This window comes from Rhyacophila brunnea, unplaced genomic scaffold (assembly GCF_057557595.1).
Source record: "Rhyacophila brunnea isolate RB1 unplaced genomic scaffold, BYU_Rbru_1.0 scaffold_13, whole genome shotgun sequence".
Lineage (NCBI taxonomy): Eukaryota > Metazoa > Arthropoda > Insecta > Trichoptera > Rhyacophilidae > Rhyacophila > Rhyacophila brunnea.
Genome location: NW_028232785.1, coordinates 30,819,647 through 30,963,825, shown reverse-complemented (window position 1 = coordinate 30,963,825; position 144,179 = coordinate 30,819,647). Strand labels below are relative to the sequence as shown.

Here is a 144,179-nt window from a genome sequence, read left to right as displayed (position 1 = left end):
ATATTGGAAAATAATATTATAGCAATATGTAGTGTACAATTCTTGTTCTAATTTAATTTATTTAAACTATATCTCTAGAGATACAAGTAGGATTTTTTTAAACTTTGTAGGTACTGTCACCAGACAAAAAAAGAAAAGACTCCGGCGCGACAGTTTCAAATTCTAGATCAACAATTTAACATTTATATCGAAACACCTCCCAACTAAAAGGTTGCACAGCCCTGCAGTATAAACGGAACGCTTCAAACATTGTTGTTGCGAACGCATTTTTTTACACGAAGTCCCTTTGCAGATACCTGCATCCGACCTTGAGCAAGGCGGACGGACAGAAGTCCCGTTAGTCAGCCGAATAACTTCCTCTCACCCCACAGCCGTGGCGGTCGTCCCTCATCTCCTTACCAACCAACAGGCTTTTTGGAAAAAGATAGCTAGTTGTCAACCGACCCCTAAATATATCGGAGGTAGGGAAATCGTCCCCAAAACGGACGCGCCGCTTCTGCGGGCAGCGGCGTAGTTGTTGATATAAGCCGGATAATATGTTCTCTAAATTGTGATCAGTATACCCTTTTACCGATAATGTGGTAATATTAATTCCCATAATTATCGCGTCCCCGATAAATTGCTCCGACGCTGATCTCTCCATTGTGTGAACACGTCCATGTGTAATAAAATGCAAAGTGAAATGCGATCCAGATGAATACCGTATGCACGCTAGCCATCGACATGAATTGTGTAACTTCGTCAATTTAACGTTACTTTATCTCACTCATGCTGAGCCCTTGTGTTCCAAACTTGTATAATTTAATGTAGTTAAACGTCTCCGCGGAGAATCTGTCAAATCGAAAGTTACTGTGTTATAATTTATCCTCATGTCCACACACATCTCCCAATCAAAAAAATACTGAAGAAGATTCAGCCACCGACATACATGTGAGTTCTATCATTCTCCATTCTTCCCGGTATTAGTACCTACCTGCCTAACTAGAGTGTACTAAGTAGTACTTAATCACCTAGATTTATTTTAAATGCCAACATTGAAAAGATCTGTTGCTACATTCATAATAACTATTGGTAGTGTTACGTGTCTGGACTTTGGTCTTATACCATCATCCACCCTTGAGTAATTAATTAGCGTAAACACATTCCCTGACCGTGTAGTCAAAAGGCTTAAAAACATGATATGATCGATTTTCTTCCTCAGATAAAAGTGGTATGTATTGCGTATCTAGCTGGTATACGAGGCGTAGAAGTAAACGCTAACAAATGTGAAAGATGATGGAAGTACTTGTCTAGTATTAAGATTGGATAATTTTATAAAATGTCTAGCGATAAAATATGGAAATTTTGTCTACATAATATAAGCTAATTGATAAACATATAGGTATAACGTAGATGAATACATTATACTGCTAACGGAAAGAAGGAGACGAAAGCTAAAGAAAATTAGTAGGTAATAACAATTATATTATAATGTTTGATTCGGTATTATTTTGAATTGTAAATAAACATCATAATGTAATTGGGCATGTGTATTAAGATAAGAACCTAATATTCTATATTAATAAGTTTTGTACTTAGACAATGTTGGGAATATTTGTAGATTTAAGTTGTTATGTATTCGGATAATCATTTTGATGCCAACCGTTAGCTAATTAAAAGCAGAGTTACGCAGAGTAATTTATCTCTGTAAAAGGCGCCGGTTCTCGCGGGAAGGGCGGTTAGAGCCTCAGACTGAGATGCACGTAATATGACCTCAACGGTTTGTTACGAAAAATAGTGCAAACTTACAGCCGACGCCGGTCGCTGCAGAGGTTGTTTAATTATCCGGATAACTTAAAGTCATCGCTAGGTGTTTAAGTTATAGCTCAAATATAATATTAATTATTATAAAATAAGAACAATAAGGATTGTAATCCAAAAGCCACAATTGTTAATTAAGAAACAATGAGGAATGTAATTCAAAGCCATAATAATTGTAAAGAGTAATTCTGATTGTGTTATAAAACATTAATTAGGTATCTAAAAAATAATAAATATTAAGAACCTTGTTATAAAGTATTCTCGTATTCATATTAAGTCATAAATTAATATTAAGATGCAAGTGTAAAGGAATATTATAAAAATATCTGGTGAAAACAATATACGAAGTAAAGCTAATCCTGGTGTTTTATTTAATTCTGGACCCGTGCTCCTTTATAGTATTAAATTACAAAGTTGAAACAAACAATTTATTGACACCCCAAGTGCACACCAACACCCTGAGCTAGCTTTGATCTTGAGGGTAAGTACATCAGTAGATGCGTTACGTTCTGGTCTATTAAGTCAAAACTGAAACGTTAAATAAGAAGAGGGTAAGGCTCTCTTTGTGTGGCTGTAACGGGGACCATGAAGATATCCTGGGCTGATCAAATTACTAATTTCAAGTTTTTAACAGCAGAAAATAATACAAAATAACTTATAGGTAGGTAACTAAAACTATCAAGCACAGAAAAGCTGTATATTTTGACCATATTTACCTCAATGAGAAGTATGATTTGACTCCTACTCTATTTTCTGTTGCTCAGTTTATTGATGAATGCATGGAATCAACCTCGTTTGTGCATGACCTACAGCCAAGTTATAGTCGGTAGGTAAGTTCCCAATGGGATTTAGATAGGTAGGTACTAACACCGACAGAACTGTCTGCCTTCAGCAGACGGCTCCCCTAGAGTACGAAAAGACCGGATCATCGCCCTCCAGTATATTAGTCAGCTGATCTTGAATAAGTAAGTGACCATCTTGCTAGCCACCAGTCGAATACAATGAAAATATTCATTAATTATAATAATATTAATATTAATTGCATTAATAATAAAAATCATTCAACCTTACAAGGTTAAAAAAAGCGCTATATTTTAACATTATTCCTTATGCTAAATTTCTCGCGGTTTATTTTTTTACGTCCTCTCGACTGGACAGCTTTTTTCTACTGACCTTCGACCTACTATCCCAATCTCCAGACCACTATCGTGGACGATGCGATGGGATTGCCAACGCAATTCAAAAACATCCAACGTTCCTCGCCCAATAGCTAAGTCCACATTTAGTCACTACAACGCCGACTTCCTCTTCAATTTTTAAAGTCTGGTTTTACACCGAGACGTTTTGTGCATGCGCAGAGGAGAAGAATCCGTTTTACCATCTACATTCGTTCATCACAGCTTTCACTTCGTTGAGTCATAGATTATACATCGAAATAAATTCGCAGGTGATGAATAAAATTATTCAAGGTAATACAGCGCCACCACGCAGCGTACGGGAAACTAGTGTAAAAGGTTAAAAGAAAACAGTCAGATTTGGAATGACAAATACTTAATTATATTAGTTGATTTTTAAACTTATTGTCACAATCATATTGGTTATAATAATTATATTCTCTAAGAAATTGTTTTTCAAAATTATATATGTTAAGTATACTTTAATTATTATTAAAGAATGTTTAAGAGGAATAAGATATATAGTGATCACACAGTCTCAAATTATGAATAATATCAAATAAAAGCAAAGAATAATAATTATTTTAAATACTTTTACTCACCAATGTAATTATCACAAAATTAAATTCTTATATAATATACCTCCACCCATATACTTAAAAAAGACAATACTTATAATTATATAAATTCTCGGTACATATATATTGATGTGCCTTGAATTGATTTTAATAAAAAAACATTCCTAATGAATATTAATACTGCGGAACAATACATTGATATTCGTCGAATAAGTGACAATCATTATACTCATCTCTCTTGTATGAGTTGTGAAATGGCAAAATGAGTGACTACTCCGCACTGCAGTACTTCAATAATACACCAGTCGAAAATCATATTACTAGCAATCATCACATTTATAAAATGATTATTCAGGATTATTAGTGATTAATTATCCTTTCAACCAACCAAATCGCAAGCATTTCATAATAATGCGATATTAAATAAATTTCTTCTTCTTCTTCGGTCATATCTGCTCCTTAGTTGGAGCATATGGACATCACGCGGCGCCTCCAAGAATCTTTGTCGCTAGCCAGTCTTCTTGTATCATTTTAAGTCATACCAGACCACCATATTATACAATATTTAGCGCCCTTCTCTTCTGGCATCTGCAGCACGATGCCTCTTCACTATCAGCGTGTCAATAGGTTGCTTGATGCTTTTTCTTATCTACTCATTCCTCCTAAAGTCATACCCCACCACACACCCATTATCCATCAGAAAAATCTGTTTACAAAGCTCAGTATACGGTTCCATTCGTTAACGTAAAGCAGCACCATCACAATGCAAGCCTCAAATAGGCACCATTTGCTAAACATTAGATACATATAAACAAAACAACAATGTTTATTTATTCTTCATTCAGCAAAGTCTTTTTACAATAAATTTAAAGATGAACATTTTTCGAGTATGTATCGCATTGATATATTTTTTATTCACCAGCTACAACACTAGTATGTTTCCTGCTATGTATTTTTAGATTATTGAGCTGTGAGCATTTGAATGAGCAAACCATGCATTGATATGGTTTTTCACCAGTATGTCTCATAGTATGTGCTTTGAGATTACCAAGTTGAGAACTTTCAAATGAGCATAAATTGCATTTAAATGGTCTTTCGCCAGAATGTATCATTTTATGCGTTTTGAGATTAGTTGAAAACGAGCATTTAAACGAGCAAATGTCACATGCAAATGGTTGTTCACCTGTATGTTTCACGTTGTGTTTTTTAAGATCACGGGACCGCGAGCATTTAAAGGAACAAATAAGACATTGATATGGCTTTTCGCCAGTGTGTGTCATTTTGTGTGATTTGAGATCACTTAGTTGCGTGCATTTTAAAAAGCACACATCACATTGATACCGTTTTTCTCCGGTATGTGTCATTTTATGTCTTTTCAGATCACAGAGTCGCGAGCACTTGAATCCGCATTCATGACATTCGTGTGGTTTTCCCCCAGTGTGCGTCATTTGATGTCTTTTGAGATCACTAACTCGCGAGTATTTGAATGGGCATACCGCACATTGAAATGGTTTGTCGCCAGAGTGTATTTTTTTGTGCATTTTGAGATAACCGGGCAGCAAAAATTTTAACGAGCAAACGTCGCATTGATATGGTTTTATACCAATATGAGTCATTTTGTGTATTTTGAGATGATTGTTCGACGAACAATTGTATAGACACACGTCGCATTGGTAAAGTTTATCATCAGCATATCCAACTGCGTTAGTATTAAAACTTTCAGACTTCATGCACGAAATATGGTGGCTTTTCAGTGAACTAGGAGATGCAAATACTGCATGACATTCATTACAAACGAAATTTCGTGGAAAATGTATGACTCTTTTTAATCTAATTCGCACCACCTTTGGGAAGTATGGTGGTATTTGTATTTCTTTTTTGATATTATGTTCATCTATAGTAATATCTGGATGCTCTGTTATTAATACTTGAACACGTTTGGCTGCAGACTCCATTCGTTTGATGAAGTCATCCCCATTGTCAAATGTGTCCTTACTAGTGGTCACTAGTCGCTTCTCGAAGTTACCTCCTGTAAAATATCGTTGGGTGGGAGTAATCTGCAAAATGATCAGGCAAGGTTATTCAATTTATTTATTTAGAAAAAAGTGTATTATGACCAAGTATATTGTGTATTCAAGAAATCGCATATTTTGTCATAGTTTTTAATAATAATGAAGGCGATTGATGCCTTTGAGATGTGGTGTTGGCGCCGAATGCTTCGCATTTTTTGGACGGAGCACCCTGAGATTGAAGATAAAGAAACGGCTCATGACGATATGTCTGAGAAGAATTCTGCAGTTTTTTGGACATATTGTCAGGCGCGGACCGGACAACCTGGAGAGACTGGTAGTTTAGGGTAGCCTCCAGGGAAGGCGAAGCAGAGGAAGAGCGTCTGCGCGATGGAGCGACCAACTGAAAGAGCTGACTGGAGGCACCATCCATTCTGCCTTTAGAGAAGCGGAAGCGAGAAGGATGGAAAGCCTTGGTCGCTCAAAGGATGGCGAAATTTAAATGTATTCACGATCCTCAGCCATGAGTGCACGACCAAGAAGTTTTTAATTATTAATGAAAAAGGAATGAATACATGAAAATAAATAATTTATGTGGCTTATATTTTCTGAAGAAATTTTATAAAAAAAAAAAAATTTTTATAAAAAAAGTATATTTGGTTTTCATTTCAAATAAGAATGAAATTTTTGGCAGGACTTCTTAAAATTTACTTTGGAAATTAACATTGCTTTAAGTACTGCGACTTGCAACTGTGTTTTTTCGCTCATCCACAACTTATTCACAAGAGAAACGACCCTTTCTATCGGAGCATTACTGACGGGCAAACATAAAATTTATTCAAAAATTGTACGAAAGTTCGTATGATTTAAATTATTGGTGTGAAACTATTATAAGCGAAGACAATAATTACGGTCACAGAGAACAGTGAAATATTAATTAACTTAATACCTAATTAACAATACAATTATTATTACATTGGCTACAATACTTGTCGTTTACATTTTTCTATACCGGATCTATGTTCTTCGTTCATTCTCTTGGCTCATCTCGACCGATACACCACGTGCTAGCTGATCTGATCATCGGAATTATTCACCATTCATTCTTCGAGTACGAGTAAGTTTCGCTCCATTGCTGAGCTTCCACACACGTACGTACTAGTGAAGTATTTTGAAGTATTTTCTTATAACATTTATAGGTTATATAAGTAGGTACACTTAATACGCATTTATCACGTGTTTCTCATAACGTTTATGGTTAGATAAGTAGGTACTTAATACGCATCCATCATGTCACGGTTTATACTGACAATTGAAAAAAATGTATCTTCTTAGCAGTACCGAAGAGGCCGCACTTAGTTTTTTACAGGAGAGAAAGTGTGCGAGGTTGCAAGCACCTCTCTGCGGTACTTGCAACAGAATCACGACGTGGGTGCGACATGGGCACATGTGGCGATGCCCAACGCACAAGAGTTTTACTAAGTCCCCAAAATCCGGTACTTTATGGGAGCAATCTAAATTATCGTTTGGTACCATCATCAAACTCCTCGCCTGTTGGTCGTACCAATTCTCTGGCGTGACCACTTCGGAGATAGCGTCGGTTTCCCCCAAGACTATTGCGGTATGGAACCAATATTTCAGGGATGTCTGCTCAAATTATTTTGAAAAGAATCCATACAAAATCGGTGGTGACGGGGAAGTGGTAGAGATTGATGAATCGGTATTCGCTAGGCGCAAAAACTACCGTGGACGGTACCGAAAGGAGAAATGGGTTTTCGGTGGTGTTTCTAGATCTAACAAACAGGTATTTTTAACTGCGGTACCTGACCGTAAGGCTGCGACTCTTCTGCCACTCATTGCAGGCAATATTGCTCCCGGGTCAATAATTTATTCTGACCAATGGCGCTCCTATAATGGGATTCCGCAAATATCTGTAGAACCTGCTTACGAGCACATGACAGTAAACCATAGTCAAAGTTTCGTGAATCCTGAAACTGGGGTTCATACTAATATGATTGAGGGAACTTGGGCGCATGCTAAACAAAGGTTAAAGGCATTGTATGGTATCCCTGAATCGTCGTTGCCATCTTACTTGGATGAGTTCACGTGGCGGAAGAGATTTGCCAAAACCAACACGGATGCATTCAATAATATATTGTTGCATATCAGTGAATGGTATGTTGTGAAATGAAAACCTCAACCTGGCTTACCTGTTCTTCAAGTCAACCGGATTCAGAGGTCCTCGACTAAAGCCGCGTTGACACGGTCCACGTACGATCCAGGTACACTTGGATCGATTGCCATCCAAGTGCACTCGTATGAGACATCTTCATACTAATTATTCCTATCCAAGCTACTTGGACCGCGTACTACTCATCCAAGCTACTTGGACCGCGTCCTACTCTTCCAAGTTAACTTGGATAGGAATAATTAGTATGAAGCTGTCACTTGGATGGCACTCGATCCAAGTGTACTTGGATCGTACTTGGACCGTGTCAACGCGGCTTAATGGATATTTGTTCTGATTTAATTTGTTTCAGTCAATGACATTAATATGGACGAATCATCTGGAAAAGAAAATGACACTCACTTTATTGTCGGGTCTGCCGAATGGCATAATCTGTTCTAACGCCATTACAATAAAGGTGATATTGCTATAAATTCCTGATGCTTTTTGTTGGGTCTGCCGAATGGTTCGGTTCGAACGGGTTCGCTCAAATGAACATTGCCATTAGAAACACTGCTCTAACGCCATTACAATAAAGGTGATATTGCTATAAATTCCCGACGCGTGATATCGCATAATGGAAATTGCGTGACGTCTACCTATACATGCGAATGCGCGAATTTACTTGCTAGCTACTGTATTGAGTGCGTCGTCCATTAATAATGTCATCGGTTTCAGTAGACTGCGGCAGCACTTATTGGTTATTATGAACCGGATTCAGGCGTCCTTAACTATCGACGAACCTACATGTTATATTTAATAATTTATGTATGGTGTAATTCCCGTGCAGCCATCAGGCCTATTTATTGTCTTCTAGCGCATCGTTTTCCATCTGGCTGTGTAAACTCTCCTTCGGGGCATGCATATTTATTGTCACCAGTTTCTGACAATCGGGCGGAATCCGCGCCGTATTTTTGTTGAATGGATATTTGTTTCAGTAGACTGCGGTAGCACGTATTATGAACCGGATTCAGGCATCCTGACTATCGACGAACCTACCTGTTCTATTTAAGGCTATACTTCAGCTGGGGCACGGTCTAAAACTATCGTGACTATGCGACGCGAAGATTGTGCAAATGACGCGTGCAGAACAAAACATAATGTGTCCATTTAATGTTATGTTTATTGTTCTATTACTAATAATAATATATGGACAAGTTTTCTTTTTCAAGTAAATGGGTAACGTTTTCTGTCATCTTGACACGATTTAAGAATTAATTCCCCCGTCACCATCACAAAACAAATTGACGTTTTCACAGGTCGACTTTCGTTCTGATTTTCAGCCGATCCGAAATTTCATCGCACCTATAGTTGAAAATTATTTGCCGTTTCACTGAAGTACCTTCTTAATAATTTATTTATTGTGTTATTCCAGTGCATCCACTAGGGCTATTGTCTTCTAGCGCATCGTTATTGCATGTTTGTTTTGATTTAATTTGTTTCAGTAGACTGCGGAAGTACTTATTAATTATTATGTACTTATTAATTATTATCACGTTTATGAGTTTTTAAATGACATATTTGTTTACATTTAAAATGAAATAGATCACACGCAAATGGTTTTTCTCCTGTTTCGTTTTATGAACTTTACGATAATGTTGTGCCGAGGCTCCGTATAGGTAGTCAATTTATTTTAAAAGGTTATTCACCATTAAGTATCTTTACATGTGTTTGAAGATTACTCCGTCGCGAGCATCCAAATGAACATACATTGCATTTATAAGATTTTTCACGAGTATGTTCTATATATGTATATATTCATTTCATGTGTTTTCAGACAACTAAGTCGCACGCATTTACATGAATATACATCGCATTTTAAAGGTTTTTCACCAGAATTTTTCATTTGTTTGTTATTAAGATGACTAAGTTGCGAGCATCTATATGAGCATACATTGCATTTAAAAGGTTTTTCACCAGTCACCATAAATGCCGGCGCGGCTTAAGAGTTGGCCTATTGCGTCGAGGGTCTCAGGTTCTAATCCTCGGTCTGGCAAGTACGCATATTATTCGCCAGAATCTATATGAACATACATTGCATTTATTAGATTTTCTTCAGAATGTGTCATTGTGTCTTTTTAAACTTTAGTTCGCGAGCATCTATATAAACACAAATCGCATTTGTAATTTAGGAATTATTTTAGGAATAAATCATGAAATAGGTATATCGAAAACATGAATTAGAAAAATGTCACTTTAAGAGTATTGCATTTATTATTTAATTATATTTGAGGTCTAAACAATAAAAAAACATATTCTAAATGTTGTATTATGATAGTTAATTTGCTTACCTGCTTATTTTAGAAAGATATCCTGTAATAGTGTAATATATACAAAACATAAATTTAAAAAAATGTAATTTTTTAAAAGGGTAGGTATTACATAATATAATTTAATTATTTTTGATATTTAAACAATAAAAAAACTTACTTATAATTTTTTATCGTACTGGAGGTACTAAATAGTTAATGTTTGTTTGGGAAAAAATCACAAAATTAATGGCAATATTCGGCAAATTCATATTTTTCATTTCATTTGGCAGCACTGCTGGCGTCCACAGAAAAAATCGAAAGTTTTTGACGTACATAAATATAAACGGCTAATTTTATATACAAAAAACTAGTTTTTTGTAAAACTAGTTTATTAATTATTTACTTCATGTCACATTACAATGGTCAAAGACATAACTTATAATTAGTATCTGTAAAATTATCTTCAAATGTGTTAATCTTGCCGATCTTCTGAATAATAAAATGCCTAATTCTTGTAAAATTTGGGATCACAGAGATTATCAATATAATTTTTATCGTAAATATTTTATTAAAATTATCTCGTCATTAATTATACTAATGGTTTTATAAATGCGTTTAAAAATTAATAAATGTAAAAAATGTTAATAACACTGCACATTTATGTAGGTACCGAAATATGAATAAAAAACATTAGAGCGAAAGGTTTAAAAGAATACTATTTTATGTAATAAAAATACTTTATGCAGTGATGAAATGTTTAAAATAAATATTATGGATAATAAGGCTTAAAAATTATATAAATAGATTATCTACAACGTTTAAGGAATGTCCAGGATCATGGTTTAAAAATACAAAAAAAACTAAATTTTGACCTACGACGAGCATTTGCCCCCTTAAGCAAAATATTTTTTTCTGTTTGTTGTTTTCAGATACTAACATATTATTATTTATTTTTAAAATAATTTTGTTGAAATTGTGTTGTTTGGGCAGGGTAGTCCCACGATGGCCGCGTGGCTTAAGCGTCAGCTTATAGCATCGTGGGTCCAGGTTCAAATCCTGGGTCTGGCATGTACACATATTGTTTATGAATTTGTGTAGGGTCAGAGTATGGACTTTATAGGTTGAGCAAGTGGCTGACATCCGTTTCTCGTGGAGGCCCATGTATTCCTATTAGGATCGGATATGGTTTAAAAAAAAAAAAAAAAAAAACAACTAGCTTACGGTAGTGGAGTTCGATACAGTGGAGTGACAATTTATGTCACTAAGACCTAACGTCCACTTACACAAATCCAAAATACACCAAACAACAAACGAGATTTCTTAGAGCGAGTGGGTTTGAAGTATTTAAAAACTGTATTTAGCACAAAGACAATAATTGTTATTGCATGGCTTAAAATAATATTACATAGGGTTACATATTATTATGTCGCTATAGAATGGGCTACAAAAATAATAATTGTTTACGTCATCGGTTGATGATAAAAATGACGTACGCAAGTTCGGTCCCTTCTCGCCTGACCATTATTTCAAAGTCTTAACTACAGATACTTTATGCTAGCTAATAAGTGAACGGGTAGCTAACGCCTTTATTGGTATAATATATTATTATATTGAAATTATGTCCGAAAAATGCGGGATTTCTTAAAAATAAATAAGCCATGCCTTGAAATATGCTACCAGACGTTAGGCATGAGTAATTATATCACATTAAAATGGCTTGTATAAATACGACAATTAGGGTGGCCCTAATACAACAGATAAATTCCTACCCACCCGACAATTTCACCCTTGCTGGCGCGACAAATAACGGTCAGTCTTTCATCAACGTGCGCATAAAAAGACTTATAACCTAAACCGTCATGTGCCACGCACAATACTGGACGAAGCTGATAATACGACCAGGATTTACAACCATGGAGTAGAAAAAGGTTAGTCTCTGGCATCCTAGACATACCCTCTCCGCCGAACATCCGAATCATTTCTTCACAGTTTACAGTTCACTGAAAAGCACAGTCAGTGTCACTTACAGACAATTTTCATGCGTATAAGAATTGACATGAAATGGTTTTTCACCGAAATGGTATTTCATGTAATTACATCGTATTTAAATATATGCATGAGAAATTGCAATTATCATATTTAAATAGCTTTTCACTAGAATGAGTCCTTTTGTGCAATTTCATGTAACCAGATTTTATGCCTGAGTAATTACAATTAAAACATTTCAATGGTTTTTCACTAGAATGAGTAATTTAATGCAATTTCATGCAACCAGATTGTATGCACGAGGAATTATATTTAAGTAGCTTTTCACCAGATTGTTTTTTGTATTTTCATGCTACGTTATGCATGAGTAATTACATTTATCACATTATGACTTTTCACCAGTACGAGATATTTTGTGTCTTTTCATGTCACTAGACGTTGTGCATGAGTAATTTCATTTATCACATTTGAATAGTTTTTCACCAGAATGAGTCATTTGGTGTGTTTTCATGTTGCCGGACTGTCTGCATGAGTAATTGCATTTATCACAGTTAAATGGCTTTTCGCCAGAATGAGTCATTTTGTGTGTATTCATATTAGAGGACTGTCTGCATGAGTAATTGCATTTATTACATTTAAATGGCTTTTCGCCAGAATGAGTCATTTTGTGTGTTTTCATGGTACCTGATAGTTTGCATGAGTATTTGCACTTATCACATTTAAATGGTTTTTCATCAGAATGAGTCATTCTGTGTGTTTTCATGTTACCGGACTGTCTGCACGAGTAATTGCATTTATCACAGGTAAATGGCTTTTCGCCAGAATGAGTCATTTTGTGTGTTTTCATGTCACCTGTATTTCTGTTTGAGTAACTGCATATGTCACATTTAAATGGCTTTTCACCAGAATGAGTCATTTTGTGTGTATTCATATTACTGGACTGTCTGCATGAGTAATTGCATTTATTACATTTAAATGGCTTTTCGCCAGAATGAGTCATTTTGTGTGTTTTCATGTTACCTGATCGTTTGCATGAGTATTTGCACTTATCACATTTAAATGGTTTTTCATCAGAATGAGTCATTCTGTGTGTTTTCATGTTACCGGACTGTCTGCACGAGTAATTGCATTTATTACAGGTAAATGGCTTTTCATCAGAATAAGTCATTTTGAGTGATTTCACGACGTGACCTGAACGAAATCTTGGAAAATGACCATCGTCACATTTAACCAGCCTTGCAATGGATTCTGTCGTTTTCGCAATTGTGGTTTTGTGTATCGCTTTGTGCAGCAACATTAGGTCGAAAGATGAAAAAAATTCAAAACAGATATTACACACAAAATTTTGTTTATGAAACGATTTGTTTTCCAGTTGTATAACAGCCACTAATAATTCTGTGTTTACCATATTCGATTGAAAAATATCACGTTTACTATTGCGACAGGCGACATCTCTGTACTTTTCAATATATTCCCCGAGTTCTTTCTTCATATCTTCTTCCTCAATGTGAAGGACTTCGCTAGACGCACGTGCTTCAGTCACATCCCAGGACGATATGAGAATCGCAACATTAGCCGGTATAGTGCTTCCAGCGATAATCTAAAAAATACATTTAAAAGTATTAATAAATTATGAGATTTTTAAATAACAGTTCATTATAAGTTGGATCTCTTACTTATAATGAACTCTTTTATTCTTTGGTTATATTATTTTTGCTTGTTTTTCAAAAAGGTCGTAGGAGCATTTTAACCATGCTTCTTTTATAGATTTCCCATACTGAACGGTTTTTCCATTTTCACTGTCTGTCAGAATTACTACTACTAGCTCCACCAAGTTTTTGTTTATTATTTGGTACAGGAATTTTTGTTCGTACCAATTAAATAATTTGTTACTGTATTATTTAGCTTACTTCTTTACACACAAAACGACACCAGAATTGCTTCGATCAGATGAGGCATTCTCTCGCAACAGTGGTCTCAAGCATTGTAAATCGATCAAAATCAGAAGTTCGCGCAGCGGCGTCCTCTGCCGCCTGATGAGGTTAGTACGACACGATTGTCTTTTATTTTTTTTCAGGAACCGATCAGTCCATCAAATCTGCTCTCAAAAATAAATACAAAACAGCAAAGGTCTAGTGGTTCTATACTTTCATCAACCAAGATATTAGGTTTTTTCCTCTTCTGAAAAAAAGTGTTTTGTGACATTTGCTGTTTTTAGGCCAAGGTCTTCGATTGCTTTAGTTGATTTTGAAAAATGGAACTGCCAAATATTAACCACCTCCAAGGTCGTGCGATTTGTTATATCTGAAATATTTCCTGTAAAACTTTGTGGAGTCACTGGTTTATGCTGATAAATCCAATGGAAGTCAATATTGTTCACGATATACGACCAGCAGTGCTCGAATAAGTGTCATCCATATTGGGTAACCAGATTTTTTTTTGTTGAGAACCATTCCGGTGACCATATTAATTGTTATGCCATGAAAATATCGATGTTTCGAATATAAAAAAAAATATTTTAAAGTTGTGTTATTAGTGAACCTGTAAATGAACGTACCTGGTCTACTGGGCTGTATTGTCGATCGGAGGAGCCGGGTTGACGATTCTCATTATTGATTTGGCGAATTGCATCGTCAACAAATTCTTGTTTGATGATGACACCCTCATTATCATACTCTGACCTTATATTGATCAGGCTGTCTCCACACTCCTGAAAAAAAACAACATACTATGTAACAGTATCACCATTATGATCAGCCAGAGTCAATCCATTTCTGGATAAGACCTGCCACAGCTGTATCCTCTACTTTCAGTGGCCACCAATGTATGACTGCATTTGCAAGTGTGTGTATACTCACCGAAAGACATTCCAGCTAACTGCAGCACATTGCGTACTTTAATCTGCCTTTTTGTAAACATATAGTGCATTGAGATCTATAGGATTGTAAGTGCAAATCACATGATCTTGAGTAATTGGCACAGCGAGGCATGGAGGGGTGTATGTTGGGCATCACGCAAAAGGACCGTAAGAGAAACAGGAGAAGACAGGAGTACGCGATGCAATAGTCATTGCCAAACAGCTGCCATGGAGATGGGCGGCGCACATTGCTCACCGAAACGACGGCCACTGGACAAATGCTGTCATTCAGTGGTACCCAAGGGGCACAAAACGGCCACAGGGTTGCCCTAAAAGCCGCTGGATTGACGAACTGGTAAAGTTCGGCGAAAATACGTGGCAGCAAATGACACATGATTATTAAATTTACCAGTGGATGATTAATCCATTCTCAAGATTCGACGGTACACACCTGACATTAACAGAGAAGGATATTTGAATAGACCTAAAAAACGATCCTGAGCACACAGCCTCATTTTCTGAGCTAGATTTGTCACCATTTTGTATATCGTTTTGGCGTCAATATCCTCAATTTAACAATTAAACGTGTTTGTTTATCTAATTTAGAGCCGCATTTTACAGAATTCTTTCTAAAAATCAATTGCATATTTCTCACTAATAAAATTATTACCACCTGCAGTGGCGCACCCAGGGAGGGGGGCCAAGGGGCCCTGGCACCCCCCAAACATGAAAATTATCAGAATGATTTTAAACATCGAAATTGAAAGCCAATAAACTATAACTTTGGGCTTGGACAAAATAAACACGGCAAAAAATTCTCGGTGTCCACCCGAATTCCGGAGTGGTGTAAGTCATGGCTGGGGAGGGCTGACAGGGCTCTAGCCATCGGGGCCCGGCATGTCGGGTTGACCAGATAAGTGAGATAAACACACATCATAAATTAGCTTTAATAGTTAAAAAAGTTGCCTGCGGCGCTATTATACTTCATGGCCATGAGCATTTTCAATTATATAATTGTGCAATATATTTTTTGCCACCTGCCCGAAATCATTCTCAAATGTTAATACCATGAAGATATCGATTTTTCGAAAAAAAAATATTTAGATTTAACTTATAATCTTTTTTACAATTTAAAGTTTCATGGGACTTAAAAAAAACAACTAAGGCCATCCTCCCACGGCGCAACTGAAGTCCGATAGAACTGAAACTAAAATTCCAGCCAGTATCTAGCTAATGTATTTCAATGACGGCTCGCCGACGGCGAGACTGGAATCTCTCAGCTTCAAAACGGTCGCGAAGAGACGCGACATGTTAGTCGCGCGGTCTGTGAAGTTTCCAGTCACCGTAAAACAGTGGTACCAACATCATTAGATTCGGTGAACAATCATATTTGCTTACCGAAATTTGTCGCACTGCGAACATATTTCATGCTATAACAATCATTAACAACCCAAAACGTAAAAAGTACAAGATAAGCAAAATTGATATAACCTAATTCTATTCGAATAAACGCAGCAGCGTGCGTGTTGTCAGTTTTTGTACAAAACAGCTGATGGTTCAGTTTGACAGTTTGAGGTTATGTGATTATTATTTCAAGTCGTTTCACTAGCGCCGTGTGCGAAGCATCACATTGGCCAGTTTATGAATTCCTTTACAAACCAGTTCTTTCAGATTTCAGTTGCGCCGTGGGAGGAGGGCCTAAGCATACCTGGTCTAATGGCTTGTATTGTAGATTAGAGCAGCCAGGTTGAGTTAGTTCATCATTAATTTGGTGCATTGCATTTTTGACAAATTCTTCTTTGATGATAACTCCCTCATCATTATTCTCATACTTAATATTCATCAGAACGTTTTCACGCTTCTGAAAATGACAACATTATAAATATTATGTAACAGTATCATCATTACGACTAGCCAGAAAGGGTCTCCCAGAGCTCTTTCTGCAATAATTGGTCGCCTATGTATGACTTAATTTGGCAGGTGAATGTATAATCACCGAACGACAATCCAATGTTATGGGCAATCCGACAAAATAGTGCACTCTTGCGGTCATACTTGTTTGTCTTAGTTCAATTAAGAGTACATATTACAGATGGCTGGATTAGTTTTTTAAATTGCGTTAAGCCTTGCCTATACCAAACCAAAATATCTAAAAAAATATTCTTTCATCAATTAATTATCCTAAATTCTGTATGATTTAATAACATATCATCGCTTGGTTTTTGTTAAATTTCAAAAACTTACATCATCAGTAAATAATTTTTGACTTAGTTCAATAAAAACAAATACGTAGATAAGAACGAAAAAGTATTGTGTGTACTATATTATTTATTAGTTGCGCTTTGCTTCTTGTTTGCGTAGCTTCGTTCAAAAATTGCCCTCGATTGAATAGGCAAGTCAATGAGGTTTGATTTTGTCACTACGCTCATGGAGACACCCTTAACCGATTCACTGTTGACCAACTATTTACTAATTAATTACCACATTTAAATATCATGATAATTATATTATATGACCAACCAATGTAAACGTGCCGTCGCGTTCTTAGGACTAAATGAGAACAGAATTACTGCTGACCTTGACCTTTTAATTACCACATTTAAATAACACGTTAATTATATCGAATGGCCAAGTACTCCAAACGCGCCAGTCGGGGTGTTAGCACTAAATGAGTTAAGGCCGGTTCGGATCAGGCGAGAAGTATAGTCGAGTGGCGAGAAATTTTGTAACTAAACGTGTACGAACAGGGCGGGTATGTTAGAACTTGCGAGTCGTATGGTCGAAAACCGTGTGGTATGACAAGTTAGTATCGCCCGTTTCATACCGTATACGATAACACCTATTTTTGAAGCCACTCGCTACGGACTATTTTAATTCGCGAGTGACTAGTTGGCAACATCGCCAAAACCGAGAAAATCGGTGTCTATGGTACAAGATGAAACGTCAAAAATGAAATGTCAAACGAAATCATTATTTTTGTTGGTTATGTTTGTGTATAATTCCTACAATATTCGATTGATTTAGTATAATATGGTATAGATATATGTACGTAGAATATAACCTTACATAAATGCGAAAGCATATAATATTATTACACTGTAAAACAAGATTTAACAAAATAAACACAGTGTCTTCAATAACATTTATTTTTATGTAGGTATTTATTCATTACAAACCATTATAAAACATTAACATAATTAATTGAACTCAAGATAACAGAGTATTAAGTAACATTGTGAATAGGTAATATAATAATTCGGCATCTTTATTGTTTATAAATTGGTAATGCCGTGTTCTTTCCGTCAGCGAACTCATTCATTTTGACGTTTTGATTTTCAAGGTCACTGTCACATACGAAACGAAATATCAAAATAAACATGGAAATCGGGAAATAGGTACATGAATTCACGTCCTTCGTCGTGCAAAAGTAGCAAAAGAATGGAGAGGTTTCAATTAAGTGATCTTAATTGAAATGAGGTAGGTAAGGTTATGTCCGTCTCAACATTATACCTACCTACGACATTTTAATTCTCCATGGATATAATATTATAAACGTAATAATGTGTCAAAATATAGCATACATCTTCTATGTCTTTGATTAATTTTAATCTATACAACCATATTCATTTTTTCGCATTGTAAACTCTTCACGCTTGTAGGTAGGTAGTAATATTAAACTTACGATAATAAACCTATATGGCATGAGAGTTTGTAAAATATATCTCACAAGCTCTTTGTTTAACCTGAAATTACGTATAACTAGTCCAACACTGAGTGAAAAAGCATTTTGACATAAGTTAACATAATTATTTGATCTGTTTCGCGGATGATTACGTGATCCTAAAAGTGCAGCAAAAGTAACTATTTATGGGATTGACATATTTTAAAATAATTGGGTGAACGATACAAGCATATAGCAATGCTTTGGCGAAATATAAAATAATAATATATAATTATTCTCGCGAGTAAAGATAAGATAATAGTGTCCGATCGCAGTTTAGTCCGTCACCTTTGACAGTTCGAAACTAAACTACCTACGTATCGGCGCGAGACATCAATGCGAGAGAGATAAAGAGAGACTCAAGTCGTATGGCCGTCTCTGGTCACGAGTACCCTTTGGTATGGGCAATATTGTCGACACAGATTATGACTAATACAGGTAGTGATAAGTTTCGACATGCCTTAGTTCGATAACCTACGTCACTTTCGCGAATGAGTACGATGTTTCACACGACTCGCAAGTTCTAACATAAGGCCCCTGCAGCCCGAATTCGTAACTATCGACTCGTGTGGTCGACAACCGTGTGGGATGACAAGTTAGTATCGCCCGTTTCATGCCGTATACGATAATACCTATTTTTGAAGCCACTCGCTACGGACTATTTTAATTCGCGAGTGACCAGTTGGCAACATCGCCAAAACCGAGAAAATCGGTGACTATGGTACGAGATGAAACGTCAAACATGAAATGTCAAACGAAATCATTATTTTTGTTGGTTATGTTTGTGTATAATTCCTATAATATTCGATTGATTTAGTATAATATGATATAGATATATGTACGTAGAATATAACCTTACATAATTGCGAAACCATATAATATTATTACACTGTAAAACAAGATTTAACAAAATAAACACAGTGTCTTCAATAACATTTATTTGTATGTAGGTATTTATTCATTACAAGCCATTATAAAACATTAACATAATTAATTGAACTCAAGATAACAGCGTATTAAGTAACATTGTGAATAGGTAATATAATAATTCGGCATCTTTATTGTTTATAAATTGGTAATTGCCGTGTTCTTTCCGTCAGCGAACTCATTCATTTTGACGTTTTGATTTTCAAGGTCACTGTCACATACGAAACGAAATATCAAAATAAACATGGAAATCGGGAAATAGGTAGGTACATGAATTCACGTCCTTCGTCGTGCAAAAGTAGCAAAAGAATGGACAGGTTTCAATTAAGTGATCTTAATTGAAATGAGGTAGGTGAGGTTATGTCCGTCTCAACATTATACCTACCTACGACTTTTTAATTCTCCATGGATATAATATTATAAACATAATAATGTGTCAAAATATAACATACATCTTCTATGTCTTTGATTAATTTTAATCTATACAACCATATTCATTTTTTCGCATTGTAAACTCTTCACGCTTGTAGGTAGGTAGTAACATTAAACTTAAGATACCTAATAAACCTATATGACGTGAGAATTTGTAAAATATATCTCACAAGCTCTTTGTTTAATCGAAAATTACGTATAAATAGTGCATCACTGAGTGAAAAAGCATTTTGACATAAGTTAACATAATTATTTGATCTGTTTCGCGGATGATTACGTGATCCTAAAAGTGCCGCAAAAGTAACTATTTATGGGATTGACATATTTTACAATAATTGGGTGAACGATACAAATCTATAGCAATGCTTTGGCGAAATATAAAATAATAATATGTAGGTAATTATTCTCGCGAGCCCAATAATAAAATACTATCTTTTCGCAGCCTAACCTTTCACTTTTATTTGACAGTTGAAAACTAAACTGCGTTATCGGCGCGAGACATCAGTGCGCATGCTCACATACTCAACTCGTATGGGGGACTATGGTCACGAGTGCCCTTTGGTATGGGCAATATTGTCGACACAGATTATGACTAATTCAGGTAGTGATAAGTTTCGACATGCCTTATTTCGATAACCTACGTCACTTTCGCGAATGACTACGATGTTTCACACGACTCGCAAGTTCTAACATAAGGCCCCTGGTCTGATTTCCCAAACGCGCCAAAAGAAGTATAATTTCAAAAATCTTAATAATATAGTCATCAGCTAGCACACACAGGTACAACGATCAAATACTAAACTAATTCAAGTAGGTACTTATATGAATGTGGGTACCTAAATAGAGTTACCTCAATGAAGAATAGAAGCTAGTTATAGCTGAGTCAGAATTGAGATAGAATGCAATTCGGTTGCCGACCTTCGACTGAAGACGACACCGAGGAGATGAAATCTTTACATGTAAAATCGGACATACCTGTTGTACTGGTCTGTAATCTGAATACGAGCATCCTGGTTGAGGATCTTCATCATAAAATGGGTTTACCGTATCTTCGATAAGCTCGCGCTTGACGTCAATAAACCCACAGTCTTTCTCAGATTTTGCGGTGTACTGAAATGAACATAATACTATAATATCACAATATACTCGTAATATGGCCCATGTATCGTTATATATTTGTTATTTGTAGAAGAATTAGAGTACCTATATTATGTTATTACTTATTAAAGAGAAGTTAGCGTACGTTTCCTTCACAGAGTTAAAAAATAATCACCTACCCATGCAATGCTTATTATTTTAATACAAAAATTTGAGTATGGTATGCATGATATCATAGTTAAATAAAATCACGAAATGTGTTTGACAGTTAGCTATATTCGTTTAATATCGCAGTATCTTTTAGTAAGATACACCCTAGCAGCATATTTAGATTAATAGTGCTTGTACACGTGCATGGATTTATCTGCAGTAATCGTGACTATTTTAAACATCAATTGTTTACTTACACGTAAAAGTGCTGACTTCCTCCAATCTCATTTATCAAGAGTAAGCGAGACGCGATGTTATCATTTCATGGTAAAAACAATCGGTTAACCTCAAAATGAGCGGTGTAGTTTTTTTTTGCCGGCAGGTTCGCCACTATCGTTCTATTGCGCTGGCGCAGATTTGTCGCATAAAAATTCAGAAGCTTCCGAACTTTTTTGATTCATGTATGCAATATTGCAACTTGCATGACAATACGTGCATTTTCTTGTTATGGCCGCGATAATACGTACTTTCAACAGTAAATCCATGCACGTGTAAACAGGTTATAAGCCTAACATGTACTTACATAATGGTGAACAATTTTATTACTAAAATAAAATAATAATTGCTGTCGAATTGAATGTTGGAGGGTAATTGATTAAACAAAGTTTGAAAACCTTTCTATATAGTTTATAAAATATAGAAACATATTACTATACTCAATACTGGTGTCTTGCAGTAGTATTTGACAGATTCTTAAAGAAACTAACCTCAAACTTGTAACCTGAATCATCAGCATTCTCTTGCTTTATGATGGAGGCGTCCGGGAAGCTTGGGTTCGTAATTATTGGTACTTCAAACCAAGGCTGCACTTCCTCAACAGGATCGCGCTTGATAATAGTATCCATTCTTCAATATGTGGGCTTTGTTCTGCGTATATTAATGTACGGCCCTCTGCGTCAGAAAGAAAAATGAAGCGTCCTCGTTCGTGTTGCCATAATCAAGATAATAATATTTTGTGAAACGAAGTAAAAAATCAAAGTAAGTACCTAGCTGTTGTTAATCAATTGAATGATCATATTAAATAATTAAATAATAAGTACCAACTGACCTATTCCGGGTTCTATTGGCTTCTTCTCAAGATATTGGCTGAATCCAGGTATCACAAAATAAATAATAAATGAAAAGTCCTTCTTTGTTGAACACGTGGCTTTATATTTTCAACGGTTATATCCTATAAATGTACACTATAATAGTGTTATAGTCGGGCGGCATTTTGTCCAGGGACGTCACTGGTGGCGGCAACTATCTTTCATTATTATTATCCTAAGAGATTTTGGAAAACGCACTAACGGCTCATTTAAGCGACATTTTATTGTTATTTTTAGATCTTCACTTCAAAATGTGCGCTACCGATTCATCTACCTTTTGAATTGACCACATTTCACAAATTTTCAATGATTTTACAGGTACTTGACGTTAATATCCGATATTTTCTTACACACCGTATACGATCGCCATATTTACTGTCCACGCCTGTCAGAATGACGTCTTTGTCGCTTAAGACCTTCTAATCCTTTATTTGACAAACGAATTCGATTATTTTTATTCAAATATCGTAATGTAGGCATTGGCGCACTTTTTTCCGGTGAAAAAACCATAATTTTGGTACAATTTAAGACGTATAATATCTTTTGACAGCGGGGTACGCCACTGACGGCCATTTCATAGATAATGTGATATTCGAAATTTGATTTGTTTAAAATACTTTGTGGCTGTTCACCCACTATTTTTGTAATTGTATAATTACCTAGGCTACTAATTTCCATACTAAAAAAGTTGCCATTGCAAACAATGAAAGAAATTAATACGAATTGTTATAGTTATCAAAATGTGTGATATTGTATAATATCTACCTATTTTTTTCGTCCCTATCATCATCAATCTTGACCTATACACTGCTGGATGAAGGCCTCCTCAGCCTTATTCTACTCCTCACTTACACATGAATTGTTATATTTATCAAAATCTACCTATCTATATATAATGCCATTATTATCACGAGCCTCAATAAATCCACTGCTGGATGAAGGCCTCTCTACGTTGATTGTATTCTTGACAGTATTGAATTTCTAATGTTATTTATCTACATATTCATATCGTCATCATAATCATCATCATCATCATCAACTAGGATCAATCCACTACTGGATGAAGGGTTCCGCAACCTGATTCTACTACTATCGGTTTAACGAATTTGTGATATTATACCTATTTCTATCATTCTTATATCATCGACCTGAACCAATCCACTGCTGGATAATGGCCTCCCTAGCCCGGTTCTACTCCTTTCTGTCATATGAATTGCTGTATTTATCAAAATCGGTGATATTATATTTAAAAACATATTCATATCGTCATCATCATCATCAACCAGGATCCATCCACTGCTTAATAAAGACCTCCCTAGCCTGATTCTACTCCTTTTGTCACATGAATGTATGTATTTATCAAAATCTGTGATATTATATGTATCTACACATTCATATCGTCATCATCATCATCATCATTATCATATACCTGAACCAATCCACTGCTTAATAAAGACCCCCTTAGCCTAATTCTATTCTTTTCTGTGATATGAATTTCTGTATTTATCAAAATCGGTGATATTATATTAAATTTATCTACATATTCATATCGTCATCATCATCATCATCATCGACCTGAACCAATCCACTGCTTAATAAAGACCTCCCTAGCCAGATTCTACTCCTTTCTGTCATATGAATTTCTGTATTTATCAAAATCGGTGATATTATATTTATTTAAATATTCATATCGTCATCATCATCATCAACCAGGATCCATCCACTGCTTAATAAAGACCTCCCTAGCTTGATTCTACTCCTTTTGTCATATCAATGTATGTATTTATCAAAATCTGTGATATTATATGTATCTACACATTCATATCGTCATCATCATCATCATCATTATCATATACCTGAACCAATACACTGCTTAATAAAGACCCCCTTAGCCTAATTCTCTTCCTTTCTGTCATATGAATTTCTGTATTTATCAAAATCGGTGATATTATATTTATCTACATATTCATATCGTCATCATCATCATCATCATCATCATCGACCTGAACCAATCCACTGCTTAATAAAGACCTCCCTAGCCAGATTCTACTCCTTTCTGTCATATGAATTTCTGTATTTATCAAAATCGGTGATATTATATTTATTTACATATTCATATCGTTATCATCATCATCATTGACCTGAACCAATCCACTACTTAAAGACCTCCTTAGCCTGATTCTACTCCTTTCTGTCATATGCATTGCTGTATTTATCAAAATCGGTGATATTATATTTAAAAACATATTCATATCGTCATCATCATCATCAACCAGGATCCATCCACTGCTTAATAAAGACCTCCCTAGCCTGATTCTACTCCTTTTGTCATATGAATGCATGTATTTATCAAAATCTGTGATATTATATCGTCGCTATAGGATTTGTTTCCCGAATAGACCAAATGTCAATTTTTCAGGAGACGAAAAACAAATTTCATTGTCGTATATTGAAATATCAGTAGATGTATCAATAATTCTTTCTACACTGTATGATTGCAACATTATCTAAGAATAGATTCCAAGAATAATATACTGGTATAAATCAGTAAATGCACAGAAAATGCGTTTTATTAGTACTCGTTGTGGATATTCGGGAAATTTTTAGCGCTCTCTCAGAATAATGGATATTCGGGACAAAACATGGACGTTCGGGACTTAAGACCGTAGTGTGTTGCTGCACGGCCCACGGATTACTGAGTGGTCAAAAAGTATGCACCTCAAATGTTATATTTATTTACACGATAATTGTTAATGGTTACTTTTACTATTTAAATATCTAATGATCGTAATAACCCAAGTTCGTAGGTAATAATAACATGCGGCATTCGCTTTTTTCGGTTTTTTTCGTAATAAGTAATAAAATAGTTTTTAATAATCTTTTTTTTTATTCAACGAATAATTCACAAGATTTAAGAATGTACCACTCTAATTATTCAACATACATAATTTTGAAAATCACTTCTGAGAAAATATATTATAACCAATAGAAAAAATATTTTTGAAAAAAGTAAGACACCCGGCAGGAATCGTCCTGCATCTCCTGGGTTTACGACCCAGTCCACGAATTATCCACTATGCTACGAGGTGACATACTTATGACGACACACTTTAACTATTGGCCTTTTAATACCTGCTCATCAGTATTCATCAAAATCAAGCGATTATCGGCGATCGGTTTTTGTTTATTAAATAAAAGTAGGTATCTACTACTTCAATTACTAACCGACGTCACGGATTTCTCCAATATTTTATGATGGTACTTACTCGTACTTGCTTACAATTTTATATTAATACTTTTTCCAAAAAAAAAATCTATGTATATATATCTGTATATTATTATATCTATATATTTCTATAATTAACAATTAAACTTATTACAAACCACCAAATAAATATTATATATTTACTATTGGAATGACAACACAAAATAATAGCATCTATAAATTAATTACCATTGGCTGCTAATATTAGGTAGGTACCAATATCCTAAGTATATAATATTCACCAAATAAATAGTTACTAACATACATATTAAATTAAATTAACTATCAGCGCATTCAAAAATAAATAATAACATCGCCTTTATTTTCATAGAAATGCCTAGATTAAAAGTAAAATAAAAACAAACAATGTTTGATTAATAATAATTTGAAATAATAATTATTTTTTACGTCATAGTAGTTGCCGGGTCATACTGTAGAATTCATATAACCGTTGGGATTTTGTGTCATTTATCAAAACAAAATGCAGTTATTTAGGTTAAAATACTCACTTCCAAAACTTTACTATAAGTTCAGGGCGAACTGGTGATGTATCAGCTATAAATGATCTCTTCAAATTTGATGAATTCACTATTAAAACAATAGTAACTTTAAAAACAATATCAATAAGACGAAATTTGAAAGAGCACTCCGGACGGCCGAAAATATGAAAGTGGGCGTGATTGTTTTAGAGCTGGACAGCGTGAATGTGGGAGCGAGATGCACGGCGTCAGCGCGGTTTGATTGGCTAAAAGTCATATTCGGGAAATAAAAACTCAGCCGAGATTTATTTCGACCGAAATTAACTTGGATATTCAGGTACGAATAGTTGGATATTCGGGAGAACAATACGGAGTAATTGCAACTTAACATGGCGTATTCGGGTTTTTCAAAAAAATATCTCTGTTCCTAGATAAAAATATATTGTTTTTATAAATGATTTCGGTAGAGTTCGATAAAAGAAATTGAACTGCATTAAAATGTCGATTTCGACAAAAATGGATATTCGGGAAACAAATCCTATAGCGACGATATGTATCTACACATTCATATCGTCATCATCATCATCATCATTATCATATACCTGAACCAATCCACTGCTTAATAAAGACCCCCTTAGCCTAATTCTATTCTTTTCTGTGATATGAATTTCTGTATTTATCAAAATCGGTGATATTATATTAAATTTATCTACATATTCATATCGTCATCATCATCATCATCATCGACCTGAACCAATCCACTGCTTAATAAAGACCTCCCTAGCCAGATTCTACTCCTTTCTGTCATATGAATTTCTGTATTTATCAAAATCGGTGATATTATATTTATTTAAATATTCATATCGTCATCATCATCATCAACCAGGATCCATCCACTGCTTAATAAAGACCTCCCTAGCTTGATTCTACTCCTTTTGTCATATCAATGTATGTATTTATCAAAATCTGTGATATTATATGTATCTACACATTCATATCGTCATCATCATCATCATCATTATCATATACCTGAACCAATACACTGCTTAATAAAGACCCCCTTAGCCTAATTCTCTTCCTTTTGTCATATCAATGTATGTATTTATCAAAATCTGTGATATTATATGTATCTACACATTCATATCGTCATCATCATCATCATCATTATCATATACCTGAACCAATACACTGCTTAATAAAGACCCCCTTAGCCTAATTCTCTTCCTTTCTGTCATATGAATTTCTGTATTTATCAAAATCGGTGATATTATATTTATCTACATATTCATATCGTCATCATCATCATCATCATCATCATCGACCTGAACCAATCCACTGCTTAATAAAGACCTCCCTAGCCAGATTCTACTCCTTTCTGTCATATGAATTTCTGTATTTATCAAAATCGGTGATATTATATTTATTTACATATTCATATCGTTATCATCATCATCATTGACCTGAACCAATCCACTACTTAAAGACCTCCTTAGCCTGATTCTACTCCTTTCTGTCATATGCATTGCTGTATTTATCAAAATCGGTGATATTATATTTAAAAACATATTCATATCGTCATCATCATCATCAACCAGGATCCATCCACTGCTTAATAAAGACCTCCCTATCCTGATTCTACTCCTTTTGTCATATGAATGTATGTATTTATCAAAATCTGTGATATTATATCGTCGCTATAGGATTTGTTTCCCGAATAGACCAAATGTCAATTTTTCAGGAGACGAAAAACAAATTTCATTGTCGTATATTGAAATATCAGTAGATGTATCAATAATTCTTTCTACACTGTATGATTGCAACATTATCTAAGAATAGATTCCACTGCTTAATAAAGACCTCGCTAGCCTGATTCTACTCTTTTCTGTCATATGAATTTCTGTATTTATCAAAATCGGTGATATTATATTATATCTATTTATATTTCCATTATCATTATGAGCCTGAATTAATCCACCGGTGGATGAAGGCCTCTCTAAGTTGTTTGAATTTCTGTCGGTCATATGAATTGCTATATTTATGAAAATTGCTGATATTATATTTACATATTCATAATATCGTCATTATCATCATCAACCAAGATTAATCCACTGCTGGATGAAGGTTATCCCAACCTAATTCTACTCTTCTTGGTCATATAAACTGCAATATTTTTTTAAATTTGTGATTTTATATACCTACCCATTTATATCATCATTATCGTCATCAACCTGTATCAATCCACTGCTGTATGAAGGCCTCTTTAAGCTGATTCCACATCTTTAGGCCTTATAAATTCCTATTTTTATCAGATATAATATGTATTGCTTCATTATTTATCAACATTTGTCTCGATATGAATGTCCCGCACCGGGAAACTATATTGTTTAAGGTTAATTTTTAAATCAAAATATGATTTTTAAAATATTATTCTATGGCTCCGAGCTTTAATTTTTTATAGACAATGAAACAAAATAATGTTTAAATTTATTTTTTATGCTGCTAACCTTTTTCTATTATGTAAATGGGACCCGAAAGAGATTAATATTCGCGTTATATTGGATCGCTATTTATGATAATCACGATTGAGATGTATAATTATTTATCATATTTAAATGCAGATACCTACACATATATTGTATTAAAATTAAAATGACAGTGGTAGCAATCGGCGATTGCCAGCTGTTCTGCTAGGCTTAGCAGCCTGAAATGATGTCAGATGATATTGAGAAGGCCAGACTCCAGAATAGACTACGCACATGACTCCAAATTTGTATTTGCAGTGACGACATGCATATCGTAAAACTGACAAATCAGATAAATTTTCAATTGTCTGACGTGAATGAAAATCCATCCCGAATGGAAAACTATGGCGCCGTCTATACACACTTTACAATTATTATGTTAAAATCCAACACCAAGTCACTATGACGAAAAGCTGTCTGCAAGACCTAGCGAGACAGACTGGCGAGAGCCAGCTGGCTCAGCTAGTAATAATTAATTGTAATAGTATACATGTAGGATATAATAATTAACCTTAGGAATCTAACAATTATTAAACAATATGAATAAATTTACGAATAAATGATAAATAAATGAATAAAAAAATAAAAAACTCTATTAATACAATATTATTCGCTATTGACTCTGAAGTCCCTTGAGATGTTGATCGTATTTTTGCCTTGTGTTCTTCTGCGCTGGCCCCTTTTTACCCCCTTTTCTTCTCGATTATTTACCTCTCTGGTTGTTCATCTTGCTTTTTACCGGCTGGCAGGACTGACGCTTGTATTGTGGCGTGCTTTGTCTTTGGTATTCAATTGTGTGATTGTATCGCCTTCGTTCGAAGCGAGAAAATTTTGTCAAACGTTAAACTGTGAAATTTGTGCAATAATGGAGCGTAATGAAACGTCGCGGAGGGACTAGCGATGGAGACCGACTCGAATGAATCGGAATTGCTGTTGGACGATCCAGTGCGTGAATTGAGGGCATCAGTAATGTCTCTTGACAATAAGGTATCACAGATTTTTTCAATCTTGACCCAACAGGGCCTGCCTGCAGCGGTGCCTACTCCGCAGAGGCCAACGGTAAATATCGACTCTCCGGTAAGTTTTTTACGGCCGCCCGCAAGGCCTGAGACAGCGGAAAAACCCAACAGGATTCCGTTGCCTGTTTTTAGCGTCATAGTTCAGGAGCCTGCTTTTCCGACGCCAGACAAAGCTCGGGTAGCGGAACTTACCAGGCTCCAACTGTTCGACACAGATAATTGGGCGGGGGTTCGCTACGCTGAAACCCAAAAACAATATTTGGCGGCCCCGTCTTTCGTTGAGTTGGGACTCAACGATGAGTTACGCCCCTACGACCATTCATCGCAAACTATACATTTAATGGAGCGTACGATTGCCGGCCTCCAAAATGCGATGCTTGCTCAAAAAGAGTGTATTCGGGACGCGTTGCAGCGAGTGGTCGACTCTGTCAGCGACCACACCATCGGTACGGCTCTTTTTGAGACAGTCGTAAAGGAGTTCGGGCCCTCTTCAGCACTCAACAAAGTGTCTGAAGACGTCACCCGAATCCTTTGTGGAAAGCGGGCAGAGTTAGTTCAGACGAGGCGGAAGAAAATCCTCTCCGGTATAAGAGACACCTTCACCCGAGAGGCTCTTAACAAGATCCCACCTAGCGCCGAACACATCTTCAATAAAGATAAACTGGCGGTATTCCTAGAGAGAGGTGGGGGTCGTGAGAAGGTCTTCGATCAGACCACCAAAGTGGTTGACCAGGTCAGGGAGAGTCAACCTAGCACTTCGTCAGGTGGACGCAAGGACACCTTTCGGAGGCAGGGATATACGAGGAGGATACCAGACCAGGTTAGGGGTGGCCTGCCGAGAGGCCCACGCCCATCCAACCGAGGTTTTCCCAGAGATAACCGAGGTGGTGCAAGGGGCACTTACCCAAGACGCAGGTGACCGGGTCTCCCTCACCACGTTCAAAGGGGGACGCCTCCAGCATTTCCAGGAAATCTGGCAGGCCAAGGGTGCACCACCACCATTATTAAAAATAATAACGGGAACCCGTATTCCGTTTATAAAGAAACCCCCTCTAATAATGCCTTCCGTGCAATTCCAGAAGGATTTCCAAACGCGACAATCGCCGGAGATCACTTCACAAATCGCGGAACTGAAGGAATCGGGAGTATTGGAATTGGCAGAACCATCTCCAAGCTTCCTCTCAACCCTGTTCCTAGTAAGGAAGCAAGACGGCAGTCAACGACCCGTCTTCAACCTAAAACGCCTAAACGGTTTCCTACAACCAAGGCCGTTCAAACTGTTCCACCACTTCAAGGTCCCAACATTCCTGCAAAGGGAAGACTGGTTAGTAAAAATAGACCTAAGCCAAGCGTACCTACATGTACCTATAGCTATACAACATCGCCGATTTCTTCGGCTAGTTTACCAAGGAGAACTCCTTCAATTCACGTGCCTTCCATTCGGACTGTCGGCAGCACCAAGACTGTTTGCCTCGTTAACAAACTGGGTGGCCGAACACCTCCGGGGAAAGGGTATGAGAATCGTCACTTACTTAGACGACTTTCTGATGGCAAATCAGTCCAGAGAGATTCTCCTGTCGCAACTGACTTATATGATAGATTTCATGCAAGCTCTAGGCTGGATAATCAACAAGAAAAAATCTTGTCTGATTCCAAGCCAACAGCGGGAGTTCTTGGGTATCACGTGGGATACTCACAACAATCGGAAATATCTATCAACAGAGAAGTGCACATCACTTCGTCACCACCTGCAATTGCAGATCCAAAAAGGCAGTTGGTCGCTCAGGCAGGCCCAACGCCTCCTCGGGCGACTCAACTTTGCAACCTTCGTCACTCCACAGGGGAGGTTGCATTGCCGACGTCTACAACGTACGAGCGCTCAATTATCGAGGAGCCACCCTCACAAATCAGCATCGATTCCTCCACAAGCTCGAGAGGACATCATGTGGTGGATTCGAGCGGTGGGCTCCTCAGGAAAGATTCACAGGGCAACCTACAATCACTTCCTCACCACAGACGCAGCCGATTCAGGCTGGGGAGCGCAGTTAGACGAGTACCACCTATCAGGTACATGGACAAAACGCCAATCCACGTGGCACTCCAACCGAAAAGAGCTGTTTGCGGTACTTTCAGCCATACAACTCCGGGAACAAACGCTCAGGGGATCAGAATTACTCCTACAAACCGACAACAAAACAGTGGTGGCCTACATCAACAACGAAGGGGGCACAAAGTCCGCAAGCCTACTAAGTCTTTGCCGACAGATCCTGGAAATCGCCAACCAGGCCAGTATATCATTGACTGCACAATACCTTCCAGGAAAATACAACTGCGTGGCAGACCATCTCTCACGCAGCAAAATTATCCCAGAATGGCACCTAGTTATGGCGGCTACAGCTCCACTATTTCAAAGATGGGGACTCCCAGACGTAGACCTATTCGCGTCCAACACAGCCCATGTTGTCGCAAGCTATGTCTCACGAAATCCGAACGATGCTCTTGCACTGTTCCACGATGCCTTCAGTCGACAGTGGGACTTCAAACTAGCCTGGATATTCCCGCCACCGAATCTAATTCCACAAGTATTGGCACACCTGAACATGGCAAAGGGAAAATATTTACTAGTGGCCCCATGGTGGAAGAAGTGTTTTTGGAGCGCAGACCTACAGCAGAGATCACTGGAACCCCCCTACCCGATCCCGCACTTGGAGTCATTTCTAGTGGATACAGTGACAAACCATCCACCTCCACAAGTCCGGGACCTATCACTCCAGTTATGGATAATTTTGGGTGGGCAGAGTTAGTTTCTAGCTGGTCGGTAGAGGACAGATCACTTCTCACTTCTGGCTGGCGACCATCCACTTTGAAGACTTATAGACCGGCATGGGACAAATGGAAGACATGGTGCATGGCCAACACGATAAGCTATAATACCCCCGAGCCGATTGAAGTGGCTAGATACCTGGGTCACTTATACAATAAGGAAGGTCTTTCATATAACACTATTCTTGTACATAAGTCAGCCATAGCTACCTTCTGCAAACCTATGATCAGTAAAGACATCAGCAGTAACATAGTAGTGCGTCATATGTTAAAAGCCATATCCACCCGCAAGACTAGACCTACAAAACCGCCGATTTGGGATCCTAGAATAATCGTGGACTACCTCAAGAAAACAACACCACTAGTATACAACCTATATGAGGTTTCACGCAGAACAGCTATACTATTATTACTCGCATCGGGACGACGGGTTCATGACCTTACCCTACTCAGTATAGCAGATAATGGCCTAGTCGATAATGGCGACCATATAATTCTATGGCCAGTGTTTGGTTCCAAGACGGACACATCAAGGCACCGCCAATCTGGATGGAAATTAAGCGCTTCCAGTTGCCAAAACATCGATCCAGTTTTTTGGCTACGAAAACTTATCTGCGTTTCCAATGAGAGAAGAGAAGAGGGTGGTAATATTCCGGCATTATTTATCTCGTCAAGAGGCCCCCCAAAACCTGCGACTCGAGCAGTCATTGGAAATTGGGTGAAGTCAGTACTCGCTGATGCAGGGGTACAGGAATCACCAGGCAGTACTCGATCAGCAGTCGCCTCTCTAAATTGGTTAGAGAACTACCCCATAGATGACATCCTGCAGAGAGGTAATTGGCGCCAAGAAGCTACTTTTAAGACATTTTACCAGAGACCGATAGACACACAGACTTCTACAGCGGGGGAACAAAATATGTTGACCTCTCTATTCAGCCCGGTACACTGAGCCTAAAAGCAAGGAGATGTTATACCTAATTCTCATGTTAGGTTCATCCACCTTATCTTGCAGGATCTATCTTGCTTTACCAGGTGATAACAAACAGATATCTCAAGGGACTTCAGAGTCAATAGCGAATAATGAAAGGAGTTTTACCTACCATTAAAACTCTTATTATTCTTGTTGACTCTGAAGTCCAGAGAACACCTACCTGGTTTCCTTGAGACATATCAAATTGAATACCAAAGACAAAGCACGCCACAATACAAGCGTCAGTCCTGCCAGCCGGTAAAAAGCAAGATGAACAACCAGAGAGGTAAATAATCGAGAAGAAAAGGGGGTAAAAAGGGGCCAGCGCAGAAGAACACAAGGCAAAAATACGATCAACATCTCAAGGGACTTCAGAGTCAACAAGAATAATAAGAGTTTTAATGGTAGGTAAAACTCCTTTCATTATCTGATTTTATGTAGATATACTTCGTTTCACAAAATATTATTTTCTTGATTATGGCAACACGAACGAGGACGCTTCATTTTCGTTTCTGACAGGTCCATTTACCTGGATCACCCAATGTTAAAACTCCAACTTTTTTTGGGTGCATTTGTTTGTGCATCGTTAGTGCACGTTTGTGCACGATTTTTTTTCGTTTGTGCACATATAATAACAGAAAAATTCCAATTTCAAATTGGGTGTTCCAGCTAAACGTTTGGTCTCTAGTGACTTGATACTTGAACCAATAAATTAGCCTTCAAATTTTTTTGTTAAATGCATCTGATTAGGTATATTTATGTCAACTTTAAACACGATTTTTTAAATTTTTATCTCTTATATTAAGCTAGTAATTTAATTTTGAGCGGCCGTCAAGTTTTAAAACCAAACATTTTTTTTTCCACATTTTTTAATTACACACCTTTGAGTAATTTAATTACATGATTTTTCATGAAGTTTTTATTGTTTTTTCATTTAAATTACGCGAAAAATTCGCATTTTTCCATTTTCACTAAGTACCCCGCGAAAATATCCCGAACAAAAAAGACCGCATCCGTTTGGAAAGTCCAGTCAAAAGAGTCTATACAAAATAGTCAAAACGGTGTAATGCTCACTAAATATGTCCGTTTATACTACCTATAACTTAAAATTACAACCTTTAAATTGATATTTTGATTACACAAAAGTGTCAAAATTACAAAAACATTCAACATTCTTAACATGTATCTTTTTATTTATGATTTTGAATAGATCAATGTCAGTTGCATACGGGAAAAGCAGTAATTAATAATTATTCTTAGGTACCTACTGTTTTTTAACAATATGATCCGTAATAAAAATAAATAAGTTATTAGAATACAATTAGGTATGCATATTTTTGAAAAAAGCAATATATTTTATGCAACGATATTTTCTTCAAAAGATAATATTGGAATGACATTTATATTTATTTTGTATATAGGAGTTACCTTGCAGGCACTTAACTCTTCCTAATAATATTTGCATAGGTATTATGATTTTTTTCTTTTTCTCTGTTTCTCCAGATGGTGCAACGTATGCTTGTAGTTCTGGTAGGTATTATGTTAGGAGAGAATTGTTAGACAAAAACTTCATATTATGCTCTTCAGAATCGATATCAAATGAAGTTTTGTAGGTACTTTAAAAAGTTATTGCCTCTGACGGCTTCGACAATTATTGTTTCACGCAAATGGTTTTCTTCCGAATGTGTGAGTTTATGAGTTCTTAAACAACGTACCGACCTACATATCTGTTTACATTTATATTTAAATTCATCACGTTTATGAGTTTTTAAATGACATTTGTTTACATTTAAAATGAAATAGATCACACGCAAATGGTTTTTCTTATGAACTCTAAGATAATGTTGTGCCGTGGCTCCGTATAGGTAGTCAATTTATTTAAAAGGTTATTCACCATTAAGTATCTTTACATGTGTTTAAAGATTACTCCGTCGCGAGCATCCAAATGAACATACATTGCATTTATAAGATTTTTCACGAGTATGTTCTATATATTATGTATATATTCATTTCATGTGTTTAAAGACAACTAAGTCGCACGCATTTATATGAATATACATCGCATTTTAAAGGTTTTTCACCAGAATTGGTCATTTGTTTGTTTTTAAGATGACTAAGTTGCGAGCATCTATATGAGCATACATTGCATTTATAAGGTTTTTCACCAGTCACCAAAAATGCCAGCGCAGCTTAAGAGTTAGCCTATTGCGTCGAGGGTCTCAGGTTCTAATCCTCGGTCTGGCAAGTATTCATATTATTCGCGAGAATCTATATGAACATACATTGCATTTATTAGATTTTCTTCAAAATGCGTCATTGTATCTTTTTAAAATATTAATTCGCGAGCATCTATATGAACATAAATCGCATTTGTGAGGGTGTGCACCAGTATTAATTGTCATTCAACATATTTTAAGACTACAAGGTGTTTTTAAATGACATATTTGATTACATTTCAAATCACAATCATCACACGCAACTGGTTTTTCTCCTGAATGTGTAAGTTTATGAGTTCTTAAACAACGTATTCAATACGTTGCTGCCAAAAGTTGGTTAGTCGATAGTTTAGGTATTTTGAGCTTACCACGGATAAGATGTCTATACTTAAATACGTTTGCTAGAAGAAAAAATCAAAGTCATCCGATTTTTAGAACATTGTATTTTTAGCTATTCATTATCTTGATAAAAATACGTAACTCTTGATTTTTCAATTTCCCAACATCAAAAGACTGTAGAGATGTTTACAGTATTAATCTAGAATAATGTAATTACATTATTTTCAACAGAAGGTATATCGAAGAAATATCAGAAACATTATCAAATTACATAAACTTATTCAATGAAAGAACTTAAAGTTCTAATGTGTAAGTTCATAATATGAACTTACACATTCAGGAGAAAACCCATTTGCGTGTGATGAATGTGATTTCCAAGATAATCAAATATGTAATTTAAAAATACCTAATAAGCTTAAAACATATTATGGAATGGCAATACTGATAAAAAAAACCTTATAAATGCGATGAATGTTCATATAGATGCTCGCAAATTAGTTGTCTTCTCCTTTCTTCTTTGTTGTATACTCATGGCTGAGGATCTTTACCACTTTTTAATTTTGTCATCCTTTGAGCGACCAAGACTTTCAATCCTTCTCGAGCTTCTGCTTCTCTCAAAGCAGAATGAATGGTGCCAGCAGTATTTGTAAAAAACATGAAATAACACATTGTGACGAAGAACCTAAATGGAATCAGTGTACATATAGATGCTCGCTAGTTTAAAAATACATAAGATGACAAAAAATAGTGTTCAAAAACCTTAGAAATGCAATATATGTTCATAAAGATGCTCGCAACCTAGAAACCTTAAAATCAATAAAATAAAACATAACGGAGCACACCCTCATAAATGTGATTTGTGTTTATATAGATGCTCGCAAATTTATGTTTTAAGAGACATACAATGACACATTCTAATGAAAAATGTTATAAATTCAATCTATGTTCATATAGATTCTCGCGACGTGGTAGTCTTTAAATACCTACATATTATGACACATTTTGTTTTCGACAATGTCCATAACTTATAAGATCATATGAAACTAGGGATTATAAGATCTTATAAGTAATGGACATGGTAGCCATGAGTATACAACCAAGAAGAGAGCAGAAGACAACTAATTTGCGAGCATCTATATGAACATTCATCGCATTTATAAGGTTTTTTTTTATCAGTAATGCCATTCCATAATATGTTTTAAGATTACTAGGTATTTTTAAATTACATATTTGATTATCTTGGAAATCACATTCATCACACGCAAATGGGTTTTCACCTGAATGTGTAAGTTCATATTATGAACTTACACATTAGAACTTTAAGTTCTTTCATTGAATAAGTTTATGTAATTTGATAATGTTTCTGATATTTATTCGATATACCTTCTGTTGAAAATAATGTAATTACATTATTCTAGATTAATACTGTAAACATCTCTACAGTCTTTTGATGTTGGGAAATTGAAAAATCAAGAGTTACGTATTTTTATCAAGATAATGAATAGCTAAAAATACAATGTTCTAAAAATCGGATGACCTTGATTTTTTTTTCTAGCAAACGTATTTAAGTATAGACATCTTATCCGTGGTAAGCTCAAAATACCTAAACTATCGACTAACCAACTTTTGGCAGCAACGTATTGAATACGTTGTTTAAGAACTCATAAACTTACACATTCAGGAGAAAAACCAGTTGCGTGTGATGATTGTGATTTGAAATGTAATCAAATATGTCATTTAAAAACACCTTGTAGTCTTAAAATATGTTGAATGACAATTAATACTGGTGCACACCCTCACAAATGCGATTTATGTTCATATAGATGCTCGCGAATTAATATTTTAAAAAGATACAATGACGCATTTTGAAGAAAATCTAATAAATGCAATGTATGTTCATATAGATTCTCGCGAATAATATGCATACTTGCCAGACCGAGGATTAGAACCTGAGACCCTCGACGCAATAGGCTAACTCTTAAGCTGCGCCGGCATTTTTGGTGACTGGTGAAAAACCTTATAAATGTAATGTATGCTCATATAGATGCTCGCAACTTAGTCATCTTAAAAACAAACAAATGACCAATTCTGGTGAAAAACCTTTAAAATGCGATATATATTCATATAAATGCGTGCGACTTAGTTGTCTTTAAACACATGAAATGAATATATACATAATATATAGAACATACTCGTGAAAAATCTTATAAATGCAATGTATGTTCATTTGGATGCTCGCGACGGAGTAATCTTTAAACACATGTAAAGATACTTAATGGTGAATAACCTTTTAAATAAATTGACTACCTATACGGAGCCACGGCACAACATTATCTTAGAGTTCATAAGAAAAACCATTTGCGTGTGATCTATTTCATTTTAAATGTAAACAAATGTCATTTAAAAACTCATAAACGTGATGAATTTAAATATAAATGTAAACAGATATGTAGGTCGGTACGTTGTTTAAGAACTCATAAACTCACACATTCGGAAGAAAACCATTTGCGTGAAACAATTGTCGAAGCCGTCAGAGGCAATAACTTTTTAAAGTATCTACAAAACTTCATTTGATATCGATTCTGAAGAGCATAATATGAAGTTTTTGTCTAACAATTCTCTCCTAACATAATACCTACCAGAACTACAAGCATACGTTGCACCATCTGGAGAAACAGAGAAAAAGAAAAAAATCATAATACCTATGCAAATATTATTAGGAAGAGTTAAGTGCCTGCAAGGTAACTCCTATATACAAAATAAATATAAATGTCATTCCAATATTATCTTTTGAAGAAAATATCGTTGCATAAAATATATTGCTTTTTTCAAAAATATGCATAGGTACATAATTGTATTCTAATAACTTATTTATTTTTATTACGGATCATATTGTTAAAAAACAGTAGGTACCTAAGAATAATTATTAATTACTGCTTTTCCCGTATGCAACTGACATTGATCTATTCAAAATCATAAATAAAAAGATAAATGTTAAGAATGTTGAATGTTTTTGTAATTATTTTGACACTTTTGTGTAATCAAAATATCAATTTAAAGGTTGTATTTTTAAGTTTTAGGTAGTATAAACGGACTTATTTAGTGAGCATTACACCGTTTTGACTATTTTGTATAGACTCTTTTGACTGGATTTTCCAAACGGATGCGGTCTTTTTTGTTCGGGATATTTTCACGGGGTACTTAGTAAAAATGGAAAAATGCGAATTTTTCGCGTAATTTAAATGAAAAAACAATAAAAACTTCATGAAAAAACATGTAATTAAATTACTCAAAGGTGTGTAATTAAAAAATGTGGAAAAAAAATGTTTGGTTTTAAAACTTGACGGCCGCTCAAAATTAAATTACTAGCTTAATATAAGAGATAAAAATTTAAAAAATCGTGTTTAAAGTTGACATAAATATACCTAATCAGATGCATTTAACAAAAAAATTAGGGCTAATTTATTGGTTCAAGTATCAAGTCACTAGAGACCAAACGTTTAGCTGGAACACCCAATTTGAAATTGGAATTTTTCTGTTATTATATGTGCACAAACGAAAAAAAATCGTGCACAAACGTGCACTAACGATGCACAAACAAATGCACCCAAAAAAAGTTGGAGTTTTAACATTGGGTGATCCAGGTAAATGGACCTGTTTCTGACGCAGAGGGCCGTACATTAATATACCTACGCAGAACAAAGCCCAAATATTGAAGAATGGATACTACGAGTATTATCAAGCGCGATCCTGATGAGGAAGTGCAGCCTTGGTTTGAAGTACCAATAATTACGAACCCAAGCGTCCCGGACGCCTCCATCATAAAGCAAGAGAATGCTGATGATTCAGGTTACAAGTTTGAGGTTAGTTTTTTTAAGAATCTGTCAAATACTACCTACTGCAAAACACCAGTATGAAGTAAATGCATAGTATGTTTTTATATTTTACTACTACTATTTAACCTTTCCCTTACCATGATAAAAAAATTACGCCCGTTCCCATGCCGTCCACTCAGTGTCCCGATAGAAATTTGGCATTTTAAGGCATTTTAAAAGCTAATTGATTGCTTCAAAAGGTAAAGTATGTTTTTAAATACTGTTTAGTCATCGTTTAACATTTTATTCTGTGTATATTACATGCAATTATCTTATAATCGTGTATAATATCGGACATCGATAAAAGTACGTCATATCTAAGCCACGGCGTGTCTCGGTCTGTTTTAAATGGAACAACCAACATACGCTGCCATTTCACGGAGAGTGGGGGTGGCTAATTCATCCGAAGCGAACGAGGGATGTTATTAGGTAGGATAACATCTGTGTGGACTTGCGTTATCACGTTCACCACATAAAATAATAGTTATAATTTTGCAATATCGATTCCCTATATAATTTTAAAACACTGTGATCTTATTGTATCATGTTATTAAGTATTTTTAAAAATCGTATTTTAAAACACATTAAAATAATATACTTACATAAGAACAATTAATCAAGAAAAATACTCCGATTGATCGTATAGTTTCCACTAAATATATTTTAATATCATGTTTCTTATGCTGAAATAATACACATTAATAAATATAAATAACTACGCTACTTGAACTTATACGCACGTATTAAGTCTATACCTCTAAGACTTTAGATATATCTTACCTACTTTTAGATAATTTCCCTAGTATATAAAAAAAATACTTATAATTTTGCAATATCGATTCCCTGATTATAATCTATAATATAAAAATGAATATTTGTTAGTTTGTTTGTTCGTTTTTTTATGCGCTGCCATACCGTTCATCCGATTGCGATAAAACTTTGTCAACTTATTGCTTGCACTTGCGCGCAGATTATAGACTATATCTTATACATACAAATGAAAGTCTGTCTGACATATGCGTTCCTATACCATTCATCCGATTGCGACGAAATTTTGGTGAATTGATGTGTGCACTACGGGTGCGAGTCATAGACGCTAAATGTAAAAGCAGCTGAAATGGTGGATTGCTTTGAGAGAAAGATCCTTAGGCGGATATACGGACCCATGAATGATGATGGGGAATTGAGAATTAGGTACAACACGGAACTATACCGCTTATACCAAGATTCAAAACTCTCCAACTTCATAACACTCCAGAGGCTAAACTGGGCAGGCCATGTCCAGCGCATGCCTGAGTCACGGATACCGAAGAAGATCCTCGAAGGAAACCCAGGAGGAAAAAGGCCAGTGGGAAAGCCACGCACACGATGGCGTGATAATGTTACAAAAGATGCCAACCAGATACTAAAAATCAGGAACTGGAAAAGACGTGCGGAGGACCGTTCCGGCTGGAGGATAGCGGTGGAGGAGGCCAGGGCTCGACTTGAGCTGTAGCGTCATCGAAGAAGAAGAAGATGTGTGCACACCCACAAAGGTTTCTGAATTAGAAAAACTATCTTCTTCTTCTTCATTATATCTTCTTTTATTCATATGGTTCCTATACCATTCATCGGATTGCGATGAAACCTTCGCCAGTTGTTGTGGCAACACCCGCAAAGGTTTCTGAATCAGTACAACCATCTTCTTCTTCTTCGTCGTCTTCATTCTATATTCTTTTATTCTTATGATTCCTATACCATTCGTCCGATTGCAATGAAACTTGCGTCAGTTGTTGTGCCGACACCTGCGAATGTTTCTGAATTAGTACAACAATTTTCTTCAACCTTTTTTTCTATTCTATATTCTTCTATTCGTATGCGTTCTTATACCATTCATCCGATTGCGATGAAATTTTGATCAGTTGTTGTGCGCATGCCCGCGAAGATTACTGAATTAGAAAAACCATCTTCTTCGTTATATCTTCTTTTATTCGCATGGTTCCCATACCATTCATCGGATTGCGATGAAACCTTCGTCAGTTGTTGTGGTAACACCTGCAAAGGTTTATGATTTAGTACAACTATTTTCTTCCTCTTCTATTCATATGCGTTCTTATACCATTCATCCGAATGCGATGAAATTTTGATCAGTTGTTGTGCGCATGCCCGCGAAGATCTCTGAACTAGAAAAATCATCTTCTTCTTCTTCATCATATCTTCTTTTATTCATATGGTTCCTATACCATTCATCCGATTGCGATAAAACCTTCGTTAGTTGTTGTGTTAACACCTGAAAAGGTTTCTTAATTAGAACAACCATTTTCTTTTTCTTCTTCATTCTATCTTCATTTATTTTATATAGTTCCTATACCATTCATCCGATTGCGATTAAATTTTGGTGAGTTGTTGTGTGCACACCCGCAAAGGTTTCTGAATTAGAAAAACTATCTCTTCTTCTTCATTATATCTTCTTTTATTCATATGGTTCCTATACCATTCATCGGATTGCGATGAAACCTTCGTCAGTTGTTGTGCTAACACACGCAAAGGTTTCTGAATTAGTACAACCATCTTCTTCTTCTTCATCGTCTTTATTCTATATCCTTTTATTCGTATGATTCCTATACCATTCGTCCGATTGGAATGAAACTTTCGTCAATTGTTGTGCCCACACCTACAAAGGTTTCTGAATTAGTACAACAATATTTTTCCTCTTCTTCTATTCGTATGCGTACCTATTCCATTCATCCGATTTTAATAAAACTTTCGTCAGTAATTGTGCCAACACCTGCGAAGGTTTCTAAATTAGTACAATTATCTTCTTCTTCTTCTTCTTCTATTCGTATGCGTTCTTATAACATTCATCAGATTGCGATGAAATTTTTCTCAGTTGTTGTTCGCACACCTGGGATGGTTAGTATTATATAAAATACAAAGTTTGTTGTTTGTTTGTTCCATCCAATTTTGAATTTTTTACTACATATTAATACTATTAATAACGTTTGCATATTTTGGATTCGATTTTAATTTACAGTTCTTTTGTTTGACCTTTACTCCTATTAGAATTACTTTCATATTGTATTACACAGATATTTTAATATTAAAAAGATAATTTCATTATTATTTTTTAAATATCTAAGGTAAATGTATCCACTAAGCGACCCTGTGCGAAGCCGGGTATCTCACCTATAATATAATTTCAAAACACGTTAAATATTTATATAAGAATAATTAAAAACAAAAATAATTCAATCTTATAGTTTCCACTAAAATTATTTAATGTTATGTTTATTATGCTGAAATAATTACACATAATAAAAATTAAATCACTACGCTATGTGTACCTATACGCATGTAGTAAGTCTATAATATACCCACCTTTCGAGAATTTCATAACAAGAGGTTTTCTAGTCTATGTTAAAATAAATATATTGTATCTCCATAAAAATGTACTTTCATACATATTATATATTGCCAAACTGGTAGGTGCGCAGTGTTGCGAAGGTAGGCACGAAAAGTTTTACACAAATAAAGCCACGTCATGATTGCAGTTTGCAAATAAAGTTTATAAAACAGCCGCTAGTTATAAACTACATAAAAACAGTCCTAAAAAACGTTGTTTGTTAAACTGTCTGAAGATAATATGTAGACTAATTTTTTAATACCTCACTTCTATACTATTGTTGAGTGTGCTGGCTATCTCGTGAAAAAATGATATACAAGGATCAAATCATAATATTGAAATTTGAGGCAAATTTGTTAACGAATGATAACTGTTGTTAAATTTGTCTATTTAGTTAAAATTAAAAAAAAGTGAATAAATCAATGCAAGGACCACTAATGCATTGACTGATTTAAAAAGACAAAGTGAAGGCATACATAAAAAATTGGAGCTTTGGAAATCAAAATTTAAAAAAAAAATCGTCATGTTTCCACTTTTAAATGATTTTGCGCCAGATATATTGAAGCAAACAAAAATCTATTTACTGAGCGTTATGATAGTTTGCTAATGCACTTTCCCCATTATTTATTTCACAAATTTACTCTAATAGTAAAAAAATCATTTGATTTCAAAACTATGATATATTAAATATGTAGGTAGTTGTACGTTTGATGTGATACCTATATCATGAGTGATATATGTAATGATAACTCCCGTGTATGTGTATAATTTAGGAAACACTACATTATAGTACCACACTGCCCTTAACCTCAGAGATAGGTAGGTGGGCCCGACAAATATCCTGGCCTAGGGGCTCGCTTTTCGCAAAATCTTTTTTAAACATCCATCGCATGAAAAATAAATTAATTTAAATAAGTATAAGTAGTAATATAAGTAGTAAAACCTTGTTTATTATTTATATATTTAAGTTTTCTTTATTTTTGTATTAGTGCCTACATTTTTGACTATTTAAAAAGGTGTCTGAATTATTTAATGAAATAAAGGGGGGAGGCGCCAAGTTTCATTTTTTTTTAAAAAGGAGGCGTAATAACATTAAGTTTGGAAATCACTGATGTATTTGATAGGAACCGTAATTTAATACTTGTGTATTTTTGTAGATACTAAACATTATACTTACCTACATATAATAAAACAATCATTAGATTTACTTAGGTGGAAAATAACGGTGTGAAAGACCCCTTACTTCAAAAATTGTACTGAATTCCACACCACCGTGGAGGTACAGTTAAATTGCGGGTTTTTTTAAATCTGTGGTTTTCCCATTACGACTATTTCATTGTACTACGTTTTAACTTAATTTTCTAAGCATAACATATTATACAAACTACAAATGAATATATCTACATAATATTATCTAATTAAAATTTAAATGGTGACTCATAACTTTATATTATAATATAAAACAATCGAAATAATAAAACTACCTACTATTATATTTCTAAGAAAAATACTCACTTTCTGAAATGCAAAATATTAAGAATAACATTACCTACATAATATATACAAAATACATAAAAACATTTTATACATGTGATAGAGGTATTTTTTGCAATTTACATTAAATTTAGTCAATACCATTATGTACGGACTATGTCCAAAATGGTATACCAACATAAAATGAATTGATTTTACAGACATGGGGTGCAGAGAAATAATATTATATTATGTTTATACCTACATCAGATTGAGTATGATAACATTTTTATAATAAAATAATATTATTTGGTACTTATGACATTAAAAGCAAAATTAATAATTAGTAGGTAATCTTAAATGTATTAGTCCTACCTAAATAAATTCATTGATTTCAGGGACATAATAACATGGAGTTAATGTTATAGTATAATAACTACATGTAAATGCAACAGTTTCAATATAATTAATTATTTAGACATGTACCTACTCACTAATATTATTTTTTTTAAATAAAAAAGATAAAAATAAATATCAGTAAGCACTTATTCATTAGACGTAACCAACTGAAAGAAAGCATAGTGGTTCGTACCACGAGAATGTCGTGTATACTATACTATTGAAAATACTAAAAATACTTTCTGCGACTATTTTTTTTTTTTTTTTTTTAGAATTATTAATAACCATGTCCTTGCTTATTCGTACAAGGTGGTTGTTAGTAATTTTGAACAATCACAAACACCCAGGCTTTGAGAAAAACACATAAATGTTTTTGTCATGACCGGGAATCGAACCCAGGAACTCTCGGGTGGAAGGCGAGAGCCTTACCAACTTCACCACGAGAGCGACTATTGTATACCTACATACTTCATAAACAAAAGAATATCTAGTTGTATTTGAAATGCATGTCCTGACTAAATAATATTCTTTTCGGGCATAAGTTATTATTAGTAATTTATAACTACAATATAATTTATTATAGAGGTAGAATATGCAAGTACTCATATGCACAAAGGAAAACCGACCGCTTGCTGTGCGTTTTTGTGCAGGTCACTCGAGGTAGGTATATTTTCAAATGCACATGTTCCACAAACTGATGTAAACTTTACAGACCTTGTAATAAGGGTTGGTATTCTTCTAAATCTGGGTAAAAAGGTTTTTATGACATGCCCGAGATACCGGGAATTTAAGGTAAGTGTTTAGGAATAAACGTCATATGAAGCAAAGTTAACATGATAAAATAAACACTAATAACATTACATTAAGGGTTAGTTTGGCATTTATCGTCAGATGCACGGAACATTTTAAATTTCAAGGTTCGTTATATTATGGGAGGATTTATACGAGCCATCAGTCATATAATTAAATTGAACAAACACATAAATTGGTCTCGCTGTTTTAACAAATAACATTTTATAATAGTGTCTCACTTTACAAAATTATTATGTGGGTTTCTCTAACGTATATCTTTTTACATAGCCCTATCACTGTCTTATCAAAATATCGATCAGACTTTGGAAAATGATTAATTTTATATAGAAAACATTCAATTAAACTACTTGTGCATTTTTATTTTTACGCATAAGCATTTTATCTACAAATAGCTAAAAGTAGATTTTTTTGTATATAATAATAAATGGGGTATCCATGATTTAAGGGCCTAAATAAAGTGCGAGTTCTTCATGGCAACGGGAGTGTTAAAAATGTTTTCAAAATTTGTTGAATCAATAAAATTACCCTCTAACATTCAATTCGACAGCAATTATCATTTTATTTTAGTATTAATTGTTCATAATTATGTAAGTACATGCTAGGCATATAACTCGTTTACACGTGCATGGATTTACTGCTGTCAGTACGTATTATCGCGGCCATAACAATAAAATGCACGTATTGTCATTCAAGTTGCAATATTGCATGCATCAATCCAAAAAGTTCGGAAGCTTCAGAATTTTTATACGACTAATCTGCGACAGCGCAATAGAACGATAGTGGCGAACCTGCCGGCAAAAAAAACTACACCGCCCATTTTGAGGTTAACCGATTTTTTTACCGTGAAATGATAACATCGCGTCTCGCTTACTCTTGATGAATGAGATTGGAGAGAGACACACTTTTACGTGTAAACAATTGATGTTTAAAATAGTCACGATATGCAAATAAATCCATGCAAGTCCACAGGTGCTTTTAATCTACCTATGCTACTAGATAGGTGTATCTTACTAAAAGATATTGTGATTTTAAACGAATATAGCTAACTCTCAAACACATTTCGTGATTGTATTTAACTTTTTTATTATTTCATAGCATATTATACTCAATTTCTTTGCATTGCGTAGGTAGGTAACTATTTTTTAATTCTGTTGTTAAGAACATACTTCAGTGAAACGGAAAAAAAATAATTTTCAACAATATAGGTGCGACGAAATTTCGCACTCGCTGGCAATCGCAGAGCGAAAGTGGAGCTGGGAATACGTCAATTAGTTCTGTGATGGCGTCGGGGGAATTAATTCTTAAATCGTGTAAAGATGACTAAAAAACGTCACCCATTTACTTAAAAAAGAATACATTTCAATGAATATATTATTATTACTAATAGAACAATTCACATAACATTAAATGGACGCATGTCGAATTTTTATGACAAATTATGTTTTTTTCTGCACGCGTTGTTTGCACAATCTTCGCGACGCGTAGTCTCGATCATTTTAGACCGTGCCCCAGCTGAAGTATAGCCTTAAGGAAACGTACGCTAACTTGTCTATAATTACATATACTCCTATAAATTCTCCTACAAAATATAGGTATCATAAATATAAGATACATGGGCTATACTATTATATTATATTCTGATCGCATGGTATTATGTTCCTTTCAGGACCCTGCAAAACCTGAGACTGACTGTGGGTTTGTCGACGTCAAGCGCGAGTTTGACGACGACACAGTACACCCATTTTATGACGAAGATCCTGAACCAGGATGCTCGTATTCAGATTACAGACCAGTACAACAGGTATGTCCGATTTTAGATGTCAAGATTTCATCTCCTCGGTGACAATTGCATTCTATCTCAATTTTGGATCAGCTATAACTTTGTCACTTCTTCATTGAGGTAACTCTATTTAGATAGATTCATATAATTACTTGAATTAGTTTAGTATTTGATCGTTGTACATGTGTGTGCTAAAGAAACTGATGACTATATTATTAAGATTTTTTTATTACTTATCACATCTGATACCTACTCACCATCACTCAGAAGTTTGTATGTTCATTTTTTGTTAACTACCAAGCTATTCCGTTTGTGTGAGCGCATTCACTTGTTTTAGCTACCCAATCACCTTTTTCCACACACTATAGTACGAGGGTGGGTCAATAAGTCCTTAGAAAAGCCGACAAGTGGCGCGACTAGTACTGTAAGCGGTTTGTTTTCATGCAGCGGCACTACCGATTCAGTATGCTGCGAAGTTTCAATCAGATTGGTCGGGTTGTTGTGTGTTTTTCGTACATTTAAAAAAAAAAATTGCTTGTGGAAAATGGAAAAATGGAAAATGGAGAAAATTGAGTTTAGAGCTGTTATTAAACATTTTAATATAAAAGGGTTAACAGCAAAGGAAATAAAAAATGAGTTGGATTTAGTTCACGGCATATCTGCTCCTTCACTCGCAACTATTTATAACTGGTTAAATGAATTTAAACGTGGTCGTACATCAACAAAGGATGAACCACGCTCAGGACGTCCTGTAGAGGTGACTACATCAGAAATGATCAATAAAATCCACGATATGGTGTTAAGTGACCGAAGATTAAAGTTGAGTGAGATAATTGAGGTTACAGGGATCTCAAAAGGTAGCGTCATTTCTATTTTACATGACAAATTGAGCATGAAAAATATTTCTGCAAGATGGGTGCCGCGTTTGCTCACAGTAGACAATAAACGCAATAGGGTGGTGGCCTCTAAAGCCCTGTTGTCGCTCATGCAACGCAATCCGGATGAATTTTTTCGTCGCTTTGTGACTGTAGATGAAACATGGATACACCACTATACTCCCGAGACGAAAGAACAGTCAAAGCAGTGGATTACGAAGACAAACCATGTCCAAAGAAGGCGAAAACCGTAAAATCAGCTGGTAAGGTTATGGCTACTGTATTTTGGGATGCACGTGAAATTATTTTCGTTGACTATTTGGAAAAAGGAAAAACAATAACAGGGGATTATTATGCATCTTTATTGGACCAGCTAAAAAACGAAATTGAAGAAAAATGGCCTCATTTAAACAGGAAAAAAATCCTCTTTCATCAGGACAATGCCCGTGTTCACACATGTTTACGATCAATGGCTAAAATTGAAGAATTGAAGTTCGAATTGGTCGACCACCCACCGTATTCGCCAGATTTAGCCCCCAGTGACTTTTTCATTTTCCCAAACTTAAAAAAATGGCTAAGTGGACAAGGTTTTTTTGCAAATGAAGAAGTCATCGATCGGACAAATGCTTATTTTGAGGACCTTCCGAAAACTTATTTTTCTGACGGTTTAAAAAAAATTGAGAAACGTCTAACCAAGTGTATTGAGCTCCAAGGAGATTATGTTGAGAAATAAAAAAAAAAAACAAAAAAAAAAACTGTTTTAATGCTTTTTTCTAAGGAATTATTGACCCACCCTCGTACCTAAGCAAATTAGTTTGCTGGAGATAAAATTTGTTGGACTCTTTGAATTTATACAAAAAAAAGGTCATTAATGTATTACCACAACATATTTGTGACTTTGAATAATTTACTTTGTAGTATGAAGGTTAATTTATCATATTTATGACGTATTGATGTATTATAACTGTTACAATAAGTTAGTCGTCTAAACTGTCTATCTCGCTCTAAAAGTTAACACAGTTAAGAGAGGGGCTGCTAAAACATTCACTTTTTGACAGTTTGGTCGGTTAACTTATTGTACCTACCAATTAACTGCCTCAATATATTAATATAATAAGCCATCATCGATAGCAGCTTTTTGTATAGAATAAATGGGCTGGGATGCATGAAGACTATTTTATAATCATCAGCTTGTATCTATCTACTGCTGAATGAAGGCCTCTTCAAGATGATTCCACTTCTCTCGGCCCTGTGCGTTGCGTTGGCACGTACTTCCGTAAAACATTATCATTTCATCGATCTAGCGGCCTCTAGGTTTACCTTACGGACGTTTTCTACCTCTTGAGTACCATTGAATGACTAAATTTGTCCAACGGTTGTCCCTTCTTCGAGGTATCTGTCCTACCCATTGAGGCCTTTAGCGAATTATATTACGAATGAAGACTATTTAAAACTTATTAATTCTGGCCATGAATCTCATAGTAAACAGTTTCAAAGTCATTGACGATTTTTTTAAAATCAACATCAAAATGGAATATCTTATTAAAATATGTATCATTATTACTATGAAAAAACTGCCTAATTATGTCAATATAATATGTGGATAATATCTACCATATGCATGGTTATTATGTCTCTTTTTTTTGTGATTTTACCGAGGCTTTGACTGCGACTCGCTGTCATATCGCCTCTTCTCTTCTAGAAGGGGGTCCGTCGATCAGGTCCTCACTCCTATTCTGTTAAATAACTTTACAATTTTGCCTAGCTCTTCCGTCTTACCCACCGCCAGGACACCCTTCAATTCGTCGACATTCTCATAGATATCTGCAATTCGCAGCTGTACTCTGTGAACTTCATAGTTGGGGCATTGCAGTGCTATATGTACAATGTCCTCTAAAACATGACATTCATCGCAGAGCTGCGATTCGCTTCTTTCCATGAGGACATCAAATCTTTTGCCCATGGTGTGCCCTGTTCTTAGCCTCAGTATTAACTTAAGCTAATTCCTCGTCAAAGAAGACTCTACAAACCAGGGCACCTCTCGTGGTGTTGGTAGAATAGACTTAATCCATTTCCCCTTTTCTAATGATGCCCTATGGTGAAAATCTATCCACATACTATGGCACATTTTCTTTATAGCCTCATTATAGTCCAGGTTTTCTGGTATCCACTGATATGGTACCCCTGAATGGCCGGCTTCCTTTGCCAGATCATCTGCCCTTTCATTTCCCTCAATTCCCATGTGCGATGGGATCCATTGAAGGCATAGATCTCCTCCTCTATTTTTCTTGGCGTCGATCTGGTCAAGGATGTGGTATGCTATGGTTTTACTGTTATGTGAGCGAGTTGCTGCGGCAAGATGTTGTAAAGCGCTTTTGGAGTCTGTTAAAATGACAGCGGATTGCGCCGAGAAATCATCGCTTAAAGTGTATTTAATTGCTTCGTTTATCGCGATGAGTTCCGCCGTCATTATTGGTATTGCTGGGTTTAGCTTCCAGCTCTTGTTTATACCTACTTCTGGTATCACAAGAGCTGCTCCTGCTCTATTCTCATCTTTGGATCCATCTGTATAAAGGTGGCTCCATCCTGCGTACCTCTCTGTCAGCATTTTTTCGACACGCTCTCTTCCTTTATCGGATACTATGCTCCGTTTTGGTTTGTCTATTCCTTTGACCTCTAGTTGGATAACAGAGCTGAGGTCGTAGGTACCAACTGGCCTCCTCAGCGAATACATACCTAGGCATTTTGTATATAATACCTCCCAACTTTCTGTGGCTTTTAGGATTCCTACCAGTAGAGGGAGCTTTCTTTTCTCATAGTATGTATTGCTTTCAACAAGCTCGTATAGGAGTTTCACCTTTGCCAATATGGGGTTATCTATTATAGATTTCCACTTCATCCATGTCTTGGTAGCCAGTGCCCATCTCCTAACATTCAGTGGAGGTACGCTGAGTTCCGCTTGGAGCACGTGAATGGGTGTTGTCCTGATAAATCCTCCACATATTCTTAATGCTTTGGACTGGATGCGGTCTAGCCTCACCGAATTAATTTCGGCAGCGGAGTGGTAAAACATGCTCCCGTAATCTAATCGGCTTCTAATGAGTGCCGTGTATAACCTTCTCATATGAGTAGGGTGTACGCCCCACCCACCTCCCGCCAGTACTTTGAGTATGTTCAGAGGTTGTGTCAGGCTATTCGCGCAATGACTAATATGATGCTACCACGTTAGTCTATAGTCCAGGTTATTATGTCTCTTAATATTGTACATTTAAAAATACTATCATGTTAATATAAATATAATTAATAATATGTAGGTACCTAATTGCTTTCTGATGATAATATATCAAACTTTTCAATCATATATTATATTATTATTGTATAAAGGGAAAACTGTTAAAAAAATAAATGATAAGTATTACATGCGTAAAATAAATATATCTTCATCTCTGCAAAGTTAGTTTCATCCAGTATATAGTAATACTTTATAGTTGTCTGGCAACACATATTGCGTTCAGTGAACTTCACTCTCTAGTCAAGAATTTAGTCAGTCGTATGACCAATAATGACTGACTTCTGATTCCTCATGATATTGTATTAAATTCCTAATAACTGACTTCATGCAGCTTCAGTACCTCAATATTTTATAATAATGTTTTCTGATAAGCAAGGTATATTAATTTATTTGATTTATTTTTGAACAGAGAATTTCTTACCTAGTATAAATATGTTTTAGTATGATAATTAACATCTGTAGTATAGTTGTCAAGGGGTGAAGGGTAGAAGTAGGCTGTTGAGATCAAGCGAAAAATAATATTTGAGAAATTTTAGCACGCGTACGTGAAAAGTTCGCCAACCCTGGTATCTTCTTCTTCTTCACCCTGTCACGTCCCACATTGGGACATAGGACAAGCACAAGTTGGCGCCACTTCCCTCGATCCATCGTCAACTCTTGCGCCTCCCGCGATGACAGACCTGCAGCACGTAGGTCACTCTTGTAGTACCGCTGCAGGGTGAGGGAGGGCCGGCCACGGTGACGGAACCCTTCAGGCTGTGCCACAAGGGTACGAAGTGCCGCACTCTTTGGCGGCATCCGGAATACGTGTCCCAGCCACGTAAAACGTCTCTTCGTGATAACTTCAATCACCGAAAGCTGTTGTGTCTGCTCACGAGCTCGGGTGTTTGTAACGCGGTCGGACCAATGTACCCCTAAGATTCGGCGGAGACATCGATTCTCAAAACTCAAAAGCCGACTCTTGAAGCTTAGTTAAACAAACGACATTTGGTCCTCACAGAATATAGTCTTGACCTCCATGCGACTCCAAGTTGTTTGAACGCAGAGCCAGCCACACCCATGCGGATTTCAAGCTCATTAGAAATGCCACCATCATCGGCAACCGTGGCACCCAACTATTTGAACCAGGACACCACAAGTATTAGGATGCGTGCAGTTACATTTTTGTATTGTTATTTTCAGTCCACAACTACGAGCTTTACCAAATCTGAGATTGGTTATGATAAAGTCCATGTCAAAGACGAGTTTGTCAAAAACAAACAATTTCACAATGACTACCCTGAAGTAAATTTTTCTTCACCAGAAGGCAGTCTGGAAGATCGGGTACGTGCAATTATATGTATATGGCCAGTGCCATCTTTAGATTAAAAAGCCTGAGCATATCTTTTTGCACAAGCAACGAGTGGTCCACTGAACAGCTGTCAAAATTAGATCCCAGATTGTTTGACACATTGTTTCGCTCTTTCTCGTTTCAAATTGAATTATAAGAAATTCTCAAATCAAGTATATTTTTAACTATCAGTGTTATTTAAAAATTATATACATTTCTGTTGTTCATCAGCTGCTAAAGTCAAATTATTCCTTCACACACAAACCGGTATTAATATTATCGATTTCCATAATATATATAGCATTGATCTATGCATTACACTCGTAGGTGTGTTAATGCTAGTGTATTATTTATCATGTAACTCATCTATCAAAATCAAACCATTCCCTGTGTGAACATGACAGTAACGTCAGTATGAGCACTCGATAGAACAATGACATGGGATGACAGGTCGTCCATTGACAACAACGGCAGGGGCGAAATATGTAGGACCAGTCATTGAATGTATCGGCTTTCTACTTGAGTCGGCAATGATATGACCCAAAAGTAAATATGTCACTGTAAATATCAGAATTGTACCTGTAGTACTTTGTTGCGGCGGAGGATAGGTATTGCAGATGTAAGACAGTAGTAGTTCTTCGTAGTGATGGAGTCGACGAGAATTTATTTACTATTTCAAATAACTACAAGGGTACAATCGATGAAATACAAAAAACATAACGCCAATTTGGTGCGATGTGTCTTTAGCGGAAACCTACAATCGAGTGAGATGTACAATCGATTCTGACCGTCTTACTATAAAATAATATGTTAAAATCATTATGAAATAATCTCTGACGACCATGTGCGATCCTGATCATGCCAAATGGATGTCTACCACTTGCTCAACCTGTTAGGTCCATACTCTGACTCAGCGCTGTCCAACTTCTTTTGGGCCGCGGGCCATTTTTCTTTAGCAAACATTTCGGGGCCATTGAGGATAGGTCTATGAAAAGTCAGTTAATGTCAATTCAAAATTATTTTTTTTATACAAAAAAAAGGCAAAAATAACACAACTAGAAATAATTAAAAAAATAATATTTTAGGTTTTTTTTTGTAAAAATTTTATCCATCATAATGTCCGGCGAATAAAACTAATTAGTCATATTTATTTATTTGTAACACAATATCTTAATTCTCATCAACAAACTTATGATTTTATTATGCTGGGAAATTAAGCAGTACATTTTTAATATTTAGGTAGTGTTATATTGAAATGTTTTCATATTTTAATGTATGATGGGTAATTCTCTCCCCAAGTTTTGATATTGTACGTAAAAAAATTATATTATATAATAAATAATATTATAATATTGAGATCTGGGTTACAGGAATCCGACGACAGCCACATTGAACTTAATTTGATTGAAAATTTTAATTTTATATATTGATTTTGATATAATAGTAATTTGTTTATAGAATTCTACCCTAAGAATGGTCACAGAATGCTCCAATAATTACGAAATTCGATTGAGCAACATGGATGTAAATACATATTTCAAAGTGGGTGATATAGGAAATCACTCCGAACCTACATCCGAAGATATTCAAGAAAGGATGATACAGCGCCCTGAGATAACAACAGATGAAAAAAACATTAAGCAAGAACACACCGGTGTAAAACAATATCATTGCAATGATTGTTCATTTAAATGCTGGCAACTCAGTCAACTTAACATACATAAAATGACACATAGTTTTGAAAAAGCACATCAATGTCCTGTTTGTCCCTTAAAATTTGCTTTTGTTAGTGCGCTCAAAAGACATACAATAATTACGCACATTGGTGAAAAGCCTTATCAATGCGATGTTTGTTCATATAAATGCACGCAAAGTAGTACTCTCAAAAAGCATAAAAGGACACATTCTGGTGACAAGCCATACCATTGCAATGTATGCTCATATCAGTGCTCGGACTTAGGTAATCTCAAAAGACACCAGGTAAAACATGTTGAAAAAACAAATCAATGTGCTTTTTGTTCATTAAAATTTACGTTGGTTAGTGATCTCGAAAAACATAAAGTGATACATACTCGTGAGAAACCTCATCAATGCGATATATGTTCTTACAAATGCACGCGAATTGATATCATGAAAAAACATAAAAGGATGCATGCAGTTGAAAAAGCAAATCATTGTGAAGAAAGTTCATTTAAATGCTCAGTCATACCTACTTTAAAAACGCATGAGAAAACATGCATTGATAAAAATTTGTTCATTAAAATTTACGTTGGTTAGTGATCGCGATAAACATAAAATGATACATTCTGGTGAAAAAGCACTTCAATGTGATGTTTGTTCGTTAAAATTCGCGTTAGCTAATGATCTCAAAAGACATAAGAAAACACATATTGGTGAAAAACCTTATCAATGCGACATATGTCCATATAAATGTACAAACCTGTGTATCCTTAAAAAGCATAAATTGGTACATTCTGGTAAAAAACCATATCATTGTGATGTATGTTCATTTAAATGTTCGCAGATAAGTAATCTTAAATCTCATAAAATGACACATTCCGGTGAAAAACCTCACGAATGCGATGTTTGTGGATCCAAGTTCACCCAACTTTATACTCTTAAAAAGCATAAAAAGACACGTCATACTAATAATTAATCACAATAATTGTCAATACTAGAACACAACAAAACAATGTTGCTGGATATTTTGTCGATGGCGTACAGACAAAACATAGAAATTATTATAAATATGTAGATTAAGTAGTTTTATTTTATATAATTAAAAATATTTCAGGTAATAAATTGAAGATTATAGTGTCAAATATTGGTCTGTCTTGTTATAGACTCCTGTTCATATTACTATGAGTCCGCTCATAAATGGTTCAAGCCTCTGTGGACTCCTCAGAGACATCCTCAAATCGGAAAAATTTGGGATTGTGGCTTTAACTACATGTTAATTAATTCCATTTTTCCCAACCGGGCTTCTAGCAGACGTCAAAACTCCTTTGGCTTTCAAGTTCTGTAAGTTTTTTTGAACATAATGTTCTCTGTAATTAAGCATGTCAACAACATATTCGTTATAGGAAACACAATGCAAGCAATTACTTTATTTGCTTTAGTCATATTAGGTTTGTAATGTATTAAATTGTGATATTTTCAATGTGTGGTGATTTGAAACAAACGCAGTAGGTACATCAATAAATATTGTTTTAAAATTAAAACAAATGTTTTTTTTATTCGGTATAAAATACACTATTTATGTATATTGTTTCCAATCCCGATATTCTGAAAATTTAGAATTAGTATGCAAGCGTTAATTTGGCTGAAAGCTGTTTCCTCATGTCAGGTTAACCAGGCACCAATAGGGAAGGCTGTGCGGCTAGTCAATCAACTCCCTAGAAATGTAAGACATTTTTAGCGATGTACTCTGTTTTTAAAATTGTATTGCTTAATTTGTATTTTTTTTTTAATTATTTGTATTATTTTATTTCTACAAAATTATTTTTTGCTGTTTTTTTTTCTTGTTGATTTGCTTGTACTTTTTTTTCTAATTGTCGTTGAGATCGTCTTGAATTAATATTTTTTTAAATTGTCATCCTGTAATTTTTTTAAATTAATAAAAAGACATACTTTTTACATTACGTTCAATTATTTTGTATTGTTTGTTTCGGAATAATATACAAAAAGTCAATAAACAATTCAAAAATAATTGTTTTATCGTGTTTTATATCTCACTTAAATAGGTACACAATCTACCTGCATTAAGTATTAAGTATAGAAATTTAATGTGCATGAAAATAAAGTTATTAAATATATAGCATTTTTTCTATACATTTAAAGCTGTTGGACGCATCAGTGAAAGCCATACGTCAGATGCGTTTTTTGCAATCTAGATGCCTCTCGATAAATGCTAGATGTAGCAAAAAAAACGCTGTAGAGACGAATTTATCATGAATATGAACTAGCTAGGAGTATGGGATAGAGACCAACCACCAGCGCAGGTTTTAACCAACGGAGTACCTAGGTACCTAAGTATTACAGCTGATGAGCTGATAAACATCGCAAGTATAAATAATTACAAGATAAAAAGAACTTTTTATATACGTTTTTAAATTTAAATTATTATACTCGATATGCTCAAACTTGTACTTGTTATGAAGTAAATAAAAAACAAAGAAATGAAAAAAACTAAAATGTCATTTTGATTTCCATAGTAACGCACGTATATATTAATAATTTAGTTGCTAAGACCACTCCCTAAGCAACCATTAATAGTCCAATCCATACAAAACAGAATTAACTAAAGATGAATTCAATTCTGCTTAAAGGTGATTAAAAGAATGCATTGGCTTCGTGTTCTGATATATTCTAAAAGTTTCAAATGTCTAGCTACACGGAAAGTTAGTTAAAAATCGATGGCAAGATTTATATTGGATAAACAACCACCGGACAAACAAGAATGCTAATAAAAACGTTGTAAAATAAAACACAAAACGTTGCAAAGCAGTAATTTATTTAATATAAATAAGGCATATGATGATTCAAAGTTATATATTTGAATTACTGATAATTATTATAACAGAAGTCACAAAATTTAAATAAGTACTATTTTTTTTAAATATTTTAAAACAAGATCTTACATTCTACATTTAAAAGAGTCGAAAATCCAGAAAATTATTCATCGTTATTTCCAATAAGAGGTCACTCATTTCTGCCTTGTAATCGCAATTTTGGTTCGAAAAGAATATTGGAAATCAATACACATGCAACAATAATATGACAAAATGCAGGTATCAAAGTCCAAATTTAGGGATATGTATAATGCCAGCGTTCCATTGGCGAGCCAAAAGTCCGAGGACAATAAATCGTCCGATTTGTCAATGCTCTGCTACTAATCAACGAACGAATAAAAAGTCAAGCTGTCAAAAGTTGCGATTATCGCAATGTCTTCCGATAATCCTATAATTTTGTGGTATTTATATGAAGACTTGCATACAATAATAAAGCAGTGAAAAAATAATTGGTTAAATTAACAAATTAATCAATGAAAATGTTTAAAAACAAACGAGTTTTTTTGGTCAGAATTATCGCGTATTAATGTCTAATAGAATTTGCATAGTGATAGAAAAACGAAGTCTGGCAACTCGGAGATAAATATCAGACATGTTTGAAATCCAACGAGCCTAGTCTGCGAATTAAAATACCGCAGATCTGGGGTGCTCCACGCGAAATAAAATCCGAAGACTGTAAATCATCTGACTTGCGTGCCAATGGAGCGCCGGCTTAATACCAATAAACAAGAAAAAAATATTGATTTTTTACAATGAAGTAATGAGATAAAAAATTGAAGTTTTAAATTAAAATATGTGAAGTACCGAATTTAATAAAAGCGGATTTCTAAGATATTATGCAAGTTAAATTATTATTATTATTTTACTATATATAATAATATTATACCATCATAAATGGCCCGGTGTTCGAAATTAGAACTAAGCTCATCACAGTGTAACAAGTATTGAATGCTATGTCAAATGTTAGCAAGTGGTGCCCTCACTCGGCAGACGATTTATACTGATGGAGCCATGTATGTAATAATTAAAACACCCCACGTCGAGTACTTTTAAACGGCTTTATCTGAGGTGTGGTTTTTTTAATGATCATTTCTTATATTATTATCTAGTGTGTTTTACTTTTAGCTCACTATATTTTTTTTTGATTAAAATAATCAGTTTTTATTTTATTCCAGAATATAATTTTATGGACTTGAGTATCTTTTAATAAAATTAGTGATTTAATTATCAACAAGATAATATATATTAATTTAGGGATGAATCTGTAGCTGTCAGCAGATTACTGATCGGCGGATATTTCCGCGATATCTATATTTTATATAATATGAAACATTCATTTCAGTACCTACAATATTTTTGTGTGAGGGCTGTGCGGGGGATGAAAACATGTGTGCGGACACATTTAGAGGGAACATTGCTCGACACAAGAGCAAACATTAAAAATAGTTTTTCATAATACTTGAATACGCTCACTTGATAGATTATTTTTAGTCAGAAGCGTCAGAGTAAGTGGTTTGAAGTACCTAGGTATTGAGTAATTTATTTTTTAACACATGTTTGAATTATCATAATTTTTCTAGTTTTTTATCCAGTTCCCATTCAACACAGATACAAGTTAAAACTATGATCAAAATTATTAAAAAAATGTTCTAATACGTTGTAAAGGCATTTTTTTATATTTATTAAGTACACACCGAGTTTTTTTCAATTTTAATTACAATCGATTTAACTTTTAAATCGATGTTTTTTAAATTTGAAAAAAAATATATAAAGATATAATTAAGTAATTGCAGTATTTGTTTTGTGAACAAATTCACAATTGTTGTTTGACATAGATAATGGATTTATGTAATTTTCACATTAAAACTTGCATCATAATACTACGCCAACCTTCATAAATGTAACGAATTGTACACGTATTTTCGGAATGTTCAGCATTCCGTAATGCTGAACTCCAGATTTTGATGCTAAACTCCATTATAACTTTTTTTTTTTTTATCTCTCATTACTTTTGAATATATATTTATCGATTAATAAACTTGTCTAGCTATTTTTCGATAACAACTTTACTTAGAAACATCACCTTAATACTATGAAACTTATATCTAGGACTCTCTCATACAATGCATGGCGTTACACACATATGCCATTTCATTTAAAATTAGGTTTTATAATGATTACATTCAATTACAATCCTTGTTCTACTACGGGTAAATTATAGTATTCTGTATTATCATTCATCTTGTTCGTTTACATAGCACAATTCACCACACACTAACAAAATAATGACTAACATTTTATTATCTAAATACATATTTATTCTAATATATTCAAGCTCTGTACTATTCCATTTAATTCGTTTTTTGCGACCCGGGTTTCGCCTTTCGGCATTTTCAGGCGCCGTGTACACTCACCAAAGGTAAACACACTGACAACGAACTCTCTTTACTTTAGCTTATAATAATAAATCAATACAATAAAAAAGGTAAAACTCCATTAACTACCTATCAAGTCAAAGGTTACAAAAAATACAATTAACAAATTAAGAATAGTTGAAGTGTCAGTAAAAAACCCTATCTTATTAATAACAATACACTCGAAAGCATATAATAATAAATCGTCAAAACATAATAATAGATCATTATTCTTTATGAACAATAAAAATACGACAATCAAGGGGTGAAAATCGTCAATTCTAAGAAAAATAATTGATGGGGTTAATTAAAGAGATATTAGTGTTTAATAATACTCTTACATGGAACCTACTTTTTTATAACATTATTAAAAAAAAAATCATATAAACTCACCTAATATAGACTTATATATACCTAAATCCTCATCCATACATTTGGTCGATAGTATTACTACATATTTATTCATTTATAGATTTTACAAAAATTGCAATCGTTCCATGGTGGACGTCAATGAAGGAACATTTCCCCGGGGATGTATCAATAAGTAATGTAAGACCCAATTATAAGAAATAATCAAGGCTTAATACACACATTCGAAATTCTGCGGAAAATGTTTCTTAGGATGATCCTATTCAGGAGGCACCCAATTATCACTTCGTTTTCGTCTACATATACTATATTGTTCAAGGCAGGATCCATTTACGTACTAACCAAGAAATTTCCAGGATATATCATTGAATGAATGAACTCGAATGATGCAATTTTATTTTATTAAACCACATCGCATTGATGTGGTTTTTCACCAGTGTGCTTATTTTTATGTATTTTGAGATATTTATTTGTAGTGAACTTTTTAAAACACACATCGCATTGATGTGGTTTTTCACCAGTATGGGTCATTTTATGTATTTTGAGATATCTATTTTCAGTGAACTTTTTAAGACACACATCGCATTGATGTGGTTTTTCACCAGTATGTGTCATTTTATGTGTTTTTAAATGACTAATTTGCAGAAATTTTTTTAAACACACTTCGCATTGATGTGGTTTTTCACCAGTATGGGTCATTTTATGTGATTTTAAATGACTAACTTGCAGAAATTTTTTTAAACACACTTCGCATTGATGTGGTTTTTCACCAGTATGGGTCATTTTATGTGATTTGAGTTCACTATTTTTGATGAACTTTTTAAGACACACATCGCATTGATGTGGTTTTTCACCAGTATGTGTTATTTTATGTGTTTTTAAATGACTAATTTGCAGATATTTTTTTAAACACACTTCGCATTGATGTGGTTTTTCACCAGTATGAGTCATTTTATGTAATTTGAGATTACTATTTTTGATGAACTTTTTAAGACACACATCGCATTGATGTGGTTTTTCACCAGTATGCGTCATTGTATGTGTTTTTAAATTACTAATTTTCAGAAATTTTTTTAAACACACATCGCATTGATGTGGTTTTTCACCCGTATGTCTCATTTTATGTAACTTTAGTTCACTTCTTTCGATGAACATTTTAGAACACACATCGCATTGATGTGGTTTTTCACCAGTGTGTATCTTTTTGTGTACATTGAGATATTTATTTGCAGTGAAATTTTTAAAACACACATCGCAATGATGTGGTTTTTTACCAGTATGTGTCATTTTATGTCTTTCGAGATCTTTATTTGAGGTGAACTTTTTAAAACACACATCGCATTGATAAATTTTTTCACGCGTATGTGTCATTTGATGTGTCTTTAAATGACTAATTTGCAGAAAAATTTTAAAACACACGGTGCATTGATATCTTTTTTCACCAGTATGTGTCATGTATGACTTAAGATGCTGAGACTTCATGCATGAAACGTAGTGATGATTTAGATGTTTTACGGTTTCAAACACTCCACAACAATTGTTACAAATAAAGTTACGTGAAAAATATGTAACTCTTATCAACTTAATTCGAACCTCCTTTTGCAAGTATAATTTCTGAAATTCATGTTTGATGTTCTGTTCATCGATGGTTATTTCCGAATGCTGCATCAACATTTTCTTATTTTTATTGATTGCATGTGCTATTTTGTTGTTACTCGGGTCATTATCAACAGTATATTTTTTAACGATATCCAATGGTTTACTTTTACGTACTGCAAAACATTTCCGGGTAGAAATCTACAAAAAGAATAGGAATATTAATATATCAAAAGCAATACAATCTATAAAATATCAATAAAATATACTTATGTTCTAATGTTCACTAATATAGCACTGATACTACGTCGCTTGTTAAGTGTTTTTTCTATTAAAACGATACGTTATACTGCGCTCACTTGTTGACATTTATAATAAAAAAAAAAAATTTTTAATACGGTGAGCATTACAAATTAGACGGTTACAACATGAAATTTAGAAGAAAATGAATATGAATAAAAGAGTATTTTCTACAAATATATTTAATAAAAGGATAAGATAAGCACTAAACAGTACAATTAGTGAAGACATTAAAAAAATAAATAACAAGGAAGTCACCGAATTAGTGAAGCAGAACCTATTTTAAGAATTTATAAAACAATGCCCACTCATACTCATCCTGACGCTGGTGAAATATGTCAATATCTGAAGTGATTTGGTTGTACACACTTATTACCCTCCCAATTGGCATTACCAATGGCATGTTAGTGTTGCACCTTGGGAAAACAAACAACGGATGCCTTCAATTCCTAAGATAATTATCAGGGACAAATAAACCAATACCAACAAGAAGTGCAGTTTTCATGTACGCTGCGTATAAGTCGGAAAAAATATGTAGCTAAATAAAAATTCTTTCTAAACTTTAAGTTACAGTATGTGAGCATACCTAATGATTAATATAACAAGCCCGGAAAATCTTCATGACTAGAACCACGCTTGAACAACGCTAATAAAATATCCAAATTTACTTAGAAAAGCTGTTGTCGATTTACGCAGTTTATAATTGCATTTTAGTGCAAAATCAAAAATAAGGAAAATTGCTCACACGGAAAAATACCATTTTAGAAGACTCCTTAGATCCACAAAAAAACACCGTTTGGTGTGGTTTACACGCTGGTGGCATCGTCGTACATTTATTAAAAATGGGGCCAAAACTCACGTTAAGGTCAATGGATATCCCTATCGAACCATGATTTATATTTTGTTTTAATACGGATTCATCCGGCAGAACAGTCATTTCAATAGGATGTGCCAAAGAGTGACAGCAACCATCGCCTTATTTAAATCAAGATTTGGCGATAGTTTGATTTTAAGAAATGTACCTGTTAGTTGGAATACAGGGTTGAGCGACGTGATATCTCTGGATTACTTCGTGTGCGGCTTCGTGAAGTCACTGGTATTGGCTGATAAACCAGCAGCATTTAACGTATTAGAAACCTACATTTCCCATACTATACGATCGGCAGTGCTTTAATAAAAGTAGTCCAAATTGGGCGCCCAGAATTTGCTTAATTGATAATACTAAGGCCATATGCCCGAAATCATTTTCAAATGTTAATGCCATGAAGGTATCGATTTTTTTCGGAAAAAAAATATTTAAATTTAACTTATAAACTTTTTTACAATTTAAAGTTTCATCGGACTTAAAAAACAACTAAGCATACCTGGCCTAATGGCTTGTATTGTAGATTAGAGCAGCCAGGTTGAGTTAATTCATCATTAATTTGGTGCATTGCATTCTCGACAAATTCTTCTTTGACGATAACTCCCTCATCATTATTCTCATACTTAATATTCATCAGAACGTTTTCACGCTTCTGAAAATGACAACATTATAAATATTATGTAACAGTATCATCATTACGACTAGCCAGAAAGGGTCTCCCAGAGCTCTTTCTGCAATAATTGGTCGCCTATGTATGACTTAATTTGGCAGGTGAATGTTTTATCAACGAACGACATTCCAAAGTTATGGGCAATCCGATAAAATAGTGCACTCTTGCGGTCATACTTGTTTGTTTAGTTCAATTAAGAGTACATATTACAGATGGCCGGGTTAGTTTTTTTTAAATGCATTAAGCCTTGCCTATATATACCAAACCAAAATAAATAAAAAATATTCTTCCATCTATAAAATGTCCAAAATTCTGTATGATTTAATAACATATTATCGCTTGGTTTTTGTTAAATTTAAAAACTAACATCATCAGTAAATTATTTTTGGCTTAGTTCAATGAAAACAAATACGTAGATACGAACGAAGAAGTTTTGTGTTTCGACCTATATTAGTTATTAGTTGCGTTTTGCTTCTTGTTTGCGTACTGCTTCGTTCAAAAATTGCCCTCGATTGAATAGGCACGTCAATGAGGTTTGACCGATTCACTGTTGACCAACTGTTTACTAATTAATTACCACATTTAAATATCATGATAATTATATCATATGACCAACTAATGTAAACGTGCCGTCGCGTTCTTAGGACTAAATGAGAACACAATCAGTGCTGACCTTGAACTTTTAATTACCACACTTAAATAACACGTTAATTATATAGAATGGCCAAGTACTCCAACCGCGCCAGTCGGGGTGTTAGCACTAAATGAGTTAAGGCCGGTTCGGATCAGGCGAGAAATTTAGTAACTAAAAGTGTACGAACAGACAAATTGAGTAGTGACCCCCACCACCTCTCACTAAATACCAAAGTGATGATATCGAATCGAACTCTATGCATAGATAATTTGGGTGGAATCATGGGACAATACGACCAAAATCGGTTTATTGTTCGCATATGGTTACTAATTAAAAATAGGTATCGGTTACTATGCTATAATATACCTACCTAATTCTACTGAACTCCTACTGTATACATGTCTAAAGATTTATATGAACATCTCACGATATATAAGTGCAGAAGAATCTAAATTTTTCTTAATCCTAAAAATATTATATTGTTCATAGGTAACGCAATATTATGTAGAGAATATGACATAGGTACGGAATATAATAAATGACGTATCATTTTTAGATTAGGTCCTGTCTGGACAGTTATTACTTTGACAGATCGTGAGAAGTGGTTTGACGTTTCAGACCAAACCACTTCTGACGGTCAGAAAATGGTTTGAAGTTTACTGGTAAAGTGAACTAAACGTTAAAACTAAAACTATTCCGGTTTGCTTATGTGCAGTGCGCCAGTTTTGACATGTCAAACTGTTTAGCTGGAACGCCTAAATTTATGTTGTCATGCAGCATGGTAGTGATTTAAAAAAATTTGAGGCTTACACCATTAAATGTTTACAAAAAGTTTTGAAAATAGAATTATTGGTCTATTCTCACCCCATTTCCCGTAGATATTGCTTCTGTTAATGGTATTTTATGGCTGTAAGTAGTTTTTTTATAGACAATAGGCTTAGATTGTATTACCTACCTACCTAAAAAGGACTAACGGGCGATTAATTTTATTCAACATACAAATGATCACACTTTTAGATAATCGCATTCATTATTGCTTTATATTCGAATTTATTGTGATATATATATCACCATATTTAAATGTACCTTTTCAAAAGATTTATATGCCTAGGTACTCAATACTGTCTCAGAATATCTGTTTTAGCAATCGCCAATAGCTCAAATCTGCTTCGCAATTAATAAACGAAACAAGTATGGCAGAATTATAATATAATAGTTCCTTATGGAGTTTCAAAGATGCATTACAAAATCAAACCTTCAATGTAAGACGGCATCAAGGGAAGAAAACGGCACATATACCTACGAACAATTGAACGTACCTGATGTATTTGCCTGTAATCTGAATTCGAACAACCCGGTTCAGGGTATTCATCATCATATAATGGGTGTGATATATCTTCAATGATCTCGCGCTTGACGACAGCTGGTTGATCATCAGATGTCTTATCAGAGAGTTCCGCTATAAGGTACTGAAAGAAGCATTATTACATTTTGTAAACACAGTAAAACCAGTTTCAGTCCACTAAACGTCCATACAACGATGTATAATAATTATATTTAACATGAACTAGTAGATAACCTAACTTATATCACACGTATGTATCATAGCTGTCAAATTGTATAAACATGTAATTTTTTGAAACAAAGTTTAATATCACCTTATGTTCCTACATTGTATGTAAAAAAGCCACAGTTTACAATATTAAACTAATCATTGTTATTCTCAATCTAAAGTGATTGTAAAGGAATTTAGTTTCCAAAAACTAACCTCGAAATTGCAATTTGAAACGTCCGCATTCATTTGCGTTACATGAAAGCGAGGATCCGGGTTGTCTGGATGGCTAGGCAGCGTGTCAAACAAAGACTTGCCTTCTATATCGGAGTGTCCTCCAGCACATTCTTGCTTTACATCCATGATAAGGGTATATATTCCAGAAGCCACGTGTTACGTGACAGACAGGATCCATTCGTTAATGTTAGAAAAGTGTTGCCACAATACTGAAAACTTTTTTCCGTCAAAACTTATATTTATAATAGGTCATTACCGACTCAAGTAGAAAGCCGTTAATTCACAACGACTGGACCTACTTTTTCCGCACCCCCCCCCCCGACCGTTTTTTGTCTATGGATAACCTCTCATTGTTCTATAGAGTGCCTATACTGATGCGTCTGTCGTGTTCACGCCACAGGGAAAAGTTTGATTTGAATAGTTACGTGACAAATAATACACTAGCATTAAATACACTTACAAAATGTAATGCATAGTCGATGCTACATTTTTTTTGGAAATCGATATTACCACCGGTTTTTTTGTGAAGGACTAGTCTGATTTTGACTTCTAATGAATAATGTGAATGTATATTATTTATACCTAATTTATTTATAGGTATTTGTGATTTGAGATTTTTAAAATTAATTGAATTTGAAACGTGAAAGGGAGAATCACTATGTCAAGCAATCTGGGATCTAATTTTGACAGCTGAACCAGTGGACCACTCGTTACTTGTGCAAAAAGATAATATGCTCAGGCTGGATTAATCTGAAGATGGCGCTGAATAGGTACAATAACACTTGACACACTTCAATATGAATTAAGGCCATGCATTAGTTGAGGCACGGTCTAAAAAGATCGTCGCTAGGCGATGCGCGGATTGCGGGTGGCGGGTGAAAATGACGCCTGTCAAACGAAATATTAATTGTCATATAAATCCAACATACGTTCATTTTATGTTCTGTTTATTGTTCTATTAGTAACAATAATAATATATTCATTGACATGTTTTCTTTTTAAAGTAAATGGGTAACGTTTTTAGTCATCTTTACACGATTTTAGAATTAATTGACCCGTCGCCATCACGCAGCAAAGTGACGTGTTCCCGGGTCAACATTCTCTCAGTGAATGGCAGCGAGTCCAAAATTTCGTCGCGCGTACAGTTGAAAATTATTTGGCGTTTCACTGATGCGTCACCTTAAGTATTTGTATGTTTTGTTGTCAAAACAAAACAATGAAGCGAATATGAAAACATTTCCTCAATCATAACGAGATCAGCGCATCTCAATATTCAAATGGCAAAACGTTGTTAAATAGTACAATAATAATCTTCAACGTGGCAAAAGAACATATCCGTCAGTGCAATACAAACCAAATGCCACCCGTATTTTGAGCCAGGCACACGGACATTGGGTGTGATTTTCACCATGCACGGATAGACAAGGCAAAGTCAAAAGGCATGGCCCTTTGACAATACCTTATTTGTTATACTTACTTGATCCTTGACTGAATGGGTAGGCATTAAAGTGTCCCTATTTTATTTTATTAATTGATTTATTATATCGGTTAAAAATAACAGTGTAGGTATTAAGATAAATCCCGGGTCCTGTGGCTAGCTCGAAATGTTGGTAGGACCGGGATTCACAAAAATTAAATAATAATTAAAAAGTCTTTCTTTGTTGAACACGTGGCTTTATATTTTCAACGGTTATTTTTACAAAGAAACTTATGTTTAACAGTACCATCCAAATTAATCTTATATCGTTACGTTCCCAATTTTAATAATATCGTATTATCGCTTCGCGAATTCGTTTAATTGCTAAGTTTTTAGCGCGGGAATTCGTGAACTCAATACTACGTCCTCCCGCGACAATTTTTTTTCCACTCTTTTTATATTGAGCAGTGATGCCATTTTTTTAATACAATATACTCCCGAATATTAAATTTCTTTGGCTTTCGTCTCTTTTATTCGGCACAATCTGACATACTATTGTTGTTTTTATTTAATAAAACGCAATTTTTTTGTAGTACTTATTCCACTTTTAAAATCCACTATTAAACGTAGAATAAGTACTACAAAAAAAATTGCGTTTTATTAAATAAAAACAACAATACAATGCAGTTCCCCCATGAATTGACAGTTAACAAAATAAAATGACATACTATTATTATAATTAGATACAATTCTTACGTGCTAAGTACATGTTGAACATTTCAACGAATTTGGGAAGTACGTACGCACATTGTTGACCAGAGGGCAGGTGACATGATTACACCTAATAATAATAATTATTGTTATTAATTAAACTATCGGGAGAGGCCCAATAGTCATGGGTGCAACAGTATACGCTGTTAGTGTGCATTTGCCATTGGTGAATACGCGTTGTGCTTGAAAATATCGAAAGGCAAAACCCGAGTGGGAAAAAACTACCCACTCAAATAGTAGTACAAAACTTAAATCCAATAAAACACAGTTTTTGTTTGATCGCTTCCACGGCATATGTTTTTCAGTATTTCGGCCATACATAATAAATAATTACGTATTCTGGCAACACTTCTCTTAAATTAATGTACCTTGAATGGATCCTGTTTGTCACGTTCTTCCTGACATATTTACCATTAAAATGGATGTAAAGCGAGAATGTGATGTAGAACAACCTGAAGAAGAAGGCAAGCCTTTGTTTGATACGGCGACTAGCTACCCAATCAGCCCGGAAGTTTGCACTCATATAAAGCAGGAGAATGCCGATGTTTCAAGTTGCAATTTCGAGGTTAGTTTTTGGAAACTGATTTTTCTTACAATAACTCCGTATTGCGAATAACAACGATTCATATATTATTATAATAATTTGCTTGTTTATAAACTGCGTAGAGACACAATGATATTAAACGTTGACTTAAAAAATAACTCGATTATACATTTTGACAACTACGATATATTTGTGATATAGGTTAGGGCAGGTTATCTTCTAATTCATTTTGACTATAATTATTAGTATACATTGTTATATGGATATTCCTTGAAGTCACGTGAACTGTAAATGGTTTTACTGTGTTAACCATAATGTTTCTTTCAGTATCTTTTAGCGGACCTCTCTAATATAAAACCAGAGACGGATGATCAACTATCCGTCATCAAGCGCGAGATTATTGAAGATGTAATAGACCCATTATGTGATGTTGAAGATCCTCAACCGGGTTCAGATTTCAGGCCAATACATCAGGTTCGTTCATTTATATAATGTGTTATTTTTCTTCCCTTGGTGCAGTCTTATATCGAAGGTTGGAATTAGCAATACATGTTTAAATCTTTGAGCCGTTTCACACGCGACACCATTGTCTCGAGACGCTGCATGAATGGGCGCGTTTAGACGGAGAAACAAGTATGTCACGTTCTTATATATTATGTAGAGAAACGACCATGCGGTGCCCAATCCGTTGACATCTTTCTAAATGATGAGGGTGACGTGTTCAGATTTATAAACAAAATAAGAATACCCGCTCTTAGGGATCGCATATCTCCCAAGATTTTTTTAAAGAGCTCTACTGACTTTGTCAAGGGCCACTTTCATATATATTTTACCTGACAATGGAGACGGGTATCTTTCCGGAAGCATGGAATATGTCGAAGGTTACTCCAATTCATAAGAGTGGTACGGAGTCATCAGTGGAAAACTATAGGCCGGTAGCCATTCTCTATGCACCAGCAAAAGTTCTTGAGATAATCATGCACAGCATGATTTTTCCGAGGATTGAGTCATTTCATTGCCGACTCAAGTATTAATCTATAGATGGCGCTGGTCATTTATAATGAATGAGCAGCATGGATTTGGAGCAGGCCGTTAAACGACTTCTCGCGTTATTCGGGAGTTATTTTAAGAATCGTCAACAATACGTATCGTACACCCTCTATCAGTCACAGACATGACATTTAAAACATTTTCTGGTGTGCCTCAGGGCTGAAAGTTGGGGCCATTACTGTTCACGTTTTTTATAAATGACATAGCATTGGTAATTAAAAATGCTATTTTATGTTGTTTGCTGATGACTTGAAACTCTTCATGAAAGTTGTAATGCAAGGATTTACTGCTGACAGTACATATTACCGAGGCCATAAAAAGAAAATCCACGTGTACACACGTATTTTTGTGCAAGTTGCAAGATTGCTTGCATGAATCAAAAAAGTTCGCTTCTGAATTTTCACGTGACAGATGGGATTTGTTCAATATCCGCACAACAACCTACACCGCGCAGTCTCATTTTGAGGTTAACCGATTTTCACGACCTGTCAAAAAGTACCTACCTTAAAATGACAACATGGCGTCTCGCTTACTATTTACGAAGGTCAGCAATCTTACGTGTGAACAGTAAAGTTATTATCGCTAAATAAAAGCACAATAGATCTGTACATTTTCAATGTTTCCCATTAGTTCTTGGTCGTTCCCTCATGGTAAAGGATGGTGACCACCTTGGAATGTTATCTTTTAAGCGATCAAGAATTCCCACTCCTCTCAATCCTCTCCTTCTATCAAGACAGAGTGAAGGCTGCTCTCAGTCAGCTCTTTTACTTGGTCGCTCTTCCTCTGCTTCATCTGCCTTGGAGGCTACCCAAAACTACCAGTCTCTCCAGAGAATCAGCTCCGCGCCGAACAATATGTCAAAAAACTGTCGTATTCATCTCGGACATATTGTCGAGAGACGTTCCTTTATAAAATATTAACATTTTTATGGAATTTTATATAATATATTGAACATACATCATTTTGAAAACATTTTTGAGAAAATATATAACAAACGGAAGAGATCTTTTTTTGTAAAAAAGTAAAGTAATTAAGTCATTGGACGCTAAAGACGCACCTGGTTCGTAATTATCAGGCGGCCTATCGATATTAATTAACGTGCATTTTAAATTACCTTTAAATTTTAAAAAACCCACTTTTATTTAAAATACAAAAGCCGATTGGCAATAGAACTTCAATTTGGAAAGCTCTTATTATTAACCGCGATATTATGGCTTAGTTTAGGCAGGGTTAAATGGAATTTTAAATATTAATTTAATGAAAACAAATAAGTATGCCTGATAATGTTTAGTGTGCACTATTTATATCGGATCTTAACAGCCTACTTTCACCTAGATAGTAACGATTTAATATGTACTTTTTGACAACATGTTATATGAAACGTTGTTTATTTCAGTTCGCTGCGACGGGTGTCACTGGTATCAAAGCTGAGACTGACATAAAGCGTGAATTCACTGAAGATAAAATGCCACCATTTTCTGATGAAGATCCTCAACCCGGATGTTCACATTCAGATTACACACCAGGACATGGAGTATATTCAATTTTATATATTGTAACATTTGCTTCTCTATTCGCCGATTTCTATCGAAGGTTAACGTTTAAAATTTTAATAATTCTCCGTACTATTCCTAGCCAGTCGTATTGAAAAAAGTAATTAAAGTAATCAATACCTACCTACTTTGATTTAAAATACAAAAGCCGATTGCCTATGGTAACTCAATTTGGAAAGCGCTCCAGAGAGTATTATAAGAGCCATTAGTTAAAGTCTCAACTTCTTAATTATTATGATAGGTTAATTAATACTGGGTAATTATTGAGTTTTGAAGAAAACACTTTTTTAAGCCATATTAACTAATTGTATTGCTGCAGGTATGTATTCATTAAATAATTAGGAGAACACAAATTATCACTTAAATAGTAGAAGTGATCAGTATACATATTAAATATATCGATGACCCAATCACATTTTTTTATAATTTTAAAATAATGTCTTTATTGTTTTTTTTAGTAAAGTTGTTATAAAACGCAAACTGTGAAAATCATTTTCCGTATAAATATATATGTACTTATCATAAAATTGTACTGCTTTTCATCACTTGTAAATATTCGGTCAAATTAAAAACATTAATTTCTCGTGCTTGTCTTTGTAAAGGATTTTTGTCATACCGCGATAGAGATGAGGTTTTCATTGTCAACTGTAAATATAATATTGTATCGTGTAAAACAGACTTCACACAAAGACACAGCGTTTAAACACGCACGAAAGTACGTGTGCTTCTGCGCAGGTCTGTTTTTAAGTTGTTTAGCTACAATACTTGAACTACTACTAGTAACAACTTGCTGTTTTGCTCAGATCATTATTTAAATATCAGATGTGCTCAACCGGTAAACTTTATTAATTTGAAAAATATTTATGCTATAACATGTTATATGTGTGAGTTATATAAACCGAGCCATTCCATCTCGAAAGTGTCGCTCTTTGGATAACTGCCGTTCCTATGCGACGCTTAGTATGCGTGTCCTCACGAATTCACAAGTATGGTATATTAAAATATTGTTTAAACTGTTGATCGAAGTCGCTCGATGAAATTTGAATATACATTCTCTCAATTTGAATATTGTTTGTGACATTGGTTTCGCCTTTCGGCATCTTCCGACACTATGCACACTCTCCAATAACTCAGTGATACAGAAATTACTAGTTTCTACCCGAAGCTTACAATGTTTTTATCGAACAGGGTGCAAAATTGCCTCATGGTATGTACGTTATTCTGGTGATATTAAATTATTTTATCAAGAAATATTAGAAATAAACACAGCAAAGTGAAACTATCTTATTCATATTAATCTAAAATTTTGCATTCGAAACTATAATAGATTTATACATATTACTAAAAGTAGTACCACAATTGTATCATAATCTGTTTTGTGCATTTTCCTTTGATGTTACATGTAGGTGAATTTTTTAAAAACTATTTACGGATCGTTCCGTAACATTGTTTGTATTTAATATCTATGTCGGTCATTCTCACTACACGTATAATGTCTGAAGATTCTGAAAGGCAAAAGAATAAAAAATAACTCAAATGGAACAGTTTAAAATCTAATGGAGAATAATATTGACATCGAATATTTTTTTTTTCTAGGTTTCTACTAAAGTTTTTTTCACAAAGCATCACGATATAGATAGGTGTCAACAATCCTCGCCTGATGGAATCAAATATAGAATCATACAGTCTTCAGAAGTGACGATAGATGAACAAAACAACAAAGGAGAAATCTCAGAACCAGAGACTCCGAAGGAACTTCGACTTATTCTGAGAAGAGTAGTACATTTCTCACGTTATTTGATTTGCAGCTTTTGTAACGCAGTTTTTGAATGCGAAAGTGCTCTAAAAAATCACAAAGTAATTCACACGGACGTAATTGCTGATCATCATCAAGAAAATATATTCTCGCAACTAAATCATTTCAAAGCACATAAAATGACACACACAGGTGAAAAACCTCATAAATTCAAGGTATGTTCACATAGATGCACGCGACTTAGTAGTCTTAAAAGACATGAAATGACACACACAGGTGAAAAATCTCATAAATGCAAGTTTTGCTCATATAGATGCTCGCGACTTAGTTATCTTAAAAACCATGACATGACACACACAGGTGAAAAATCTTATAAATGCAAGGTATGCCCTTTTAGATGCTCGCGACTTAGTAATCTTAAAAACCATGAAATGATACACACAGGTGAAAAACCTCATAAATGCAAGTTATGCTCATGTAGATGCTCGCGACTTAGTAGTCTTAAAAGACATGAAATGACACACACAACTGAAAAACCTCATAAATGCAAGTTATGCCCATATAGATGCTCGCAACTTAGTAGTCTTCATAAACATGAAAAGACACACACAGGTGAAAAACCTCATAAATGCAAGGTATGCCCATATAGATGCTCGCAACTTAGTAATCTTAAAAACCATGAAATGACACACACAGGTGAAAAATCTCATAAATGCAAGTTATGCCCATATAGATGCTCGCAACTTAGTAGTCTTAAAAGACATGAAATGACACACACAGGTGAAAAACCTCATAAATGCAAGTTATGCCCATATAGATGCTCGCAACTTAGTAGTCTTCATAAACATGAAATGACACACACAGGTGAAAAACCTCATAAATGCAAGGTATGCTCATATCAGTGGCGAAGGGTGGAGGTAGGCTGTTAAGATTCGCTATAAATAGTGCACACTAAACTTTTTTAGTCATATGTATTTGTCTTTATTGAACTAAGACTACAATTTACAGATGGTGTTAGTTAGTTTTTAAAAATCAATTAAACCCTGCCTAAACGAAACCACAATAGTTTTGGTCTAATTTGGGCAATACGACAAAATTGTGCACACTTTTTTATTCATAATTATTTGTTTTCGTTGGATTAAAAATACATATTGCACATATTGTTGGTTATTTTTTTAAATTCATTAAGCCCTGCCTAAACGAAACTATAATAAATTAAAAATATTCGTCTATTTATATAATATTCAAAGTTATGTATGATTTAATTGCATAATTTTAGATATTTTATAGATATACATGCATTTTTTGACTATTTTCTATTATGGCTTGGTTTCTCAGGGTTTAATTGAATTTTAAAAACTAACCAACACTATCTGTAAATTGTAGTCTTATTTCAACGAAAACAAATATCTATGTCTGAAAAAGTTTAATGTGCACTGTTTATGGCGGATCTTAACAGCCTACCTCCACCCTTCGCCACTGGCTCATATAGATGCTCGCAACTTGAAAATCTTAAAAGCCATGAAATGACACACACAGGTGAAAAACGTCATAAATGCAAGTTATGCTCATATAGATGCTCGCGACTTAATAATCTTAAAAACCATGAAATGACACATACAGGTGAAAAATTTCATAAATGCAAGGTATGCCCATATAGATGCTCGCAACTTGCAAATCTTAAAAGACATGAAATGACACACACAGGTAAAAAACCTCATAAATGCAAGGTATGCCCATATAGATGCTCGCAACTTAGTAGTCTTCAAAACCATGAAATGACACACACAGGTGAAAAACCTCATAAATGCAAGTTATGCCCATATAGATGCTCGCAACTTAGTAGTCTTCATAAACATGAAATGACACACACAGGTGAAAAACCTCATAAATGCAAGGTATGCTCATATGGATGCTCGCAACTTGAAAATCTTAAAAGCCATGAAATGAAACACACGGGTGAAAAACGTCATCAATGCAAGTTATGCTCATATAGATGCTCGCAACTTTATACTCTTAAAAACCATGAAATGACACATACAGGTGAAAAACCTCATAAATGCAAGGTATGCCCATATAGATGCTCGCAACTTTCAAATCTTAAAAGACATGAAATGACACACACAGGTGAAAAACCTCATAAATGCAAGGTATGCCCATATAGATGCTCGCAACTTAGTAGTCTTCAAAACCATGAAATGACACACAGGTGTAAAACGTCATAAACGATAAGTGTGCACTTATTAGTAGTCTTAAAAACCATAAAATGATACACAGGTGAAAAACCTCAAATGCAACGTATGCTCATATAGATGTTCGCAACTTAGTTATCTTAAAAGACATGAAGTGACTTATACTTAATTTTCCAAAATAAACCTGTCTTATTTGCACTGTATACTTGTACGCGGCGGACTACTGAATTTGACAATCGAATACCGGCGAATTATAGAGCTTGATTTGGTGATTTAAACTAGTAAAAATAACGGCGGAGTATAGTAGTTGTCGGATAATCGAGCGGCGGATTACTGAGAGTTTAGTGTATTGTGAATGATTCTGATATCATTCAACTCGGACCATTCACTTATTCAAACTTAATTCAGCTCTGCTCACCGAGTTGTTTTACTGCGGATTGAACTGTCCTTAGCAGGGTCGGCTCTACCTTAAAGGTTCGTAGGGACATACCTACATCGTTATCATGTGTTATGTATAACATTTTGTAATTGTGATTTTCGATAATAATAAAACCTTGTTCAAATTAAAAACCTTCTTCACCTGAACAATCCAAAACAGAAGGTTTTGTAACAGAATTACCAACTTTTCTAGAAGAAGGTATTTTCTTATACCGTGGATGAAACTCACTAGGTAAAGCGCCGTTCATATTACATAATATAATACAGCAGTGACGCCCCTTGACAAAATACCGTCCCCGGGCAGCGCCAAATTTAAGTATTTTTAATCATCCATTAATGAATAAAATATCTAAAAAAATGTTATATACAAACATTATTAACATAATATAGGTACTACTAAATCGAATTTAAATGCCATCTCTACTTCAATAGACAATATTGTGAGTCCACGGTTTCAGATAGGTACAGTTAAAAATATACCTGACAACTTCCAAAACTCTCGAGTGACTGTCAAAAATATTTGGATGAATTTTGAATTAGGTGAGTAAGTATAATTTGTACCTACCTATAATTCGAAAATCTGCACGTGTTATTACCAGTTATCAATGACGTAACCTCCAAAGACAACGGAAGTAAACTAGTTATCGCGAACCCGACAAAAAATACACTCCTGTTAAAGCTTGTATGTTATTTTATACCTACGCTTTGTTTCGAAGCACTAAGCTGTTTTTTTTTATTTAAATGGAAAGATATTTTCGTTATTACTAAGTTTATGTAGCTACCTAATGATTATTCTCGATTTGCCGCCCTTCAAGTAACTGCACGCTCCAAGTGATGCTCAATCTCCACAACCGATTCCCCTCCCCCCCCCCCCCCCCCCATAACAAACATACAACAATAATTGGTAATTTCAGTTATTTTATATTATAATAATAAATCTAGCGATAATTTTTGAAGTAAGTAGTATGACCAAACGAAACCCCTAGCACGAAAACGTTTAAAATTCCAAATCAGTAATCAAACCACAAATTTAAAAACATTATTAGAATATCACCGACAAAAGTTTACCAGCCCTGCAGTACAAACGGAATGTTTCAAACATTTTTGTTACGAACGCAGTTTTACACAACGTTCCTTTCAAGTGCACACTGCAGGTACCTGAATCCAACCTTGAGCACGGCGGACGAACAAAAGTTCTGTTAGTCGGCCGAATAGCTTCCCCTCATCCCGCACCCCGATATCACATGCCCCCTTACCAACAGGCTCTTTGAAAAAAATTCAGTTTGCATTTTATCCCTAAAGAAACCGGACGCGGAGGAATCGTTTTTCGATTGACGCGTCGCTCCTGCGGGATTGTCAAATCAATCGGACGATATGTTAGCCTACATTAATATCAGTGAATCTCTTAACGTTATCGTGTTAATAATAATCTTATTACAACCCTTAAAGCAAACCACGGACCCGACAAAGTGCTTCAGTATTAATCCCGGTAATGTGCCAAAAAAAAAAAAAAAAAAATTAACCCCCAGCGTCAGTGCTGAATAAATTAAAAGTAGTACAACAATGGTTACGTAATAATAATGTGTCTTCTCTGTTGTAACATATTACAATGTAACTATAATTATCGTTCTTCTCTTCTGTTTGATTATCTAATCTAAATAATACTACCAATGTTTGTATAATTTAAAAAAATAAATCTAGCTCTGCGCGGAGCTTTCAAATCAAAAATGTGAGTTATCAATGTAACATAATGTGGCTACCCCGATGTCTCTCTCAACCCACCAAAATACCAGGACCTGAACAGGATCTTCACACGTGAGTTCATAGTCTTTCCTCGGTATTAGTAGGTACATACTAATACCTCAAGGAACTCACTGCGGTATGATGAGTGAAGTCCTGGTACTGGTGATGAGAGAGACATGTGTGTAGGTTTTGATGTAACATAATATTAGGCAGAAAGTATAATATTATAACACAGATATTTGGTTGCATAGCGGTCCGCGCGGACGCGTTTATTCATTGAGAAACATTGGGCATTTACACAAGGGAGATGGATATTGATTCAGTATAACTAAGATAATTGCGATTATTATGGGCGCGTTTTTGCGCTAAAAAGTCTTTGTTTGTCGCGAATTATAGATGACGGTTATTTAAGGGCACGTGATAATTAATTGGTTTACACAGCACTGTCACTGAAGGGTTGATTAACCTTTGGGCATGACACTGGGCCGCACTTAATCAGGGTAACACTTTTATTAGGCTTGGTTGATAATATTTGTTTGACGATTGCGTCACCCCCGAGGGGTGACGCGTAACTCCCAAAAAAAGGATTGCACGCGTCTTAACACACGAGGGGTAAATTGCTGGCTGTCTTCCTTTTTTAAAAATGCATCCCTTCTCGCAGGGGACGAAAAATGTAGGCGTGGGGCAGGGAGTATGCTTAACAAACTCCAAGCGTTTCTCCGCCTTCAAAAGTCCCGTTAGGTCTTCGGGCTGCTTCTTGTGTTTGCTCGACCGGCGACTAACCGGTAGGTACGCTCTGTACTTAGGGCTCGACCTTCGTAAAGATTGCTTTCGCAATATTGTTTGTGAAGCAGAGCTGGTAAAATTTCTATTTATTATTTAGATTTTACGGGACGGTAGTCGTTGTTTTGTGTAAGGTTTCTGATATGGGATTGGAGACGTCTCTTCGCGAGGGGTTGTATTTGGTATCAATACCTACTTAAATAAAAAAAAAATACGGAATAAAGAAACAAAGCATGTATTCGTTCATAAAATATCTTAAATACCTGAGGGTGGAAGTAGTCCGCAGACAGTGCAATGTGTAGATAGCAGTTAAAACCTAAAGATTACAACATTTTAATAATCACAATATTTTAATATATTTTATTTAATGTTTTAATAATCAGCAAAAACGCGGCCGTGCGAACTGACATATGATCATCTTCCACCGGCCAAAGAAATACTCACGTGTCGGATGTCAGTTGTCCATCACAGGAATGAACGAGTAAACAGTGCATTCCTGTCATTGTGTCGTGTGAAATCCATTGTTGGACTGATAACGTTTGTACCTTAATCAAATTTCGCAGACAAAATCCCAGGAATCTATCCGCAATGTGGGAACAAAACAATAAATTTACCCACGCTGTGGATAGCATTTCCTTTGTCTACTTTCAATATAAAAACAGACGTGGCAATCCAACAAGAACTCAGTACCTTAAATTCGCTCGTCTTAATAACACGCCGCTCGCTTCAACGTTAAAATAACTTTTATCACAAACACTATCGTCGTAATCTAATTTATAAACTTTGTATTATTCAAGCTGTAAATTGAATCTGTAATTTGTGTTAAGGGATAATAAATTTGGGGAATTACTTTTATACGCATCAAAACCTTCTGATTTTATTCATCACCTACCCCTCATCACACCATCCCTTGCAACAGTGGTGACCCGTAAAGTAAAATTCAATTCATTCATTTTCATTTTACAGACTTCGTTTAATTTTTTTATTAACTACTATTTTACTGTGTTTGTGAGAGAATTATTTTTTCGTTGGAGCTCGTTTTCCCGCGCAGTTTTCAACATCCGTTTTCCCGCGTTAATTTTCTTAAATTCACTTGCCTTGTCAAGATGCCCAATGGACAGTTCTCCAGCGGGTATGGCAGCAATGCCGGAGGAGAAACGACAACACCAGCACCAGCCCAGCAGACCACACCTCAGATCAGCCGCGTGGCAGTGAGGATCCCACCATTCTGTCCAGAAGACCCGGAAATGTGGTTCTGCATGGTGGAGCGAAGCTTCGAAGCAGCTGGCGTCACGACTGACGCGACCAAATTTGGATACATCCTGGGAGCTTTGGAATCTCGTTACGCGTCAGAGGTTCGAGACATCATCCTTAACCCACCTCGTGAAGGAGCCTACGAGCACCTCAGGACGGAGCTGACGAGAAGGCTGAGCTCTACCCAGGAGCAGAAGACCAGACGACTACTGGAGCACGAGGAAGTTGGTGATCGCAAACCATCACAGTTCTTGCGCCACCTACGTTCTCTCGCAGGAGCAGCCGTTACTGATGACATCCTACGCACGCTTTGGATGGGTCGCTTACCACATACCATGCAATTGGTACTGGCGACACAGAAGGACGCGGATCTCAACAAGGTTGCAGACCTAGCTGACGCCATGGCAGATTCCACATCAAAGGCATCCATTGCTGAAACCACGATGGAAGACCTGTGCGGCATCAGCAAGCTGGTGATCACCTTGCGGGAGGAAATCTCAACTCTTCGCGAGGAGCTCTCCAAAGAGCTCGCAAGAGGAAACCGACCATCAAGGCCACGTCACCAGTCACGATCAGCCAGCCAAAGGAGGAACCATTCCCGACCGCGAGACCAAAGCCACAGCAAACCTGGCATGTGTTGGTATCATCGTAGATTCGGCCAAGATGCGGAGAAGTGCGTCACACCATGCACCTTCAACAAGGGAAACGCCACGGGCAGTCGCTAAGCGCGGCCAGCGATTACAGCCCTACCTCCAGCCGCCTCTTCGTCACCGACCACGCCACGAAAATACAATTCCTTATCGACACCGGAGCGGACCTTTGCGTTTTCCCACGCACGAAAGTACAGGGGCGCCGACCAAAATCACAGTACGAACTTTCAGCAGCAAACGGATCTGTCATTGCTACGTATGGCAGTATCTCACTGACGCTGAATTTGGGGTTACGAAGAGAATTCACCTGGAAATTCGTGATTGCAGATGTCACCAAGCCCATTATTGGTGTTGACTTCCTAATCCATTTCGGATTATTAGTCGATGTCAAGAATCGCAGACTGTTGGATCAGACGGCTCAACTTACAACCTCTGGACGCCACAGCAGCACTGAGATAGCAACTGTCAAAACTGTCGCAGGTAAATCCCTTTATCATGGATTACTGCAGCAGTTTCCGGATCTCACGCGCCCAGATGGAGCTGGTAGAGAAGTCATCCACAACACGAGACATCACATACGAACCACCGAAGGACCTTCTGTAGCTCAACGTCCTAGACGCCTAGCTCCCGACAAACTTCACATCGCCAAAAAGGAATTCGAAACCATGACCAGACTTGGAATAGCACGACCATCTGAAAGTTCTTGGGCGTCACCCCTTCACCTGGTGCCCAAATCTGAAGATCAATGGAGGCCATGTGGTGATTACCGCGGATTAAACGCTCGAACCGTACCTGACAGGTACCCCGTGCGTCATATCCAAGACTTCACACAAACATTGCGTGATAGGAAAGTTTTCTCCACGATCGACCTGGTGAGAGCATACAACCAAATCCCAGTGGCTGAAGAGGACATTCCGAAGACTGCCATCACAACACCCTTTGGATTATTCGAGTTTCCATTTATGTCTTTCGGCTTGAGGAATGCGGCCCAGACTTTTCAGCGCTTCATTGACGAGGTTCTGCAGGGTCTGGACTTCTGCTACGCCTACATAGACGACATCCTGGTAGCCTCCACAACAGAACAAGAGCATCTTCAACACCTGGAAATTTTGTTCAAACGCCTACAGGAGTACGGCCTGGTTGTCAACTCCACGAAGTGCCACTTCGGAGTAGAGGAAGTTAAATTCCTTGGCTACCTGGTTTCCAGCACCGGAACTCGACCACTTCCAGATCGTGTCAGCGCTATTCGCGAATACACCCGCCCAGACACTCAAAAAGGACTACGACGGTTCTTGGGAATTTTGAATTTCTATAGGAGATTCGTCCCCAAGGCCGCAGAAACGCAAGCTCCACTGAACTCACTCCTGCAAGGAAAAACTTCCAAGAAAGAACCTATCATCTGGACACCAGAAGCAATCAAGGCCTTCGAGGAATGCAAGAAGAGTTTGGCGGAAGCAACGCTATTGAAACATCCGAAAAGTGAGGGGACTCACTTAGCGATAATTAGTGACGCATCCGATACTTCCGTTGGCGCAGCACTTCAACAACGAGTTGACGATCAATGGGAACCGCTGGCATTCTTTTCAAAGAAGCTAAGTCCAGCGGAGAGAAAATATGGCGCTTACGACCGCGAGCTTTTAGCTATCTATCTAGCTGTCAAACATTTTCGACACATGATAGAAGCTCACACGTTCACCATATTTACCGACCACAAGCCCATTACGTTCGCATTCCAACAAAAATCGGACAAGTGCTCACCAAGACAATTCAGACACCTCGATTTCATCGGACAATTCACGACCGACATACGTCACGTCGCTGGAAAAGACAACATCGTTGCTGATGCCTTGTCTAGGATAGAAGTCGTTGAAGACACACTGAATTATGCCAACCTCGCAGCCGACCAGGAAACTGACAACGAAATGAGTACATTTTTACGTGACGGATCGGTACTTCAGTTGAAACAAGTACTTATTCCCGACACAGACATAAAAGTATTCTGTGACTTGTCAACACCTATCGCAAGACCTTTCATAACCAAACCGCACCGACAAGCAGCTTTTAATCATATCCACAGACTTTCACATCCCGGAATTAATGCGACCGTCAAACTTGTCACACAACGATTTGTTTGGCCGTCGATTAAAACGGATTGTCGAAATTGGGCCCGCAACTGTCTCCAATGCCAGAAGAACAAGATCACACGTCACATATCAGCACCACTCGGAAACTTTGCACCTTCAGGACGATTTGAGCATGTCCACATCGACATCGTCATCCTTCCTATGTCTGAAGGCTGCAGATATTGCCTCACCTGCGTTGACAGATTCACGCGGTGGCCGGAAGCATTTCCGATTAAAGACCAAGAAGCGGAAACGATCGCCCGTACATTCTACAATGGTTGGATCGCCCGTTTTGGAACGCCCTTGAGAGTGACAACGGATCAAGGCAAACAATTTGAGTCGAACCTTTTCAGACAATTAAATCGTCTGACTGGTACGGCGAGGATTCACACGACAGCATATCACCCAGCCGCAAACGGTATGGTCGAAAGACTGCATCGTCAATTAAAAGCCGCTATAAAATGCCACGAGAATGAGAGATGGACTGAAACATTGCCGACAGTGTTAATGGGAATCAGAGCAGCTTGGAGAGAAGATTTAAAGACGACAGCAGCTGAGCTTGTGTACGGCGAACCCTTACGCCTACCAGGGGAATTTTTGTGCCATCAAACCAGCACAAACCAAGACCCGAGCAACTACGTCACGATCCTAAAAAAACATTTCCAACAACTGCAACCTGTGAAAAGCCAGCAACACGGCGAAAAACGCGTTTTCATTTTCAAAGACCTTAACAAATCGACACATGTCTTCTTACGCGATGATACAGTCAAAACTCCGCTAAGATCTCCATTTACCGGACCATATGAGGTCATCACGCGCAATACGCGGACATATGTCATTTGCAAGAGAGGAAAAAACGTCACCGTTTCTATCGACCGTTTAAAACCAGCGTACATTCTCAAGGAAAATAAAACAATGGAACAGCCTGAGAAAAATCCTGACACCGTGGGAGCTCGTGTTACCCGATACGGCAGAAGTGTCCATTTTCCAGACCGTCTCTAGGCCAGTGGAGCAAATATCGGTCAACAACATCAGGCACGAGCCGAACAATGCAATCGGGGTCGTGTTTCAAAACAGCACGCGGAGTTTCCGATTTCAAAACAGCAACGTTAGCGAAAGCAAGAACACACATCGACCTAGAATGTAGGTCAGTGGTGTACGCAATATTTAAAATGCAGGCATAAACAATTTATTCACAATAAATGCGGATAACTCAACTGGATTATTCAGTATTTTACCATCATCATCACCAAGAGACACCAGCATACGAAAATGGGTGCACAACAGACAAAGGAAGAGATCATCGTCGCACAGACTGCGTCGGGCGGAGCAATTGTCAACGACACGTCGACAGGCCAACTGTCGTGGGCAACGCTTGCCTTGATTATCGTCATCATTGCCGCAGTTTCCAGCTACCTGCTATGGACAAATTGCAAAAAGCACATCACCAAGAGAGTCATCAAGGACATGAGAGCAGACGTCCCGGGATGCAGACCACCGCAGCATCCACCGAGACAGATCTGATTGGACCTTCAAGCGACCACCTCTACCTACTTTCATCGCGATTTGCGTGCCGCATTTCGCTGGAAGGGGGGTATGAGGGTGGAAGTAGTCCGCAGACAGTGCAATGTGTAGATAGCAGTTAAAACCTAAAGATTACAACATTTTAATAATCACAATATTTTAATATATTTTATTTAATGTTTTAATAATCAGCAAAAACGCGGCCGTGCGAACTGACATATGATCATCTTCCACCGGCCAAAGAAATACTCACGTGTCGGATGTCAGTTGTCCATCACAGGAATGAACGAGTAAACAGTGCATTCCTGTCATTGTGTCGTGTGAAATCCATTGTTGGACTGATAACGTTTGTACCTTAATCAAATTTCGCAGACAAAATCCCAGGAATCTATCCGCAATGTGGGAACAAAACAATAAATTTACCCACGCTGTGGATAGCATTTCCTTTGTCTACTTTCAATATAAAAACAGACGTGGCAATCCAACAAGAACTCAGTACCTTAAATTCGCTCGTCTTAATAACACGCCGCTCGCTTCAACGTTAAAATAACTTTTATCACAAACACTATCGTCGTAATCTAATTTATAAACTTTGTATTATTCAAGCTGTAAATTGAATCTGTAATTTGTGTTAAGGGATAATAAATTTGGGGAATTACTTTTATACGCATCAAAACCTTCTGATTTTATTCATCACCTACCCCTCATCACACCATCCCTTGCAACATACCTACTAAACTTGCATAACGTTTTTTTAGATGTATATTAAATCTATATTATTTTTATGTTGGGTTGTTTTTGTTCAATATAAACACTTGTATGAAAAATAAACATTTATAAAAATGTGTTTCTCTTCACCCTGATAACAATACTTTGGCACGCGATAAAACGTGATCCCGCTCGGCGTAAAATTCCACTTGCGTGCTCGCGTTAGTCGTAGAATTATGCATCAACCAATTTGTAGGTTTGTACGCGCAAAGCTAGACATGTTGAAATTATGAGTAAAAAACTTCATATGAAAAAACAAGGTCAATTCACGCCACCATAATCTCATACAATATGAGAAGCAAGTTGCGGTGTTTTATTTTTTTAAACTTTCGAGAGATGCCATAGAAGGTGCTTATTGAAATATGGGAAAAGATCGTTAAATTATTATCACAATTATACGATAAATGTCGTTAGGCATATTGAATATATTATTATTTGTCATTATATAAATACGTCAATATGAAATTAAAAAAATAATTTTGAATTGAAGGTAGGCTTTAAATCGCTTTAAGACGCTTTACAGTAACGTTTTCCAAATGGTATTCAGGGTCAAATAAAATTCAGAAATTTTAAGCGATTTTTTAACACATCGAATTATGGAGTTGTCGAGTATCAACCTTATATTTTAAAATGGTAATAACCTTGAAATAAAATAGCGCCGCGGGTGACTTTTTTACTATTAGAGCAATTTTAAGATGTGTGTATTATCTCATTTATCTGGTCAACCCGCTATGCCGGGACCACCTTAAACCCGAGCCCTGGGCTATAGCCCTGTCAGCATCCCCCCTCCCTGAGTAGGGTAACGGAGATAAAAGATTTGGGAGTATTCTATGATACAAAGTTCACTTTCAATCAGCATATTCTTAACATCAGTACTAGATCTAGCAAAATGCTTGGTTTTGTTATGAGGGTTTCAAAATCATTCTAAATCCATCCGAGTGCTACGTACATTATACGTATCATTTGTGTTGAGTATTCTTGAATATGCCAGCATTATTTGGAGTCCTAATAGGTTCATCCACACAATTAAGTTGGATCGAGTCCACAATAGATTTCTCTACATAAGAACATACGGGTTCTTTCCTTATGATAATGACAATAAAATGAATTTCCCGACTCGTTTTCTTCTGGGTATGCTATCAATGATATCCCTGTCTACCCGAAGAGTGATTGTTCTTTTAAAGCATTTCTTTTTACTTCTTCGTGGGTTCATTTACAATCCGCATATACCGGCAAATATTAATTTTCATGTTCCCACCAATATCACTCGCAGCTCCACGGTCTTCAAGATACCTCGTCGCAGGACAGATGTTATGTTTCATGATGCTGTGTATCGTGCAATTAGCTTATTTGATGGCACCATTAAGGTTGATTTGTTTTTTATTAATTATATAATGTTTGTAGACGTTTTAAATAGGATAAATTCAAAATTGTATATATTATCATATTTCTTTAATATTTACACATGATGTCTTTTCCACTTTCTTGTCATATTAGTTGTTATTTGTAATTAAGATATTTTTATATATTTGTATGTATTATGTATTATGGCGCATTGGTCAAAAGCTGTAATGCCGTAATACTCTTTTTATAAATAAATAAATATTTTAAAAAATCTTTACGGTCATAAAAACAGGTACTAACACGCAGCACAATAAAAAAATTCTAATTTCACAAAATATAAAACTTATACCTAAATGTGGTAAATATACGATAATTTTAAAGTTATAAAGTTATACTTCTTTAGGCGCATTTGGAAAATCAGATCAGTGTATTTTTGGCGTGTGACATGTAACACATAGTTTATTTTTTCACACAAAAATAAATGCACTCGATTGGATTCGAACCACCGATTTTTCGGTTATCAGCCGAACGCACTATCTTACCTGACGTGAGTCTCTTAATATTACAGTGGATTAGGTTGACGAAAACGTACGCGATTATGATAATTGTAATGTAATTATTGTATTGGACCAAAACTAATCTTTGCCATACAGCGGTTATAATCGATTCAGAAGTGCTCATGGTGAATTAATAAAAAATCAAATTTTAATATATTTTTTGAATTATTTACCAACTCAATATTCACAAAATTCATTTATTTATTGATATATAATTTTACTCATATTATAATACTTACATAAATATAGCCTCAAATCTTGATACACAATCTTTACAATGAAAAATAAATATACACTCCAATATAAATAAAGTTTTATGAATATAAATCAACAGTGTAGAATGTTAGTATCCATAAATTTGTTTATAAACATATACATTTATTATGACACAATATTGGTTATGTTTACAACACGTGCTCTTTACATAACTAAATGACACTATGCGCATGCTTACGTCCCTTGAGACCGAAATGAATATAATCATAATAAGAAATTATGTGTTAAATTGGCGCGCGCAACTTCGTCACACGCCAAAAATACACTCTGCACCGCGATTTCCTAACTCTCGTCTCGTGTGGCACCAGACGAGATGACGTAATTGTGTCGTCACGCTCGAGGCATGCCGACCGCGCACAGAATAACCATAGAAAATATTATTATCATACACCTATATGTGTATGGTGACAATGAATAGCGCCGCTGTCTGACCACTCGCTATTTTCTCGAATGCTATTATCACTCCGGTAGTACGTCATAATGATGTCATATGACGTCATCTCGACCGGGAAGCTTGCACTCGCAAGTTCTAACATAGAGCCCCTGATCTGTTTTCCCAAACGCACTAACTATAACTACAAAAATCCATTAGTTAAAAATTGTCGCAATTAAGTATGACTCCGTTCGCATATTGGTATATGTGCGTGGGCGCGATACCCGATAGATGCTGGTACAATTCTTACGTAATGTCTTACTTTTTGTATGTAATACGTACAATTTACATGTAACCATACACAAGCCCTTCGTATTATCTTAAAGACTAGCCAACGGCTGAATAGTCTGAATCATCACCCTCAGTCAGAGGTCCCGGCACAGAAGACGAAGTATGCTCTGCCTTGTTATGTCTGGTGAGATAACCTTTAGTTGAACACTTGTACGGACAAACTTTACACTCATATAACAGATCACCGTCGTGCCCTTTCCTGTGTCGTTTCATATCGCTGGATGTCGTACATTTGTAACTACACTTATCACATGCGTATCTTTTTTCACCGGTATGCATCATTTTGTGTCTAGTCAAATTTCCCAAAAGAGCACATTTAAATTCGCATTTATCACATTTGTGTGATTTTTCGTCTGTATGAATAAGCTTATGATGCCTCTGTAGAGAACTATTCGATATACATTTATAGGGACATAATTTACATTTAAATGGCTTGAGACCGGAATGTATAGTTCTGTGCTTATTTAAATCACTTGATGTTGCAGATTTGTGAAAGCAAACATCACATTCGAATAATTTCTCACCGCTATGTCTCAATGCATGTTTTTTTAGATACTGCGGATGTATACATGTGTAATCACAGTCCTCGCATTTAAAGGGTTTTTCAATGCTGTGGATTATTGAATGCTTTTTCACATCACTGATCAACTCACTTTTATAAGAACATTGATCGCATTTGTGTATCTTATCGCCTACGTGTTTGATTTTGTGCCTTAGTAAATAACTCGCTGTCGTACATTTAAAAGCGCACACATCACATTCATATGGTTTTTCGCCTGTATGAATCCTGTCATGTTTTTTTAGGTCGCTAAACGTTGTACAACTGTAAGAGCATACATTACATTTATGCGGTTTTTCACCAGTGTGAATCATTCTATGCGTTTTTATATAATTTGACCTACCACATGTAAAAGAACATAGATCACATTTAAACAATTTATCGTTATTGCACTTTTTATGTTTTGTATCTTCACTTTTACTTGCTGTTTTATCTTCTCTATGGATAGTTTTATGAACGTTTAAAGCTTCTATGGTTTCGTGGACAGTGTGGCAAACTTTGCAGGTGAAAAATACCTCTTTTTCAATGCTGGTCGATGTCTCATTTTTAATGTTTCGTGGATCAGGTGACATCTATAAAAACAAAAAATATATTTTTTTAAATAAAATAATAATTAAAAAATACATCTGTAGCAGTTTCGTTTTAGAGGGACGGTACCGCGGTAGTAGGGTGGCCAGGAGGAGTGATTTAATATACTAAAACCGATAACCAACATTATAACGCACTTCGAAAAGCATTTCATGTAATAACTTCTTCTTTCGACCACCTAATAGGATCATATGGGCATCCACAGAGTACAAGTTTGTATCGACAGATTTTGTTTTTTACGAGAAATGGATGTCAGCCTCTTGCTCAACCTATAAGGTCCATACCTTGACACACACAAATTGAAAAAACAATATGTGTACTTGCCAGACCCAGGATTCGAACCTGGGACCCACGGCGTTATACTCCAACGCTTAAGCCGCGCGGCCACCGTGGGCATAAGAACTACTAGTTTAAATCGTTGTAATTTAGTAAGATGCCCTTAGCTTAATTGGGAAAGCATACTGCCGCAAATCCAGGTTATCCAGGTTCAAGTCCAGCCGGGAGTCGTATTTTTTTTTTCTACAAAAAGATTTTTCTATTCTGTATACCCACCCACGATACCCGCGTGGCTTAAGCGCCGGTCTATACTGTGGAGGGTCCCAGGTTCGAATCCTGGGTTTGGCAAGTACACATATTGTTTTTCAATTTGTATATGAGTCAGAGTATGGACCTAATAGTTGAGCAAGTGGCTGACATCCATTTCTCGTAAAAATAAAATCTGTTAATACAAACCACCACTCTGTGGGGGCCCATGTGATCCTATTAAGATCGGACATGGTCGAAAGAAAAGAAATATGCATGAGATGTTTTCAAACTATGTATGTTTAAAATAAATAAATTACCTGAGAAACACTGCCATAGTTTGAATATTCTCCTTGCTCATCATAGCAGATCTCCGTTTTGATTTCAATATGAGGTCTAAAGTTCGCCTGAAAAGTGAAATCGCTTATTTGAATGGCAACACTATTTATACCCAAGAGACGCAGGTTCGATTCCTGCCGGGCGTCTTACTTTTATCGAATAAAGATTTTTTCTATTGGCTATATTTTCTCATGAGTGTTTTCAGAAGTATGTATGTTCATTTATTAGAATGGTACATTCTTAAATCTTGTGAATTATTCGTTAAACAAAAGAAATAGTAAATCATTTTAATTAATTAATATCATTTATTTTCCCCAAGAACTGACAAGAACCGTTAAATTCATTATTATATCAATTTCCCAAGTCAGATAGTCAAGAGAATCTCATCTCATTTATGTATATCCAACTCCCCTCGACCAGACAATTTGCGTTATTAAATTTAGAATTGCTCATAGGTACTAATAAAATGATGTATATCCAATACCCATGTACCAAATCATGGCCCCCACAAAGGGGGCTGACAGGGTTCTAGCCTAGGGGCCCGGGCTCATGAAGGGACCGGCGTCGCGAGACCAGTTAAGTCATATAAACACACATCAAAAATTCTCTATTAATAGTAAAAAAAAAATTCACCTGCGGCGCTACTTTTCTTCAATGGTGTTATTATTTAAAATTATGTGGTTGTACGATACATTTTTTTATTTTTTACTTGATACTCGACAACTTCATAATTCAAATGGATGTATTAAAATATACAAAAAAAAACACTAAATATACACATTAATTTTACCGCGTACACCATTTAGAAAACGCTACTGTAGAGCGTCGCACTGCCTTTATCTTTAACGATAGGTAGGGGAGCTTGCCAAAAATCCTAGCCTGGGGGCCCGCTTAAGGATGAGGGGGCCATATACCCAACACAATTTATTCATTGTCGACTCCAGTGTGCTATGCTTAACATTTATCACTCCACCCAACATAAAAAACATAATACAAAGTGTACGACCTTGAACAACGGACATGCCACAATGTTCGAAGAATAGGTCATTACTGGACAGATCTCAAGATATAATACAATACAAAAAGGCAGACAAGCGTCCACTGGATTGATGAGGTAATCAGGTTTGGCGAAAGTACGTGCCAACGAAAGAATAAGGAACGAGAAGTTCTTTTGGATTTTGTAATTCTTTTTTCTTATACCATGATATACGATCCTTATATCATATGGGCCTCCACAGGGTGGAGGTTTGTATTAACAGATTTTTGATTTTACGAGAAATGGGTGTCAGCCACTTGCTCAACCTATTAGGTCCATACTCCGACTCAAGCACAAATTGAAAAACAATATGTGTATTTGCCAGACCCAAGATTCTAGCCTGGGACCCACGCAGTGACGTCCCTAGACAAAATGCCGCCCCATTTTTTATACAGTATTTTTCATTATCCTTTCATGACAAAAAAATCTAAGAAATGTGTTGTATCGATACATTACCGACAAAATGACTACCTACTAAATCAAATTTAAATTCCATCTCTGCTCCAATAGAAATATTGTGAGTAAGGTTTCAGATACGTTCAAAAATACACTTGACATCTTCCAAAATTCGCGAGTGAATGGCAAAAATATTTGGATAAAATTAGGCAAGTGTGTACCTACCTATAATTTAAAAAACGTGACCTCCAAGGACAATGGAAGTAAACTAGCCATCGCGAACCCAACAAAAAATACAGTCCTGTTAAATCATGTATGTTGATTAATACATTTTGTTTCCAACCAGTGAGGTGATTTTTTAATCAAAGGATATTTCCGTTATTAATAAGTTTAGGTAGCTATTTCTATATATATATATAACTAACGATTAACCTAACCTAACCTAAGGATTATCCTCGATTTGCCGGCCTTCGAGTAACTGCCGCCCCCAAGCGACGCTCAATCTGCCTACCCCCACGGGACGTCACTGGACCTACGACGTTATAGGCCAACGCTTAAGACGCTCGGCCATCGTGGGGTTAATCCTTCAATTACTTATAATATTTATAAAATTATTTATTTACCTGTGAGCTATTATGCAGTGTTTCGTGTTCTGAATGTCCATCTAATTCTTCAAATGTTGAACAAGAGACAAAACTTATAGGTGCCTCTGTGTATTCTTTATTAATTTCTATTTTAATTTTGCTCTAAAAATAAAATAAAAATGCTTTTATTAATTTTTACCATATTACATTATTACAATAAGGTTTATTATTATATTTACATATTTTTGATTCGATTTATATTTGATATGCTTTTGTTTGATTTTTACTACAATTAACCACATATTATAGACGTGCAATAGTGTGTGTTTCAACCTTCAAATACACTAATATCGAATGAGCGTTAGTGCATAAATTGAGAACAGTTGTTGTCAGTTCGAAGCACATGCTTAGAATGACGTATTCTTGGCACGTGTTTAAGTTTATCCCATAATCTTCCACACTATAGATAAGTTGTCTGTTACTCCACACCCATTAGGTATTTCAGTTTCCATTATTTCTGAGTTCCTTGATAAATACATACCGATCAGCTTGTGTTTCTATATGTTTATAGGTAATTGATTGTTTTTCAGATTAATAGGTATTCCAAGGTAAAAACCTATCGTACTGTATCAGTACACATCGTAGTTAGTTATTTGATTATCATATTAGACTGGTGCCTTGGTTCTATACAGACAGTTCAACCATGGCAACCATGGCCCCCACATTCTGAAGCGGGCACCTAGGCCAGTATCTATGGCGTCCCCCTTACCTATCGCTAAGGTTAAGAACAGTGTGATTTTCTACAGTAATGTTCCCTAAGTGGTTTCCGGAAACCCAGGGTTAAGAGTATTCCGTGTATTTTAAGCGATTTTAAATAAATCCAGTTGATTTTTGGTTTGGCACTCAGCATAATGTTATGAAGCACTGATCGCGACCTCTTTTTGTGGTACCCAAGTAATATGGAACCCTTCCGCATATTGGATAAAAATCCATTTTGTAAGTCAAGAAACACACACAAAATAGTTATAAAATAAAATACTACGCTTGAATTATCATTTAATTATTTATCAATCATCATACTGCCAGCGCTCCATTGGCAAGCCAAAAGTCCGAGGACATTAAATCGTCCGACTTGTCTACGCTCTGCTACTGATCAAAGAACAAATAAAAAAGTCGAGCTGTCAAAAGTTGCGATTATCGTAATGTTTTCCGATAATCCTTTTATTCCGATAATTTTGTGTTATGTATATGTAGACTTGCATAAAATAATAGAGCAATGAAAACAACACAAGTTTTACGTTTTCTTTTATGAATTTCATAAACACAAATAAAAAAATAATTGATAAATCTCTCATTTTCGAATGTGTAAATTAACAAATCAATCAATAAAAATATTTAAAACAATTACAGATTTTTTCGGTCCGAATGATGAATTTACGTAGTGATCGACGGGCGAAGTTTGGCAACTCGGAGAGTAAAATATCAAATATGTTTGAAATCCAACGAGCCTGGTCTGCGGATTAAAAAGTTAAGGGCGCAACTTATGTCCGTCGGAACTGAAACTAAAATTCCAGCCAGTATCTAGCTAATGTTTTTCAATGGCCGCTCGCTGACGGCGAGACTGGAATCTCTCGGCATCAAAACGGTCGCAAAGAGATGCGACATGCTAGTCGCGCGGTCTCTCAAGTTTCCAGTCACCGTAAAACAGTGGTACCAACATCATTAGATTCGGTGAAAAATCATATTTTCTTACCAAAATTGGTAGCACTGCGAACAAGTGTCATGCTATAAAAACCATTTACAACCCAAGACGTCAAAAGTACAAGACAAGCAAAATTGAAATAACCTAATTTTATTCAAGTAAACGCGGCAGCGTGCGTGTTGTTGGTTTTTGTACAAAACAGCTGATGGTCCAGTTTGACAGTTTGAGGTTATGTGATTATTATTTCAAGTGGTTTCAGTAGCGCCGTGTGCGAATCATCACATTTGTCAGTTTATGAGTACCATCACCAACCAGTATCACCAGATTTCAGTTGCGCCGTGGGAGGAGGGCCTAAATCGTCTGACTTGCGTGCCAATGGAGCGCCGGCTTACCACATCAAATTGCACCGCACAGTAGAGATGGGAAAATTGGTAGATTTTGAAGACTTAGTATACTTACTACCAGTAAAAAAAATACTTAGTATAGAAACTTGTTCCAAAATACTTATTTGTATTTGGACTACTATATAGATCGTTTGGCGTGCGTAAAAGTTTCATACTCAACTGAAACTAAAACCAACTCCATATTAGCATTTGAAATAGGTATCGGCTTCAATAGAATCGCTAAAAATACGCTGAGCTCCGCTTGTCGAATAGTCCCATTTATTATAAAATTTTAAGCACATTTAAAATTTATGAGTTGTTATTCTGTTAAGTTACAATATTATTGTTAACAAAAATGAAAAACAGTGTTTTTTTTAATTGTAAACATGTTTTGAGCGGTCATATAACAAGCTTAAGCCTGTGCGTCATCTCACCACTGTGCTGACACAAAATTTACGACCTTTTATTCATACATTCGAACGTAATAGACTAATAAATTAAAATGTACCTATATTCAAGTGCTATTTCGTTCGCGCGCATTTAATGTCAATAGTGTTGAAAGTTTACTAACTGGCGAGTGCACAGGGGCCTTATGTTATAACTGTGACATGAAGTCACCCGATGACATGACGTAATTGTGACGTAACTTCAATACACGCATCGAGGCGAGCCGCCCAAGTACACGGCTCACCATAGATTTTATTATGCTGAAACACCTATAAGTGTATGGGGACAATGGATAACGCCAGTATTTAAGTAGCGTTAATTTCTCGAATGGTATTGAATCTCTCCGGTAGTACGTCACAATGATGTCATATGACGTCATGTCGACCGGGCGACTTCTACTCGCAAGTTACAACATAAGGCACCAGAACAGCGACTCGCGATAATATCATCACAAGTTTTTTGGAATAAGTTTATTGGGCCACACATACTGAGTATGGGTAGTTTCATCCGAAACTTGAGTACACAAACTGGTGACAGTATTTCCAACTCACCTCTATCGCATAGCCACATATTTTGAAATGTTGACGTACATTAAGGGAAATAGCGCCGCAGGCGACTTTTTTTACTATTAGAGCAAAATTGTGGTGTTTTTTTCAATTAGCTGATCGACTTGCCAAATCGGGCCTCTTCTGAGCCTAGAGTCCTGTCAGCCCCCCCCGGGAATGGGACGACTGGCCTCCGGACAATTGGACGCCGCACTGTCGTAGACACGTATACAAAACGTCGACGAGGTATTTTAATCAGTTTCTATCTACTACTTAGTAGTTTGAATTCATTTTACTCTTAACATAATGTACCTATTCCTTATCACGGATTGAGAATTACCATGCCTAAAGCTTTATATAAAATAAAAAAAACTCTTTTTTCGTTGGAAATTAAACATATGCACGATTAAATCATTGTTTACGTCTGCATATTTACATTCTCACCAACTATTAAATCATAATATAACCATTTAAATAATATTGAATATTTTTTTTAAGTACCTAACGTCTATTTATTTTTGAATTCCGTGGCGTCCAGTTGTCCGGTGCCAAATTGTCCTAAACCCCCCCCCCCCTTGTGGGGACCATGAGGTCAACTTATAAAGCTACATACTTACTATGAAGTCTGATCCAGCCATAGAATTTGAACCGTCGTTACACTGATCAAAAGGCAAACAAGCTAGTGTCTCGTAGTAAAGAAATGTTAAAGTACATAACAATAAAATTACCTTCGAACCATCTTCAACTGTTGTTTTATTAGTCTGTTTCTCGAATTCATCAAACGTATGAATCGAATCATAGTCTACTGGCAATTCTATATCTTCTGTGTTGACTTCAGTTTTAATATCAGCCTAAAAATAACAGAGCTCAGTTATGCATTTATAGATCAAGGGGGCATAGCCATAAAAATTACTTATGACTAACACCTTCTAATATTTATTTCGACCATATCCTATCCTAATAAGTGCCGCCACAGAGTAGAGGTGTGTATTTACAGATTTTTTTACGAGAAATGGATGTCTGCCATTTGCTCAACCTATTAGTCCATACTCTGACTCATGCACAAATTGAAAAACAATATGTGCACTTGCCAGACCCAGGATTCGAACCAGCGACCCACAACGCTATTGGCCAACGCTTAAGCCGTGCGGCCATCTTGGGTTAATGCATGTATTCTACAATCTACGTCCTACGATGACCGAGCGGTTACGCGTCAGGCTTATAATGTCGTGGGTCCCGGATCTGGCAAATTCAGATGTTGTTTCTCAATGGAAGCATAGGAAAATTCCTGCAAATAACATGAAAGGAGTCTGAAACATAAACACTTAAACTGACACGACGACAAAATGATTACATGTAAATTGTACGTAAAACATTTCACCATTGCACAGTTCTTGCCTTCTTTGCCTTGTGTCAGTGAGCTTTCTATCAGAAAGAGATGACCATTCAATATGAACATTAATTTAATTTTCATAGCAGATTTTGGCAAAATTCATGAATTCAATAATAAAAAACTAACCTAGTGACAAGGCCCCAAAATGTAGGCCCTCAGCCGGCATTTTTCCTTAATAAATTAGTGACGTCACAACTTTTCGATCCGATCGTGAATGTCGATTTTATTTGAAAAACACGTGCCCAATCTCTAAACAAAGCTATAGTTATTGTGTATTGAGTCCCGTAGTGCAGTCTGAGTGACATATAGCCCCTCAGAATGAACTACGGATGAATTTTTTTTCAAGGGGACCAAATGGTCTTATAAGGTGGAATGTAAGTAATTGAAATGTATAGGATTAAGGTTAAAAATAAATAATAAATTGTAAACGACTTATGAGATATCATTTGCTAAACATTGTAAATAAATGTCCATTTCTATTTAATCTGATTTTGAATTATATAAAAATAAATTTTATTTTTCTAAATTGAGTCGCGATGTTTTCGCCGCGGCCAAAGTCAAATGCCTTAAATAAATAAATTATGATATCAAATATTGTCGTAATTAAAATCTAATGATTACGTTTTGTAAGTACTGATTACGCACACTCAATTTAAATAATAAATTAATATTTCGAATCGTAATAAAAAGGGTACCAATTTAAGTACCTACTTTTGTAAAAGTTAAATGAAGGAATTTCGAAAATGGAAATTCTGATAATGTAAGTCTGAGGACTCGGTTGCTCTCCTAATTTACGAATAAAAATTATTCTTTAGATCTGTCAATTAACCTCGACAGATCAATATTAAATTACCCAAAATAGGTAATTTTCAAACTCAATAAATAAAGACTTGTCATAGAAATTTTGATTGAAACTAATGTTATACCTTTAAGTTGAAGTGTTCTATAAATATAATTGAATAAATTTTAATCGCAACCCTTTCCGGCTATCCGTAATTAGCCCGCAAAAGTTCTGCATAAAAGAAACGGACAACTGCGATTTCTGCCAGTCTTATTATATCCATGTTCTTGGACGGTGATTTTAATGACTCACGTCCTTGTTACGTATTATTTTTAGCGAAAATATTTTCATTTTTCCTTTCCGTTAGCTCGATAAACGAACTAACAGATATTTGGACAATTTGTGTCAAAAGCCCTATAAGGACTTTCACGATTGTTATTAAACTTGTACCGCCTATAGGTATTAATTAATTATCTATTTTTATTCTATTGAATGATCATAATTTTCCGGAAAAGCCGGGAAATAAACAGCTTTTCTATGATTGGTCCGATACTCTGGCCATTAGCTCTGTGGAGGAGGTAGAACGATCTCCCATTGGTCCATATTTCGAATGACGTCAAAATCTCGGGTTTTTCCCGCTGGGAGTCTATATAACGGTCTGCGTTTTATGTACAGTCAGTCGTCGGTTTTTCAGTATTCCCGGGAGGTTGTGCCCGGAGGCGATCCGAATTCGCTTAGTTTTAGAGCCCTATGCACAATCGTCTGTCATAATTACAACAAAATTACAACAAAACACTATGCAGAAAGCATTTCATAGTTATGATCGAGTTGTCTATGGTCCACCAAATCTGCAATAGTTTCGTTCTGTTTTTCTATTGAAAATATTACCATATATAAAAATTCTCTTTTTCATAATTTAGGTAAATTATTTTGTAATTGTTAAACGATGACAAAAATATGAAAAATATACAAAATAAATTCAATAACTATAAATACACAATTAATATTTAATAAAAATGATTAAATGTCTCCGCAATTAGTGAATAATATAAGTTATTTTTTGACCATGTTTTTCCCGATACGGTAACACTTGCCGTTGAAATGTCAGATTTTGTCATTTACAATTATTACAAATATATGCCATGATGTGAATAATTATATGGAGTGATTAAAACTAATATTACCATGTTGGTGTGTAGGTAACTAAGTACTTATATATTTCAACTACCTATCTATTGGTTTAATATTACATAAATATCTAAATCTGAATAAGAAAAGTTAATTCATAATTCATTGATACTGACATTTCAATTCGATAATCGGTTTTACTAAATTAAGACATGTACAGAATCAAGAAAATAAGGGAAAATGTGTCGTATTAAATGTCACGGATATTTAATAGTTGTTCAATACCCATATTGAGATCAATTGTTAAATGAATTTGAGTGTATTGGCCGTTTTAAAGCCACGTCAATTTATTTTGAGAGCAGCTGTCAGTGGTAAATGGCAATACGGGAGGGGGGCAAGGGGGCGAAAAGTAGTCTATGGTTAAGGATTCCTTATATCTATAATCTATAGTTAACAGATGGATTTCGGCTACTTACAATTTTTACTGTTATTTTATGGTAAGTACGAATTGAGCATCGGGCTCTTAGATATTTCTCCGATATTCATTCGGGAGATATTTCGGTCACGTCGTAGTCTGACGTCACGGCGTGTCACGAGTTGAAACGTCATCGTAAGCGACACGTGGTTCGAGCTGTCAGATGATATAGTAAACATATCGTCATAGTACACGTCATCTATTCGCGATCTATTATATATATAAAAGGAGCATAGTTTCTTAAAGTATACGGTCGGCGACTCTTAGTTATAAGTGTGTAATCGTACATTAATTAAACATAAAATAATTATAATTGATTAACTTCATTTAATAATTAATTTAAATAAGAGTATAAAATAATTATGTAATTATTCGAAATTAAACTAAAGTGTATAATTGTCGATTATAATTAATTAAGAAAAGAAATTAAATTTGTTATCGAGAATAATTTAATAAATAATTTGAATTGAATTACCAAAAGGAGTTTTCATTTTTATTTTGAAAAACAACCAACGAAACATTTCGTGAAAAACATCTAATACTAAGGGAAGTGACAGATAGTCAGCTGTCTTTGACGTTTACGTAAATATTTACGAAAATAAGCTCGATCTGAAAGACAATCGGATAATTAATGATCTAGGTGCTAACCTATCACTAGGTAGTGGTCCTAAATAATATAAAGTTAAATAATAATGATCAAGTGTATTCCAAAAGTGTCAATCGAGAACTTTAGTTGATCACCCTCTCCCCGAATAGTATCGAGCTAGCCAAACAAAGGTTCTTAATCGGCCCGAGGGCAGGACCGGTTGCAGATAAAGTACCTTTAGGACTATTCCCGGACCGGGGTGAACGTCACTAGCCTAACAAATAATCCAGTATTTCGGCTATTTTCAAAATTTATTTGCTGCTGGCTTCCTATAAAGACGTGTAAACCGACAAAAAACCTGTTTTATTTAGATATGAATTTTATGTCAGTACCTACTATATGACCCAAAGAGGTTGGACGGTCTTTATGGCCATTTATTTCCGATACAATATTTTCATGGTGAAGTGTGATACGGCGAACTGCATACGTACAAGTTTCCGGACACGCGACAAAATACTATTAATATTAAGTAGGTATTATTATGTGTCATCATTGTCTTCAATTCTAGTCTAGTCTAGTCAAGGACTAGTCTGACTTTGACAGCTGATGAATAACAGGAATGTATATTATCTATAAATAACACTGATAGTTAATATATTTGATTTGAGAATTTTTTTATAATTCAATTTGAAACGAGAAAGGGCGAATCAATATGTCAAGCAATCTGGGATCTGAATTTGACAGCTGAAAAGTGGACCACTCGTTGCTTGGGCAAAACGTTATGCTCTGGCTTTATTAATCTAAAGATGGCGGTGGTCTGGGTCAATCTTGTGTCGACAGATTAAGTAATTAACTGTTTTAGTGTACCTTAAATTGTGACATTTGCTACAAAGATCTAGGATGTGAAATAAGTAAACTTAATATCGTTTGTTTCAGAGTTGCTTTCATATTATGTAGGCTCCATTTATAAGAAGGAAAATGTCTTCAGTATGTAACTTAAAGCGATACTGGTATTGAAGTAGTCATAATTACCTACCTCAGAAATGTTGTCGAACGTTTCATCATTGTATTCTTGCTTGATGAAACAATTCGAAGTATCGGCAAGTAGACATGATTTTTGTATTGGGGAATGTTTTATGTCAATGCTGGATGTTTCAGTATTAAAGTCCAATTCCTCTTGAGGCTCGATTTTAATGTCCATTGCAATAAATTGATTACAACCTGGCTATTATCTATGCAACAGATTCGTATGAGACAATAATCAAATGTCAAAACGTGAAATCAAAGCTGTCATCAGTATTGCCATCTTTTTCTGGCTGAGGACAAAAGCGTAAAACGTATAGTATTTCTGTTTATAATATAGTAGAAGAACACTTTCCGTCTTGAATCCTTTAAAAATTATATTATTTTTAGCATATTTGGCGTAAAATTATACAAATTATGTATTTAAATTTTTCGCTGATTCTAAATAATTATAGTATTGTAATATAATGTTATGTAACTATAGTACGGTTAGCAACACTGGCTGTCATATCAATCCACAGACAATACGCACAGCCAGAAAAAAATGATTATTTATTTTTACTGCCAAATTTAAGAGAAAAAGAAATAATTCTATTAAATGTTTGATATTTAAAAAAATGATATGCAGATAGATTTTCATGTCATGTAATTTTAATTTTTGATTAAAATTAAAATTTATTTTATTCACTTGGATTAATAATGGCAACTTTTTCCAATGTTTTGTCTTTTGCCGTTTCGTATTATCGTGGCTGTCACTAGCGTCGAAATATTACCTCAATAATAATGGATATAGTCAAAAATGAAATAAATGAAAGCCAATCTATTTGAATAATGTTTACAGCATGTACAAACAATGTAAGCATTTTGTGATCCGCATTCATAACAATATTATTCGTGCTTCATTTTACCATCCATCCATCCAATATTGAGAAGGATTCTCTTCGGCTAAGGCCAAATAGGCATGTGCTGCAATGTGGCAGGCTACGTGCTTAGGTACAAATTCATTTGACATTTGGAAGCGTTCAAGTCAACAACGATGTCACTCTCAAAACTAACCAGAAACCTAGACCATGTCCGATCCTAATAGGATCATATAGGCCTCCACGGACTGGAGGTTTGTATTAATAGATTTTGTTTTTACAAGAAATGGATGTCTGCCACTTGCTCAACCTTTTAGGTCCATATTAGTTAAAAATCGATTGCGAGATTTGTACCGGATAAACAACCACCGGACAAATAAGAATACGACCTAATAAAAACGTTGTAAAATATATTAAAATTTGATTTTTTAAAGTTGATATAAATGTATACTTATATTATATTTATTTCTATCAATCTGTCTTTGAAAGACTAATTTATGTAATTTGATTTTTTTTTAGTTTTCATAATGCCTTCAATAAATGCGGAGAAATGTAAACAATATCGCGATCGTAATCAAACAGAAAAGAGAAAGAAAACAGCAGAACGTGTTCGAGCTCACAGACTACGTCAAAAAATAATTGCAAATAATATAATTTCACAAAAAAGTGAAAAATCGGCAAGTGGCCCTTCCAGTATTATTTCAAACCAAGACATATGTGTAATGACTCCCGAACCATCAGGTCAGCAAGCTCCTATTAGTCCAACACAGAACAATCGTAATATTATTACTGTACAAGATGAGGTACATAATATGCAAACTTCTCCTCGGCATTGTAACGGCCGGGTAACCAAAAAATATCCATTAACATCAGCGGAGCGTACGCGATTGTGGCGAGCAAAAAAAAAGGAACAATTAGCTGAAGCCTTATTCTTACAAGCCCTTTCTAATCAAGACATAGTGATGGGTGAGGTAATTATTTTCATTTGTACGTAAACAATTCACCGCAGGACACTTATTCGTTCCCCGCAGTACGTGAAACATGAGTTCGTGTAACATTTAATCAAATGACGAGTTCTTCGTTGAACATTTCACCGTGGAGTATATTTTGTACGTATGCTACAACATGTGGAGATGTCTTTACTAGGTTAGGTTAGTTTAGGTATAATCTAATTGGGACAGTACTATTTGAAAACTCTCGCCGCATTTTGTAAGATACGTACAAATGTATTCCACGGTGAAATGTTCAACGAAGAACTCGTCATTTGATAAAATGTTATACGAACTCATGTTTCACGTACTGCGGCGAACGAATAAGTTTCCAACGATGAACTGCATACGTACTACTCACATGTAACCAATTATTTTTTTGTTTTGTTACGCCAAAGAAGTATAACTTCTTCCGCGCGTACATATAAGTACACACACCGATTATTTTTTTGTTATATGGCCGCTCAGATGGTCAAAATATATATTTTCAACGAGCCGGGGTAATAATTTTGGGGATTTCATGAACAGGTACTGCGCTCCGGTCCAGTTCGACCTCTGATACTAAGCAATAATGGGTTTGGTATAGGGATTGCAATACCGAATGAAAATGTCAATACCGGTTTTTCGGTATTTCTTATTAAATACCGGTATTTCTTAATCATTAAAAAAACAGAAGTCGATGCTCATCAATAAAATCAAGTTATTAATTTTTCTTAAATATTATTTTATAGCAAAAACCTACATACCTACATTTATTATGTTGACATTTAAAAATATGTATTCATTTTGGTATTCATCATAATTGTAGAACTGTTAAATTTTTTACGAATAATTTGAATATATTTATAATTTTAACTAAAGCCCTCAAAAGTTCATCATGGGCAAAAAGTCCGGCTGCAGGAAAAGCTTCTTAATGGCCCACATGCTCAGCGTACGTCAAAATGGAGCTTTTATGCTATTTTAAAAGCATGATCCTGGACATTCCTTAAACGTTGTAGATAATCTATTTACATAATTTTGTAGCCTCATTATCCTTTATATTTATTTGAAACATTTGATGACTGCATAAAGTATTTTTATTACATAAAATAGTATTCTTTTAAACTTCTCGCTCTAATGATTTAGAATATAGGTAGTCATATTTCAGTACGTCCATGTGAAGTGAAAGTTATAGCTCCGTCTCGTGGAAAAACTGTTTTGACCGTCTGAGATAGATAAGCCATATTGACAAAAAATCTAACACACTTATCTTATAAAATATACATAAATTAGATACTTAACAAGTATGTAGGTATCGTAATATTTTCAATAATTCCGTTAAGCAAATTTTTCTATTTCGAGCGCTGTCATAAGTACCTACTTATTATCAGGGCTCGAAATGGACCGGAATGCGCCAGAGCGCCGTTCCGGTTCATACAATCCCCAAAATTATCGTCCCGTCTCGTGTAAATATTAATTTGACCGTCTGTACGAGATATGTCATATTATTAAAAAAATCTAACAAAATCGTTTTTTTTTTAAATACATATATATGTATAGAATCAGATAAGTAACAGTGTTAATATTTTCGTAAAATTATCAAGCGCTCCGGTTCGTAATTTTTTCCATTTCGAGCGCTGCTTATTATATACCTACCTTTCCTTTATTTTTTACAGATGGCTACCATAAAAACTGCCACTGATCTAGAATCGACCATGCCAAGTTTTAGTGACAAGGTTAATCGTGGAGAAGTCAACGAGATCAAAAAAGAAGTGATTGATTTGAAAAGCTGTAGTTATATCGACAGATTTCCATTTGTGGAAATGAAAACAGAATGTGATGAAATAACTATTGAAGAAAACGACGTAAAGCAAGAGGTTACTGAACACGAAAATGGTTCAACTGATGCCAGTGAAGGTATACTCGATGTAAATCAGACTAACTGCAGTAAAATAATAGACATTAAAAGTATTACACATGAAGATGAACCGTTTCAGTGTGAAAGATGTTCATCTAGTTTCAGCCACGCTGTTCTATTGAAAGAACATAAAAAGATTCATATTAGCAAAAAACTATACAAATGCACTTTCTGCCCTTATGCGAGTTTGTGCCTTAGCGCACTTAAATGTCATATGATGAAACACACAGGTGAAAAAATATATAAGTGCGATCAATGTTCATATGCATGCAGAAAGAGCAATGTTCTCAGAGCACACAAAATGATCCACACCAAAGAAAAACCGTACAGTTGTGATCAATGCTCTTTTGCGTGTAGCCTTAAAGCTAATTTAACAAGTCATAATATTACTCACACCGGTGAAACGCCGTATAGATGCGACATCTGTTCTTATGCATCTGAGACTAATAGTGGATTAGCTCACCATAAATTTACACATAACGATGTAAAAGTGCATACGTGTGATATGTGTACTTTTACGTGCAAATGGAGAGAGAGTCTTAAAAACCACAAAGAACTTAATCACAGCATCCAACAAAATGTTACATCTGAAACAGTAAGTTCATGCTTAGATTCGACTGCTGCTTATCCGATGTATTTGGATCCCGTCAAGCAAAGTGATTCTGTATTGTGTTTTGATAAAACAGTAATGGTATCCCCTAAAGGTATAAAGGAAATAAATCTGACTAATATACATAACAATGATTGTCCTAATGAGGATAATAGTGGTTGTGGTAGTAAAAAAGGAGTATATCTTATAAAATACGTCGTAGAATCTGAAGATAGTAAGAATGAAGTAAAGCCTTTAATGATTAATGAAAATGTTGTGAAAGAAGAAGATTCTGTAGATACAAATATCGTAGAGCAATCTTTTAATATTGAAAATGTTGTATGTAGTGTTGAAGATAATACTAAGAACGAAGTTAACGTCATAAATTACGTAATGGAGTCAAAAGATCGAAATGAAACAGAGATTGTTCATAAAGTTCTGAAAGAAGTGTCTAAGAGTAAAAATAGTATAAAAAATTCTTGTTATAATTACGAAAATCAAAGTTTAAATAAGTCCACACTTTGTTTGAAACAAAATCAAGAAATGCTTTTTAGCCATACGAATTCTGTACCCAGTTGTACTAAAATAGAGACTAATGATGCCGATGAAAAAATAATGATATCATCAGAAGATTTGGGTGAAATATATCCAATGACAATTATAATTCATGAAGACGATATCAAAAAAGAAGTAGCAGATCAGTTTCTTGAGAATGATAGTGGAGCATGTAGGGAAGACAAGCATAGTGCGAAGACAAAAGAATCTGGAACATGTGTGTATGAAGAAAAAAACAACTTAGTTAAACCTCCCAATATCGTTGAACAATTACAAATTCCATTCATGGAAGTCAAGATAGAGTTTGATGAAACAATTGAACAAAATTATATCGATGAATGTCAGAAGAGTTCAGGTCTCTTAACTGAAGTTGGTGAAGAAATATTTGATACAAATCAAGATGGTAACTGCAGTAAAAATAATGACTTGGAGATAATTGAAGGCACAGCAATAAATCAAAATAAAGACATTGGTCTTCATTGTCGAATGTGTTCGTCTAGTTTCAACAGTGCTTTTGAATTGAGTGACCATGAAAAGATTCATTTTGCTAATAGGCAGTACAAATGTTCATTTTGCGCTTATGCGAGTTTGAGGGAAAATGGACTGAAATTACATTTGATGACACACACTGGTGAAAAGCCGTATAATTGTGATCAATGTGAATATGCATGCAGAAGAGGCAGCGATCTCAGAAGGCACAAAATGGTTCACAGTTTTAAAAAACCTTTTTCTTGTGACCAATGCTCTTTTGCGTGTAGGAATAGACAAGTTCTCACCGCGCACAGAGTGGTCCACAGTGGTGAAACGCCTTTTAGTTGTCATCAATGTTCTTTTACGTGTAGGCAATTATCTAATCTTATTAGTCATATGAAGACTCACGCAGATACATAAAACAGCATCTGTTAGCAGCATTGATGCCAGATGTCTTTTTTAAATGGTGTCGGAAATAAATTTTTGTGCCTCTAGAGACGTGAAGGCCTGAATTTTGAATGGTCTTCGGAACCGTATCTATGTGCCGTGGTACAAGTTTAGGAGTAAATGGGGAGGTTAAAGATCGGACCACACAGCCTCTCATCATGCTGAGAGTGAAGAGGCGACGTTGGACCTGGCTTGGTCACATGTTGGAGCAGCATGGCTTAACCTAATTTTCCTGTTCTTCAAGCCTAGATCAAGTTTTAGATAGAAGACCGCTAAATACCATCCACAAACTGTATACAGAATGCTGTCAAGACCTGGTAAGCTGCAAGAAGACTGTCGAGCGACAGGGATTCTTTAAGGCGCCGTGTGGTGTCCATATTCTCCAACTAATGTGCAGATATGGTCTAAGACGGAGGGGAGAAAGCTTAATAAACTAAATTAAAACTTAACTTTAAATAATCTAATATATAAAAATCAATATTTGTTTGTTTGTTCATATTTTATGCGCTGCCATACCGTTCATCCGATTGCGATAAAACTTTGTCAAGTCATTGCTTTTACTTGCGCGAAGGTTATAAGGCTATCTTATATATAAAAATTAATGACTGTCTGCCTGTCCCGTATGCGTTCCTATACCATTCATCCGATTGCGATGACAATTTAGTGAGTTGTTGTGCGCACACCCGCGAAGGTTTCTGAATTATAAAAACCATCTTCTTCTTCATCATTAGGTATATCTTATTTTATTCGTATGATTCCTATACCATTCATCGGATTGTAATGAAACTTTCGTCGGTTGTTATGCCCACACCCGCGAAGGTTTCTAGTGTTATATAAAATACAAAGTTTGTTGTTTGTTTGTTCCATCCAATTTTGAAATTTTTACTACATATTAATACTATTAATAAAGTTTACATATTTTGGATTCGATTTTAATTTAGTGTTCTTTTATTTGACCTTTACTCATATTAGAATTATTTTCGTATTGCCATATTATATGACACAGATATTTTAATATTAAAAAGATAATTACTTATTATTCTTTTTTTAATATCTAAGATAAATGTATCCACGAAGCGACCCTGTGCGAAGCCGGGTACTTCAGTTTGTATATAATAATAAAATGGGATCCTGAACGAATTCACATTTTATAACGTGTTTTTATGTAAGTACCTACGTTTTTCTTTGTCTTTAAAATGTACATTATTAACCCATTGGAGACTGAATTTTTGAGGATCACTTAAAAAAGCACAATAATTACTACAATTGTTATAACTAAGTAATTTATTATTCATTTAATTCAAATAAAGCCTTTAAATACTTGTAGGTAACTTGAGTTAATTTTGTGTATAATTGGAATCAAGAAAACAAGTCAATAATAGGTTTTTGTGTGTTTTTTAGCCTTTTTTATATAAAATGAAAAAGGTAAAAAGTCTATGTTAGAAGTTAATGATAAAATAAAGATATATATACTAAAACTGGAGCTAAATATTATACTCATCAATATAGATAATTATTTAGAAGTTGGAGGGCCATTATATGTTATCTACTCACCCAAATACCTCATACCTACCAAACCGGTGATTTTTTTGACAGATTTAAATAAAATAGATTTTATAAATCGAATAATTCTTTAAATATAAGTAAATATATCTCTATATAACTAACATCAGAAATTGATATCTACATCTGATATGAAGTAACTTCAACTTTAAAAAAATTCAAAATATGATTAAAATATTCGATTGTCACCATGTCCCGCACCCTGTAACAGCAGCGCCGATTTTGTCCAATGTTCTCAACATAGGTACATAATTTTAAAATATTCATACATATCATCATCATCAGCTGGGGTCAATTTTCTGCTGGATGAAGGCCTCCCTAAGCTTTCTCCAACTCTCTCGGTCCTGTGTCGTTCGCTGCCACGTATTTCCGCCGAACTTTACCAGTTCGTCAATGCAGTGGCTTTTAGGGCGACCCTGTGGCCATTTCGTGCCCCTTGGGTACCACTGGATGACGGTTGTCCAGAGGCCGTCCTTTCGGTGAGCAATGTGCCCCGCCCATCTCCATTTCAGCTGTTTGGCAACATCTATTACATCGCGTACGACACCATAGCCTAGCAGAATTTGTCACAGACTCACGATGAGGACTGTCAAATGCCTTTTCATAGTCCACGAAGCAGCAGGCGACAGGTATATTCATCTCTTGGTACTTTTGCAGGAGGCATCGGAGAGTTAAAATATGCTCTGAGCAGGACTTCCCCGGGACAAATCCACTCTGCTGCGCACGCAAAACGTCCAGCATGGGACTTCTAATCCTGTACAGGAGAATCTGCGCCAACATCTTCCCGGGAACGCTGAGGAGAGTGATTCCTCTGTAATTATTAGTCTTGTGGGTTAGGTATCCTTTTTGTGCAGAGTAACAACGGTACCATCCCTCAAGCCTTTGGGGCACTGCTCCCTTTCCCATACCTCGTGCAGAAGGTCACATAAGGACGGCAATACAGCGCTCAGTCCGCAGAGCAGAAATTCTGCATGGATGCCATTATCTCCAGGAGCTTTCCTGCGCTTCAGTCTTTTGACAGCCTCTTTAACTTCAGCAGTTGTCGGAGGATCTTCGCAGTGTGGCTTCGGGCGGTGAGGTAAATATATATTAATGATAATATTAATAATCCACATTTTCTCCGGTTTTTAATAACATTTTGCTCAAATAATACCTGTGAAATCTGTGACCGCCTTCTCCTGGAGATTTTTTAAGATCTTGAGGTACCTACGACGTGGTTGTCATGAATGATTTTTGAAATCTTACCATGATGTGTGTGTCTTTGAGTTTACGGGTGTTAAAACTAGCGGGTTTATGGGATCACCTAAGTAGAGCAGTACCGGTTTATCGTAAGAATTAAGTTCGTTTACGACACAAGTCTGCGGTGTATATGAAAACTTGTACGTAGGATGCAGCACACACTTCACCGTGAAATTTTATGGTCGACATACTTACAATTATTATTCATGTTTAAATAAAACACAGTTCTTGTCATTTTACACTGTACAGGAAGCCAGCAGCAAACAAATTTAAAAAACAGTCGATATACTAGATTGCTTGTTAGGTTAGGTTTTCATTATTGAATAAATTCAAGAATTTTGCCAAAATCAGCTATGAAAATTGAATTAATGTTCATAATGAATCTAATAAAATTGGAGACCGTATAGTATATGGTCACCTCTTTCCGATAAGAAAGCATACAACGAACTTTGTCACAGTGAAATGTTTTATGTAGAATTCACAATAATATGTCACTATAAATAAAACGTGGCGGAGGGTGGCAAAGTCGAGAATGTCTGCCCGTCCATGCTTAGGATAAATGGTAGGCTCTGAAGAGGCAGCCATGACCGCGTCGATATCATCGATAAATTTATGGATGAGATTATCTAGAGTGTTAGTTAACCTACTGTTCCAGTCTTTATATTGTTTTGCATTGAAATCTTCAGCTATCATAGTGGGAGTAATGGTATTTTCTAATAGGGCTTTGAGGTCTTCACGTTATACGACAGAACGAGGTAAAAGTAAACAATATAATGGTAAAAAGTATTTTATAATATAGCAGCATTCATTTCTTTCAATGGCAATATTTTTCCAACCTCAAAATGGCGTGTGGTGTTGGCGAATCGTCTGGGTTAATAACATTATGTCAACTACTATTGATTAATAATATGCAAAATGAAGCGGAAGAGATGTAATTTCATCGAGAAATATCTGCATCATCTAAAAATGTAAGTTTTATGGAAATAAATCAAATTATTTTACGTGTCACAAACTTATAATATTCATGTTTCTTTTTTTGTATCAGTCTGCATTAAAACTAATTAACCAATATAGATTAACGTTAAAATACGTTAACCAAGAACGTGTTATACTATATTAAAAAGTAATATTTCATTATTTCACACAAATTATGTACATATAATTCAATTGTTGAGAAAATATTTTAGATTGACGTCAGCTGTCACTTTCACTGTCTGTTGGATTAGCAACTTACAATGACATTATTAATAAGCAACACACTCACTACAGTAGCTAGCAAGTAAACTCGCGCATAGCGACATTCGCACATGTACAGGTAGACGTCACGTGACAAAATTTCGCAATTTCCATTATGCGATATCACGCATCGGAAATTTATAACAATATCACCTTTATTGTAATGGCGTTAGAACAGTGTTTCCAATGTCAATGTTCATTTGAACGAACGATATTGATATTAAAATATGAATTATGCCATTCGGAAGACCCGACAAAATAGGAGTGTTATTTTTTTGGCAACTTACCTACTATTCAAACAGTTTGAAAGTAGTTTTCGTACATTTTCAATCGTTTGATGAACTATACATTCGTGTTAAATGATAAAGAAGTATGACGGAAAACATTTTGGTAACCAAACAAGCGCCATCTTTAGATTAATAAAGCCTGAGCACATCTTTTTGCACAAGCAACGAGTGGTCCACTGATCAGCTGTCAAAATCAGATCCCAGATTGCTTGACATATTGATTCGCCCTTTCTCGTTTCAAATTGAATTATAAAAATATTCTCAAATTAAATATATTAACTATCAGTACTATTTATAAATAACAGTGGCGAAGGGTGGAGGTAGGCTGTTAAGATTCGCTATAAATAGTGCATACTAAACTTTTTTAGTCATATGTATTTGTTTTTATTGAACTAAGACTACAATTTACAGATGGTGTTAGTTGGTTTTTAAAAATCAATTAAACCATGCCTAAACGAAACCATAATAGTTTTGGTCTAATTTGGGCAATACGACAAAATTGTACACACTTTTTCATTCATAGTTATTTGTTTTTGTTGGATTAAAAATACATATTACACATATTTTTGGTTAATTTTTTTAATTCATTAAGCCCTGCCTAAACCAAACTATAATAAATAAAAAATATTATTCTATTTATAAAATATTCAAAGTTATGTATGATTTAATTGCATAATTTTAGATATTTTATAGATAGACATGTATTTTTTGACTATTATCTATTATGGCTTGGTTTCTCAGGGTTTAATTGAATTTTAAAAAACTAACCAACACTATCTTTAAATTGTAGTCTTATTTCAATGAAAACAAATATGTATGTCTGAAAAAGTTTAATGTGCACTGTTTATGGCAGATCTTAACAGCCTACCTCCACCCTTCGCCACTGATAAATAATATACATTCCTGTTATTCATCAGCTGTCAATGTCAGACTAGTCCTTCACACAAAAACCGGTAGTAATATTATCGATTTCCAAAATATATGTAGCATTGATCTATGCATTACATTTGTGGAATGTGTGTTAATGCTAGTGTATTATTTATCATGTAACTCATCTATCCAAATCAAACCATTCCCTGTGTGAACACGACAGAAGCGTCAGTATGAGCACTCTATAGACAATGACAGGTCATCCATAGACAACGAGAGAGGCGAAAAGTAGGACCTGTCGTGTAATGTATCGGCTTTCTTCTTCAGTGGCCAATGACTAAGGCCATCCTCTCACGCAGAAAAATCCTACAAACTGGTTGCTGATGGAACTCATAAACTGACCAGTGACTGATGCTTCGCAGACGGCGCTACTGAAATCTAATAATCTAATAACCTCAAACTGTCAAACCACCGCCATCTATAGTCGAGCAAGTTTAGTATGTACTTGAGTCGGCAATGGTCAAACCCATCGTCTTTCCTACTTCATTCTAACCTTTTTCATTAATTTCTTTACGGGAATATTCTGGCAGCCTGTAATTTTACAGGCAGGAGTATTTCTCAATATCTGCCACATATTTTAAATAAAAAATCGGTTTGCCCATCTTTAACTTTTGACGTCTTGGCTTTCTTGTTCGGTGCTACCAATTTTGGTAAGAAAATATGATTTTTTATCGTATCTACTGATATTGGTACCACTCTTTAATGGGTGACCGGCAAGTGAGAGAACGACTAGCATGTTGCGTCTCCTCGGTTTCAGTTGTGGAGATTTTGAAACTGAGAGATTCCAGTCTTGCTGTTAGCGAGCCACCATTGAAATAGATTAGCTAGATACTGGAGTTTCAGTCTCGTCTTTTTTGAGTATTCACGTGGATGGCCTAAGGCATTTCGCTAACGAGAATACATAAAAAGTTGCGACTGAAACTAAAATTCCAGCCAGTATCTAGCTAAAGCTATGTTTCAAAACGCCCGCGATCGAAACTGAAGAAACACGACATTCTAGTCTCCCAGTCTCTCAGTTTCTTGTCAACCATACCAACAGTGGTACCAATATCAGTAGATTCGATGAAAAATCATATGTGCTTACCAAAATTGGTAGCACTGAACTGAACTGAACAAACAATGACAAGTCAAGACGTCAAAAGTTAAAGATGAGCGAACCGATTTTTAGTTTAAAATATGTGGTAGATGCTGAGAAATACTCCTGTCTGTATAATTACAGGTTGCCAGAATATTCCCGTAAAGATATTACGGAAAAGCTTAGAATGAAGTAGGAAAGAGAATGGTTTTGACAGTTTGAGGTTATGAGATTATTATTGTAAGTGGGTTTCAGTAATGCTGTGTGCGAAGCATCAGTCACTGGCCAGTTTATGAGTTCCATCAGCAACCAGTTTGTCGGATTTAAGTGTATGGCCTCAGTAGCAGCGTTTTGCACAGTGCAGCGTGCAGGTGGTCTTAGTGGCTATAAAAAACGGCGGTGGTGCTTGCGTTCATCAGCGCGCGGGCGAGCGCGCACGCTCATGACAAATCAGTTTGATATTTAACAGCGTTTGGTTCGGCGTGCAAATTGTTTTCGTAATTCGGTGGAGGGAATTAGCAGTAAAAGTCGGAATTGAAGGAAAATAATGTTTTTATTTAGTATAAACTTCGTTGTCATTACAAATTTATTCAGGCTGGAGTTATTCTGTTTTCCAAAAAAATCGTTTGGAAATTGGTTTCTTACCTACATATCGCACTGCGACGGAGGAACTGTTGTTTCGTCTATTTAATATCTGAGAATTGATTCGTAGTTGATGCTGTAGCAATATTATTCATAATGTAATGTAATGGTAATAAGTATACATATTTTATAATAATTACAAGATAAAAATAACTTTTTATACACAACGTTCTTAAATTTTCTGTTGAATCATATAAATTTGACTTGACTAGCTTAAACGATCAAAAAAAATTGTACTTTATAGAAATAATACTGAAATGTCGTTTTGACATTCATATTGACTTCCATAGTAACGCACGTATATATTAATAATTTTGTTGCTAGGACCCCAGACCCCTAGCAACCAATAATAGTGGATTCGATTACGGACTTCTTCCGAAATAACTTTTCATACCAAACAGAATTAACTGAAAATGAATTCAATTCTACTTAAAGATGGCTAAAAGTATTAAAAGAATACATTGGCATCGTGTTCTGATATATTCTAAAAGTTAAAATGTCTAGCTAGTCGGGAAGTTAGTTAAAAATCGATTGCAAGATTTGTACTGGATAAACAACCACTGGACAAATAAGAATACGAGCTAATAAAAACGTAATAAGTGTGTTTAATTTTGTGAGCGTAGTTCCAGTTCGTGAAATCCTCCAGATTATCGCTCTCGCATATAGCTATAACTAGCATGGCCGTATAACACAAAATTAAACATTTAATTTTATAATATATATATAATACCATTTCGACCACTGAAGTAGAGAATCAAAATATAAAAAAACACACCAATTTTGAATACTTTATGTATTTGTCAATCCCGTACCCAATAGTTGATTAGATTCTAATGGATTTAAGTTTTGTACTATTCCATTTGAGTCGTTTTTTAAACCCGGGTTTGGCCTTTCGGCATCTTCAGGCACTATGTGCACTCACCAAGAGGCAAATATAAGACTCAAATGGAATAGTACAAATCTTAAATCTAATAAAATTATATTAAATTGTGTATTATTCTTATTACAGATTGCTACCACAAAAATCCTACTAATCTTTTGGACTCGACCATGGCAAGTTTTAGTAACAATATAGGTTGTGGTGACATGGATGAAGAAACTCTGAAGATAGGAGTAATTTGTGCAGATAACGTCGTAGAAAAAGCTGTTCTGAATTTGGAAAGTCCTCAGTATGTCAACAAAATTCCTGTTGTGAAAGTCAAAACAGAGTTTAATGAATTATCTATTGTAGAAAATGGTGTAAAAGAACATATTGTCACTGAACGAGAAAACAATCCAGTTTTTCCTACTAGCGCCAGTAAAGATATACCTAATATATATCAAATTGGCAGTTTCAGTAAAACTATTGACGGTAAAATAATTCGAAATAAAGACAAACCTTTCCAATGTGATGTTTGCCCGTTGAGTTACAGTCACGCTGTTAAATTGAGAAACCATGAAAAGATCCATACTGGTATAAAACCGCATAAGTGTTCGCTTTGCTCTTATGCGAGTTTCTGGAAAAACGGACTAGCATCTCACATGATGACACATACAGGTGAAAAACCATACAAATGCGACCAGTGTACATTTGCTTCTAAGAATAACCATTCTCTCAAAGCACACAAAATGATACATAGTGGTGAAAAACCTTATAGTTGTGATCAATGTTCGTATTCGTGTAGACTTAGAGCTACATTCAAACGCCATCAAATTACTCACAAGCGTGAAATTCCATACCTATGTGACCTCTGTACTTACACGTACATAAGAAAAGATTGTCTTGACTGTCACCAATTTAAACAACAACATAACAACGCGATTTCAACATTCCAAGAATCAGTAGATGGTCTTCTTGTCGCAGAGTCAACTATCACAAACGTGACTGATGTCGAAAAAAATGATTCAGAAGGAAACAATAATATGGATCAATCTCTTGGAAACGATAATAGAATATGCAATAAAGACATCGATACTATAAAGAAAGTATCTTATGTTATTAATGAAGTTATACCGTCTAAAGTAATGGATGAAAAGGAGTTAATGACAATTTATGAAGATGTAAAAGATGAAACGTCTGACGAAAAAGGTTCAGAAGTAGGGAGAAGTGTACCTTTATTATTGGGTCAAACTAATGAGATCAAAAAAGAAGTTTCAGATACGGAAAATCGTAACAATATTATTTTTGACGATAATCAAATAAGTATTGAAGAAAATTGTGTAAAACAAGATGTCGCAGAGTGGAAAAATACTTCTAACCTTTTAACGATCGTCAGTGAAGGGAGTTGTAAAAGTGCAGACCTTCGGTTGATTAACCAAACTCAATTAAGAAATCGTAACAAGATTCATAATGACAAACGACCTTATAAGTGCACGTTATGCTCTTATGCAAGTGCGCTGAAGTGTACACTGAGAGATCATGAAATGACACATACGGGTGACAAACCACATAAATGTGATCAGTGTTCTTATTCGTGCTGTGGTAAACGGGACATGAAAACGCACAAAATGATACATAGTGGTGAAAAGCCTTTTAGTTGTGAACTTTGTTCCTACGCGTGCAGGCGAAAGACCAATCTCGCACAGCACTTAATGACACATACAGATGAAAGACCATACAAATGCGACATGTGTTCGAAATCGTTCAAGACCAAGCTTGCATGTGTAGCCCATAAAGCGACTCATAAAATGAAATCTTTTAAGTGTGATATATGTAGCTTTGCGTCCAAACGTTTAGAAAGTCTTGAGAAACACAAAATATTTGAGCACAGCGATCAAAAAAAGTTCAATTGCGATACATGTTCTTTTGCGTGCAATCGTAAAGTGTCAATGGAGAGCCACAAAAAAGTTCACACCGACGAAAAAGTTTACGTGTGCGACATATGTTCTTATAATTACTGCAGTGCTCGTGATTTAGAAAACCACAAAAGGATTCATTCCGGCGAAAAATATAAATGTGGAATATGTACTTATGAATGTACCGACCGGCGACAAATACAAAAACACCAAGTTAAACACAGTGTGGCCAGTACACAATGTATATCTGCCGCAACTATGATTGCAATTTTGCAAGAACCAATATTTGAACATGTTTCTATAGAGGCAAACGTTACAAATGAGTTAATTTCAAGTGACTCTACATTAAGCCGTCATCTGAATGAAGAAACGTACGTTAACAAGACGCATATTGCATCCAAAGATGCCGGAAAATGTTATAAATTAGGAATAGGTGTTGATGATGATAATATATTGGGAAAATCTTATGTAGTAAATGAAACTGTCACTGTAACGTGTGAAGCTACTACTGATGAAGATCCGTTTACAAATATAAATGAGAATGAAGAAATAATCTTGAATGAAGATTTAAATCATGATGATATTGTTATTCATAAAGAAATGTCTGGTTTATTGAATAAAGTAATAGTGTCTGAATGTAACAACGAAACAGATTCAGTAACGATTCATGAAAACGTTGTTAAAACAGAAGTTTGTGAAAACAAAATTGATTTAGATAAATCGAATGATATTGACTGTGCAAGTAATGTTGATAGGTATGCTCTAACAGAAGTATCTGATGTAATGAATGACGTCATAGCGATTGACGATAGCAAGGAAATAGATTTTATAACGATTCACGAAAGTGATATTAAAAAAGAAGATTGTGAAGTTAAATTTGATACGGGTAAATCTACTGATAAATATGGCGGTGTGAGCTATGCTGGCGATGTTATGAATGATTTAAAATCATCTGATACAGAAATACCGATTTTAGAGAATGTTATATTAAAGGAAGAAAAAATCCTACCAAATGACAGTGGTGGTGTTTGTTACGAGGCGAGAAATATTCCTGAAAGTTATTTTGTAAAAGTATCTGGTGTTCTAAATGACTTTATATCATCAGAAGATAGTAAGGGCATAGATCCAATAAATGTTTTTGAGAATGTCGTGAAAGAAGAAGTTTCTGAAGAGAAAAACCACGTAGATCGGTGTTTTAACATCGATTGGGATGCTATTAATACAATTCAGGCTAAAGATTCCAACGACAGCGGTGTTAGTGGAAAAATTAAACAGAAAACAATGACTAAAAAACGTGTGAAGAATTTAAAATGTGATAATTGCTCTTTTAAGTGCAAATACGATTTTAAAATGGAGATTCATAAAAAGACTCATAATTTAACAAACAAAAGTTTGCGTAGTACCATACTTAATGTTAACAAATCTAAAGAATTGATTGTAAGCGTTGATGTAATTGCTGTTCCTGACATTAAAAAGAAAAGGAAAAAACGTAAGAAAATAAAAATAACTGATGAAACAGATATGAAAGATTTATCTCATGTAAAAGATGATAGTGGTCCAAGTAAAAAACGTAGTCTAAAACCATATACTGAAGTAAAATTTACAGATAATGAAGAAAATACTGATGTAGAACTGTCTACTAATGTACATGAGAAAGTGATTGATGACAAAAAATGTCGGAAAAATAAGAAACTTCGAAAAACCAAAGATAAAATAGTCGTTAAGAAAGATCACAAACCTTTTCTGTGCGATCAATGCTCGTACAGTTGCGGCCTTTTACGTAATTTGAAAAAACATAAAAAGATTCATACTGGCGAACGGCCCCACAAGTGTCAATTGTGTTCTTACGCGAGTTCAAATTTAGAAACTTTAAAATCACACATACGGACGCACACAGGTGACAAACGTTACAAATGCGACCAGTGTTCATATGGATGTAATGGCACTCGAGATTTAAAGACGCACAAAATGATCCACAGCGGCGAAAGACCTTTCCAATGTGATCTATGTCCTAGCGCGTTCAGACGAAAGGCCAATCTTATAATACATATGGTTGGGCATTCAGGTAAAAAACCGTTTGGATGCGACTTGTGTTCTCAAAGTTTTACGAGCAACACTGCGTTACAACGTCACAAAATTATTCACAGTGGTGTTAATCGATTTCTGTGTGACATATGCTCATTCTCATGCAAGAAGAAATATGGTCTTAAAATGCACAAACAAAAACAACACACCGACAGAAAAGACTTAATTTGTGATGTGTGCTCTTATACGTGTATTCGTAAAGTTTCCATGCAAACACACATGAAAGTGCACACTACTGGAAAAGCGCACTTTTGCTTCATATGTTCTCACCATTATAGCAGTGCGCAGGAATTAAAAAGACACGGGAGAATCCACGACGGTACGAAAGAAAAATGTGATGTGTGCCCTTATGAATGCACAAACGTAAATCAGATGAAAAAACACAAAAAAAAATATCATACAAATATTGTCACAATACCCGATGTCTCTGAAAAGCCAACTTTAAAAAGGGATAAAGAGGAAAACGGAAAAACTTCCTAAACTCATTAATAGTGTTTTCACAATATATAATATTCTGGTTGAACTTTTGTATACTGCAATTTTGAAAGATGCCGGATTGGTGTATTCCAGATCTGGGAGAGGGCGATTCACACGAGAATACCAGGCACTGACCGTTGATGTTAAGAGGGCTGGCGCGCACTAGAACTGGTACGGTGTTCACGCACTCACGCACTGGTAAACGGACGATATACTTTTGGATGGATGATATATTATGAGATTGATGAATGATGATGATGGGAGCTAGTATTTGGAAGTATCGCTTGACGACGGTCACACTATATCAAGCTGACCCCGCCGTGGCCCACGAACAACTTGCAACTGCATTTGTCTGTGTAATGGAGTTAATCATTAAACTATGGTTTAGCGGTAACAGGCTTACGCACCAGTTGTCTCGAGCTAACTCAACTTAACATGTTTTAAGTCACCCTGCCTTATTCGTATCGTATCAGATAAAGATAGCTAACTTTAATAAGTCTACGCGAGTCAGCTGTCTTGAAGTCACTGATTGTTCGTCGCAATTACGCTCGATTCATGACCCGTAACTGTCGTTCGCCCTGGTTTCGCGACATTGATAAAAGGATGGTAGAGGTGTGACATATTTTTGCGGATTTAAGGATAGAATTGAGGTCATAATCGGCCCAACCATATTCTTATATATTAATAAAGTTCTACAAAACTACAACAGGCTCAAACTAACCTTGGGAGCGAATTCTGGACCAAATCGAGACAATAATGAAAAAAAGTTGTTGATGTGGGTCTTCAGAGCTTCCACGAATTATGCATGTGATGTTGCTTGAGTTAGCAAAATTGTGTTTGGTTTATATTTAAACTAATTTTATTTTTCTTTAAGTTTAATTAATAAAGTTGATTATCGTAAGAAATAGCATAATTTTGAATAACCTCAAAAATACACTAAAGTTAGACCTAATGGGACTCGTAGTCACGTACTTTAATTTCCGGGTGAGTACTGTAGCTTCTAAGCTATCGATTCGTGCGAATTCTTTCTTATTATCATCAGCCTGAATCTATCCACTGCTGGATGAAGGCCTTTTCAAGCTGCTTCCACTTCTCTCGGTCCTGTGCGTTGCCTTGCCACGTACTTCCGCAGAACTTTATCATTTCATCGATCCAGCGGCCTCTAGGTCTACCTTGCGGACGTTTTGTACTTGGATACCACTGGATGACTAGATTTGTCCAACGATTGTTTGCCTTCGAGCTATGTGTCCAGCCCATCTCCATTTAAGGCTTTTAATAAACTCTATTACATTGCAAACCCTTGTCTGCTTCCTTATCTACTCATTCTTTATTATATCTACTTTTAAACTGAGGTACTCAAATTCCACCAGTCAGGGAGCAATCGGCTATGTTTTCAATTAAGATAAATGACATTACTAACTTAATTGTATCAAACGTCTAGTCGTCAGCCACGTACGTTCTTGTATTTATGAATAATGAAATGATTATTATTATTTAATTCTTTATTGAATATACACAAGGTTCTAATGATGTTTGATTATTTATTATAGAAATATCATAATTTTGTGAAACCTCAGAATAGACGGATCGATAGCTTAGAGGCCAAAGCACTCACGAGGAAATTAAAAGACGTGAGTTCGAGTCCCACTCGGTTCAACTTTTTTTCTAAATAAAGAATCAAACATTCTTAAAACCTTGTGTATATTAAATATTTAATGAAACAATAATAATTTGACAAACTGCCAAAAGTTGGTAAGTCGATAAATTAGGTATTTAGAGTTAACAATGGATTATGTGTATTTATATAATATAAATATGTATGCTAAAAAAAATCAAATGTCTGATATATAGAACATTCACATAAAGCACAAAGAAAGTAGCATTGTGCCTGATTTTAGAGGGCATTTCAAACTTCAAATTACTATTACTTTCATAACATAATTTCAATACCTACCAGCTTTTGGCAGTAACCCTACAACATTGTAAATATAAGATTTTCAATTTACTGTTAAGTATATTATAATATTAAAAATGTTATTTAGAAATATAAAGGGGGTTGTATCATTCATAACAAGCAATTTAAATACATCATCCTCAGACTTCAGTTCATCTCCTCCTTATCCCACCATCACCACTACATCCCCAAATGTATATCTGAGGTGTTGTCAAATTATGCATGTATATTCAATATTATATACTTAGAGTAATACCTACATTCTTAAATTTTGTGAATTATTTCTTCAATAAAAGAAATATTTTATATCATGTATATAAAAGTATATTTATTTTCTTATATTTATATTAAAATGACGTAACGACCCTTATTACTTTTTGTTATTATTATTAATTATAATATAAAATTTGTATTACATAAGAGATAATAATAATTAAAAAAACAAACCTTGATTTAAAACCATTAAAATCAATCTTAACGGCCCACAAGCTCAGCGTACGTCAAAATAGAGCTTTTACGCTATTTTCAAAGCATGATTCTGGACATTTTTTAAACGTTGTAGATAATCTATTTACATAATTTTGAAGCCTAATTATCCTTTATATTTATTTTAAACATTTGATGACTGCATAAAGTATTTTTATTACATAAAATAGTATTCTTTTAAACCTCTCGCTCTAATGTTTTAGAATATAGTCATATTTCAGTACTAGTATTTTAAAAAAAATAATAAATATAAAAAATCTTAACACCACTTCACATGGACGTACTGAAATATGACTACATTCTAAAACATTAGAGCGAGAGGTTTAAAAGAATACTATTGTATGTAATAAAAATACTTTATGCAGTCATGAAATGTTTAAAATAAATATAAAGGATAATAAGGCTTCAAAATTATGTAAGTAAATAGATTATCTACAACGTTTAAGGAATGTCCAGGATCATGCTTTGAAAATAGCATAAAAGCTCCATTTTAACGTACGCTGAGCATGTCCCCCCTTAATCGTTACACGCAGGCAATACTATTCAAAGTGACATTTCTAAATAATGTTACAGAATAGTTTTTATATAGATAAATATTTAGGTAGGTAATTATTATCTGTTCTGTGGTAGGCACCTACCATGGCCCCCACAATGGGGGGGTTGACAGGTCCCTAGCCTGGAGTCCCGAGCATAAGAAAGGCCTGGCGTGGCGGGTCGATCAGCTAAGTGAGATTAATATACATCAAAAAATGTACTCTAATAGTAAACAAAAATTCAAGGCTATTGAATATTTTAAATATGTGGTTGTGCGTTGCAATTCGATGTGATGTGATGATTGACATACTATTAAATTAAATTTTATTAAATAAAATTCCTTGTAGAATTTGAGAAACACTACTGTAAATTCAAATTTATTTATTTTACAATAATGAAGATAACAAATTATAAATTCAAAGCGTTCACGACATGACTTAAAATAAGTGGTTTTTTTTTCAAATAAAAATACAGGACAATGTAAGCATTAAAAGTAATAAAATAAAAGTACATGGAAGCACACAGAGTGAACTAGGTTGATAGGCACTATCTTAAAAACCTATGAAACAACGTCCAACTAAGTTCACTCTGATGTAAGTTGAATATATCAATATTCAAAGCGATTTGATTAAGCATAGTTATTGCCCTCCCAATTGGCATTGCTAATGGCTGGTTAGATATTTGCACCTTGGAGAACAATTATTAATAACGGATGCCTTCGATTCCTAAAATAATCATCAGAGACACATATGCCAACACCACCAATAATGGCAGAATTTCTATTTACGCAGTGTATCATACTGCCCTTAACCTTAGCGATATGTAGGTGGGCGCGCTTCAGGGCGTGGGAGCTATTGTACGTAATGTTTTTGTCACGTTAGTGTAAGTTATTGAAAAAAATATTTTTTTTACATCAAAGAATTAAAAAGTAAAGTTGAAGCAGGTGGTTTCATAGATGTGTCCTGTAAAATATTACAACATATGTATTATTTAGAATAGGTAGGTAGTTCTACAATAAAATTTTACCAGTGTAGGTAGGTAGGTAACCAAAAGTTTTAAAAATGGTAGTCTCTGGTATTATATTAAAAGAAATAAACATTTTTTTTAAACAACAAGTTTGTCTGCATAAGTAGGTATAATATGATTATTTTGCGGCTTTTTACCGACCAATAATATATAATTTTTAAGTTATATTTCTTTTGGCGCGTTTGGGAAATCAGATCAGAGTGTATTTTTGGCGTGTGACATGTAAAACATAATTTATTTTTTCAAACGAAAAAAACGCACTCGATTGGATTCGAACCACCGATTGTTCGGTTATCAGCCGAACGCACTACCTCTACGCCGCAGTATGATACTGCAATCGTGACGATTATACAGTATAATATTATAGTTTAGAATTGTTCCGTTGCCTAGGCAGGGAATTTATTATTGTCGGCCATTTTCAATTCCTTACGTAAACAAATCAAACGACAGAGTGACAGTTGGTACTTTAAAAATAAAAACAACGAGAAACCATTAAGTATATTAATAATTTAGTAATATGAGTTAAGTGTATAGAAATAAACCAACGGCATTCCAATAAACGGTCCTTTTTCTTGAGTGTGTACTTTAACAAGATAATTAAGAGCTAGTCGAAGAATCTAGGTTAACACAAGTTTTGTTTTTGTTTTGTTACGCCAAAGAAGTATAACTTCTAACGCGCGTACATAATTAAGTAGGGTAAGGGGATGTATTATCGTGATATAGGTAATATCGTGATACATTTTCAATTCGATATTACGATATTACCTAGCCTGGTGACGAAATGAAACAACGCATACGATGAGTCAAAGGAGTGAAAAGGACAATGGTATTTTCACATTGATCGCTAATACGCTGTCGACTCGAGCGAGTACAAACCTTTTTATTCGCGAACCTGTTCCTCAAGACGTGTTCAACTGATTTTTGCAACATATACGCTCAGTTTTTCGTAAAATTATCTAACTGGAAACCGGTAAGCTATTTTTTTTCTGCACAACATCGATAGTTAATAGATCAACCTTACTATATTTGTTGGTATTTGTTCAAAATTTAATAAAATATTGAACAAAATTCCTTAAGTTAGCCGATGAATTTGTTGGGTTGTTTTCAAAAATTTACATGTTATTTTGACGACCTATTTTTGAATGAACTGTTTTAATGTTTTAACACATTTTTACTGCTATATTAATATATGTACGTACAGTTTATACGGTCGGCATTATTACTTGATAATTATTTATCCGGTTTTCGTTGGTTTTTTTTATCACGATATTGCCTATATTAGTATAATTTCTTTGATTCAGATATGGCTGCGACAGCGAAAGAATCCAAAAAAGGAGATAATACGCATCTTCAGATATAGATCGTGCTTTACGATTAGTGCAAGAAGGTGGAATGACAATTTATGCAGCTTCAAAATCATCATTCACTCTATCCCGGGGGACCGTCCTGTGGTTCTGCTTCTTGATTCCCACTCATCTCACATAACTCCAGACGTGATTAATCTGGCGAAGGATAATTCAGTTTATTTGTTCACTTTTCCGGCACACAACACTCACATCCTACAGCCATTGGACGTTGGTGTCTATAAGTCCCTTAAGCACCATTGCAATGATAGCGTGAAGGATCATATGAAAAATCATCCGATAGAAAAACCAGACAGAACCAATATTCACTCCATGTTAAATCCGGCTCATTTCAAATCATTCACATCCAGTAATATACAAAATGCTTTCAAAAAATGTGAGATTTTCCTTTTTGTAAGGATGCTGTAAGCCCAGACGCAATGGCACCTTCTCGTTTAACAGAAGAAAAATTACAAGTGCTGATGAAATTGTAATGGCTGATCAAAACATTGAAGATGTGTTGCCTATTCCGAAGCCTATTGAAAAAACGAAAACCACAACCAAAAGAAAAGAAAGAAAGTCCGACTCGTCAGCAAAATGTTTAAATGATATAGAGATCATCAGTCATGCATCTACTTCAACAGAGGCTATTAAAAAAGAAAAGAACAGCCAAAACAAAGAAAAATCAAACAGAAACGCCAGAAAACTAAAAAATACTGATGAAGATTGGATCTGTGGTGCATGTGGATTAACATATTCTCATAATGCAAAACAGAAGAATGGGAAAAAATTGGTACAGTGTTCTTATTGCATTCGTCCATATCATAACGATTGCTTGAACATTGCACCAGACGATGATGAACTTTACATCATGTGTGACGAGTGTTCACATATAATTTATTAATTTAACCATTAAATTAATTTAATTATTCAATTAATTAATCAATCTGTAGATAAAAATACCAATGTCAGTATCTCTTTCATCTATAAATAAATATTTTCGCTGATTTCATTTTTATTCTAGTTGTCACGATATTACCTTGCCAGTATCACGGTATTAACTGTGCTTGTCACGATATTACCAAACTTTTTCGTTTCAAATAAAATTGTAAAAAAAAAGAATAGTTATTATGTTTATAAAGTCCATTTAATGTTCATCATTAAGGTGAAGCTTGGCCATTTACTTTACATATTTCACATTTTTAATAATATGCAGGTTTACAGTTATATATAGTACTTTGTAATGCCAGCGCTCCATTGGCACGCAAGTCAGACGATTTACAGTCTTCGGACTTTTTTTTCGCGTGGAGCACCCCAGATCTGCAGACTTTTTAATCCGCAGACCAGGCTCGCTGGATTTCAAACATGTTTGATATTTTTGCCAGACTTCGTCAGTCGATCACTATGCGAATTCGATTTGTCATTAATACGCAATCATTCGGACCGGAAAAAAATCTGTAATTGTTTTAAACATTTTTATTGATTAATTTGTTAATTTACACATTATAAAATGAGAGATTTACAATTAATTTTTTTATTTGTATTTATGAAATTCATAAAATAAATCGTAAAACTTGTGTTGTTTTCACTGCTATATTATTTTATGCAAGTCTACATATAAATAACACAAAATTATTGGATAATCGGAAGACATTACGAGAATCATAACTTTTCACTTTTGACAGCTCGACTTTTTTATTCGTTCGTTGATCAGTAGCAGAGCATAGACAAATCGGACGATTTATTGTCCTCGGACTTTTGGCTCGCCAATGGAGCGCTGGCATAAAATCTATCACGATAATACATCACCTTACCCTACACACACCGATTTTTTTTTAAATAATAATGCCCTCTTTGCTACGAAATATAGTATGTGATTTTTTTTATAGTTTATGGTAATTGGTAAAAAAAATCAACTTGTCTATTGATTGGGTGACGTCACAAATGTCAAACAGTATTATGTTTTTTCAAACTTCAAACAAAACCACAATAAAATGGACATAAAAATCGAACCGGAGGACCAGGCACCCGATTCCGAAGCTCACAAATTCCACGAAGACTTGCCTATGAAGAACCGATACATTCAGGAGACCGATTCCTCACAATTATGCATCAAACAGGAGTACAACACCAATGCAGAGGTTATATTTCGATGTTGATAATAATTATTATAAACAACTTTTTCCACAGCGAGACGTTTCAGTGAGAATTCGTACACAAAAGTTACATTAACAATAAAAACATAATCAAAATATTATATTATTGTAATCTTGTTTAGTGACTTCTTTTAATATTCAAATTTTAATATTTTGACTATTTCATGATAGATTCATCTGTCAGTGAGCGCAGTGTTGCCAACCGAACTATAATTATAGTACATTTTGGTCGTACTATTAAAAAAGTATAGTACCTATGTCAAGAATACCACAATTTTGAAAAATGGAATTTATTGAATTCGCCGGTTGTGCAAATATTCCACATTGCTTATTTCATTGCTTTTAAAAGTTGTCTATATTGTCGATGTTTAAAGTTCCGTAAAATGTCCGTACTTCAATAACAGCAAATCGTAATAACGTGAAGCGATGGACGTAGTAAGTATAATCTATATAATATAAATAATATAAGATCTCAGTGTGCGAAATTAGTCTATGGACGTAGTCTTGCGTTGTATACCTACTCTAAAAAAACTAACGTGACAGTTAATGAAGGCGGCCGGTGTTGGCATTTTTCGTTCGTAAGAAGTGTTGTAATATAGCAGGGCATCGGAATTTCTCGAATTCTCCGTTATGTTTATGTGACAAACAAAAAACTTACATTTTCCACACGTCCTATAATTTTTGCCGATGTCTTGGACCGCCTACTATAATTCGATGACAAAAAGATAGCTGAATTCCAAAATGGCGACTGACAGATAAAGATGACGGAGAACCAGTAAAAAGCACCCAAAGTTGTTTTTTTGTTTTCGTTTCAAAATATAGTAAATATGCTGCTGATGCCCGCATGAGATTTTATAACTTTCTTTTTAGACCAAACCAAACCTAACCTAACCAAACCAAATAGCGCCTGTACACATGCATGGATTTATTGGAGACAATAGTGCATGTTTTAAATAATCATTTCAATAACTGTTTACACATAAAAGTGCTGACTGTCTCTCCAATCTCATTCTTCAAGAGTAAGCAAGACGCGAGGTTGTCATTTTATACTACTATCTGACAGGTCGTATTGAAAATCGGTTAAGCTCAAAATGAGTAATTTGTTTTTTTACCTACTATCGCTCTACTGTGCAAGCGCAGATCGAAAATAATCTTACTTGCGCGCAATAAATCATCACATTGATTAATGACATCCATTGATTAATGCACGCAATCTTGCCAACTGCAAGATAATACATGTTTCCCCATACATTTTCTTACTGTGCACAGTACTTCCATGCACGTGTAAACAGGGTATAATGCCTCAATGACATTGAGCTACTTTACAAGCTGCTTGTTGGCAAATTTAAAAGCGGACATGTCAGCTAGTGCGATTGTGATGATGACACACAAAACTTTAATTTGAAACCGTAATTTTTGGTACTATTTTGACAGGACATATTGAGTAGTTCGTTTTTTTACCGGGAGGTCGCTACTATGGCTCTACTGCGCAGACGCAGTAGGCCCACACGCCAGCGTGTAGCATGTAAAGTTGATCGGCTTTCAACTTTTCTCGGTACATTGTTTACAATCTGCTTGTTAGTTTGTTCGATGATGACATTGGGCGTGTTTACAAGCAGATTGTAAATTCGCCAACAAGCAGCTTGTAAAGTAGCTCAATGTCATCGAGGCTTAACCTACCCCAACCTAATATAACCTAATATTATAATCTCCATCATCAAAATGTATGAACATTTCAAATTTTAAATTAACAATTATTGGATCGAAAAGCATCTGCGCCGAAAGATAAAGGTATTTAATAAAATTGTCTACATAGAATAAACTGTTTTCGTTAAAAAAAATTATTAAAGCTCATGCTAAAATTTGTAAAATTGTATTGTAAAAAAATATGGTTAATGATATATTATATCTCTCTAAGACAGAGGTTACCAGACTTTTCTGGTTCACAGTACCACCTCGATGTGTCAAGATTCTTCCACGGTGCCCTGAACCGAAGACAACTGGCTTTTTTTAGCTGTTATCGCCAAAGTAATTTCTCCCATCCAAATCCGAAGCCGTGTAAATCCTGTGAACCAGCAGCGAAGGGTGGAGGTAGGCTATTAATATCCGCCATAAATAGTGCACATTAAACTTTGTTAGTCATACGTATTTGTTTCTATTGAATTAAGACTACAATTTACAGATGGTGTTGGTTAGTTTTTAAAAGTCAACTAAACCCTGCCTCAACCGAACCATAGTAGTTTGGGTATACTAGGGGCAATGACATTAATGGACAACGCACTCAATATAGTAGCTAGCAAGTAAATTCGCGCATAGCGACATTCGCACATGTATCGGTAGACATCACGCAATTTCCATTATGCTATATCACCTTTATTGTAATGGCGTTAGAACAGTGTTTCTAGTGTCAATGTTCATTTGAGCGAAACCGTTCGAACCGAACTATTCGGCAGACCCGACAAAAAGCATCGGGAATTTATAGCAATATCACCTTTATTGTAATGGCGTTAGAACAGATTATGCCATTCGGCAGACCCAACAAAAAAGTGAGTGTCATTTTATTTACAGATGTCTCGTCCATATTAATGTCATTGACATGGGGCGATATGACAAAATTCTGTAAACTTCTTCATTCATACTTATTTGTTTTCGTGGGACTAAGAATATATATTACAAATATTGTTGGTTTCATTTTTTTAAATTCATTAAGCCCTGCCTAACCAAACTATAATATGTAGATAAGGAATATTATTCTATCTATAAAATATCCAAAGTTATGTATGATTTAATTGCATAATTTTATATATTTCATAGATAGATGAGTATTTTTTTTTTTGACTATTGTCTATTGTGGCTTGGTTTTCGCAGGGTTTAATTGAATTTTAAAAACTAACCATCACCGTCTGTTAATTATTGTAGTCTTATTTTAATGAAAACAAATACGTATTACTGAAAAAGTTTAGCGTGTACCATTTATGGCAAATCTTAACAGCCTACCTCCACCCTTCGCCACTGCCGTGAACCACCCGGTGCACACACTTTGGTAAGTAGGTATAATCCAAACTGATTAAAACACTGTTATAAATCTGGTCTATGGCTTTTCAGGCTCGATTTACTCCGGGTGTCCAGATTAAAGCCGAATTCGACCAACAACCTATAGACAACGAAAATTATGCTTCGTCTGAAGAATTTGAGGGATACTCAAACACAGCATTACTTGGAAATGGTTCAGAGGTACATGAATTGTTAATTTCTAAAACTGTTTTTATTGAAACAGTTTTGCTATCCAATCAGTCTCCGACTGACGTGTAAATGCAACACTGAAGCGGCCGATTGAAACCAAAACGGAGACAAGACATGATGGATTGGTACTGTTCGGTTAAAGCGGATACAGCGGAAAACGCATTTTGAAAATAGCCGATAAACTGGATTATTTGTTAGTTTGGGTTAGTTTAGGTTGGGTTAGGTTAGGTTAGATTTGGTTAGGTTAACCTAACAAATAATCCAGTTAATCGGCTATTTTCAAAATGCGTTTTCCGCTGTATCCGCTTTAACCGAACAGTACCGATGGATTTTTTATCAGTTTTCGTATCCGTTTTTAATTGACGTGTAAATTAATATGTGAAACGGTGGTGAAATTCTGTCGATCCCAAAGACTAAGGTGGGCTGGACACGTTGAGAGAATGCCTGAGCACAGGACGCCAAAAATCATGACCAAATGGATCCCACAGTGGAAACGGCCTAGGGGCAGACCAAAGAAGAGGTGGGCTGACTGTATCGAAGAGGACTGGAGAAAGATGGGGAGGGCTGGAGACTGGAGAGGAGCAGCCAGGGAAAGGAGCGTGTGGAGGACAATTGTAGAGGAGGCCAAATCCCGCCCCGGGATGTAGTGCCGAGAAAGAAGAAAGAAGAGGAAGAAATTAATATGTTGCCGTATTTTTAATACTACTTTTCTAATTTTGATTTAAATATTATAATTTATTTAAATATAGGTACTGCATTTCACCAACCAATATGCTTAGAAAGTAATTATAAAAATAATATTCATTTTTAGTGGATAAAAAATATCTAAACATACACCGCCGATTCCGAACTGACCTGGCAACTGAAACCTCGACTGAATGGACAACTGATTGTCTAAAAAGACCTTAACATGAGAAAAAACAAGACATGTCGCACCGTGAGTGTAAAACCAAGGCTTCTGCAAAAGACATATTTCGGATATATTAGGGTTTGGAGTCTTCGTTTTGTTAGGAGAAATAGTTCTAAAAAAAAACCTCAATATTTGATTTATATCCACATTATATTGCATGTTCTTTCAGTGACTTCACTTTTACATTATCAAGTTCACGACTTTTGCAGTTGTTTTGCATTTAATCTCGAAATTGAAAAATTTGCAGATGCCTTGGTTTTACACTGACAGTGCGATAATGACATATTAGTATACATCTTTCCTACAAAGTCTATCGACTGTTGAGACAGCTCTCAATGATACCCCAAACGCTTCATTTACGATATTAAAATTTTTTTTAGATTTTAAAATATATAATATACATTATAACACTACAACAGGCCAAGAGGTCTAATGACAGTACTGTAGTGAAGTAGTAGTGTATTTTAGTAATGGAATTAAAACAATCACAAACACTCAGGCTTTGAGAATAATCACATAAATTGATTGCACACCTGTTCACTTAAGCTAGGGTTTCCTAAGAAAGCGGTACCGTTATGTAGCGGTGGTTAACGTCACTAAAATATTGTTTATGCATACCAGATGGCGTTTGTTTCCTAGAGAGCGTTGTTTGTGAATAGTGGTGCCGTCATAGCAGAATAAACAGTCATTGAACGTGTTTCCTATATAGCGGTGACCGTTTTAAAATAAAAAATTAGTGTAAATACTGCAAACGTAATTTGGACCATTGAAAATGATGAAATATTGATTGATTTTGTAAGATATAATGAAGCTTTATGTAATATAAATAGCAAAGACTATACTAGAAAATCCCAGTTAAAACAAAATAACATAACGTATACAATAAGACACTGTCACGGAATGGTTCGGGGTCACGACCGGAGTCAGACAGGGTTGTGTCTTTGCACCGTTTCTCTTCATCATTCTCTTTGACTTCATACTACGGAAGTCAATACCACCTGACCGAGGCATAAATGTTACCCCCACGGTGAAGCTATGCGACCTGGAATACACTGATGACGCTGTCCTATTCGACGACTCAATCGAGGGCATTCAAGAGACAATCGACAGGTTGCATAACAAGTCCTCTCGCGTTGGTTTGAAAATCAACGCGAAAAAAACCAACGTCTTGTGTAATAGCACCTGTCCTGATCCAGATTTCCCTCTGATTAGCGACGGAGCGTCGACAACTTCAAGTACCTGGGGGTACGGGTACATCACGGGAGATGGCATTTTGCAGAAAGAGCTCGCTATCCGAATGGGAATGGCTGGAGCAACATTCAACTCGATGCGGAATGTCTGGGACTCATGATTGTACTCGATCATAACCAAATGCCGCCTATTCGACGCTTGCATTCTGACGGTGCTGCTTTACGGTAGCGAATCATTGCACCTTATGAAGGCTCAGAGCAACCGTATACTGAGCTTCGAAAACAGATGTTTGCGACGAATACTGGGTGTGCGGTGGTATGACTTCAGGAGCAACGAGGAGATAAGAGAATGCACCAAGCAGCCTCTCATCACCTGGCTTGCCTCTTCTTCAAGCCCACCGGATTCCGGTGTCCTGGAAGGCCGCTAAATACAATCTACCGAGTGTATACGGCGGAGCTACAGGATGCTGGTTTCACCTGGAATGAAGCAAGAAGACTGGCGAGCAACAGGGATTCTTGGAGGCGCCGCGTGGTGTCCATATGCTCCAGTTAATGGGCGGATATGGCCAAAGAATACAATAAAGTATAATTTCTTATGTGATTCAGTACATAACCAAACAATACTGATGTTAAGCGAAAGTATTGCCTGAATTTTTCCTCATCGCAGTACAGGCAGCGACGCACTAAAATTTGAAATGCACCCTCTGTAGCACAATTTCTAAATATCTCGCTCTCTTCCAAACTACAGTTTTCGTCTTCCGATGACTCCTGATCTTCCAAATATAGTAATAATGATACATCTAGATCGTTCATTCTCCACCGCAATACGCTCACTGACCGTTGTCCGTCTTTTTTTAAGTTTACATCTCTGGTTATCGTTCTTACAGCCGTTGTCTTGCGTCCGCCGCATCACGTCATGTTACGGCCGCTACATAACGGCACCGCTTTCTTATTAAACCCTAGATTTAATAAACACAGGTTCATCTATATTTCTTTGATGAATCGTAAGAATCATTTTAGACCCAGACTCCATTTAAAGAATGTTGAAAATATTTATATGGAATTTATAATTGCGTATTTAATATTTTCGACCAGTGATCCCCAACCTTTTTATCGCCGCAGACCGGTCAACGTTTGATAATTTTACCGCGGCCCGCTGAGGGGACGTTGATTGTTTATATTTTAGTTTGTTTTGATTTAATAATTTTAATTTAATTGTATTTAAACATGCCTTCAAAATAAAATACAATTACACCAAAAAATTAATATAAAGTGATTTAACATTTTAACTCACTAGAACGCTAAATCAATGAGAATCCTGAGCTTGTTTCTTTGCAACAAGACGGTTCCATCTGGGGGTAATAGGAGACAATGACACCCGAAGTTTGTTGCTTATGTCCAGTTTATTCCGTTGTTTTGTTTTGGTTGCTGTCATTGCAGAAAACCCCGCTTCACAGAGATAGGATGTCGGTAATGGCAATAGGGATTTAAGTGCTGTGGTGGCAATCTACGGTTAACCTCTCATCCATGGAAAGTCGCATAAACCCGAGAGAAATACACCACAGTAAATAAAGTGGAAATAATTTAATGTTCCTTGGACAGCCCGGTATCATTTGATCCACGGAACGGTACCAGTCCGCGGAACGGGGGTTGGGGACCACTGTTCGTGATGATTTACTCAGCTTTTTGGTCACCAATACATTTGCATTCATTCAATTTTAAGCACCACAATTACAAAATACTAACTTACTAATTTTATTTCTTTTCTTAGGTCTATGTTAAACCTGAATTTGATATAAAGACAGAAATCAACTGCACGTTTGAAACCAATATACCTGAAAACCTTTCCTATTATAAAAATGACGAGACCTCAACGATTGATCACAATTCCGAGGTAAGTTTAGTTTATACCATCTTACGTTTTCTCTTGCTCTACAGCCCGGGATAGCATTGACTACCTATTATTTTTTAAATGAATAATCACATATAATAGCCAGTTTACATGTGTATGGTTTTACTGGCAACAATACACATTGTCGCGATCTTAACGATAAAAGTTGTTGAAAAGCATGTTGCAAGATTGTATGCATAGAACAAAGAGTTAAGCAGCTTCTGTACCTGTCAGAAAAAATACCAACAACACTGTGCAGAGCATTTAGACAATTATCAATTTTCACAACTAGTCAAATACCACCATACAATGACAACAAGGCGTCCCGCTTACACTTGAAGAATGAAATTTATGAATCAACACTTTTGCGTGTAAACAATTATTATCGCGATAGTTTAATTTACACGATATTGGTGCCATTAAATCCATGCATGTGTACAGGCGCTATAACCCTGAGAGATGCGTGCGAAGTTTATGTATACAAGGCAATAGACTTCAAATCAGAACACGAGTCGCTATTTTGTTTTTAAGCCTGCCAATAGAAGAATAAAATAATGAATTTATTACCAATATTACCACGCGTACAATCAATATTATTTCTAATACTGAATGCGTATAAGACCGTTATATGGTTGTATATTAAAGACCGTCCAACCTTTTTGGGTGGTATAGTACTGAGATAAAATTCATTTCTAAATAAAACACGGTTCTTGTCGGCTTACAGGAAGCCAGCGGCAAAGAAATTTTGAAATTATCTGATATACTGGATTATTTGTTACATTTGGTTATGTTAGGTTAGGTCTTCATTCTTGAATTTATGAATTTTGCCAAAATTGGCGCGGTTCCCGCCTGGCTTCCTGTAAACCGACTTGTACCTAAAACACTTGCAAAATACGTAATAAAAACTACCGAAATACAATGGAAAAACAGTAGAAGTAGGTATGTAATTAAATTAGACATACAGAACAATGCGTAATTTTTTCATCTCTTTCCGATAAGAAAGCTGTGCTACAGTGAAATGTAATATATTGGAACCCTGATCTACCATTCTCGCATAAATCGTTTTCCCGCATGGATCATTCATTTTTGAAAGTCCCGTTAAACACCCATAAGAACAATGTTAAATAACCCCGCATTAACCGTTACCCGATATATCGTTTTACTCGATATATCATCTAAATATTATAATATCACGTCACATATAAATTATCCTGATTGACCATTTTTGTTGAATATATTTCATTTCGCTGTCGTAGAATTGTTTATGATCCATTGTTTGCAAATATTATAGTCCCTTCACAAATATTATCCCGATTGACCGTTTTTTTTTAATATTTTACCACGTTTTTCTTAGCTCGTATTCTTGTTTATTTTGGTGGTTGTTTATCCAGTACAAATCTTACAATCGATTTTTAACTAACTTCCCGACTAGCTAGACATTTGAAACTTTTAGAATATACCATAACACGATGCCAATGCATTCTTTTAATACTTTTAGCCATCTTTAAGCAGAATTGAATTCATTTTCAGTTAATTCTCTTTTGTATGAAAAGTTATTTTGGACGAAATCCGTAATCCAATCCACTATTATAGATTCCTAAGGGGGTGGTCCGAGCAATTAAATTATTAATATATACGTGCGTTACTATGGAAATCAAAATTTTAAAACATTTTAGTATTCTATATTTGTTAGTTGCAAAATAGCAAAAAAATGATTTGTTGACAATTGCCTTATTTGTCCTAAATTATTAATACATAGAATTCTCAAATATATAAGATTCAACAGAAAATTTAAAAACATTGTATATGAAAAGTTCTTTTTATCTTGTAATTATTTCATTTCACTTTCGTTGAATTGTTTATGATACTTTTTATTATGCTTTGTTTGTCACAGATCTGTCAGCGCTTAATCTCGCCTGACCTTTCAATGATTCAGTTGCATTGCTTTGTTTGGTATCACGAATTTTTATATGTCGCAACTAAAATGCAAATGTAAGTTTTTTTTTTTTTTAAAAAATATATATATATCCTGCATTTATCGGTTTTTTTTAGGGTCCCTTGAAAATCGTAGAATCAGGGTTTCACTGTACATACAATTTATGTGTAATCGTATAAGACTGCTATCTCAATTCCAAATTGTTTAATTATGACACATTCCATTTATAGTGCGAAAACATCTTCTTGGCTACGTGTTAAAACTGTGCACTAACATGCTCTGCCCATTTTTAACCGCACTTCCATTATAAACTAACAAGCTCCTCCCATTTAGTAGACAATAACACCTAGAAGCGTAGCCAAGAAGATGTTTTCGCACAGTAATCATTGTTTTAAATTATTTTTTCAGATAAACATTGGCGGTAAGCAGAATGAGTTTTGTAATAATAACCCTACATACCAACTTGACAATGAAAAAAATAGCCGCGATAATATTATAACAATTCAAGAAAACAATGTCAAAACAGAATTTCCCGACTTAGAACCTATTACACCCATCGACGAGCCTGGCACTTCGAACCCGGCAATTAGTTCTAATGTAAAATTTTGGAAATGCGACTTATGCAGTTATAAATCCTTGATAGAACAAGAAACAAAAGAACACAAATTGACGCACGTCGGTCAAAGGTACTTCAAGTGTGACGTCTGTTTAAAGACTTGCACCAGCGGAGCTCGTCTGAGGACGCACAGATCCATCCACAATGAGGAAAAACCTTTCAAATGTGATCAATGTCCGTATCAATGCAAGCAATCATATTATTTAAACGATCACAAAAAAATTCACAGCGGAGTTAAAAATTTTAAATGCGACATATGCCCTTTTCAATGTAATCAGTTGAGAAATTTAAACAAACATAAATTAATACATAGTGAATTAAAGCCGTTTAAATGTGAGTTATGCCCTTTTGAAAGTCGGCAGTTAGGTCATTTGAAGAGTCATAAATTAATTCACAGCGGAGATAAGCCTTATCAATGTGACGTATGTTCCTTTCAGTGCAGGCAGTCAAGTCATCTGCGCACTCACAAAATGATACATACCAAATATAAACCGTACAAATGTGACTTATGCCCTTTTGGAAGTCGGCAATTAGTCCAGTTGAAGACGCATAAATTGATACATACCAATGAAAAACCGATAAAATGCGACATGTGCCCTTTTGCGTGCCGACAAACGAGTCATTTGAGAACACACAAAATGATCCACAGCGAAGAAAAGCCTTATAAATGTAACACGTGCAGCTTCGAATGCAGACACGCGAGTCAATTACGAACTCACAAAATGACTCACACGGGCGAGAAACCGTACAAATGCGACCAATGCTCATTCGCCTGCAAGCAGACGAGTCACTTAAAAACACATAAATTGCAGCACACTCACGAAAAACCTTTCAAATGCGACCTGTGCCCTTTTGAATGTAAGCAAACGGGTAATTTGAAAAAGCATAAGTTGGTTCATGTCGAAGAGAAGCCTTTCAAATGTGAGTTGTGCCCTTTTGAAAGTCGGCAGCTGGGGCACATGAGATCTCATAAGCGTGTTCATCATCAGCACGAAAAAACGGTTGACTGTAAAGTTTCTTCGAAATGATTAACCTGAATTAGCTAATAGACATTCCCCAGTTCTTACCATTCCCGTGGGACATCCTCTATTGAAAGTAGGCAACTGGATCATGTCTCACAAAAAGGCACGTTATAATTAGTAATTATTAGCGAATTTTGTATATTTTTGTAAAAAATATTTATTTGTAAATAGATTTATTTATACAGTATAACTTAAAATAATTAGTTTGTTTTTTTATGTATGATAAAATATTTTAAAACAGATTAAAATATTTCAATTGGAGTTATCTGCTTCATTGACCATGTCGCCCCTTAATTGAAGCATATTATGGTCATCACATGGCAGTGGCGAAGAGTGTGGAGGTAGACTGTTAATATACACCATAAATAGTGCACACTTAACTTTGTCAGTCATACGTATTTGTTTTCAATGAAATAAGACGACTACAATTTACAGATGGTGTTGGTTAATTTTTTAAATTCAATTAAACACTGCGAAACCAAGCCATAATAGATAGTAATAGTCATAACTACTTGTCTATCTATAAAATATCTTAAATTATGCAATTAAATCATACATAACTTTGGATATTTTATAGATAGAATAATTTTTTTTATCTATTATAGTTTGGTTTGGGCAGGGCATTTTTTTAAAAAATGAACTGACAATATGTATGTGATTTGTATTCTTAATTCAACAAAAACAATGACTGAATGACTGAAAAAGTGTGCACTATTTTTGTCGAATCGCCCATAGCATACATAAACTGTTATGGTTTGGTTTGTGCAGGGTTTAAATGAATTTTAAAAACTTACCAGCACCATCTGCAAATTGTATTCTTAATTCGATGAAAACAAATAAAAAATATGACTGACAAAGTTTAGTGTGCACTATTTGTGTCATCTATCCATCTATCACCCTTCGCCACTGATATTTTATAGTTTCATTTATATTTCATCACTAATTCATAGAATACGGGTTTCTGTGTATTGTATGTTTTGAGTTTGTAGCCGATTTTGCACATCGGTTTTACATAATGCCATGATGATTTTCAAATTTATTTTACATAAATAATGAACATAACAAATTATAAATTCTAAGCGCAAAAAGTGTTTTTTTCAATTTTCAAATAAAAATACAGGGTGTTTAATATCAGTAAATATTACATTATGTAATAAAATAGTAAAAATAAAAGTATGTACACGGAAGCACACAGAGTGAACTAGGTTGATAAACCCTATCTTAATAGCTTATAAACAACAAACACCTAAATTCACCCTCATGTAAGTGGAATATATCAATATCTGAAGCGATTTGATTAAACACTACACTATCTACACACTGTCGTCTTAGTCCAATGAAAACAAATACGTATGACTGACAAAGCTTAGTGTGCACTATTCATGTTGGATCATAACAGCCTACCTCCACCCTTCGCCACTGTAAAATATTCTAGCTAAAAAAATTAAGTACAGCAATTGTTACAGCCGCAGTGGTCAAAAGTATATAGTTGTGCAACTATGTTGTGAAAATAATTATATGGACCTGAGAAAGTCATAGGACATGGATGATCTGAGTAGGGTTTTGAGATACCCGGGGTTCCGGCGGCTAGCTCAGGTGTCCATCGAACCCCGGATTCACAAAAAAAGATATTTTAAATTGAGGAGAAATTAAATGAAACCACGTCTGTCTCGTGCGTAACTTGGTATTATCTTATATTTTACATTTTCTTTACACGTTTATATATTTTGTTTTAACAATAAGTTTCGCAGGTCCGTACATGTTGGAAAAGGGACGCTCACTACCTTTTTTTTCTTTTTTAAATTTCGCGTACCCACGCCGTCCAGCAAAAAGGACTCTCGTGATTGGCCAAATTTTATCGCGTGATGCTTTTGATTTGACGAATCACGAGGACCACCCCGGCGCAGGCGCGTGGAAATTTGAACGTTGCCGGCAAGCGCGGCAAAAATTATTATATTTGAATAAGTACTTATATTTAATCTTAAAATTATCTCTTTCATCCATCATCATTTATACTTTTTAAATTAAATTAAATTTATCTTAATTACACCTCCGCCCAGTATATGATTTTCACACACCGGACGAAGGCCTTTACTTATGAATAAAAAAATTACGTAGTTGAGCAAGGAATCAGATTAGATGTTTTATGAAGCTGTTTCTAGAGGTCAGGGTTACGTTTCGACGTATGACTACTAAATGATTATTTTACACCGGGAGAAGCCCGCCTGTAACAGGGGTGTGTCAGTTTCTATATTTGACGATGTTAAAAAGAGGACATATTTCATAATCAGCAGTCGCCCCATAGTCCAAAGTCGTACGAGTGTGAGTCCCCGGGTTCGATTCCCACTGATCTCACAATACATCAATTCTGAGTGCTTCTGTGATGTATTTTGCCTCTATAATTTATTTATTTAAGAAAACAAAATATTTTTGAATTGAACGAATGAATCATTTTACTTTTTCAATTAAAAAATAATTAATATTCTCTGTTGAAAGACTTTTTCTTAATATTATGAAAGAAGACCTGCAGCGCGTAGATCACTTTTGTGGCACCGCCGCAGGATGAGGGAGCGTCGGCTACGACGACGGAACACTTGAGGCTGTGTCACAAAAGGTACGAAGTGTCGCACTCTTCTTTGGCGGCATCCGGAACACAGTCATGTCCCAGCCACGTAAAAGTAAAAAGAGCTGAAATACCTGACGGGTGTGGAGAAACAGGTAACCGATCTTGAGTGTAGAAGAATATGGGATAAACTTCAACAGATGTGAAAAATACATCATTCTAAGCTTGTCCTTCATCTGACATCTGCTCTCGGTTTATGCACTGACGCTCATTGGATATTAGTATATTTGAAGGTTGCAATACACTATTGCATGTCTATATTGTGTGTTATTTTCGTAGGACACTCGTATTCAAAATGTAGTATTAGGGCTTGAGCAGACAGAGAGCGGTCGGCGTTCTGCGTTCAACCGACCGTTGACCGGTAGCGTTCAATACGAGTTCCGACAGCAAACAGGTAGCAGTCAACAATAATGCGTTCCATTTGTATGCAAACGTATGTGTAGCATGTCGCTTGACAGCTCATCCGAAGACGAAGCATTCCTTTGTGGAGCTTACAGGCATATCAAACAAAACATAAGCACTGGGTGCATCCGATAAACACGAAGCGACAAGAAGAAGGAGAATTTAATATTCTTTTTCCGCAATTGCTTTAAGATGAAAAACGATATTTTATTCACTCGCATGTCAATACAAAGCTTCGATGAATTATATTATAATCCAATTAAATTTGACATAGACAAAAACGATACTTATCAATTTTTAAGGTATCTACATTTTTATTGTTTTTATGAAATAAGTAATATATTGTTTTAATATCTACTTAACCCATTCGCTGCGGACCTTTTAATTAATATTTAATTACCACATTTAAAACTCATTTAGTGCTAACACCACGACTGGCGCGTTTGGAGTACTTGCAGTAACGTCCTGTGGGGGTAGGCAGATTGAGCGTTGCTTGGTGGCGGCAATTACCCAAAGGGCGGCAAATCGGGGAGAATCACTAGGTATATAATTAATAGAAAAATTCATTAAAAAATTAGTTAGGTACTATAAAAGTTATAACAGGATTTATTGTCGGGTTCGCAATGTCTAGTTTACTTCCGTTGTCCTTGGACATTCGTTCTTGGTGAACAGCATTGACAAGTACATACCTAATTTAAAATGTATCCAAATATGTTGGCCAGTCACTCACGAGTTTTGGAATTTGTCAAGTATATTTTTAAATGTACCTATCTACGCAATATTGTCTATTGAAGGAGATATGGCATTTAAAATAGATTTAGTGAAAGACAAATTATTGTTAGTAATGTATCCATACAATACATTTCTTAGATATTGAAATCATGAATGGATGATAAAGTACCTACTGTATAAAAAAAATTGGCCATTAGATATAATTAACGTGTTATTTAAATGTGGTAATTAAAAGGTCAGCAGTGATTGTGTTTAGCAACATGCTAATTATATCTAATGGCCACCTGATGGGCAACGCACCAGTTGTGTTGGACGCAAGGAGTATCATCAAGTGCGAGTGCCACCGTCTGATAAAAGGTAGCCATTGAAGTGCTCCGCTGTATTTCGGTTGATGAGACAGAGGGAGGACGGTTTGATGTATTCCAATATTGTGGTATACTAGCGTTAGTATCTGTTATATTGCAGAGATTTCTGCACCACGCCAAAACATCGGTGGCTAAAGCCAAAGCAGCTTACCATCGGGTCTCTTGACTTACTGGAAATAATTGGGGTCTTAAGTTCAGACCTCTTAAAATAGCTTACGATGCAATCTTTATGAGTATCGCCGGATATGCCGCCAGCACGTGGTATCATAGATGTAAGTTATTGTCCATCCAAAAAACTCTTCTCAGCGGTCAACGCTCAGCATTACTTGCCCTCACTAAGGCTTATAAGACGACTTCTACCGACGCGTTGCCTGTCCTTGCTGGAGTGCTTCCGTTAGACCTGCACATTCAAATCCGTGGTGCCACGACCGCCTTGCTTGGGGGTCTGGGGGCGGAGGTTGGCGGTATCTTTATATCGCCGCCTTTAGGACTTGGATCCATGAGCCGGTGCATTCGAAAACTTATTGTACGCGACCTGGTGTATGACACGGCGCTGCGTGCGTGGCAGAGGCGATGGACCACTTCTTCCAAGGGCAGACAAACGCATTTGTTTTTTCCTAATATAAAATGGCTTATGGAGATAACCAGATTGACTCCAGACCATTGGACTTCTCAGTTCTTAACCGGACATGGTGGTTTTGCCTCCAAGCTCTGTCAGTTTGGCCTAATAGAATCTCCGACTTGCTTATGTGGCGAATTGCAGGATGCCGATCACATCCTCTGGGAGTGTCCCCATGTCGTCGCTATAGGATTTGTTTCCCGAATATCCATTTTTGTCGAAATCGACATTTTAATGCAGTTCAATTTCTTTTATCGAACTCTACCGAAATCATTTATAAAAAAAATATATTTTTATCTAGGAACAGAGATATTTTTTTGAAAAACCCGAATACGCCATGTTAAGTTACAATTACTCCGTGTTGTTCTCCCGAATGTCCAACTATTCGTACCTGAATATCCAAGTTAATTTCGGTCGAAATAAATCTCTGGCTGAGTTTTTATTTCCCGAATATGACTTTTAGCCAATCAAACCGCGCTGACGCCGTGCATCTCGCTCCCACATTCACGCTGTCTAGCTCTAAAACAATCACGCCCACTTTCATATTTTTCGGCCGTCTGGAATCCTCTTTCAAATTTCGTCTTATTGATATTGTTTTTAAAGTTACTATTGTTTTAATAGTGAATTCATCTAATTTGAAGAGATCGTTTATAGCTGTTACATCACCAGTTTGCCCTGAACTTATAGTAAAGTTATGGAAGTGAGTATTTTAACCTAAATAACTGCATTTTGTTTTGATAAATGACACAAAATCCCAACGGTTATATGAATTCTACAGTATGGCCCGGCAACTACTATGACGTAAAAAATAATTATTATTTCAAATTATTATTAATCAAACATTGTTTGTCTTTATTTTACTTTTAATCTAGGTATTTCTATGAAAATAAAGGCGATGCTATGATTTATTTTTGAATGCGCTGATAGTTAATTTAATTTAATATGTATGTTAGTAACTATTTATTTGGTGAATATTATATACTTAGGATATTGGTACCTACCTAATATTAGCAGCCAATGGTAATTAATTTATAGATGCTATTATTTTGTGTTGTCATTCCAATAGTAAATATATAATATTTATTTCGTGGTTTGTAATAAGTTTAATTGTTAATTATAGAAATATATAGATATAATAATATACAGATATACATACATAGTTTTTTTTTTTTTTTTTGAAAAAGTATTAATATAAAATTGTTAGCAAGTACGAGAAAGTACCATCATAAAATATTGGAGAAATCCGTGACGTCGGTTAGTAATTGAAGTAGTAGATACCTACTTTTATTTAATAAACAAAAACCGATCGCCGATAGTCGCTTGATTTTGAAGAATACTGATGAGCAGGTATTAACAGGCCAATAGTTAAAGTTTGTCGTCATAAGTATGTCACCTCGTAGCATAGTGGATAATTCGTGGACTTGGTCGTAAACCCAGGAGATGCAGGGACGATTCCTGCCGGGTGTCTTGCTTTTTTCAAAAAGTTTTTTTCTATTGGTTATAATATATTTTCTCAGAAGTGATTTTCAAAATTATGTATGTTCAATAATTAGAATGGTACATTCTTAAATCTTGTGAATTATTCGTTGAATAAAAAAAAAAAAATTATTAAAAACTATTTTATTACTTATTACGAAAAAAACCGAAAAAAGCGAATGCCGCATGTTATTATTACCTACGAACTTGGGTTATTACGATCATTAGGTATTTAAAGACTAAAAGTAATCATTACCAATTATCGTGTAAATAAATATAACATTTGAGGTGCGTACTTTTTAACCACTCAGTGATCCGTGGGCCGTGCAACAATACGCTACGGTCTTAAGTCCCGAACGTCCTTGTTTTGTCCCGAATATCCATTATTCTGAGAGAGCGCTAAAAATTTCCCGAATATCCACAACGAGTACTTGTAAATAAAACGCATTTTCTGTGCATTTACTGATTTATACCAGTATATTATTCTTGGAATCTATTCTTAGATAATGTTGCAATCATACAGTGTAGAAAGAATGATTGATACATCTACTGATATTTCAATATACGACAATGAAATTTGTTTTTCGTCTCCTGAAAAATTGACATTTGGTCTATTCGGGAAACAAATCCTATAGCGACGATGTGTCGGTTGAAAGGGAAGAGCTTCTCAAGTCGGTCCGACCCTCAGTTGGACCGGTCGGCCATTGCGACTTGGTATCTACGAGGGAAAATTTCTCAGCTTTTAAAAAGTTTGCGGCATTATACGGCGAGCGAGAAGGTCTTTTCTCATCGAGAATTGACCGTAATACATTATATGGAAGTAGGGATCACGCACACTCTAGTGCACGCCAACCAAGGTCTTGGGAAGTTGCTCCTGGGACACTTTCGGCACAAATTTGAACAGCGCCTATCGTTCGTTATGCCACGGTATACGCCTGCATAACGGGTGTGGAGACGTGGCGGGTGGTGGAGGGAAAAGCAAGTATCTGTATATTATTGATTTTCGAACCAGTTTCAACGTAGTTTGCATTCTACGTGGAAATTTTTTAAAAGTTTTAGCATACCTTGCTCAAAAAGACGTCGTCCATTTTTGTTTTTTGTTCTTTTTTTTTTAAGATATCGATAAATCGATTCATTTTTCTGATATCAACATTGCAACGGTAT

The 144,179-nt window shown here is 35.4% G+C and overlaps 5 protein-coding genes and 2 long non-coding RNA genes across 9 annotated transcripts; 4 read left to right on the top strand and 3 right to left on the bottom strand.

Annotated features, from left to right (window-relative positions):
* Positions 1-12,550: 12,550 nt before the first annotated feature.
* On the bottom strand, positions 12,551-16,743 carry LOC147077262 (uncharacterized). The gene is made up of 3 exons (XR_015069435.1): positions 16,593-16,743; positions 14,585-14,737; positions 12,551-13,627 (listed from the first exon to the last, which is right to left on the bottom strand). It is a non-coding gene; the product is annotated as an uncharacterized LOC147077262 (long non-coding RNA).
* Positions 16,744-57,804: 41,061 nt separating this feature from the next.
* On the bottom strand, positions 57,805-62,023 carry LOC147077261 (uncharacterized). The gene has a single exon (XM_085941479.1). The coding sequence runs from the start codon at positions 62,019-62,021 to the stop codon at positions 60,969-60,971; it is 1,053 nt and encodes a 350-aa protein (XP_085797605.1). The 5' UTR covers positions 62,022-62,023; the 3' UTR covers positions 57,805-60,968.
* Positions 62,024-68,952: 6,929 nt separating this feature from the next.
* On the top strand, positions 68,953-72,276 carry LOC147077260 (uncharacterized). The gene is made up of 3 exons (XM_085941478.1): positions 68,953-69,173; positions 69,480-69,626; positions 71,599-72,276. Exons 1-3 carry the CDS (start codon positions 68,982-68,984, stop codon positions 71,848-71,850), a joined length of 591 nt encoding a protein of 196 aa, XP_085797604.1. The 5' UTR covers positions 68,953-68,981; the 3' UTR covers positions 71,851-72,276.
* Positions 72,277-88,787: 16,511 nt separating this feature from the next.
* On the bottom strand, positions 88,788-100,646 carry LOC147077259 (uncharacterized). Of its 2 annotated transcripts, XR_015069793.1 has the most exons (5): positions 100,388-100,646; positions 95,717-95,839; positions 91,951-92,073; positions 89,877-89,963; positions 88,866-89,018 (listed from the first exon to the last, which is right to left on the bottom strand). It is a non-coding gene; the product is annotated as an uncharacterized LOC147077259 (long non-coding RNA). The 2 variants fall into 2 exon arrangements; XR_015069792.1 differs by lacking the exon at positions 100,388-100,646 and having other exon boundaries at positions 88,788-89,018; positions 95,717-95,826.
* A 450-nt stretch (positions 100,647-101,096) lies between these two features.
* LOC147077258 (uncharacterized) lies at positions 101,097-106,271 on the top strand. The gene is made up of 3 exons (XM_085940783.1): positions 101,097-101,229; positions 101,754-102,205; positions 103,879-106,271. Exons 1-3 carry the CDS (start codon positions 101,217-101,219, stop codon positions 106,153-106,155), a joined length of 2,742 nt encoding a protein of 913 aa, XP_085796909.1. The 5' UTR covers positions 101,097-101,216; the 3' UTR covers positions 106,156-106,271.
* A 3,529-nt stretch (positions 106,272-109,800) lies between these two features.
* On the top strand, positions 109,801-119,384 carry LOC147077257 (uncharacterized). The gene is made up of 2 exons (XM_085941477.1): positions 109,801-109,952; positions 114,164-119,384. The coding sequence occupies exon 2, from the start codon at positions 114,205-114,207 to the stop codon at positions 118,492-118,494; it is 4,290 nt and encodes a 1,429-aa protein (XP_085797603.1). The 5' UTR covers positions 109,801-109,952; positions 114,164-114,204; the 3' UTR covers positions 118,495-119,384.
* Positions 119,385-125,766: 6,382 nt separating this feature from the next.
* Positions 125,767-136,946, top strand: LOC147077256 (uncharacterized). 2 transcript variants are annotated; one of them, XM_085940782.1, is made up of 5 exons: positions 125,767-125,975; positions 129,096-129,224; positions 133,105-133,227; positions 135,119-135,216; positions 135,569-136,598. In XM_085940782.1, the coding sequence occupies exons 1-5, from the start codon at positions 125,829-125,831 to the stop codon at positions 135,570-135,572; spliced, it is 501 nt and encodes a 166-aa protein (XP_085796908.1). In that variant the 5' UTR covers positions 125,767-125,828; the 3' UTR covers positions 135,573-136,598. The 2 variants fall into 2 exon arrangements, with proteins under 2 accessions (XP_085796908.1, XP_085796907.1); XM_085940781.1 differs by lacking the exon at positions 135,119-135,216 and having other exon boundaries at positions 135,569-136,946.
* Positions 136,947-144,179: the final 7,233 nt, after the last annotated feature.

Excerpts from the sequence above, each read along its gene's own strand:
- LOC147077258 (XM_085940783.1), top strand. Across the intron at positions 102,206-103,878 it reads AAGACATAGTGATGGGTGAG|ATGGCTACCATAAAAACTGC; the intron begins GTAATTATTTTC and ends TATTTTTTACAG.
- LOC147077260 (XM_085941478.1), top strand. The coding sequence starts at position 68,982 with ATGGATCCTGTTTGTCACGTTCTTCCTGACATATTTACCATTAAAATG. Across the intron at positions 69,174-69,479 it reads TTTCAAGTTGCAATTTCGAG|TATCTTTTAGCGGACCTCTC; the intron begins GTTAGTTTTTGG and ends TGTTTCTTTCAG. Across the intron at positions 69,627-71,598 it reads ATTTCAGGCCAATACATCAG|TTCGCTGCGACGGGTGTCAC; the intron begins GTTCGTTCATTT and ends TGTTTATTTCAG.
- LOC147077257 (XM_085941477.1), top strand. The coding sequence starts at position 114,205 with ATGGCAAGTTTTAGTAACAATATAGGTTGTGGTGACATGGATGAAGAA.
- LOC147077256 (XM_085940781.1), top strand. The coding sequence starts at position 125,829 with ATGGACATAAAAATCGAACCGGAGGACCAGGCACCCGATTCCGAAGCT. Across the intron at positions 125,976-129,095 it reads AGTACAACACCAATGCAGAG|GCTCGATTTACTCCGGGTGT; the intron begins GTTATATTTCGA and ends ATGGCTTTTCAG. Across the intron at positions 129,225-133,104 it reads TACTTGGAAATGGTTCAGAG|GTCTATGTTAAACCTGAATT; the intron begins GTACATGAATTG and ends TTCTTTTCTTAG.
- LOC147077261 (XM_085941479.1), bottom strand. The coding sequence starts at position 62,021 with ATGACACATACTGGTGAAAAAAGATATCAATGCACCGTGTGTTTTAAA.